The 144,179-nt window shown below is 43.2% G+C and overlaps 1 protein-coding gene across 1 annotated transcript; it reads right to left on the bottom strand.

The window, feature by feature from the left end:
• Positions 1–22,146: 22,146 nt before the first annotated feature.
• Positions 22,147–24,395, bottom strand: LOC123429893 (putative syntaxin-131). The gene is made up of 10 exons (XM_045113869.1): positions 24,152–24,395; positions 23,974–24,022; positions 23,685–23,871; positions 23,433–23,475; positions 23,278–23,338; positions 23,132–23,157; positions 22,947–23,021; positions 22,754–22,834; positions 22,576–22,638; positions 22,147–22,476 (listed from the first exon to the last, which is right to left on the bottom strand). The coding sequence occupies exons 1-10, from the start codon at positions 24,311–24,313 to the stop codon at positions 22,291–22,293; spliced, it is 933 nt and encodes a 310-aa protein (XP_044969804.1). The 5' UTR covers positions 24,314–24,395; the 3' UTR covers positions 22,147–22,290.
• Between the last annotated feature and the right edge of the window lie 119,784 nt (positions 24,396–144,179).

Here is a 144,179-nt window from a genome sequence, read left to right as displayed (position 1 = left end):
CTTCGTAAGAGATGAGTTCACGTTCGAAACCCTGCTACTTCGAGAGAGATTGTCAGTTTTGTACACGAACTGCATCCAGTTTTTGTCGTAGCCCGCTCAACTTTTTAACACATGCTATGTGGGTGAAATGATGATAGCATGCCAACTTTCAACATTTTCAGAGTTCATTTGTAGTGCTTTTCAATTTCAAGGTCAACCAGCTCAAAAAAAAATAAGTAAATGCACGAAATATACCAAATGAAGTCAGAAATTGTTGAAATTTTGTTATGTGCCTTTGAATGGTGCATTTTGAACACACAAAAAGTATGGAGTTCGAATAAGTTACAAGAAATGAAATCACTTTGTAAGAGATGAGTTCTCGTTCGAAACCCTGCTACTTCGAGAGAGATTGTCAGTTTTGTACATGAACTGCATCCAGTTTTTGTCGTAGCCGTCTCAACCTTTTAACACATGCTATGTGGGTGAAATGATGATAGCATGCCAACTTTCAACATTTTTAGAGTTCATTTGTAGTGCTTTTCAATTTCAGGGTCAACTAGCTCAAAACAAATAAGTAAATGCACGAAATATATCAAATGTATTGAGAATATGTTGATCCCTTTTTGATGTGCCTTTGAATGGTGCATTTTGAACACACAAAAAGTATGGAGTTCAAATAAGTTAAAAAAATGGAATCCCTTTGTAAGAGATGAGTTCTCGTTCGAAACCCTCCTACTTCGAAAGAGATTGTTAGTTTTCTACACGAACGGCATCCAGCTTTTGTCGTAGCCCTCTCAACTTTTTAACACATGCTATGTGGGTAAAATGATGATAGCACGCAAACTTTCAACATTTTCAGAGTTCATTTGTAGTGCTTTTCAATTTCAGGGTCAACTAGCTCAAAAAAATAAGTAAATGCACGAAATATACTAAATGAAGTCAGAAATTGTTGAAATTTTGTGATGTGCCTTTGAATGGTGCATTTTGAACACACAAAAAGTATGGAGTTCAAATAAGTTAAAAAAATGAAATCCCTTTGTAAGAGATGAGTTCTCGTTCGAAACCCTGCTACTTCAAGAGAGATTGTCAGTTTTGTACACGAACTGCATCCAGTTTTTGTCGTAGCCCTCTCAACTTTTTAACACATGCTATGTGGGTGAAATGATGATAGCATGCCAACTTCACCATATTCAGAGTTCATTTGTAGTGCTTTTCAATTTGAGGGTCAACTAGCTCAAAAAAATAAGTGAATGCACGAAATATATCAAATGAAGTCAGAAATTGTTGATCCCTTTGTGATGTGACTTTGAATGGTGCATTTTGAACACACCAAAAGTATGGAGTTCAAATAAGTTAAAAAAAATGAAATCCCTTTGTAAGAGATGAGTTCTCGTTCGAAACCCTGCTACTTCGAGAGAGATTATGAGATTTGTACACGAACTGCATCCAGTTTTTGTCGTAGACCTCTCAACTTTTTAACACATGCTATGTGGGTGAAATGATGATAGCATGCCAACTTTCAACATTTTCAGAGTTCATTTGTTGTGCTTTTCAATTTCAGGGTCAACTAGCTCAAAAAAAATAAGTAAATGCACGAAATATATCAAATGAAGCCAGAAATTGTTGATCCCTTTGTTATTTGCCTTTGAATGGTGCATTTTGAACACACAAAAAGTATGGAGTTCACATAAGTTAAAAAAATGAAATCCCTTTGTAAGAGATGAGTTCTCGTTCGAAACCCTGCTACTTTGAGAGAGATTGTCAGTTTTGTACACGAACTGCATCCAGTTTTTGTCGTAGCCCTCTCAACTTTTTAACACATGCTATGTGGGTGAAATTATGATAGCATGCCAACTTTCAACATTTTCAGAGTTCATTTGTAGTGCTTTTCAATTTCAGGGTCAACTAGCTCAACAAAATATGTAAATGCGCGAAATATACCAAATGAAGTCAGAAATTGTTGAAATTTAGTGATGTGCCTTTGAATGGTGCATTTTCAACACACAAAACGTACGGAGTTCGAATAAGTTAAAAAAAATGAAATCCCTTTGTAAGAGATGAGTTCTCGTTCGAAACCCTGGTAGTTCGAGAGAGATTGTCAGTTTTGTACACGAACTGCATCCAGTTTTTGTCGTAGCCCTCTCAACTTTTTAACACATTCTATGTGGGTGAAATGATGATAGCATGCCAACTTTCAACATTTTCAGAGTTCATTTGTAGTGCTTTTCAATTTCAAGGTCAACTAGCTCAAAAAAAGTAAATGCACGAAATATATCAAATGAAGTCAGAAATTGTTGATCCCTTTGTGATGTGCCATTGAATGGTGCATTTTGAACACACAAAAAGTATGGAGTTCAAATAAGTTAAAAAAATGAAATCCCTTTGTAAGAGATGAGTTCTCGTTCGAAACCCTGCTACTTCGAGAGAGATTGTCAGTTTTGTACACGAACTGCATCCAGTTTTTGTCGTAGCCCTCTCAACTTTTTAACACATGCTATGTGGGTGAAATGATGATAGCATGCTGACTTTCAACATTTTCAGAGTTCATTTGTAGTGCTTTTCAATTTCAGGGTCAACTAGCTCAAAAAAATAAGTAAATGCACGAAATATACCAAATGAAGTCAGAAATTGTTGAAATTTTGTGATGTTCCTTTGAATGGTGCATTTTGAACAAACAAAAAGTGTGGAGTTCGAATAAGTTAAAAAAATGAAATCCCTTTGTAAGAGATGAGTTCTCGTTCGAAACCCTGCTACTTCGAGAGAGATTGTCAGTTTTGTACACGAACTGCATCCAGTTTTTGTCGTAGCCCTCTCAACTTTTTAACACATTCTATGTGGGTGAAATGACGATAGCATGCCAACTTTCAACATTTTCAGAGTTCATTTGTAGTGCTTTTCAATTTCAGGGTCAACTAGCTCAAAAAAAATAAGTAAATGCACGAAATATACCAAATGAAGTCAGAAATTGTTGAAATTTTGTGATGTGCCTTTGAATGGTGCATTTTGAACACACAAAAAGTATGGAGTTCAAATAAGTTAAACAAATGAAATCCCTTTGTAAGAGATGAGTTCTCGTTCGAAACCCTGGTAGTTCGAGAGAGATTGTCAGTTTTGTACACGAACTGCATCCAGTTTTTGTCGTAGCCCTCTCAACTTTTTAACACATACTATGTGGGTGAAATGATGATAGCATGCCAACTTTCATCATTTTCAGAGTTCATTTGTAGTGCTTTTCAATTTCAGGGTCAACTAGCTCAAAAAAAAAAGTAAATGCACGAAATATACCAAATGAAGTCGGAAATTGTTGAAATTTTGTGATGTGCCTTTGAATGGTGCATTTTGAACACACAAAAAGTATGGAGTTCGAATAAGTTAAAAAAATGAAATCCCTTCGTAAGAGATGAGTTCACGTTCGAAACCCTGCTACTTCGAGAGAGATTGTCAGTTTTGTACACGAACTGCATCCAGTTTTTGTCGTAGCCCGCTCAACTTTTTAACACATGCTATGTGGGTGAAATGATGATAGCATGCCAACTTTCAACATTTTCAGAGTTCATTTGTAGTGCTTTTCAATTTCAAGGTCAACCAGCTCAAAAAAAAATAAGTAAATGCACGAAATATACCAAATGAAGTCAGAAATTGTTGAAATTTTGTTATGTGCCTTTGAATGGTGCATTTTGAACACACAAAAAGTATGGAGTTCGAATAAGTTACAAGAAATGAAATCACTTTGTAAGAGATGAGTTCTCGTTCGAAACCCTGCTACTTCGAGAGAGATTGTCAGTTTTGTACATGAACTGCATCCAGTTTTTGTCGTAGCCGTCTCAACCTTTTAACACATGCTATGTGGGTGAAATGATGATAGCATGCCAACTTTCAACATTTTTAGAGTTCATTTGTAGTGCTTTTCAATTTCAGGGTCAACTAGCTCAAAACAAATAAGTAAATGCACGAAATATATCAAATGTATTGAGAATATGTTGATCCCTTTTTGATGTGCCTTTGAATGGTGCATTTTGAACACACAAAAAGTATGGAGTTCAAATAAGTTAAAAAAATGGAATCCCTTTGTAAGAGATGAGTTCTCGTTCGAAACCCTCCTACTTCGAAAGAGATTGTTAGTTTTCTACACGAACGGCATCCAGCTTTTGTCGTAGCCCTCTCAACTTTTTAACACATGCTATGTGGGTAAAATGATGATAGCACGCAAACTTTCAATATTTTCAGAGTTCATTTGTAGTGCTTTTCAATTTCAGGGTCAACTAGCTCAAAAAAATAAGTAAATGCACGAAATATACTAAATGAAGTCAGAAATTGTTGAAATTTTGTGATGTGCCTTTGAATGGTGCATTTTGAACACACAAAAAGTATGGAGTTCAAATAAGTTAAAAAAATGAAATCCCTTTGTAAGAGATGAGTTCTCGTTCGAAACCCTGCTACTTCAAGAGAGATTGTCAGTTTTGTACACGAACTGCATCCAGTTTTTGTCGTAGCCCTCTCAACTTTTTAACACATGCTATGTGGGTGAAATGATGATAGCATGCCAACTTCACCATATTCAGAGTTCATTTGTAGTGCTTTTCAATTTGAGGGTCAACTAGCTCAAAAAAATAAGTGAATGCACGAAATATATCAAATGAAGTCAGAAATTGTTGATCCCTTTGTGATGTGACTTTGAATGGTGCATTTTGAACACACCAAAAGTATGGAGTTCAAATAAGTTAAAAAAATTGAAATCCCTTTGTAAGAGATGAGTTCTCGTTCGAAACCCTGCTACTTCGAGAGAGATTATGAGTTTTGTACACGAACTGCATCCAGTTTTTGTCGTAGACCTCTCAACTTTTTAACACATGCTATGTGGGTGAAATGATGATAGCATGCCAACTTTCAACATTTTCAGAGTTCATTTGTTGTGCTTTTCAATTTCAGGGTCAACTAGCTCAAAAAAAATAAGTAAATGCACGAAATATATCAAATGAAGCCAGAAATTGTTGATCCCTTTGTTATTTGCCTTTGAATGGTGCATTTTGAACACACAAAAAGTATGGAGTTCACATAAGTTAAAAAAATGAAATCCCTTTGTAAGAGATGAGTTCTCGTTCGAAACCCTGCTACTTTGAGAGAGATTGTCAGTTTTGTACACGAACTGCATCCAGTTTTTGTCGTAGCCCTCTCAACTTTTTAACACATGCTATGTGGGTGAAATTATGATAGCATGCCAACTTTCAACATTTTCAGAGTTCATTTGTAGTGCTTTTCAATTTCAGGGTCAACTAGCTCAACAAAATATGTAAATGCGCGAAATATACCAAATGAAGTCAGAAATTGTTGAAATTTAGTGATGTGCCTTTGAATGGTGCATTTTCAACACACAAAACGTACGGAGTTCGAATAAGTTAAAAAAAATGAAATCCCTTTGTAAGAGATGAGTTCTCGTTCGAAACCCTGGTAGTTCGAGAGAGATTGTCAGTTTTGTACACGAACTGCATCCAGTTTTTGTCGTAGCCCTCTCAACTTTTTAACACATTCTATGTGGGTGAAATGATGATAGCATGCCAACTTTCAACATTTTCAGAGTTCATTTGTAGTGCTTTTCAATTTCAAGGTCAACTAGCTCAAAAAAAGTAAATGCACGAAATATATCAAATGAAGTCAGAAATTGTTGATCCCTTTGTGATGTGCCATTGAATGGTGCATTTTGAACACACAAAAAGTATGGAGTTCAAATAAGTTAAAAAAATGAAATCCCTTTGTAAGAGATGAGTTCTCGTTCGAAACCCTGCTACTTCGAGAGAGATTGTCAGTTTTGTACACGAACTGCATCCAGTTTTTGTCGTAGCCCTCTCAACTTTTTAACACATGCTATGTGGGTGAAATGATGATAGCATGCTGACTTTCAACATTTTCAGAGTTCATTTGTAGTGCTTTTCAATTTCAGGGTCAACTAGCTCAAAAAAATAAGTAAATGCACGAAATATACCAAATGAAGTCAGAAATTGTTGAAATTTTGTGATGTTCCTTTGAATGGTGCATTTTGAACAAACAAAAAGTGTGGAGTTCGAATAAGTTAAAAAAATGAAATCCCTTTGTAAGAGATGAGTTCTCGTTCGAAACCCTGCTACTTCGAGAGAGATTGTCAGTTTTGTACACGAACTGCATCCAGTTTTTGTCGTAGCCCTCTCAACTTTTTAACACATTCTATGTGGGTGAAATGACGATAGCATGCCAACTTTCAACATTTTCAGAGTTCATTTGTAGTGCTTTTCAATTTCAGGGTCAACTAGCTCAAAAAAAAAAAGTAAATGCACGAAATATACCAAATGAAGTCAGAAATTGTTGAAATTTTGTGATGTGCCTTTGAATGGTGCATTTTGAACACATAAAAAGTATGGAGTTCAAATAAGTTAAACAAATGAAATCCCTTTGTAAGAGATGAGTTCTCGTTCGAAACCCTGGTAGTTCGAGAGAGATTGTCAGTTTTGTACACGAACTGCATCCAGTTTTTGTCGTAGCCCTCTCAACTTTTTAACACATACTATGTCGGTGAAATGATGATAGCATGCCAACTTTCATCATTTTCAGAGTTCATTTGTAGTGCTTTTCAATTTCAGGGTCAACTAGCTCAAAAAAAAAAGTAAATGCACGAAATATACCAAATGAAGTCGGAAATTGTTGAAATTTTGTGATGTGCCTTTGAATGGTGCATTTTGAACACACAAAAAGTATGGAGTTCGAATAAGTTAAAAAAATGAAATCCCTTCGTAAGAGATGAGTTCACGTTCGAAACCCTGCTACTTCGAGAGAGATTGTCAGTTTTGTACACGAACTGCATCCAGTTTTTGTCGTAGCCCGCTCAACTTTTTAACACATGCTATGTGGGTGAAATGATGATAGCATGCCAACTTTCAACATTTTCAGAGTTCATTTGTAGTGCTTTTCAATTTCAAGGTCAACCAGCTCAAAAAAAAATAAGTAAATGCACGAAATATACCAAATGAAGTCAGAAATTGTTGAAATTTTGTTATGTGCCTTTGAATGGTGCATTTTGAACACACAAAAAGTATGGAGTTCGAATAAGTTACAAGAAATGAAATCACTTTGTAAGAGATGAGTTCTCGTTCGAAACCCTGCTACTTCGAGAGAGATTGTCAGTTTTGTACATGAACTGCATCCAGTTTTTGTCGTAGCCGTCTCAACCTTTTAACACATGCTATGTGGGTGAAATGATGATAGCATGCCAACTTTCAACATTTTTAGAGTTCATTTGTAGTGCTTTTCAATTTCAGGGTCAACTAGCTCAAAACAAATAAGTAAATGCACGAAATATATCAAACGTATTGAGAATATGTTGATCCCTTTTTGATGTGCCTTTGAATGGTGCATTTTGAACACACAAAAAGTATGGAGTTCAAATAAGTTAAAAAAATGGAATCCCTTTGTAAGAGATGAGTTCTCGTTCGAAACCCTCCTACTTCGAAAGAGATTGTTAGTTTTCTACACGAACGGCATCCAGCTTTTGTCGTAGCCCTCTCAACTTTTTAACACATGCTATGTGGGTAAAATGATGATAGCACGCAAACTTTCAATATTTTCAGAGTTCATTTGTAGTGCTTTTCAATTTCAGGGTCAACTAGCTCAAAAAAATAAGTAAATGCACGAAATATACTAAATGAAGTCAGAAATTGTTGAAATTTTGTGATGTGCCTTTGAATGGTGCATTTTGAACACACAAAAAGTATGGAGTTCAAATAAGTTAAAAAAATGAAATCCCTTTGTAAGAGATGAGTTCTCGTTCGAAACCCTGCTACTTCAAGAGAGATTGTCAGTTTTGTACACGAACTGCATCCAGTTTTTGTCGTAGCCCTCTCAACTTTTTAACACATGCTATGTGGGTGAAATGATGATAGCATGCCAACTTCACCATATTCAGAGTTCATTTGTAGTGCTTTTCAATTTGAGGGTCAACTAGCTCAAAAAAATAAGTGAATGCACGAAATATATCAAATGAAGTCAGAAATTGTTGATCCCTTTGTGATGTGACTTTGAATGGTGCATTTTGAACACACCAAAAGTATGGAGTTCAAATAAGTTAAAAAAAATGAAATCCCTTTGTAAGAGATGAGTTCTCGTTCGAAACCCTGCTACTTCGAGAGAGATTATGAGTTTTGTACACGAACTGCATCCAGTTTTTGTCGTAGACCTCTCAACTTTTTAACACATGCTATGTGGGTGAAATGATGATAGCATGCCAACTTTCAACATTTTCAGAGTTCATTTGTTGTGCTTTTCAATTTCAGGGTCAACTAGCTCAAAAAAAATAAGTAAATGCACGAAATATATCAAATGAAGTCAGAAATTGTTGATCCCTTTGTTATTTGCCTTTGAATGGTGCATTTTGAACACACAAAAAGTATGGAGTTCACATAAGTTAAAAAAATGAAATCCCTTTGTAAGAGATGAGTTCTCGTTCGAAACCCTGCTACTTTGAGAGAGATTGTCAGTTTTGTACACGAACTGCATCCAGTTTTTGTCGTAGCCCTCTCAACTTTTTAACACATGCTATGTGGGTGAAATTATGATAGCATGCCAACTTTCAACATTTTCAGAGTTCATTTGTAGTGCTTTTCAATTTCAGGGTCAACTAGCTCAACAAAATATGTAAATGCGCGAAATATACCAAATGAAGTCAGAAATTGTTGAAATTTAGTGATGTGCCTTTGAATGGTGCATTTTCAACACACAAAACGTATGGAGTTCGAATAAGTTAAAAAAATGAAATCCCTTTGTAAGAGATGAGTTCTCGTTCGAAACCCTGCTACTTCGAGAGAGATTGTCAGTTTTGTACACGAACTGCATCCAGTTTTTGTCGTAGCCCTCTCAACTTTTTAACACATTCTATGTGGGTGAAATGATGATAGCATGCCAACTTTCAACATTTTCAGAGTTCATTTGTAGTGCTTTTCAATTTCAAGGTCAACTAGCTCAAAAAAAGTAAATGCACGAAATATATCAAATGAAGTCAGAAATTGTTGATCCCTTTGTGATGTGCCATTGAATGGTGCATTTTGAACACACAAAAAGTATGGAGTTCAAATAAGTTAAAAAAAATGAAATCCCTTTGTAAGAGATGAGTTCTCGTTCGAAACCCTGCTACTTCGAGAGAGATTGTCAGTTTTGTACACGAACTGCATCCAGTTTTTGTCGTAGCCCTCTCAACTTTTTAACACATGCTATGTGGGTGAAATGATGATAGCATGCCGACTTTCAACATTTTCAGAGTTCATTTGTAGTGCTTTTCAATTTCAGGGTCAACTAGCTCAAAAAAATAAGTAAATGCACGAAATATACCAAATGAAGTCAGAAATTGTTGAAATTTTGTGATGTTCCTTTGAATGGTGCATTTTGAACACACAAAAAGTGTGGAGTTCGAATAAGTTAAAAAAAATGAAATCCCTTTGTAAGAGATGAGTTCTCGTTCGAAACCCTGCTACTTCGAGAGAGATTGTCAGTTTTGTACACGAACTGCATCCAGTTTTTGTCGTAGCCCTCTCAACTTTTTAACACATTCTATGTGGGTGAAATGACGATAGCATGCCAACTTTCAACATTTTCAGAGTTCATTTGTAGTGCTTTTCAATTTCAGGGTCAACTAGCTCAAAAAAAATAAGTAAATGCACGAAATATACCAAATGAAGTCAGAAATTGTTGAAATTTTGTGATGTGCCTTTGAATGGTGCATTTTCAACACACAAAAAGTATGGAGTTCAAATAAGTTAAAAAAATGAAATTCCTTTGTAAGAGATGAGTTCTCGTTCGAAACCCTACTACTTCGAGAGAGATTGTCAGTTTTGTACACGAACTGCATCCAGTTTTTGGCATAGCCCTCTTAACTTTTTAACACATGCTATGTGGGTGAAATGATGATAGCATGCCAACTTTCATCATTTTCAGAGTTCATTTGTAGTGCTTTTCAATTTCAGGGTCAACTAGCTCAAAAAAAAAAGTAAATGCACGAAATATACCAAATGAAGTCGGAAATTGTTGAAATTTTGTGATGTGCCTTTGAATGGTGCATTTTGAACACACAAAAAGTATGGAGTTCAAATAAGTTAAAAAAATGAAATCCCTTTGTAAGAGATGAGTTCTCGTTCGAAACCCTGCTACTTCAAGAGAGATTGTCAGTTTTGTACACGAACTGCATCCAGTTTTTGTCGTAGCCCTCTTAACTTTTTAACACATGCTATGTGGGTGAAATGATGATAGCATGCCAACTTCAACATATTCAGAGTTCATTTGTAGTGCTTTTCAATTTGAGGGTCAACTAGCTCAAAAAAATAAGTGAATGCACGAAATATATCAAATGAAGTCAGAAATTGTTGATCCCTTTGTGATGTGACTTTGAATGGTGCATTTTGAACACACCAAAAGTATGGAGTTCAAATAAGTTAAAAAAATGAAATCCCTTTGTAAGAGATGAGTTCTCGTTCGAAACCCTGCTACTTCGAGAGAGATTGTGAGTTTTGTACACGAACTACATCCAGTTTTTGTCGTAGACCTCTCAACTTTTCAACACATGCTATGTGGATGAAATGATGATAGCATGCCAACTTTCAACATTTTCAGAGTTCATTTGTAGTGCTTTTCAATTTCAGGGTCAACTAGCTCAAAAAAAATAAGTAAATGCACGAAATATATCAAATGAAGTCAGAAATTGTTGATCCCTTTGTTATTTGCCTTTGAATGGTTCATTTTGAACACACAAAAAGTATGGAGTTCACATAAGTTAAAAAAATGAAATCCCTTTGTAAGAGATGAGTTCTCGTTCGAAACCCTGCTACTTTGAGAGAGATTGTCAGTTTTGTACACGAACTGCATCCAGTTTTTGTCGTAGCCCTCTCAACTTTTTAACACATGCTATGTGGGTGAAATTATGATAGCATGCCAACTTTCAACATTTTCAGAGTTCATTTGTAGTGCTTTTCAATTTCAAGGTCAACTAGCTCAAAAAAATAAGTAAATGCACGAAATATACCAAATGAAGTCAGAAATTGTTGAAATTTAGTGATGTGCCTTTGAATGGTGCATTTTCAACACACAAAACGTATGGAGTTCGAATAAGTTAAAAAAAATGAAATCCCTTTGTAAGAGATGAGTTCTCGTTCGAAACCCTGGTAGTTCGAGAGAGATTGTGAGTTTTGTACACGAACTGCATCCAGTTTTTGTCGTAGCCCTCTCAACTTTTTAACACATTCTATGTGGGTGAAATGATGATAGCATGCCAACTTTCAACATTTTCAGAGTTCATTTGTAGTGCTTTTCAATTTCAAGGTCAACTAGCTCAAAAAAAGTAAATGCACGAAATATATCAAATGAAGTCAGAAATTGTTGATCCCTTTGTGATGTGCCTTTGAATGGTGCATTTTGAACACACAAAAAGTATGGAGTTCAAATAAGTTAAAAAAATGAAATCCCTTTGTAAGAGATGAGTTCTCGTTCGAAACCCTGCTACTTCGAGAGAGATTGTCAGTTTTGTACACGAACTGCATACAGTTTTTGTCGTAGACCTCTCAACTTTTTAACACATGCTATGTGGGTGAAATGATGATAGCATGCCAACTTCAACATTTTCAGAGTTCATTTGTAGTGCTTTTCAATTTGAGGGTCAACTAGCTCAAAAAAATAAGTGAATGCACGAAATATATCAAATGAAGTCAGAAATTGTTGATCCCTTTGTGATGTGACTTTGAATGGTGCATTTTGAACACACCAAAAGTATGGAGTTCAAATAAGTTAAAAAAAATGAAATCCCTTTGTAAGAGATGAGTTCTCGTTCGAAACCCTGCTACTTCGAGAGAGATTGTGAGTTTTGTACACGAACTGCATCCAGTTTTTGTCGTAGACCTCTCAACTTTTTAACACATGCTATGTGGGTGAAATGATTATAGCATGCCAACTTTCAACATTTTCAGAGTTCATTTGTAGTGCTTTTCAATTTCAGGGTCAACTAGCTCAAAAAAAAAGTAAATGCATAAAATATATCAAATGAAGTCAGAAATTGTTGATCCCTTTGTGATGTGCCTTTGAATAGTGCATTTTGAACACACAAAAAGTATGGAGTTCAAATAACTCAAAAAAATGAAATCCCTTTGTAAGAGATGAGTTCTCGTTCGAAACCCTGCTACTTCGAGAGAGATTGTCAGTTTTGTACACGAACTGCATCCAGTTTTTGTCGTAGCCCTCTGAACTTTTTAACACATGCTATGTGGGTGAAATGATGATAGCATGCCAAATTTCAACATTTTTAGAGTTCATTTGTAATGCTTTTCAATTTCAGGGTCAACTAGCTCAAAAAAATAGTAAATGCACGAAATATATCAAATGAAGTCAGAAATTGTTGATCCCTTTGTGATGTGCCTTTGAATGGTGCATTTTGAACACACAAAAAGTATGGAGTTCAAATAAGTTAAAAAAATGAAATCCCTTTGTAAGAGATGAGTTCTCGTTCGAAACCCTGCTACTTCGAGAGAGATTGTCAGTTTTGTACACGAACTGCATCCAGTTTTTGTCGTAGCCCTCTCAACTTTTTAACACATGCTATGTGGGTGAAATGATGATAGCATGCCAACTTTCAACATTTTTAGAGTTCATTTGTAATGCTTTTCAATTTCAGGGTCAACTAGCTCAAAAAAAAGTAAATGCACGAAATATATCAAATGAAGTCAGAAATTGTTGATCCCTTTGTGATGTGCCTTTGAATGGTGCATTTTGAACACACAAAAAGTATGGAGTTCAAATAAGTTAAAAAAATGAAATCCCTTTGTAAGAGATGAGTTCTCGTTCGAAACCCTGCTACTTCGAGAGAGATTGTCAGATTTGTACACGAACTGCATCCAGTTTCTGTCGTAGCCCTCTCAACTTTTTAACACATGCTATGTGGGTGAAATGATGATAGCATGCCAACTTTCAACATTTTCAAAGTTCATTTGTAGTGCTTTTCAATTTCAGGGTCAACTAGCTCAAAAAAAAAAGTAAATGCACGAAATATACCAAATGAAGTCAGAAATTGTTGAAATTTTGTGATGTGCCTTTGAATGGTGCATTTTAAACACACAAAAAGTATGGAGTTCAAATAAGTTAAAAAAATGAAATCCCTTTGGAAGAGATGAGTTCTCATTCGAAACCCTACTACTTCGAGAGAGATTGTCAGTTTTGTACACGAACTGCATCCAGTTTTGAAAATAACGAAATAGATAATAGTTTGGATAGTCAAAATTATTAATTATGAAAATAAAAAATAGTTTGCATTATTTTTTCAATTTGAAACACTTTTCATTATCATAGTTTTGTCAAATTCTCAAATATGCAAAAAGATTTTTTAACAAACATAGATTTTAATTGAAAATAACAAAATAGATAATAGTTTGGATAGTCAAAATTATTAATTATGAAAATAAAAAATAGTTTTTCATTATTTATTCAATTTGAAACACTTTTCATTATCATAGTTTTGTCAAATTCTCAAATATGCAAAAAGACTTTTTAATAAACATAGTTTTTAATTGAAAATAACAAAATAAGTTAATAGTTTGGATAGTCAAAATTATTAATTTTGAAAATAGAAAATAGTTTTGAATTATTTATTCAATTTCAAACACTTTTCATTATCATAGTTTTGTCAAATTCTCAAATGTGCAAAGAGAATTTTTAATAGACATAGTTTTTAACTGAAAATAACAAAATAAATTAATAGTTTGGATAGTCAAAATAATTAATTTTGAAAATAGAAAATAGTTTTGAATTATTTATTCAATTTCAAACACTTTTCATTATCATAGTTTTGTCAAATTCTCAAATATGCAAAAAGAATTTTTAATAAACAAAGTTTTTAATTGAAAATAACAAAATAAGTTAATAGTTTGGATAGTCAAAATAATTAATTTTGAAAATAGAAAAAAATTGAACTGTATGACAATTCATGGACAAAATTCGACCTGAATTCACTTTGAATTCAGATAGAATTTTATCCACAATTTCGAATATAGTTTCAATTTTCAGTAAGTTTAGGCCCGTAAGCCTCCTTTAGAGAGGAGCTCGATGGACAAGCTGCGACGGGGCTTATAAACAAGTGTTAGTCCCCCTCGCTGGGCGAGGTGGGACTAAATTTATCGTGCACCCGAGGAGGGGCTTTAGTCCCGGGTGGAGCCACGCCCCGGGACTAAAGACACCCTTTAGTTCCGGCTGGAGCCACGCACCGGGACTAAAGACCTCCTACTTCCCGCCTCTTGGTCCGCCCGAAAAGAGGCCTTTAGTCCCGGGTCGTGACTCCACCCGGGACTAAAGGGGGTCTTTAGTCCCGGCCCGAGCCATGCACCGGGACTATAGATCCACCTATATAAGCGGGACTTCGAAAATTTCCAACCCAATTCGTCCATTTCTCTTCTTCTTCCTCTCGTTCTCCTGCCCGGCGCGGCACAGCGACGAACTAACCGACGCCGTCAGGCTGCCCGCCGTCCTGCTCGCCGCCGCGTGCCGTCCTCCTCGCCGCCGCGCCGTCCTCCTCGCCGCCGCGCCGTCCTCCTAGCCGTCGTGCCGTTCTCCTCGCCGTCCTCCTCGCCAACACTCCGGCTAGTAAGCCCCCCGCCCCCTCCTCCCCAACACTCCGGCCAGTATAGAAGAAAAGAAGAAAAAGGAGAAGAGAAGAAGAAAAAGGAGAAGAAAGGAAGAAAAAGGAGAAGAAAAGAAGAAAAAGGAGAAGAAAAGAAGAAAAAGAAAAGATTTTTTTGTCATTTAATTCCTATTGTTATTAGGTTTGTGCTAGATTATTAGGGTTAGTAATATTTAGAATTAGGTTAGGGTTACAAGAAGAAGAAATATGAACAAAAATAAGAAAATAAGATTAGGAAAAATGAAAATAAGAAGAGGAGGAGAAGAAAAGAAGAAAAAATGTATATTGTATAGTGTATATGCTTAAGTGTATAGTGTATATAGTGTATAGTGTATAAGGAGAGGAGGAATTTTGCTATAGTGTATATAGTGTATAGTGTATAAGAAAAGAAGAAAAGAAGAGGAGGAGAAGAGAAGAAAAGAAGAGGAGGAGAAGAGAAGAAAGAAGAGGAGGTGAAGAAAAATGAAAATAAGTGTTAATAGTTCAATTTTGTTATTGTATATGCTTAAGTGTTAATAGTTTATTTTTAGCAAGAAAATTAATAGAACTAGTTTATTTTTTTAGTTCATTTTATGATGCCTATCCCGCATCCTCGTCGTCGACTCGGCGGAGGACACCTGCTTGATCAGAGGGGCCCTGTCCGGGACTGGGCTCCGCCCGGCTGGTATTGGGAGGTGCTACCTTCCGGGGGGCGTAGGTTGGTGAGGAGCCAGCCCGTCGTTGAACCGATCCTTGTTTGGTGGCGGTCGCGTGGGCCAGTGAGGGTGCCGAGGCTTCCGGACACCGCGGAGGTGGTACGTCACCGTGTCAGCGAGGAGGATGAGCACGTCCGTCGCTACATGGTTGCGTTGGAGGGCAGGTTCGAGCATACCCGGCAGGTTCTTCGGGGATCTCACTGGAGCTATGATCCTGTGATGGTTCCTTCTCTTTGGGCGTGCATCGCCCGCGCCGATACCCGTCGGGCGCTATGGTTCTAGATGTATTAGCGATGCTATATGTATGATAGTATTCGAGGAGTATTAATGATAATATTCGACGATGTATGGACAAAAGTGATGATGTATTAGCTTATAATTGAATGCATGCTAATTTGAATACTACTTTATTTTACGATTTGGTTTTGCTTATTGAATGCTCAAATTGGAAAAGTACTCCTACTTTGAATACTATGCAGAAATCTAGGAGTCTCAAATTGGAAAAGTACTCCTACTTCGAATACTATGCAGAAATCTAGGAGTCTCAAATTGGAAAAGTACTCCTACTTTGGTTTTTGGTACAAAGGTTAAGAGAATCCGTTTTTTGCAGAACTATGGATGCACATATCAGGAACCTCGAAGAGGAAGAACTTCTGGAAGATATAATCAAAGACGGCCCCGACGTTGAACCAGCTGAATCTCCGTCGTCATATCTAAACCAGGACGTTGGAATGGAGGTCGAGCGACACGAAGATGAAGCTGATGGGGCAGGAGATAGGTCCAATGACGGAGAAGGTGATAGCTCCACTGATGGAGAAGCCGGTGAAGAGGAGAAGTCCGGCGAGGTATACATATGAAGTTCGACAATCACTTGTAATATGTGAAAAATATTGGAGATAGCTCTATATTGTATACATATACATTCATTTGACGAATGTTTCTCCCTCTTAGGCCTCCATATCGAGCAAAACTACGAAACGAGGCCCGACTAGAAAGTTGGATGCACGGACGCATTACACATTTGAGGTGATATTTCCTACGGGCGAACCCAAGCTTCCTAAGAATGCTGCTGACACATTCAAGAAGCAATGCGGAGTTCTCGTTAGGGATCACGTCCCGATCAGCGTTCGGGAGTGGAACAAGCGCAAAGGGGCAGCCGATAGTGACTATGTCGCCGAAAGGTACAAAGATAATCTTTGGAATGATCTCATGTCACATTTCAACCTGCCAGAATGTGAGAATGAAGACGCCGCAGACAAACTAAGGGCCAAAGTCAAGCAGTGGACTCTGAAGAAGATGGCCGAACTGTTCCGTAGCTAGAAGAAGAAGCTATGGAAAAACTATCTGAAGACACAGAAAGTGCCAGTGTTCGAGGGGTATCTAGCCAAGCACGCGAATCACTGGAAGGCATTTCAAGAGTACAAGGAGTCAGAAGATGCCCAGGAATTATTAGAAAAGAACAAGATAAATGCCCACAAGAAGAAATATCACCACAAGCTGGGGCCAGGGGGCTATGAGACTGCCATCCCAAAGTGGGATAAGAAAGAGCAAGATCTGATAGATAAAGGCGTCGTATCTGAACCACTCCGTGATGAGTGGGAATTGAGAGCAAGAAATTGGTTCCTTGCGCTTGGTGGGTCGTACGGCGAAACAACAGGGGACCTCATCTGCAATGACAATCTTAGGATACCCAGGGAGAATTGGAAAAGGATAGTGAAAGAAATTAAGGAGGGACAAAGAAAGTTCACTGCAGATAGGGATAAATATTTGCTCACACTGGTCCTCGGCAATGACGAACATGGAGGACGAACGCGAGGCTTCGGTCCTTCTTACCCGTGGTGGCTTGGGTTTGCCAGAGACCAAGACACTTACAGAAGTCGAGAGAGAGCAAAGAAGCGGCAGCAGGATGAGGAGAATGACAAGTTCAACCAGTTGCTTGCCAGGATTAACGAGCAACAGAAGCAGATTGATGAGCTTAGAGGAGTACCGCGCCAGGAAGATCCTACAGTTGATATCACCGGCCCCCATCTAAGCGGAAAAGCAGCGTGGCTGAATCTGAGGCCCCGCCCGACGATGAACGAAGAATGATAGAGGGCGCTCCCGGCTACCCCGTGGATGGAATCAAGGAGTCAACATCATGTGAACTCCATCAAAAATTCAAGAACATATCCATGAAGGTGGCCGTCGGACAAGCTTTACCTTCTGGCCCTGATGCACGCTGGCATGGCCGTGAGATTCCAGCTGGCTTTGCTAAAGTCGGGGTGGACGAAATCATGACGGGGTTTAATGATATGGAGCTCGACATAGCTGGACCCGAAGATGAGAGGACACTCGGAGAAGTACTGTGTGGAGTCATCCTATGGGACAAGAACTACATCAAGCTTCCAGGCTCGGCCCCAAGGACAACACCGCCTCCGAGTCGTCGCAGGTCACCTACACCTCCATTACCTCCAAGCCCTCCACATGACGTCGGCCAGCACAACACGAGTCCATCTCGATCACCGCCGCCGGACTTGGGTCGTCCGTCTCCACCGCCGCCCGCACATGATACTAAGCGGAAGCGTGCCAGCAAGAACGCTTCGTCGATGATTTCTAAGGGACGGAGCCCCCCAAAGCGCAAACCGTCGCCCCTCCCAAAGGTAGCTCATGCTAATCTTCCTATCAGACCTTATGATCGTACCCACGAGGAAAACGCCAGGATAGCAAAGGAACAGCATGATGCGCATATGAAAAGGAAGGAACCCGAGCTCCGCCCGAAATACACCGAGAAGAACATAGCATGGGCAAAAGAGTTCATAACCACTCCATCACAGTATGACTTACACTATAAGCCTGATGACTATACACGCACATTGCAGAAGGAAGTGAAAAAGAGCAGGTCACATGCAAGTGCAAGTGGGAGCAAATCAAGTTCAACTACAAGCAAGAAAAAATCAGACGTTCCTCAGCTTGGACAACAGGCCAAACAGTCGATCCCACCCCTCAAGGTGTTAACCAAGAATGTTCCGCCTCCGGTGCAGGGGCAAGCTTTTGAAAAAGCAAAGGAGTTGGCGGATGAATGTGGTATCTTGGTTGAAAATTTGCTGGCTTCCCAAGACGACAGGATACCCAAGGCTGTGGTAGCCCCTAAGCGACAGTTTGTCATGGGAGAGCCTTTGGTCAGCAAAGATGATCTCTCAACAAATATGCGTTACTTGCATAAATGGTACTTAAGTGAATCAAAGAATGGGAGAACGATGATCATGCTGAGTGTCCCATGGGAGTACTACGGCCGCTCCGAAAAAATCCATATCGACTTTGAGGAACTCTTCCAGATGTACAATGGCGACGCCCTCAACAAATCGCTTATGAGTTGCTATTCTCTGTAAGTTTTTCAATTCGTTGTCTACATATAACTTGTTTAGTTATTTCAATTCATTGTCTATATATAACTTGTACTCTATTATGCAGAATGAAGATTCTGGAGTGTAAAAGTAAGAGCATCCTAAATATTGGGTTTATTGATCCAGATAAAATACATATAGCGACGCTAACTAATTATCCCAAGGAGACGGAGGAAAACCTTCTAAGGTTTCTAAGAGATCAAAATTTCTGTGACCACGTACTGTTTCCATACAACTTCAGGTGAGGGTCTTTACTCTGTTGTGTCCATTCACTTATAAGTGTAATTGATAAGTTACTCACACACACACACACACACACACGCACACACACACACACACACACACACACACACACACACACACATATATATATATATATATATATATATATATATATATATATACATGTGCAGCTTCCATTGGATTCTGTTGGACATTCAAATTGATAAGGGAAGAGTTGATGCCTTCGACCCATTATCGAGACCCTTGGAACAGTTCCAAAGCATGCAGGACATGCTCCAAGGGTAATTTTAATCATTCTTGCGCTCTATCGGTCTCTTTCGATGATTTTCTGATATATAAATTAATGAAAAACTTAGAAAATCATTATCCTTGTCGGGCAGGGTTTGGAATCGGTTCAAGTGCGTGACTCCCGGTAACTTTCCTGAGAAGCTGACCTTTAGAGCGGCTCAGGTAAGTAGTAGTATGATATACTTCTATTAATTTTCAATACATTTATGATGCTAGATTATTATTTTGATTATATATATTCTATTCTCGTAAAGTGCGACCAGCAGCCACGGGGAACGCATCTATGCGGATACTATGTTTGCGAGACCATTCGCACGTTTACCTCTGAGTTCAAGGATCACAGATTCGACGTAAGCAATGAACATTCACACCTCTATTTTTACCCGTCATTCTTTGTTATCATGATTGATATTCATATTCATCTCCTCTTCTTATATAGCACACGACCATGAGGACGAAGGTCCTACCAGAGCAACGCGCGATTGCTGTTGCAGAGGAGCTTGCGGGATTTCTGAGGATGGAAGCTATAGAAGACAAAGGACGATTTAGTGTAGCTAAGGGCCATTACTCATGTTCGTCCATGTAATCGAATAGACGGGCTCTAGTCCCGATAATTCAGATCTCCATATAATTGTATATATATGATCGCTTGTAAGATAAGTTAATCTTATATATATATATATATATGCATAATTATTTCTATTTTAAATTATATAAAAACTAATTCCCGAACCCCAAACGAGGCATCACGTTAATCTCCTGAACACCTAAACCCTAAAACCCTAAAACCCCAAAATAATTTCATTCAAAAAAAAACCTAAAAGCCAGCAAAATCTGAAAATCTTTAGTCTCGGACCGTGTAACGAACCGGGACTAAAGGGCCTGCCCCTGGGGTGCTACGAGGCGCGCACGTGGAGCACCTTTAGCCCCGGCGTGTAAGAGGACCGGGACGAAAAGGTTATGCCTTTAGTCCCGCCCCTTTAGTCCCGGTTGGTGAACCGGGACTAAAGCCCCTTACGGGCCGGGGCTAAAGGCCCCGTCCCCACTAGTGGAACATCTATTAAGTTTCTTTTTATCAATATATCGATGTATTCTTCTTCCCAATACCAAAATAAGCATCCACCTTCCTACACAGATGAAGACCTCAATAAGCTACCATAATTTAACCAAATCAGTTGATAGAGCCGAAGAGGAAGAGGAGCATACCCCGTCGTTTTTGCATTTGAAGAATACCCATCTGAGGTGCTGCCGTGTGTTGGATGTGAGCCGCAACACTATTTCTAGGCAGTCGTCGCACTGTACGAGCGACATCAGCAAGCCGGCGAGCCGCTGCGCGACCACCGAGCCCGGGCGACGGCCAGAAGAGTCCTTGCCGGCAAACCGACGTCGACGACTAGAGGATGAACCAGTACCTTCATGCGGTGCTGGAGCTTTGCCGGGGCTATGCGAGGTGCTCCCCGACCAATCCATGGTTGTGGCGCAGTCGCCGGTGGCCAGAAAAGCCAAATCCGGCGGTCGCAATAAAACAGCTCCTATGTGTAGCTTTTCGGTGGGTCGTGCCACGAGGGCGTGGGGGAGGTCGATCTAGGGCCTGCGGCGGCCCATCGGCGTGATCCCGACGACTGGTGTGGCCGGAACCGGTGGCACTGAGTGGGGGAAAAAGCACGGGTGAAATCTTCCACCAACCAACTACTTCTAGATATATACACCGCATTGGCGGGTCGGGGGGAGAATCTGCGTTTTCGCGGGTTGGGGTGCGCATTTTGGCGCGCCCCGCAAAAAAATTACGGGTCAGACACGGTTACAGGATCCGATCTGACAGCGTTTCTCATCCCAACCTGTATTTTTACGGTTATTTTATGGGTTCAACCCTTTTATCGGGGTCAGATGCTCTTAGTTGTACAGGACCGTGATAAGCTAAGGGTGCGTTTGGTTGGAGCGATATCCTTTGAGGGACAGGGATATCCCTTCTATGAGAGGGATGCCACATGTTTGGATCCGAGGCGAGGGAGGACACGGGAGCCAGATGCCAAAAATATTCCCTCAAAACAAGGATGGGGTCAACCGCCCAAAACGGTGGGGGCATCCACCCCGCGCGCTGTGTTCACTGGTCGGCCGCTCCTCTCCTTCCTCCGCACCGCCGGTCGCTCCTCTCCTTCCTCCGTGCCGCCGGCCGCTCCTCTCCACCCTCCGCGTCGCCGACCGCTCCTCTCCTACCTTGGCGCCGCCGGCAGCTCCTCTCCTTCCTCCCCGCCGTCGGCCGCTCCTCTCCCACCTCCGCGCCGTCGGCCGCTCCTCTCCTTCCTCCACACCGCTGGTCGCTCCTCTCCTACCTCCGCACCGCCGGCCGCTCCTCTCCCACCTCCACGCCACCGGCCGCTCCTCTCCTACGTTCGCGCCGCCGGCCGCTCCTCTCCTTCCTCCGCGCCTCCGGCCGCTCCTCTCCCACCTCCGCGCCGCCGGCCGCTCCTCTCCTACCTCTGCATAGCCGGCCGATCCTCTCCTTCCTCCGTGTCGCCGGTCCTCCCCTTCCTCTGTCACCAGCCGATCCCCTCCTTCCTCCGTATTGCCGAGGTCGCACCCTTATCCTTCATTTATATCCCTCAAACCAAACAAAACATGAAATAACACCACCCTTTCAACCAAACAAAAAATGGCCATCCCTAACCAGGTGGTTGGGGATGCCCTCAACCACCCTAGCATGTCCCTGCAACCAAACGCACCCTAAAATGGCAGCGGCAGCCGGCTGGGTGGACCAAGTTAAACACGTGCGGGAGCTATATGTACGACAGTGGAGCAGCTGGTTGTGGCATATATATTCACAGCCTGAGAAAACTACTCACATACATGCAATGATGGCATACAATAAATTACTCCCACGGAAGTCATGAAATAAGGCATACTAAATGATAGTTTGACAACTTAACATTATTACAGCAGTCCCTCGATATAAAATTCTACGGAGTACGTAGAATCTAAGCTATCTGCCATGCAAGTAGGAAGAGGTACTACGCCGTAAGTGGTCAGCCGGAGATTGCTATGCTAGATTAATCACGATGATGCATAAAAGCAACAAGAGGCCGATCACAACCAGTTCCGTGAGCAGCTTATTCTTCGCCACCTCGTCGCGCAGCTCCTCGGCACTGGATTGTGCACGGGCCATCTCGGCGCGCAGGCGCTGCTCCTTGGCGGTAGATCGTGCACGGATCACAGCATTCTGAACCTGGCACCACATTTTTCAGCAGCAAGCATTAGCTAGCTCCCAGGCCAACCTAGATACATATATATCGATCAAGTAAATGAGACCTGCAGGCCAACCGACCTGATGCATTGCCTTGACCATTTTCTCTTGCGCTTTGACAAGCCCCAGCATCTCCCTGAAATTCTGCCAACGAAACACGATTGCCATCAAGGAAAGAGAGCTATGACACCTTTCTCAAGGAAAACATTTTGGCGAAAGCTGTTGCGGCCTATAACGAAGAAAAGACTACTGTACTTACCTTTTGCAACTCAACAGTCTTCTTGCCGAGATCCATGGCCGCATCACGCCGCTCCTTGATCTCCTCCCCTACGGCGCCGACCTGTGCACCAAAGCAGGCCCAAGTTTTCCGAAGACGAAATCGAGCCGTTAGCTGGGTGATTAGAATTACTACTGGTTAACTAGTGAAATGGAACGTGCTTTTCGAAACGGACCTGCTCTGGACCTATTCCATGAACTCTGTTTTCAAACATCTGCACGATACTGTTGGTGTCGATTACGCGAAGCACCTGCTTATGTTTTGTGCCATAGGCCATAGCAGTGAGATGGGAAAACCAATGTATGTATGCATGTTACGTCCCTCTACATAGGGTAGTATTACAGGTAGCATGATGCTTACCTCGTCAGAGAGCCTTACTCCGGTGACTGTTCCAGGCACAAGGTTCAGAATTCTCAGAAAAAATGGGTAGCGCAAGGCCATTCATACACAAGTTTTGAACACCCAGAAATAAAATGAAGAAAGTTGAACCAGGTTCAGCTCCTGACCTGTGAAAATCCTGCTCTGAACGACTTTTAGGTACTCTTCCTGGATCGATTTTCCCAGATTCTGCAACAGGTGCGGATTAGATCACTACACGGAAAGATATGTAAATTTGTTTGACATAGAAGATGCATATCGAGTTAGACTTAGATAAGCACACCTCAAGATCCTTCTTTCTTTCTTTAAGCTTTATCTTCACTGCTCTGTAATCACCAAAAGCCTAGTCAAATTTCACATCTTTTGCTGAAAAACTAGCTGGCAGTGTCTCTTCAGATGAAACAATATTTGGATGCGTTTTAAACCACGTAGGAATCTTCTGGTAGACTAACAACTACTAGCAGTTAACACTTAATAGTGCCAAGTCAATTACTCTAGATGTTTAAGCTATTGGAGAAATGGATATAGATCTTACGTGAACTTGGACAGTGTTGCTGGATCCATGATCATAAGAGAAATGAGCCCTGGATATGCATGTCCAGTTGACATATTGTTCAGAACTGGAATCAGTACGCCTTGGAAGATTCTGTTTAACTTCTCTTTCATGATCCGGGCCATATTCCCCACCTCATCCATGTCCTTCTCCATCCGCCCCTTGATTTCTACAAGGTTTCTCACAAGAACGCAGCAGTTAGATAGACCACACACACACACACGTAGAAACGCAAGGGCATGAATGCAGGTCAAACTGCAGGAGTTTGTACGTTTCACTGCAGCAGATTCAGCAGCCGATTTCAACTCTTTGTTGGCTTCCTAGGGGTGGGAAGAAAGAACAACAAATTGTGTAAAGTAAGTATAAGGGGGAAAAGAGACAACGTTATTACGGAAAACAAACACGTTGTGTGGAGCTAAGAATGGACATGAGATGAGTCGTACTCGTACCTTGAGCTTGTGAAGCATCTTCGCCGTGCTGTCCAGCATCGTCGCAAACTGGCGAGTATCTTGAAGCAAGTGGTGAAGCGTGTAGGCTGCTGTGGTGTTGGTATTGGGAAGCCCCAGCTCGATGTCCCGCTCGCCCCCCATTGCCGTCGGAAGATTGCTCATGCTGCAGCTAGCAACCGAGAGAGAGAGAGAGAGAGAGACGAGTGAAGAAGAAGAGAAGAAGGAGATGAGGAGCCTCGAGGGTTTTGTGGCGATGTCTACTCTAGCCTGCGATCGGTTGATGCGGTAATATATAGCAGTCTAGGTGTAGGCAGCAGAGAACCGAGTAGAGGTTTCCCAGTGAGAATATTTTCTTTGCTCGGATAAAAGCGGTGACAAGTGAAACGCGGTGTGGACGAAACTTCCGTCAAGCTTCGTGGTCTCTCTCTCTCTTTCTTTCTCTGTCCTCTCCACCCACATCTTTCTCTCTCTCTCTCACACACACACATCACACACAGTTACACAAATGCTCTAAATGGCAATGTAATTATCCAGTGCAGCTGCCAAGATTGGACGGAGCACCATGCTATGCTACTCTACTTCCGCAGAGCAGGCGAGAGTCAAAGCAGACGCGTACAAGCTTTTTTTTTGGCATCCAGATCGGTCAGGTCCGTAGCGAATCGATCCTGGCACAGGCTTTTTGCACCGCGTGGCTACTGGCTAGGCTTGGGCTCGCGGACGTCTCGCCAGTCGCGAGTGTGGTGGCGTGACTGGCAGCTCCGACGTGAAGCGCCAGTGGTCGTGGTCAGTGATTTAAGCGTCGTACAAGTTCTCCTTTTTTCCGTGCGTCTCGTCACTGGTAGCTGAAAACGGAAAATGGCCCGACGTTTTCTTACGATGGCCAAAATCGACATGCTCCAACCTAACGGCACCAAGGTTATGCCTCGTTCGTTTGCACTGGCAGTGCACTGTCAGCGAAGATGCATTGGCTTCATAGTTCTTTTCTAAAAGTCAAGGCAACAGGCTTACCGTTATAATGAGAGAAGGATTAGGCATAAGGACAACTTCAATGGAGCTACCCAAATCCGTCAGCATCCGTTTGGATCGACGGCGGACAAAAATAAACGTCCAACGCACCGACCAAAATCCAAAACGCGTCTGCATTGATCTATTTCCGGTTTAAAATTGTGCCTGAAATGTGCGGCGCGCGTCTTCTCATGTTCACGCCCGTCCACGTGTGGCGTCCTGTCAAAACCAGCATCGTATTTATTAACGACGACCGCCCCCCGCAGGCCCATTCGTCAGCAACCCAGAGACATCTTTTTTTAATCCGAGTGTGCGGGGGCAGCCTCATCCTTTTTTCAGAAGTCGTCCACGTCCACATCTAGCCACCCGCTGCTCCTCCACCGGCGGCAAACCCTAACCAGTACGGGTCTCTTCTCCAGCAAAGACAAGGGCAAGTCCCTTGCCCTGTCCGCACGTTCCCGTCCGACGTAACAGCTGGGAGGCCTAGTTCATGTGGGAGTACGAGGAGCAGGCCGGCGTGGCGTCCGCGACGTGGTGGCTGGACCGCCGCCGCCCCTCGTCATGCGCGAAGAAGACCAGGGTGCGGAGGCCGCATACGAGATTGCATTGGCGGCCATCCTGCATGCAAGCAAGGAGTAAGCGCGCCTCAAGGAGGAGAAGGAGGAAGCCTACCAGAAGCATCTAGCAGAGACCATGGCGCTCTCTGCTGTCGGCGACGTAGTCGTGCCGCCGATGGCCTAGCCATTCCCCACCAAGCCAGGGCCGCTGGTCCTCAGGCTCAAGATGTACGCCTTGGACGGGGTGGTGCGTGAGTGGGTCAGCGCGCCTTCCATCTGGTTGGGTGCAACGTAAGAACAAGAGGAGGCCTACTTGGAGCACCGACGATAGCAGGCGGGTGTCAAAGGAGGGCGCAGAGTCCCGGTGAATCGAGCTGATGGAGCAAGAGGCCGAAGCTGAGGAGGAGGAGTGACGTGCTACCCAGCGAGCGCCGGTGCAGCCAGCGGACGAGGTCGATGCCGCCTAGGAGACGGTCTTCCCCTAGGCTGGCCCGGCGTCGACGCTCGTCGACCTCACCGGCCCCAATGACGACAATGAGGAGGACCCTTAGGGCATCGCACCTCCTCGTTTTTAATTTATTAATTTTTATGCTTAATGTAATGTGGACTATCGCCAGCGTTTCAGGCCGGCATTAATGTTTTCTGTATTTTTAAAATATTTATTATAATTTTTTAAGCCGCCTTAAAATAGATCGTGGCCATCTTAAGGGAAGCACCGACCCAAATGCAAAAGCAAACGTGAATGTCCGTCGGGTCGATCCAAGCGGACAAAATACGGACAAAGCGTTCGTCCGTTTGGGTCGACTGGTTGGAGTTGCTCTAACCCGCAAAGCGAGTGAAAGAAAAGATAACTCATGCGGCATTACATTACTCAATAACTTTGCGCCTACAACCGCCTAAAGCAAAGCCTCATCCTTAATCTTACCCTTGACAACGTTTGATGGAATAGCGAGATTATTGGAGTCGCTACATGATACAAATTTCTTCGGCATTGGCCCGAACAAAAAATCCAAACAAGGGCGGCGGGAAACAAGGCCACAATGACCCGGAGCCAAACCCAAACCGTCGGCGATGCTCCCTTCTTCGGCTCCCCTCCCCTTGTTGCTGCCAGCGGCAGCGGGGTCTGTTCACTTCGTCTCGCTCGGGTCGTGCGACGTGGGTGTCGTAGGGGGGGTGACGTGATGGCATGGGTACAGGCTTGGCGCTGAGTTTGGCGAGCGCAAGGGTGCATGGCCGACGAAGCATGAGTTGCGCGTTATGGACGCGCGGGTGGCGAGCCGGGACAACGGTAGTCGGGTCCATCATCCTCAGTAGCCACTCTCCATGGATGTATGCATCTCCTCTCGGATTGGGAACTGGGCCAGACCATGCCCCCTCTCTCCGGCGGCACATGGGTGTTCGGTATCTAGCCATGATCTGGACGGCGGACACATGTCCGCTCGCTGAAACTCGAGGGCCTCTCCCCTGCTCGTGTTACCGCCTTTCCCGTGGCAAGCCTCAATGACAAAGGGCTTGATCTCCTCCCACTGGCGGTGCTCCAAGTTGGTGGCTTGTTTCCCACCAGCTCACCATGCTCTGCTCCAGCAGTTCCCGGCGGTCATGGTCGGGGAGAATTCTGTACGCGACAGTGGCTGCGACAACGGCCGCGAACAATGACGACGCCTGCGGGTGTCGTCTTCTCCCTGGAGACATTGTGTTGGTCTTAACCGTCCCCTCGGGCATTAGGGGAAACCTTGGGTCCATTTTGTTGGACCCGGCAACGATGACGTTGTGACGTTGTCCCTTTCTCGGAAGCGACGTCTGGGTGCCTAGGAGTATACCGGAGTGGACGCTAATGTTGGTTGCTTTGTCGATCTCGCGAAGCTTGTGGGCGGCATGGTGTTTGGTGTTTGTTACCGCTAGGGCCTGGACCTTCGGGGAGCTATGTACGTCGTCGTTGGGACCTCCTGGACAACTACTTCCTTTAGTTCACTTGTCTCACATTGTCCACCTGCCATCTCTTAGGTGCAAGGGTATGTTGAGCCAGTCTATCCTAGAGTTTTCACCATGCCTTCAGGGTGTTTGACATCGATTGTGATGCGTTTTTGGGCTTTGCGTCCTTGGTCTTTTCCATTTGTGGCTTGAGTTGGACTACGTGAGGTGTGCTTTGTTGTAACTGTGGTGGATGGGTCTGATGTGCCGCAAGACATTATATCAATTGTATTTGTCGTCTTGGCTCTTATTTTACATTACCAGTACACCTCTTCATGATGCATCCTTGAAAGCATGGTACAAACTTAAGCTAAAAGATATTTGTGTTAAAACAGATCCGCTCTTATCATACAATCGGATTCTACATCATAGTCACAAGTCACAACTGCTAACTAACTTTGGTTTTCTATGGACGTTTGGGCTTGGATAGTGGCCGATATGTGGTGAGAAATATCATGCTAAGAGATCATCTAATTCACGTTGTGAGTAACAAGTGAGTTTTAAATCCAAACAAAGAATTGAATAAACATATTTCGACAGAAAACTAACAAAAAGTTGTTCTAAAATGTCTCCTAGAACCCATTTTTCTGAAAACGAAACTTTAATTCTCCTAACAGAAACAACCACTTGGAGTGTTCAAAAAGTCCATTAAAAATGGTTGGGTGAATCCATCGGATGCCTGGACTCAAGAGATGATGAATCAAAATTCCAAAGCCATGTATAATACACTTTTATCTTACAAAGTGTTGTTCTTGCACGAAATATAGTATTGGTTGGTGAGTAGGTGGCTCCCAAATTATCAAAACAAAAACATGCTATTTCATCTCCATACATGTCAAGCTCCATGAGAAGATTGTGCCCCTATTAGCTCTGCAGTAAGATTAGGCCAAACCTTATAATTGGCCTCTTGTGCTTAAGAGTTTGATGTTAGAATTGGTGTCAAATATGTGTATAGTGTTGAACTGTCACGCGCTTCGTACATGCACACTTGTATTGATGCTTATCCCTTTGTCTATTGTAACTACGTAGGCCTAGTCTTCATGATCCTCCCTAGTCCATCTCTACCACCACGGTACGTGCCCTGCATGTAAGGGATCCGATGTATATGTAACCCGGTTCAGTTATGGCAATACAATAGAGATTCATCACTCAGTTTGACACTCAGAGCAATGGTTACGCCTCCCTCCTCTCAAAAGGCAAAGGCCGATGTCGCGGCGCATATCGGCCAGGAGTTTCAGCCGACTGTGCGCGGAGACCTCAACATCAATAACTATTGTCGCCGTCTCCAAGGCATCGCTGTTCGGGAATGTAGTAGTAATTCAAAATTTTCCTACGTCACACCAAGATCTATCTAGGAGAAACCAACAATGAGCAAGGGATAGAGCATCTTCATACCTTTGAAGATCGCTAAGCGGAAGCGTTACTACGAACACGGTTGATGGAGTCGTACTCATAGCGATTCAGATCGCGGAAGATTTCGATCTAAGCGCCGAACAACGGCGCCTCCGCGTTCAACACACGTGCAGCGCGGTCACGTCTTCTTCACCTTAATCCAGCAAGGAGAGAGGAGAGGTTGAGGGAGAGCTCCGGCAGCACGACAGCGTGGTGACGGTGGAGCTATGCAGTTCTTTGGTAGGGCTTCGCCAAGCACCGCGGAGGAGGAGGAGAGGTAGGGCTACGCCGAGAGGTGGAGTTTCATGTGTGTGCAGCCCTCCCAAACCCTCCACTATATATAGGAGGGAGGGAGAGGGGGTGCGTCACCCCTAGGGAAACCCTAGGAGGTGCGGTAGCCCTAGATGAGATGGGGGCGACGCCGTAGGGGTGGGCTTCCCACCCAAGGCAGCCCAGCACGCTTAGGGTTTTGCCTCCCTTGCCTCCTTGTGCGCCTTGGGCCTTGGTGGGTGGCGCACCAACCCATCTAGGGGCTGGTTCCCATCCACTTTTGGCCCACGTGGCCCTTCGGGGCTGGTGGCCCCTCCTGGTGGACCCCCAGAACCCTTCCGGTGGTCCCGGTACAATACCGACGACCCCCGAAACACTTTCGGCGATCAAATCTCCACTTCCTATATATGAATCTTTACCTCCGGACCATTCCAGAACTCCTCGTGACGTCCGGAATATCATCCGGGACTCCGAACAACCTTCAGTAACCACATACTATTCCCATTACAACTCTAGCATCATCGAACCTTAAGTGTGTAAACCCTACGGGTTCGGGAACCATGCAAACATGACCGAGACACCTCTCCGATCAATTACCAACAGCGGGGTCTGAATATCCATGTTGGTTCCCACATGTTCCACGATGATCTCGTCGGATGAACCACGATGTCGGGGATTCAATCAATCCCGTATGCAATTCTCTTTGTCTACCAGTATGATACTTGCCCGAGATTCGATCGTCGGTATCCCTATACCTTGTTCAGTCTCGGTACCGGAAAGTCTCTTTACTCGTTCCTTAGCACGTCATCCCGTGGACAACTCCTTAGTCACATTGAGCTCAGTATGATGATGCATTACCGAGTGGGCCCAGAGATACCTCTCCGTTACACGGAGTGACAAATCCCAGTCTCGATTCGTACCAACCCAACAAACACTTTCGGAGATACATGTAGTGCACATTTATAACCACCTAGTTACGTTGTGACATTTGATACATCCAAAGCACTCCTACGGTATCCGGGAGTTGCACAATCTCATGGTCTAAGGAAATGATACTTGACATTAAAAAAGCTTTAGAAGACGAACTACACGATCTTGTGCTATGCTTAGGACTGGGTTTTGTCCATCACATCATTCTCCTAATGATGTGATCCCGTTATCAATGACATCCAATGTCCATGATCAAGAAATCATGACCATTTATTGACCAACGAGCTAGCTAACTAGAGGCTCACTAGGGACACATTGTAGTCTATGTATTCACACATGTATTACGGTTTTCGGTTAATACAATTATAGCATGAATAACGGACAATTATCATGAACTAGGAAATATAATAATAACCGCTTTATTATTGCCTCTAGGACATATTTCCAACAGTCTCCCACTTGCACTAGAGTCAATAATCTAGTTACATTGTGATGTATCGAACACTCATAGAGTTCTGGTGTTGATCATATTTTTCTCGTGGAAGATGTTTAGTCAACGGATCTGCGATATTCAGATTTGTACGTACTTTACAAATATCTGTATCTCCATCCTGGATGTATCCACGAATGGAGTTGAAGTGGCGCTGGATGTGCTTGGTCTTCTTGTGAGACCTGGGCTCCTTGGCAATGGCAATAACACCAGTGTTGTCACAAAAGAGAGTCATCAGGCCCGACGCACTGGGAATCACTCCTAGGTCGGTGGTGAACTCCTTCATCCAGACTCCTTCACGTGCTGCTTCCGAAGCAGCTATGTACTCCGCTTCACATGTAGATGGCGCCACGACGCTTTGCTTGCAACTACACCAGCTGACTGCCCACCATTCAAAATATACACGTATCCGGTTTGTGACTTGGAGTCATCCGGATCTGTGTCGAAGCTAGCATCGGCATAACCCTTTATGACGAGCTCTTCGTCACCTCCATAAACGAGAAACATATCTTTAGTCCTTTTCATGTACTTTAGGATATTCTTGACCGCTGTCCAGTGATCCACTCCTGGATCACTTTGGTACCTCCCTACCAAACTTATGGCAAGGTTCACATCAGGTACGGTAAACAACATGGCATACATAATAGAGCCTATGACTGAAGCATAGGGGAAGGTACTCATCTTTTCTCTATCTTCTGCCGTGGTCGGTCGTTGAGCTATGCTCAACCTCACACCTTGTAATACAAGCAAGAACCCCTTCTTAGCCTTATCTATATTGAACTTCTTCAATATCTTGTCAAGGTATGTGCTTTGTGAAAGACCAATGAGGCATCTTCATCTATCTCTATAGATCTTCATGTCTAATATGTAAGGAGCTTCTCCAAGGTCCTTCATTCAAAAACTCTTATTGAAATAGGCCTTTATGCTTTCCAAAAGTTCTATATCATTTCCCATCAACAATATGCCATCCACATATAATATGAGAAATGCTACAGAGCTCCCACTCACTTTCTTGTAAATACAGGCTTCTCCATAAGTCTGTACAAACCCAAACGCTTTGATCACCTCATCAAAGCGAATGTTCCAACTCCGAGATGCTGGCACCAACCCATAGATGGAGCGCTGGAGCTTGCATACCTTGTCAGCATTATTAGGATCGACAAAACCTTCCGGTTGTATCATATACAACTCTTCCTTAAGAAAGCCGTTCATGAATGTCGTTTTGACGTCCATTTGCGAGATCTCATATTCATAAAATGCGGCAACTTCTAACATGATTCGGACCGACTTCAGCATCGCTACGGGTGAGAAGGTCTCATCATAGTCAATCCCTTGAACTTGTCGATAACCCTTAGCGACAAGTCGAGCCTTATAGATGGTCACATTACCATCCACGTCAGTCTTCTTCTTAAAGATCCATTTATTTTCTATGGCTCGCCGATCATCGGGCAAGTCCACCAAAGTCCATACTTTGTTATCATACCTGGATCCTATCTCGGATTTCATGGCTTCAATCCATTTGTTGGAATCCGGGCCCGCCATCGCTTCTTCATAGTTTGAAGGTTCACTGTTGTCCAACAAGATGATTTCCATGACACGGTTACCGTACCACTCTGGTACGGAAGGTGTACTTGTGGACCTTCGAGGTTCAGTAGCAACTTGATCTGAAGTTTCATGATCATCATCATTAACTTCTTCTCTAGCCGGTGCAGGCACCTCAGAAACATTTTCTTATGCTGCGCTACTCTCCGGTTCGAGAGGGGGTATAATTACATCATCAAGTTCTACTTCCCTCCCACTTATTTCTTTCGAGAGAAACTCTTTCTCTAGAAAGGATCCATTCTTGGAAACAAATATTTTGCCTTCGGATCTAAGATAGAAGGTATACCCAATAATTTCCTTAGGGTATCCTATGGAGACGCATTTTTCCGCTTTGGGTTCAAGCTTCTCAGGTTGAAGTTTCTTCACATAAGCATCGCAACCCCAAACTTTCAGAAACGACGGCTTAGGTTTCTAGCCAAATCATAATTCGTACGATGTCGTCTCAACGGATTTAGATGGTGCCCTATTTAAGGTGAATGCGACAGTTTCCAATGCATATCCCCAAAATGATGGCGGTAAATCTGTAAGAGACATCATAGATCGCACCATGTCCAATAAAGTACGATTACGATATCTAGACACACTGTTACATTGCGGTGTGCCAGGTGGCGTGAGTTGTGAAACAATTCCACATTTCCTTAAGTGCGTGCCAAACTCGTGACTCAAATATTCTCCTCCACGATCAGATCGTATGAAATTTATTTTCTTGTCACGTTGGTTCTCTACCTCACTCTAAAATTCCTTGAACCTTTCAAAGGTTTTAGACTCGTGTTTGATTAAGTACACATACCCATATCTGTTTAAGTCGTTAGTGAGGGTGAGAACATAACGATAGCCACCGCGAACCTCAACGCTCATTGGACTGCATACATCGGTATGTATTATTTCCAACAAGTTGGTTGCTCGCTCCATTGTTCCGGAGAACGGAGTCTTGGTCATCTTGCCCATGAGGCACGGTTTGCATGTGTCAAATGATTCAAAATCAAGAGACTCCAAAAGTCCATCTATATGGAGTTTCTTCATGTGCTTGACACTGATATGACCAAGGCGGCAGTGCCACAAGTATGTGGGACTATCATTATCAACCTTACATCTTTTGGTACTAACACTATGAATATGTATAAAATCACATTCGAGATTCATTAAGAATAAACCATTGACCAGTGGGGCATGACCATAAAACATACCACTCATATAAATAGAACAACTATTATTCTCATATTTAAATGAGTAGCCATCTTGCATCAAGCGAGATCCCGATACAATGTTCATGCTCAAAGCTGGTACTAAATAACAATTATTAAGGTTTAAAACTAATCCCGAAGGTAGATGTAGAGGTAGCGTGCCGATGACGATCACATCGACCTTGAAACCATTCCCGACACGCATCGTCACCTCGTCCTTTGCCAGCCTCCGCTTATTCCGCAGTTCCTATTTTGAGTTGCAAATGTGAGCAACAGCACCGGTATCAAATACCCAAGAGCTACTACAAGCGCTTGTAAGGTACACACCAATAACATGTATATCATGTATACCTTTGACGTTGCCGACCTTCTTATCCACTAAGTACTTGGGGCAGTGCCGCTTCAAGTGACCGGTTCCCTTGCAATAATAGCACTCAGTCTCAGGCTTGGGTCCTTTCTTTGGCTTCTTCCCGGCAACTGGTTTACTGGGCGCGACAACTGCTTTGCCGTCCTTCTTGAAGTTCTTTTTACCATTGCCTTTCTTGAAACTGCTGGTCTTATTCACCATCAATACTTGATGTTCTTTCTTGATTTCCACCTCCGCTAATTTCAGCATTTAATACAACTCGGGAATGGTCTTCTCCATCCCTTGCATGTTGTAGTTCATCACAATGCCCTTATAGCTAGGTGGAAGCGAGTGGAGGATTTTGTCAATCACCGTGTTATCCAGAAGTTCAACTCCGAGCTGAGACAAGCGGTTGTGCAACCCAGACATTCTTAGTATGTTCTCACTGAGAGACCCATTTTCCTCCATCTTGCAACTGAAGAACTTGTCGGAGACTTCATATCTCTTGACCCGGGCATGAGCTTGAAAAATAGTTTCAGCTCTTGGAACATCTCATATGCTCCATGTTGCTCAAAACGCCTTTGGAGCCCCGGTTCTAAACTGTAAAGCATGCCGCACTGAACCAGGGAGTAGTCATCACTCTACGACTGCCAGGCGCTCTGAACGTCCTGGGTTGCTGATACGTCTCCAACGTATCTATAATTTTTTATGGTTCCATGCTATTATCTTGTCATCTTTGGATGTTTTCTATGCATGAATATGCTATTTTATATCTTTTTTGGGACTAACCTATTAACTCAGTGCCAAGTGCCAGTTCCTGTTTTTTCCGTGTTTTTGACCTTTTTTAGAGGAGAATATTGAACGGAGTCCAAACGGAATAAAACCCAGAGAATGATTTTTTTTCCATAACAGAAGACACGCATGAGACTTGAGAACCAAGGCAGGGGACCTCGGAGGAGGTCACAAGCCACCCAGGCCCGGCCTGGGGGGGCCTAGCAGGCTTGTGGGCCACCTGTGGCTCCCCTGCCCTAGTTCTTCCGCCTATAAATTCCCTAAAAATTTGAAACCACGGAAAGGAGCCACAAAAATACTTTTCCGCCGCCGCAAGCTTCTATCTCCGCAAGATCCCATCTGGGGCACGTTCTCGTGCCTTGTCAGAGGGGGGATTTGGACACGGAGGGCTTCTTCATCAACACCATTTCGTCTCCGATGATGCGTGAGTAGTTCACCATAGACCTTCGGGTTCATAGCTAGTAGCTAGATGGCTTCTTCTCTCTCTTGGATCTTCAATACAAAGTTCTCCATGATCTTCATGGAGATCTATCCGATGTAATCTTCTTTTGCAGCGTGTTTGTCGAGATCCGATGAATTGTGGATTTATGATCAGATTATCTATGAATGTTATTTGAGTCTCCTCTGATCTCTTATATGCATGATTTTGTATCCTTGTAATTCTCTTCGAGTTGTGGGTTTCGTTTGGCCAACTTGATCTACAATTCTTGCAATGGGAGAAGTGCTTGGTTTTGGGTTCATACCGTGCGGTGACCTCACCCAGTGACAGAAGAGGTAGCGAGGCACGTATCGTGTTGTTGCCATCAAGTGTAAAAAGATGGGGTTTATATCTATTGCATGAATTTATCCCTATACATCATGTTATATTGCTTAAGGCGTTACTCCGTTTGTCATGAACTTAATACACTAGATGCATGCGGGATAGCGGTCGATGTGTGGAGTAATAGTAGTAGATGCAGAAAGTATCGGTCTACTTGTCTCGGACGTGATGCCTATATGTATGATCATTGCCTTAAATATCATCATGACTTTGCGCGGTTCTATCAATTGCTCGACAATAATCCGTTCACCCACCATAATACTTGCTATCATGAGAGAAGCCTCTAGTGAACACTATGGCCCCCGGGTCTACTTCACATCATATTTTCAGCTTTACACTTTTACTTTGTTGCACTTTCCACCTTCAGATCTCACCTTGCAGTTAACCGTGAAGGGATTGACAACCCCTTTGTAGCGTTTGGTGCAAGTTTTCTTGTTTTTGCGCAGGTACTTTGGAGACTTGCCTTGATACTCCTACTGGATTGATACCTTGGTTCTCAAACTGAGGGAAATACTTACTGCTACTGTGCTGCATCACCCTTTCCTCTTCAAGGGAAAAACCAACGCAAGCTCAAGAGGTAGCAGCTGCCGCGGGAACGGGACGGTCACCTAGCGGTGCATCAAGGACATAACCCTTCTTGAAAGAAGTGAGGATGAGCTTTAAATTACGAGCCGAGTCTGCATAGTTGCTTCCATCATCTTTCAGCTTGGTTTTCTCTAGGAACGCATTGAAGTTCAGTGGGACATTTGCGTGGGCCGTTGGATCTACAATATTAGTAAAAACAATTTTAGACTAAGTTCATGATAATTAAGTTCATCTAATCAAATTATTTAATGAACTCCCACTCAGATAGACATCCCTCTAGTGATCCAAGTGTTACATGATCCACGTCGACTAGCCCGTGCCCAATTATCACGTGAGACGGACTGGTCATCAATGGTGAGCATCTCCATGCTGATCGCATCATCCATATGACTCATGTTCGACCTTTTGGTCTCTCATTTCCCGTGGCCATGTCTGTACATGCTAGGCTCATCGAGTCAACCTAAGTGTTTTGTGTGTGTAAATCTGGCTTACACCCGTTGTATTCGAATGTTAGAATCTATCACACCCGATCATCACGTGGTGCTTCGAGACAACGATCCTTCGCAATGGTGCACACTTAGGGGAATACTTATCTCAAAATTTAATGAGGGATCATCTTATCTTTGATACCGTCGTTCTAAGCAATAGGATGAAAAACATGATAAACATCACATGAAATCATATAGTGACATGGTATGGCCATTATCATCTTGCTCCTTTGATCTCCATCTTCGGGGCACGACATGATCATCGTTGTCACCGGCATGACACCATGATCTCCATCATCACGTTCTCCATCATTTTGTCTTTTGAACTCGTCTCGCCAACTATTACTTCTACTACTATAGCTAACGGTTAGGAATAAAGTAAAGTAATCACATAGCGTTGCATCTCATACAATAAATTAAGACAACTCCTATGGCTCCTCCGGTTGTCATACTCATCGACATGCAAGTCGTGAATCCTATTACAAGAACATGATCAATCTCATACATCACATCACATAGCATACCGTGCAAAAACAAGTTAGACGTCCTCTAATTGTTGTTGCAAGTTTTACGTGGCTGATTTGGGTTTCTAGCAAGAACGCTTCTTACCTACATAACAGCCACAATGTTGATATGCCAATGCTAGTTACCCTTCATAAGTACCCTTTTCATCGAATCCAATTCCACTAAAGTGGGAGAGACAGACACCCACTAGCCACCTTATGCAACAAGTGCATGTCAGGCGATGGAACCAGTCTCATGTAAGCGTACGTGTAAAGTCGGTCCGGGCCGCTTCATCCCACAATACCGCCGAAAAAAGATTGGACTAGTAATGGAAAGCAATTGACAAAATCATCGCCCACAACTTTTGTGTTCTACTCGTATGTAGAATCTACGCATAGAACCTGGCTCTGATACCACTCTTGGGGAACGTAGTAGTAATTCAAACTTTTCCTACATCACATCAAAATCTATCTAGGAGAAACCAACAACGAGCAAGGGATAGAGCATCTTCATACCTTTGAAGATCGCTAAGCGGAAGCGTTGATACGTGCATTTTGCATCATGTTTTCATGTTGATATTTATCGCTTCTTTGGCTGTTATGTCACTTCATGGTACTATTCTTATGCCTTTTCTCTCTTATTTTGCAAGGTTTATATGAAGAGGGAGAATATCGGCAACTGGAATTCTGGCCTGAAAGTGGAGCAAAGTGGAGATACCTATTCTACGCAACTCCAAACGCCGTGAAAAGCAATGGTTTTTTTTCCAATTTATCAAAAATACTGGGCCGAAGAAGTGCCAGACGGGCACCAGGGGGTGCCCACAAGCCTGCACGATGCGGCCACCCCCACAGGTCGTGCCATGGGGGCTTGTGGGCAGCCCACTAGCCCACTGGCCCCCTCTTTTGCTATATGGAGGGTTTCGTCCAGGAAAAAAATCAGAGAGGAGCTTTTTCATGGTTTCGCCGCCGCCACGAGGCAGAACTTGAGCACAACCAATCTAGAGCTCCGGCAGGACGATCCTGCCGGGGAAACTTCCCTCCCGGAGGGGGAAATCGTCGCCATCATCATCACCAACACTCCTCTCATCAGAGGGGACTCGTCACCATCAACATCTTCATCAGCACCATCTCATCTCCAAACCCTAGTTCATCACTTGTAACCAATCACCACCTCGCGACTCCGATTGGTACTTGTAAGGTTGCTAGTAGTGTTGATTACTCTTTGTAGTTGATGCTAGTGGGATTATTTGGTGGAAGAGTTTATGTTCAGATCCTTGATGCTACTCATTACCTCTCTGATCGTGAATACGAGTATGCTTTGTGAGTAGTTACTTTTGTTCCTGAGGACATGGGATAAGTCATGCTAATAATATTCATGTGAATTTGGTATTCGTTCGGTAATTTGATATGTTGTATGTTGTTTTTCCTCTAGTGGTGTTATGTGAACGTCGACTACATAACACTTCACCATTATTTGGGCCTAGAGGAAGTCATTGGTAAGTAGTAAGTAGATGATGGGTTGCTAGAGTGACAGAAGCCTAAACCCTAGTTTATGTGTTACTTCGTAAGGGGCTGATTTGGATCCACTAATGCTATGGTTAGACTTTGTCTTAATTCTTCTTTCGTAGTTGCGGATGCTTGCAAGAGGGGTTAATCATAAGTGGGATGCTTGTACAAGTAAGGGCAGTACCCAAGCGCTGGTCCACCCACATATCAAACTATCCAAGTAACGAACGCGAATCATATGAACATGATGAAACTAGCATGACAGAAATTCCCGTGTGTCCTCGGGAGCGTTTTTCCTCCTATAAGACTTTGTCCAGGCTTATCCCTTGCTACAAAAGGGATTGTGACACTTTGCTGCACCGTTGCTAGTTTTGTTACTTGTTGCTTGCTACGAATCATCTCACCACACAATCACTTGTTACCGACAATTTCACTGCCTGCAGATTTTACCTTGCTGAAAACCACTTGTCAGATCCTTCTGCTCCTCGTTGGGTTCGACACTCTTACTTATCGAAAGGACTACGATTGATCCCCTATGCTTGTGGGTCATCAAGACTCTTTTCTGGCGCCGTTGCCGGGGAGTGAAGCGCCATTGCCGGGGAGTGAAGCGCCTCTGGTAAGTGGAACTTGGTAAGGAAACATTCATATAGTGTGCTGAAATTTATTGTCACTTGTCACTATGGATACTAATCCTTTGAGGGGCTTGTTCGGGGTATCTTCACCTCGAACGGAAGCACGAATGGTTGCTCCTCAACCTGCTGCACCTACTGAAAATATTTGCTTTGAATTTCCTTCGGGTATGCTTGAGAAACTGTTGGCTAATCCTTTTACAGGAGATGGAACATCACATCCAGACTTGCATCTAATCTATGTAGATGAAGTTTGTGGTTTATTTAAGTTTGCAGGTGTGCCCGAGGATGAGGTCAAGAAGAAGGTCTTTCCTTCATCTTTGAAGGATAAGGCATTGACATGGTATAGGCTATGTGATGATACTGGATCATGGGACTATAATCGGTTGAAATTGGAATTTCATCAAAAGTTTTATCCTATGCATTTAGTACATCGTGATCAAAATTATATTTACAATTTTTGGCCTCGTGACAGAGAAAGCATCGCTCAAGCTTGGGGGAGGCTTAAATCAATGCTATATTCATGCCCCAATCATGAGCTCTCGAGAGAAATTATCATTCAGAACTTCTATGCTCGGCTTTCTCATGATGATTGCACCATGCTTGACACTTCTTGTACCGATTCTTTTATGAAGAGAGATATTGACTTCAAATGGAATTTATTGGAGAGAATTAAATGCAACTCTGAAGATTGGGAGCTTGAAGAAGGTAAGGAGTCAGGTATGAATTTCACTTTTGATTGCGTTAAATCCTTTGTTGAGACAAATACCTTTAGTGATTTTAGCGCCAAGTATGGACTTGACTCTGAGATAGTAGCTTCATTGTGTGAATCCTTTGCTGCTCATATTGATCTCCCCAAAGAGAAGTGGTTTAAATATCATCCTCCTTTAGAAGTCAATGTAGTTAAACCCACTCCAGTTGATAAGAAAGTCATTGCCTATAATGATCCTGTTGTTCCCAGTGCTTACATTGAGAAACCACCTTTCCCTGTTAGGATAAAGGATCATTCTAAAGCTTCAACTGTGATACGTAGAGGCTATATTAGAACACCTACACCCCCCTGAGAAAATTAGAGTTGAACCTAGCATTGCTATTATCAAAGATCTTCTGTCTAAAGAAGTTGAGGGACATAATATTCACTTCTGTGAAGATGCCGCTAGAATTGCTAAACCTCACGCTAGAGACAAACATAGGCCTGTTGTTGGCATGCCTGTGGTTTCTGTTAAGATAGGAGATCACTGTTATCATGGCTTATGTGACATGGGAGCAATACCTCAATCCTTATACGATGAAATCAAAGATGATATTGCACTTGTTGAGATAGAGGCCATTGATGTCACTATTCAGCTTGCCAATAGAGATACTATCTACCCTGTGGGAATTGTTAGGGACGTTGAAGTCTTGTGTGGTAAAATGAAGTATCCTGCTGATTTCCTCGTTCTTGATACCCCACAAGATAGCTTTTTGTCCCATCATATTTGGCAGACCCTTCCTCAATACCGTCAATGCTCATATTGATTGTGAGAAGCAAACTGTCACTGTTGGCTTTGAAGGTGTGTCACATGAGTTCAATTTCTCTAAGCTTGGTAGACAAACTCATGAAATGGAGTTGCCTAGTAGGGATGAAACTATTGCCTTAGCCTCTATTGTCGTGCCCCCTACTGATCCCTTAGAGCAATATTTTCTTGAGCATGAAAATAATATGCATATGGATGAAAGGGATGAGATAGATAGAGTTGTCTTAGAACAATATCCTATCCTTAAGAATAACTTGCCTATTGAACTGCTTGGGGATCCACCCCCACCTAAGGGTGATCCTGTGTTCGAGCTTAAACAGTTGCCTGATACTCTTAAGTATGCCTATCTTGATGAAAAATAGATACATCCTGTTATAATTAGTGCTAGCCTCTTGGAGCATGAAGAAAAGAAGTTACTAAAAACTCTGAGGAAGCACCGTGCTGCTATTGGATATACTCTTGATAATCTTAAGGGCATTAGTCCCACTCGTTTGCGAGCACAAGATTAAAACTGATCCTGATTTCAAACCAGTTGCTGATCATCAAAGGAGATTAAATCCTAAGATGAAAGAAGTAGTGAGAAAAGAAATACTAAAGGTCCTGGAAGCAGGTATCATTTATCCTGTTGCTCATAGCGGTTGGGTGAGTCTGGTGCATTGCGTTCCTAAGAAGGGAGTCATTACCGTTGTCCCTAATGATAAGGATGAATTGATCCCACAGAGGATTATCACTGGCTATAGGATGGTGATCAATTTTAGGAAATTGAATAAAGCCACTAGGAAAGATCATTACCCTGTGCCTTTTATCGACCAAATGCTAGAAAGGCTCTCCAAACACACACTCTTCTGCATTCTAGACGGTTATTCTGGTTTCTCCCAAATACCACTTGCACAATCTGACGAGGAGAAAACCACTTTCACCTACCCTTTGATACGTCTCCATCGTATCTACTTTTCCAACCTCTTTTGCCCTTGTTTTGGACTCTAATTTGCATGATTTGAATGGAACTAACCCGGACTCACACTATTTTCAACAGAATTGCCATGGTGTTGTTTTTGTGCAGAAATGAAATTTCTCGGAATGTCCTGAAAATTTATGGAGAATATTTGTGGAAAATATGAAAAATACCTACGCAAAGATCCACCAGAGGGGACGGGCCAGTGCGCCACAAGCCCTGACGCCGCGGCCTCCCCCCTTGCCGCGGCGACCAATTCCAGCGCTATTTGTTCCCTTTCGTCCCGGAAAAAATCAAGAGAGAAGATTTCACCGCGTTTCACGATCCAGAGGCGCCGCCACATCCCGTTCTTGCCCTGGAGGGCAGATCTGGAGTCCATTTTGGGCTCCGGATCGAGGAGATCGTCGCCATCGTCATCACCAACCTTCTTCCCTCTCCAATTCCATGAAGCTCTTCATCGTTCGTGAGTAATCTATTCGTAGGCTCACTGGGCGGTGATGAGTAGGATGAGATCTATCATGTAATCGAGTTAGTTTTGACGGGGCTTGATCCCTAGTATCCACTATGTTGTGAGATTGATGTTGCTACTAATTTGCCATGCTTAATGCTTGTCACTAGGGCCCGAGTGCCATGATTTCAGATCTGAAATTATTATGTTGTCACCAATATATGTGTGTTTTAGATCCGATCTTGCAAGTTGTAGTTACCTACTATGTGTTATGATCCGGCAACCACGGAGTGACAATAACCGGAACCACTCCCGGTGATGACCATAGTTTGAGGAGTTCATGTGTTCACCAAGTGCTAATGCGTTGGTTCGGTTCTTTATTAAAAGGAGAACCTTAATATCCCGTAGTATCCATGTGGACCCTGCTGACACGGGAGGGATGGACAATAGATGCCATGCAAGTTCTTTTCCCTAAGCACGTATGACTACACACGGAATGCATGCCTACATCACATTGACGAACGGGAGCTAGTCACATATCTCTCCGTGTTATAACTGTTGCATGATGAATGTCATCTAACAAGTCACCGATCCATTGCCTACGAGTTTGTCCCACTGCTGCTGTTACTTGCTTTGCTCTGCTGCTGTTACTACTGTTGCTGCTACTGTTACTTGCTGCTACTGATACTTGCTTTGCTCTACTGCAGTTACTACTGTTGCTGCTATTGTTACTTGCTGCTGTTGTTACTTGCTACTGTTGCTACTTGCTACTGCTGTCACTACTGCTGTTCCTTGCCACTGCTGTTACTTGTTACACTGCTGCTACCTGCTACAATACTTTTCTGGCGTCGTTGATACAACCATTAGGAATAGTCTGCCTGGTCACCAGATCGTTTCTGGCACCGTTGCTATCATATTACTTTGCTACTGATACTTTGCTTGCAGACACTAATCTTTCAGGTGTGGTTGAATCTGACATATTCAGCTGCTAATACTTGAGAATATTCTTTCACTTCCCGTTGTGCGAACCAACAAATTTGGGTTGAATACTCTACCATCGAAAACTGCCGCGATCCCACACGCTGGTGGGCCATTGCAAGACAATTAGTAATTGTTGAGCAACTGGAAGCAACTCTTTTCTAGCGCCGTTGTCGGGGAGGCATCAAGTGAGGAATAGTTGCACGTCAACATCATTTTTCTGGCACTGTTGCCGGGGAAGGATAACTATATTCTCTGAGTCACTTGGGATTTATATCTGCTGATCACTATGAAGAATCTGAAAGATCCAAGAACCAAAGTCTTGCCCTCAACTACGAGGGGAGGTAAGGAACTGCCATCTAGATCTGCACTTGATTCACCTTCAGTTATGAGTAAGTTTGCGACGCCACCTCCTGCTAGAAATCTTGATATGTTGCATGTGCTAGATGATGCTAGAGATGCTACTGCTATTGATGATGCTTATGATGCTGCTATGCCTGGTACTGCTAGAGATGCTATGCTTGATATTGCTTTGCTTGATGATGCTAGAGATGCTATTTTGCCTGTTGATGCTATGCTTGATACTGCTTTTCCTGATGATACTAGAGATGCTATTTTGCCTGATGATGGTATGCTTGATACTGCTAGAGATACTATTTTGCCTGATATGCCACTAGGGGTATTCCTTGATGCTCATATTGCTAGAGTTACTGCCAATGCTCGTGATGCTTCTGAAACTGCCGATACTATTGAGATAGAACCTGCTCTTGCTCCTACTAGATCTAGCTCTCCTAGATATGAATTGCCTGATATACGTGAGGGTTATGTTATGGAGGGAGAGATAGCTGAGGATTTTCTTGCGTGTAAGGATGCCTATGACGATGAGAACTTACTTATCAAGTGGAAGAAAAAATCTCTGAAAGCTAGGATGAAATACGACCCAAAGTTTTCCACTTCACCTATCTTTATCACCGATGAGGATTATGAGTTCTCTGTCGACCCTGAGATAATCTCTCTAGTCGAATCCTTTCCACGGTTATGAGTCTGAGACGGTCGTATCCCATCTTACCAAACTACACGATATAGCCACCCTTTTCACTAGTGAGGAGAAGATCTCCTACTACTATATCCTTAAGTTGTTTCCTTTCTCTCTAAAGGATGACGCTAAAGCCTGATTCACTTCTCTTGCTCCTGGATGTGTGAGTAGTCCCCACGATATGGTCTATTACTTCTGTGAGAAATATTTCCCTGCCCATAAGAAGCAAGCTGCCTTGCAGGAAATATACAACTTTGCTCAACTCAAAGAAGAGAGTCTCCCACAAGCTTGGGGGAGGCTCATCCAGCTACAGAATGATTTGCCTGATCACCCTCTTAAGAAGAACGAGATACTTGATATCTTCTATAGAATGATTTGCCTGATCACCCAAAGACCACCTATATAGTTGTGCCGGTAGTGTTTTTAGGGAACGAACTATAGAACAAGCTGAGATTCTACTGAATAACATCTTGATCAACGATAATGCTTGGACTATTACCGAACCACCTCCTAAGCCAACTCCTAAGAAAAGAGGTATTCTATTCCTGAGTCCCGAAGATATGCAAGAAGCCAAGAAATCTATGCAAGAGAAAGGCATTAGATCTGAAGATGTCAAAAATCTACCACTTATCGAAGAGATCCACGGTCTCGATAACCCGATATAGGTAGTAGAAGTAAATTCTCTGTGTAGGTTTGATGAGAGTGATATTCCTTTTGATAAACCTGCTAGCCTATGCTTTGATGAATTTGACAACTTTGTTGCCAAACAACAAGGTTTCAATGATTATGTTAGCAGACAATTGGAACAAAGTACTCGTATGCTTAGTCATTTAAGTGTTTGTGTAGACAGAAATGTCAATGATCTGAAGCTTCTGAGTAAACATGCCTCTACGATTACTACTCAGGTAGAACAAGTACTTAAAGCTCAGAATGACTTGCTCAATGAATTAAATGACAACTCTGTCATAGACATTACTAGAGGAGCAAAATGACTCACGAACCTTTGTATCCTTAAGGCCATCCTAAGAGAATTGATCAAGATTCTCAAGGAATTAATGCTGATACACCAGTCATCCTAAGAAGAAGAAGAAGGATGATAGAAACCTACATGTCAGTTCACCAAATACTGTCACACCTGAAGAACCAAATGATATTTCTGCGTCTGATGCAGAAACACAATATGGTGATGAACATGAACATGGTGACAATATGGACAGTGATGTTCATAATAATGCTCAACCTAGCAATGAAAAGGATGTGGAGATTGAACCTACGGTTAATCCTGATAACCCACAACCTAAGAGATATGATAAGAATGACTTCACTGCGAGCAAGCATGGTAAAGAAAGGGAGCCATGGGTTCAGAGACCCATGCCCTTTCCTCCTAAGCCATCCAAGAAAAAGGATGATGAGGATTTTGAGCGCTTTATTGAAATGATAAGACCCGTCTTTCTACAGATGCAGTTAATTGATATGCTCAAAATGTCTCCATATGCCAAGTACATGAAAGATATCATGACCAATAAACGGTAGATACCAGATCTTGAGATCTCCACCATGCTTGCCAATTACCCTTTCAATGGTGGAACTCCTAAGAAACTTGGTGATCCCGGAGTGCCCACTATACCTTGCTCCATTAAAGGAAACTACATAAGAACTGCCTTATGTGACCTTGGAGCCGGTGTTAGTGTTATGCCTCTCTCTTTATCGTAGACTTGAACTGGATAAGTTGATACCCACTGAAATTTCTCTGTAAATGGCCGAAAAATCAACTGCTTTCCCTGCCGGCATTTGCGAGGATGTGCCTGTTGTGGTTGCTAACACCACTATCTTAACAGACTTTGTTATCTTGGATATTCCCGAGGACGATGCCATGGCTGTCATCCTCGGAAGGCCCTTTTTAAACACCGCAGGGGCTGTTATAGATTGCAACAAAGGCAATGTCACTTTTCATGTCAACGGTAATGAGAATACAGTGCACTTTCCGAAGATACGACATCAAGTACATTGCATCAATGCTACCGAAAAAACTTCATCGATTCTTATTGGGAGCTTTGAATGCCCTATTCCTCGTGTCAAGATGAAGTATGATTTGCTTGTTGGGGAGATTCATATCCCCATTGAGGTGACTTAGTGGCTATTCGACAATTCTCCGTTTCCTTTTGCGATTTGAAAAAGTTTTGTCATGAGGATTTGATCAACCCCATTGACGGATTTCTTTCGATGACCATGAAATGGATGAATCAAGGAGTCACATACCTCTGTTTTAAGCTTTCATTTTCTGTTGCTTAGAAGAAAAATGATAGATTTAGTTTAGTTTTTCCTATTTTTGTTTTAGCGTCCCGGAGAAAAGTACCCCGAAAATAGAAGTTGTCCGATGGCCCTGAAAATCAAATATGATTTTTTTCTGGATTTTTTGAAAAATACTGGGACTAAGTGCTGGCCTGGGGGCCACACCAGTGGGCCACAAGACCTTATGCCGCGACCTCCCCCCTGGCCGCGGCCACCAATCTTGTGGGGCCCACAAGGACCCCCTCCACTCATTCCAGCTCCCATCCTCTTCTTCTACCTCCAGAAAAAAATCGTTTCGCAGCTCAAACCCGTGTTCTTGCTCATTTGGCTGTGATTTTTGATCTCCTTGCTCAAAGCACCATTTTCCGAACCGTTTTGGGGAAATTACTCCTTGGTAAGTGACTCCTCCATTGGTGTAATTAGTTTCGACTCTAGTGCTTTATCCTTTGCATATTCTTGCTACCTTGGTGACCCTGTTCTTGAGCTTGAAATGTTGATTTTAGCTGGTCCCAAGTAGTTTTAGCGCGTGATACGGTCTCTAGGCACTAGTAGGAGTAGTTGCTACGAGTTGGGTTAATCCTTACTCACTTTTCTTTCGAAGTCTCTAAAAATTTCAGAGTTTTTCAGAGCTAGAAAAGGGAAATAGATGAGGAGGTTCTTGAGAGGCTCTTCAAGCCGTAACCCAAAGGAGGATGAGAAGAACCACCCCAAGTACGTGGTTCCTCGAGTCACAGAAGTTCGAGCGTGCTAGTGGCCAAGTGATGAATTTTTGCGCGCCGCTGGGCTTTATGAAGAATTTTATTACTTGGTGGAGAACGCAGGTCTTACCGCGTTCGTTGAAGATAAGTGCTCACAATACCTCCTCCTCACCAATATTTTCGTTCAAAGCTTCAACTTTTATCCGAGGAAGAATTCTCCTATGGTTGAGTTCATGTTGTACGATATCCCCCAGTGCATGACACTACAGGATTTTTGCAATGTATGCAAATTACCTTATGTTGGGGATATTCATGATCCTCGTCCACGGGACTTGAAGGATTTCATAGGTACTATTGTTTTTGGAGAGGAGAGAGGAGTGTCTCGCGCTAGAATTGCTAGCATACATTTTCCTGTGCTTCGGTACTTCTCATTATTTGTGGGAAAATGTTTGATTGGCCCTGGGGAGGCTGGATCAGTTAGCTCTCCAGACCTTGCGGTTTTGCGCGAAGCCCTTTATAACGATAGAACTTATAGCTTAGGTGCTATAGTAGCTTAGCGGTTGAACACAAACCGTTCCAAAGGTGTCGTTTATGGAGGTATCTATGCTACTTGTCTTGCTAGACACTTTCAGATACCTATTAGACTTCGCGTGGAAGAAGAAATGCTTCTTCCTGAAAAATATCTGGATTATGACAGCATGGTTCGCCATGATTTTCTCGATAGAGATGCTAGTAGACGGATGATTTATAACCTGGTATTATTCAGGGTACTCGAGAGACTATACTTTTCCTGCTCCTTCTTTGTTCAACCTTTATACAGGCAAGTATATTATTATGCCCTCGGACATCTACGCGTATTGGGGCTTGGCCCAACCATAGGTGCCCGTGCCCGAGCCGCCAGTCGAGTACCAGACGCCAGTTTATCAGTGGGAGCCAGAGGAGCTCACACAGAAGTGACATCCACAGTTCGCTCCGGAGTATCCCGGAGCTAGTTATTTCCCTCCTTGGGAGTAGACCAACTTAGGCCAAAAGCCTAAGCTTGGGGGAGTACGTGTTTGCACCAACTTTACATTCATGCTTATGCTTTCACTTTGTTAGTCGTTGTTTACACTTTGCCACTATATTATCCATGCTAGTTTATTGTCGTTTTCTTGTTTTCTTGTTTTGTGTCCTTTTGAGAAAACCGAAAAAGATTTTCCTTTCTTCTTTTGCTTGTTGGGAGCTTTCCCGTGTAAATAGTTTTCTTTTTCTTTGGGTCAAGGTAGAAGATATTGGTTACACTGTTTAGTGGCTCTTCATGCATACCTGTTTAGCTTTCAAAGAGACATATTACTTTGTATTCTCCTTTGTGTTTGCCTGCAGATTCAGCTTAGTCCAATGCACGAGCACTCTTATTATTGTTCACATCGTTCGATCGCTCAAGTGAAAGGCAATAATGATGATATATGATGAAGTGACTGAGACTGGAAAAGCTGGTATGAACTCTATCTATTTTGTTTTTGTAAATATGACTAGCTTGTCGTCCCAGATTTAGCTTTATTGAGAGAAAACCATGTTTGCAATGACAACTTAGAGATCATAGTTTCTGATGCCATGCTTAATTAGCTAGAGCTTATAATGGTCTGTCTTGAATCCAACATAGATTTTGAGGTGACTATGATGTAGTATGATAGGATGGTATTCTCCTTTGAATGATTCAAGTGGCTTGACTTGGCGCATGTTCATGCATGTAGTTGAAACAAAATCAACATAGCCTTTATGATGTTCGTGTTCATGGTGATTTATATCCTGCTCATGATTGCACTCAATGTTAGTCAACCTCATTGCATCTTGATGACTGTTTTTGCTCTCTAGTTGGTCGCTTCCCAGTCTTTTGCTAGCCTTCACTTGTACTAAGCGGAATACTGCTTGTGCATCCACTTCCATAAACCCAAAGTTGTGCCATATGAGTCCACCATACCTACCTATTTGCGGTATCTACCTGCCGTTCCAAGTAAATTTTGATGTGTCATTCTCTAAGCCTTCAAGAAATAATTTGTTTTGCATGCCCGAGCCGCTGATGTGGTGACAGGGGGCTATTGGTATCTTCCATGTTATGCATGTTATCCTCGACATGTGTTTATTCACTGTCATTCATGAGAAAGGGGCCGATAATTGGAATGCCCAGTTCCACGCTTAAATTGAAAACATAACTGTAAAACAAGACTCCCCCCGGATTGATGTTAGTATGGACGGTACCCGAGGATTTGACTAGCCGTGGAGTGTGATTGATTGGTGGTGGGGGAGTTAAAACTTTACTTTTCTGTTTGGGAACCACCTATAGCATGAGTAACATGGAAGATATTGAGAACTCTTGGTCATTGCGTTGACAATGAAAGCATGCCACCCAAAATTATTATCTCTGTTTTCAAAGCTTGAGCTCTGGCACCTCAGCAAATCAATGCTTCCCTCTGCGAAGGGCATGTCTATTTATTTTCCTGTTGAGTCATCCTCTTCTTATATAAGCACCAATTAGAGAGCACCTCTGTCATTTTTATGCTTTGCTTTTGATTGATATTGAGTATGACTATGACTGGATCTTCGTTGCTATGAATTACAATGTTTAGTCAGCCCTTGATCTTTGAAAGTGCTCTGCATTTATGTTTTGCGGTCTCAGAAAGAGCTAGCGAGATACCACCTATTCATATTTCTTCATGCTTGTTTTGATTGAATTGTTGGTATCTCAAACTCATTATTATTTGCCCGCTAGCTGATTATGCCATTGATATTAGTTTACCGTGAGACCTATGTGTCACTTGCTATGTGGTTAACTTGTGATCTTGCTGAAATTCTGGTTATGAGTTAGACATAGTTGCAACAACAAGATCAAACAGAGTTTGTCAAAGTTTTTCTTTCTCTTTCAGTTTGTCAACTGAGTTGCTTGAGGACAAGCAAAGTTTTAAGCTTGGGGGAGTTGATACGTCTCCATCGTATCTACTTTTCCAAACTCTTTTGCCCTTATTTTGGACTCTAATTTGCATGATTTGAATGGAACTAACCCGGACTGACGCTGTTTTCAGCAGAATTGCCATGGTGTTGTTTTTGTGCAGAAATGAAAGTTCTCGGAATGTCCTGAAAACTTACGGAGAATATTTCTAGAAAATATGAAAAATACCTGCACAAAGATCCACCAGAGGGGACGGGCCAGTGGGCCATAAGCCCTAACGCCGCGGCCTACCCCCTGGCCGCGGCGAGCAGGCTTGTGGGGCCCACGTGGCTCTGTCGCCCCCAATTCCAGCGCTATTTATTCCCTTTCGTCCGGAAAAAAATCAAGAGAGAATATTTCATCGCGTTTCACGATCCAGAGGCGCCGCCACATCCCGTTCTTGCCCTGGAGGGCAGATCTGGAGTCCGTTTTGGGATCCGGATCAAGGAGATCGTCGCCATCGTCATCACCAACCTTCTTCCCTCTCCAATTCCATGAAGCTCTTCATCGTTCATGAGTAATCTATTTGTAGGCTCGCTGGGCGGTGATGAGTAGGATGAGATCTATCATGTAATCAAGTTAGTTTTGATGGGGATTGATCCCTAGTAACCACTATGTTCTGAGATTGATGTTGCTACTACTTTGCCATGCTTAATGCTTGTCACTAGGGCCCGAGTGCCATGATTTCAGATCTGAAATTATTATGTTGTCATCAATATATGTGTGTTTTAGATCCAATCTTGCAAGTTGTAGTTACCTACTATGTGTTATTATCCAGCAACCCCAGAGTGACAATAACCGGAACCACTCCTGGTGATGACCATAGTTTGAGGAGTTCATGTGTTCACCAAGTGCTAATGCGTTGGTCTGGTTCTTTATTAAAAGGAGAACCTTAATATCCCGTAGTATCCAGTTGGACCCCGCTGCCATGGGAGGGATGGACAATAGATGTCATGCAACTTCTTTTCCCTAAGCACGTATGACTACACACGGAATGCATGCCTACATCACATTGACGAACAGGAGCTAGTCACATATCTCTCCGTGTTATAACTGTTGCATGATGAATGTCATCTAACAAATCACTGATCCATTGCCTACGAGTTTGTCCCACTGCTGTTGTTACTTGCTTTGCTCTGCTGTTGTTACTACTATTCCTGCTACTGTTACTTGTTGCTACTGTTACTTGCTTTGCTCTGCTGCAGTTACTACTGTTGCTGCTACTGTTACTTGCTGCTGCTGTTACTTGCTACTGTTGCTACTTGCTAATGCTGTCACTACTGCTGTTCCTTGCCACTGATGTTACTCATTACACTGCTGCTACCTACTACAATACTTTTCTGGCGTCATTGATACAACCGTTAGGAATAGTCTGCCTTGTCACCAGATCGTTTCTGGCACCGTTGCTATCATGTTACTTTGCTACTAATACTTTGCTTGCAGACACTAATCTTTCAGGTGTGGCTGAATCGGACACATTCAACTGCTAATACTTGAGAATATTCTTTCACTTCCAATCGTGCGAACCAACAAATTTGGGTTGAATACTCTACCCTCGAAAACTACCGCGATCCCACATGCTGGTGGGCCATTGCAAGACAATTGCTAATTGTTGAGAAACTGGAAGCAACTTTTTTCTGGCGCCGTTGCCGGGGAGGCATCAAGTCAGGAATAGTTGCACGTGAACACCCTTTCGGTACCTTTGCTTATAGACGTATGCCTTTTGGCTTATGTAATGCACCCGCCACCTTTCAAAGATGTATGATGGCTATATTCTCTGGCTTTTTTGAAAAGATTGTCGAGGTATTCATGGATGACTTCTCCGTTTACGGGTCTTCCTTTGATGATTGCCTCAGCAACCTTGATCGAGTCTTGTAGAGATGTAAAGAAACCAATCTTGTCTTGAATTGGGAGAAGTGCCACTTTATGGTTAATGAAGGCATCGTCTTAGGACATAAAATTTCTGAAAGAGGTATTGAAGTCGATAAGGCTAAGGTTGATGCAATCGAGAAAATGCCATACCCCACAGATATCAAAGGTATAAGAAGTTTCCTTGGTCATGCTGGTTTCTATAGAAGGTTCATCAAAGACTTCTCTAAGATTTCTAGGCCTCTTACCAATCTCTTGCAAAAGGATATTCCTTTTGTTTTTGACGATGAGTGTGAGGAAGCCTTCGAAATACTTAAGAGGGCTTTCATAACTGCACCTATTGTTCAACCACCTGATTGGAACTTGCCTTTTGAGATCATGTGTGACGCTAGCGATTATGCTGTTAGTGTTGTTCTAGGGCAAAGAGTTGATAAGAAGTTGAATGTTATTCACTACGCTAGTAAAACTCTAGACAGTGCCCAGAGAAACTATTCTACTATGGAGAAGGAGTTTTTAGCAGTCGTGTTTGCATGTGAAAAGTTCAGCTCTTACATAGTTGATTCCAAAGTCACTATTCACACTGATCATGCTGCTATTAAGTACCTCATGGAGAAGAAGGACGCTAAACCTAGACTTATCAGATGGGTTCTCTTGCTACAAGAATTTGATTTGCACGTTGTCGACAGAAAGGGTGCTGATAACCCAGTAGCAGATAACTTGTCTAGGTTGGAGAACGTTCTTGATGACCCACAACCTATTGATGATAGCTTTCCCGATGAGCAACTGAATGCTTCACGTAGTGCATCGTGGTATGCGGATTATGCAAACTATATCTTTGCCAATTACATACCACGTAGTTTCACGTACCAGCAAAAGAATAAATTCTTCTTTGACTTGAGGCACTACTTTTGGGATGATCCTCACCTTTAGAAGGAAGGAGTAGATGGTGTTATTAGACGTTGTGTACCTGAACATGAATAGGTACAGATCCTACAGAAGTGTCACTCCGAGGCCTACGGAGGACACCATGCGGGAGATAGAACTGCACACAAGGTATTGCAATCAGGTTTCTATTGGCCCACTCTCTTCAAGGATGCCCGTAAGTTTGTCTTGTCGTGTGACGAATGTCAAAGAATAGGTAATATTAGCAAACGTCAGGAAATGCATATGAACTATTCACTTGTCATTGAACCGTTTGATGTTTGGGGCTTTGATTATATGGGACCTTTTCCCAAATCCAACGGGTATACGCATATCTTAGTTGCTGTTGATTATGTCACTAAGTGGATAGAAGCTATCCCAACTAGTAGTGCTGATCACAACACCTCTATCAAGATGCTGAAAGAAGTTATCTTCCCTAGATTTGGACTCCCTAGATATCTAATGACCGCTGGGGGTTCACACTTCATTCATGGTGCTTTCCGTAAAACGCTTGCTAAGTACGATGTCAATCATAGAATTGCATCTCCCTATCACCCTCAGTCCAGTGGTCAAGTAGAGCTAAGTAATAGAGAGATTAAATTGATTCTGCAAAAGACTATCAACGTGTCTAGAAAGAATTGGTCTAAGAAGCTCGATGATTCACTATGGGCTTATAGAACTGCCTATAAGATTCCCATGGGCATGTCTCCGTACAAAATGGTGTATGGGAAAGCATGTCACTTACCTCTTGAGCTAGAGCATAAAGCTTATTGGGCAATCAAAGAGCTCAACTTTGATTTCAAACTTGCCGGTGAGAAGAGGTTATTTGATATTAGCTCGCTTGATGAATGGAGAACTCAGGCATATGAGAATGCCAAGCTGTTCAAAGAGAAGGTTAAGAGGTGGCATGATAAGAGGATACAAAAGCGTGAGTTCAATGTAGGTGATTATGTCTTGCTATAGAACTCTCGTTTAAGATTCTTTGCAGGCAAGCTTCTCTCTAAATGGGAAGGTCCCTATGTTGTTGAGGAAGTATATCGCGATGCTATCAAGATCAACAACACGGAAGGTAATTGTCCGAGAGTGGTAAATGGGCACAGAATCAAGCATTATATCTCAGGCACTCCCATTAATGTTGAAAGCAATATCATCAATACCATAACTCCGGAAGAATATCTAAGGGATATTAATCAGCGTGTTTCAGACTCCAAAAATGAAGAGGTATGTGTTTCGGTAAGAAAACAGAGTCCAAAAAATTTCCAATAGGAATTTTTCTCCGTTTTGGAATATTTGAAAAAATACAAAAATTGAAAGTAGTCCGGAAAGTGCGCGAGGAGGTGACAAGCCTGCACGGCGCGGGCCCACCCCTGGCTGCGTCGTGCGGGCTTGTGGCCACCTCGTGCGCCTCCTGGACTCCGTTTTCGTGCAGGGTACTCCTTCTGGTCTGAAAAAAATCATTATATATACTTCCGTTTGGTCTCACCCCTTCATCACGCAGATTTCCTCTGTTTTTTGTTTCGAGCCTAATTCTGTTGCAGATTTGAGGATTCCGGAGACTCGTTCATCTTTTCATGATGGAGCACCTATGCCTTGGAAGACGGAGGATCAAACTCATGTTGCAACAACTCCACCTTCACCACCAAAGGAAGACAACTGACCATTGGTATGGGCAATCCCGTTGGCTTGTGCCAAGCTTGGGGTAGTTGCCCCGGTATCGTATCACCGTCACATCTTTTGCCTTTACCTTTGTTTTAGTTTTCCTTTTCACTTTTATTTTTCTCTAGTAGTTTAAAAGTCTTAGTGTTTTAGTCTTGAATTTTGCTTTGTGTCACCCCCGTTGTATTCTTGCAAGTGAGCGTTATAATAAAGAGTGTCTTATTAGAAGGGCTTTGCCTCTTGCCATGATCAAAAGAGTGAGATAGGACAAAAGCATGAAAGATCATGTAATGATCTTATGGGAAGTGATGGCTTCACATATAAAAAGAATGAGGATTGAAACATGTTGAGGGTAGGCAAACGTAAACCTTGGTCATTGTTGGAATTAATAGGAAGTTATAAAGAAGGAGAGGTTCACATATAAATATATCATCTCTGACACCATCTATGATTTGAACACTCACTAAACTATTACACGCCTAGAAGTAGATGTTGGACAAGGAAGACGGCATAATGAATTGTGTTTCCTTGGCTCTGAACAATGTTATATCACTATAGGAATCAGCTTCTTTGCCGTCTGCCATCACAAACGGGAAAGACTAAATCCCGGACGATAAAGAGAAAACCACAGACGGCAAAGAATCTCACGGCCAGCAAAATTTCTGCGTCAGCCTACGATGGCATAGGACCTTCTTTGTCGTCTGTCCCTCCAAAGCGGACGGCAAAGCTCTTTGCCATCAGCTTTCCTTAGGAGCAGTCGGCAAAGTACTCGAGACGGCATCCGACGGGCGTTGCCTCCGTTAGGGGTTAACGGAGGCTTTGTCGTCTGCCTCCCCCTTATTCTTTGTCGTTTGCCTCCCCCTTATTCTTTTCCGTCTGCCTCCCCCTTGTTCTTTGCCGTCTGCCTCCTCCTCCTCCCCCCTCCACTCTTTGCCGTCTGCCTCCTCCTCCCCCCCTCCTCTGTGCCCTCTTCTTTGCCGTCTGCCCACCCTAGAGGCAGACGGCAAAGAGCCTATATAGACACCCCAGGATGCACAGTTGGGTGCCATGTGGCACCTTTGCCATCTGCCAGCTGATGGCACATGTCTTTGCCATCAGCTGGCAAACAGCAAAGAGCCCATATAGTACCTGTTTTTTTTTGTTTTATATTATTTCACAACACACACACACACACACACACATATATATATATATATATATATATATATTTGACATCACATTTATATAATTCACCACACATATATGATATATAGTTCACCACACATATACTTGCCAACACATATATATAATTCACCACACATATATGATATACATATAAATCAATGTACATCTGCATATATTGAAAGAACCAACATACAAAGTATTGCACTGTTTATCCATATATACATATACATATAGTTCGACATTGTTCATCAACTCAAATGAAAACTAGATGATATACATATAAAGTTCATCCATCGACATTGTTCAACTCCATGAATGCCAGCTTCCATGCATGTAGTATATCCAATCTGCAAAAATGTGAATAAGAAAGTCAGAAGAAGAACAAAATATGATGTTTTTCAGCTAATTATGTCATTTTTAGCGGAAAACAAGCTAAGAATATAATATTCATGAGCTAACCAAGGTTCTTATGCCATTTTTAGCTTATTATGGCATTTTGGAGCTAAATGGGTTAATTAAAGCAAGGATAATATGAAAGAAGAGAAGAAAGAGGAGGAGGAGTAGAAGAAGAAGAAATCAAGAAGAAGGAGGAGAAGGACTAGAAGGTCCTTGGCCTTCTCCTCCTCCTCCTCCTCCTCCTCCTCCTCCTTCTTCTCTTCTTCTTCTTCTTCTTTCTTTTCATTTTGCCTATTTCTTCTCCTCTTCTCCTCTTGTTGGATCTAAATTACCTAATTATGTCTTTTTGGAGCTAAATGGGTAATTATCCCATTTTAGAGGACAACAAGCTAAGTATATAATATTCATGAGCTAACCAAGGTTCTTATGCCATTTTGAGCTTATTATGGTATTTTGGAGCTAAATGGGCTAATTATGTCATTATTGGGGAAATTAAAGCAAGGATAATATGAAAGATGAGAAGAAAGAGGAGGAGGAGGAGAAGAAGAAGAAATCAAGAAGAAGGAGGAGAAGGAGGAGGAGAAGGACTAGAAGGTCCTTGACCTTCTCCTTCTCCTCCTCCTCCTCCTCCTTCTCCTTCTTCTCTTCTCTTCTTATTCTTCTTCTTCTTCTTTCTTTTCATTTTTCCTATTTCTTTTCCTCTTCTCCTCTTGTTGGAGCTAAATTACCTAATTATGTATTTTTGGAGCTAAATGGGCTAATTATCCCATTTTAGAGGAAAATAAGCTAAGTATATAATATTCATGAGCTAACCAAGGTTCTTATGCCATTTTGAGCTTATTATGGTATTTTGGAGCTAAATGGGCTAATTATGTCATTGTTGGGGAAATTAAAGCAAGGATAATATTAAAGAGGAGAATAAAGAGGAGGAGGAGGAGAATAAGAAGAAATCAAGAAGAAGGAGGAGAAGGAGGAGAAGGAGGAGGAGGAGAAGGACTAGAAGGTCCTTGGCCTTCTCCTCCTCCTCCTCCTCCTTCTCCTTCTTCTCTTCTTCTTCTTCTTCTTCTTCTTCTTTATTTTCATTTTTCCTATTTCTTCTCCTCTTCTCCTCTTGTTGGAGCTAAATTACCTAATTATGTGTTTTTGGAGCTAAATGGGCTAATTATCCCATTTTAGAGGAAAACAAGCTAAGTATATAATATTCATGAGCTAACCAAGGTTCTTATGCCATTTTGAGCTTATTATGGTATTTTGGAGCTAAATGGGCTAATTATGTCATTGTTGGGGAAATTAAAGCAAGGATAATATGAAAGAGGAGAAGAAAGAGGAGGGGGAGGAGAAGAAGAAGAAATCAAGAAGAAGGAGGAGAAGGAGAAGAAGGAAGAGGAGGAGAAGGACTAGAAGGTACTTGGCCTTCTCCTCCTCCTCCTCCTCCTTCTCCTCCCTCTCTTCATCTTCTTCTTCTTCTTCTTGTTCTTCTTTCTTTTAATTTTTCCTATTTCTTCTGCTCTTCTCCTCTTGTTGGAGCTAAATTACCTAATTATGTCTTTTTGGAGCTAAATGGGTTAATTATCCCATTTTCGAGGAAAACAAGCTAAATATATAATATTCATGAGCTAACCAAGGTTCTTATGCCATTTTGAGCTTATTATGGTATTTTGGACCTAAATGGGCGAATTATGTCATTGTTGGGGAAATTAAAGCATGGATAATATTAAAGAGGATAAGAAAGAGGATGAGGAGGAGAAGAATAAGAAATCAAGAAGAAGGAGGATAAGGAGGAGAAGGAGGAGGAGGAGAAGGACTAGAAGGTCCTTGGCCTTCTCCTGCTCCTCCTCCTCCTCCTCCTCCTTCTCCTTCTTCTCTTCTTCTTCTTCTTCTTCTTTCTATTCACTTTTCCTATTTCTTCTCCTCTTCTCCACTTGTTGGAGCTAATTTGCCTAATTATGTCTTTTTGGAGCTAAATGGGTAATTATCCCATTTTAGAGGAAAACAAGCTAAGTATATAATATTCATGAGCTAACCAAGGTTCTTATGCCATTTTGAGCTTATTATGGTATTTTGGAGCTAAATGGGTTAATTATGTCATTGTTGGGGAAATTAAAGCAAGGATAATATGAAAGAGGAGAAGAAAGAGGAGGGGCAGGAGAAGAAGAAGAAATCAAGAAAAAGGAGGAGAAGGAGGAGGAGGAGAAGGACTAGGAGGTCCTTGGCCTTCTCCTCCTCCTCCTCCTCCTCCTTCGCCTTCTTCTCTTCTTCTTCTTCTTGTTTCTTTTTATTTTTCCTATTTCTTCTCCTATTCTCCTCTTGTTGGAGCTAAATTACTTAATTATGTCTTTTTGGAGCTAAATGGGCTAATTATCCCATTTTAGAGGAAGACAAACTAAGTATATAATATTCATGAGCTAACCAAGGTTCTTATGCCATTTTGAGCTTATAATGGTATTTTGGAGCTAAATGGGCTAATTATGTCATTGTTGGGGAAATTAAAGCAAGGATAATATGAAAGAGGAGCAGAAATAGGAGGAGGAGGAGGAGAAGAAGAAATCAAGAAGGAGGAGAAGGAGGAGGAGAATGACTAGAAGGTCCTTGGCCTTCTCCTCCTCCTCCTCCTCCTTCTCCTTCTTCTCTTCTTCTTCTTCTTCTTTCTTTCTTTTCATTTTTCCTATTTCTTCTCCTCTTCTCCTTTTGTTGGAGCTAATTACCTAATTATGTCTTTTTGGAGCTAAGTGGGCTAATTATCCCATTTTAGAGTAAAACAAGCTAAGTATATAATATTCATGAGCTACCCAAGGTTCTTATGCCATTTTGAGCTTATTATGGCATTTTGGAGCTAAATGGGCTAATTATGTCATTGTTGGGGAAATTAAAGCAAGGATAATATGAAAGAGGAGAAGAAATAGGAGGAGGATAAGAAGAAGAAGAAATCAAGAAGAAGGAGGAGAAGGAGGAGGAGGAGAAGGACTAGAAGGTCCTTGGCCTTCTCCTCCTTCTCCTCCTCCTCCTCCTCCTTCTCCTCCTCCTCCTTCTTCTCTTCTTCTTCTTCTTCTTTCTTTTCATTTTTCCTATTTCTTCTCCTCTTCTTGGAGCTAAATTACCTAATTATGTCTTTTTGGAGCTAAATGGGCTAATTATCTCATTTTAGAGGAAAACAAGCTAAGCATATAATATTCATGAGCTAACCAAGGTTCTTATGCCATTTTGAGGTTATTATGGCATTTTGGAGCTAAATGGGCTAATTATGTCTTTTTGGGGAAATTAAAGTAAGGATAATATGAAAGAGGAGAAGAAATAGGAGGAGGAGGAGAAGAAGAAGAAATCAAGAAGAAGGAGGAGAAGGAGGAGAAGGAGGAGGAGGAGAAGGACTAGAAGGTCCTTGGCCTTCTCCTCCTCCTCCTCCTCCTCCTCCCCCTTCTCCTTCTTCTCTTCTTCTTCTTCTTCTTCTTCTTTCTTTTCATTTTTCCTATTTCTTCTCCTCTTCTCCTCTTCTTGGAGCTAAATTACCTAATTATGTCTTTTTGGAGCTAAATGGGCTAATTATCTCATTTTAGAGGAAAACAAGCTAAGTATATAATATTCATGAGCTAACGAAGGTTCTTATGCCATTTTGAGGTTATTATGGCATTTTGGAGATAAATGGGCTAGTTATGTCTTTTTGGGGAAATTAAAGCAAGGGTAATATGAAAGAGGAGAAGAGAAACTTACCGTAGTGGTCATCAAGGAGGAGAAACACCACGGTTGCTCGTGGCGGCTTCGTTTGGAGACGGTTGCCCTGGAGAAGGGTCATGAGATGCCGCTCGGGAGTTATTCTGCAGAAAAGATATTTTGCAATGTCTCAGTTAGCATGATGACACTCAATTATTAATACTAGTTTATAATGAAACTCACCGTGCCAATCGAAGAGAAGACGGGCATCGGCGGAGGGACTTGACCGCTCTTCTCGCACATACCCTGAAGAGTGGGTCGTATTAGTTAGTAATGAAACAGACATTACACACATGATTTGGCTAATGTGAAAAAACATACCAAAAAAAGCTCGTACAGGGCCCGTTGACCGGCCTCATTCCGGGCCCTCTCCTCCTCAATCAATCGTGTCGTGGTCTGGTCCCTCTCATCAAGAGCGGCCTGAAGAGCAGCCTGGCTTGCCAATCTCTCTTTCTCAAGAGCATCCTGGTTTGCTGCTCTCTATTTCTGAAGAGCAGCCTGAAACACCATTCCTCGTTACCATAGTAATGATTTATGGTGACACACATAATGAAATGGATGAAAGTGTTCTTAGTCCGTACAACTAACCTCGATGGCAAGTTCGACTGGCCGTGGACGACGCGTTATCTCAGGACAGCTACTCGACTGGCGCGCCATGATCTCCGGAAGAGTCAGTGGACAACGTATTATCCCATCTCCAATGGCTATCGAGCCATGGGGCCTCCCACCACCAGATATCATCACCAGCTCTGGATCCAAAGGTTCCTGGCTAGGGTTAAAGTCATCCCCTTTCGTAGCCTTCCCCGCGTCCCTGTATGCCACGAGCTTCTGGTGGGATGATATGTTGGTGAAGTTATTGGGATCATCCAGGTCAGACTCAGAGAATGCCTTCGCCTTCTTGTACGAGGCAGTATGGGCCATGCCATAAAGGTCGTACAAGTGTGGCATCTCCGTCTTATTGTGATGCGCGTAAAAGAGAGGAACAAAATATTAGCATCAAGAATGAATTGCATGAATCATGAAGCAAATCACATACCCAGTTTTGTCCAAACTGAAGTACGTTGGCGCTGCCTTGATGATGTGGCACACCAACCATTTGGCTACGCCGATCCTTCGCATTCTCGTGGATGGCTCGCCAGCTGCCTGTGCACCACTCATCAACCAACGCCTCCCAACAATCCATATTATCCGCACACCATCTCGGGGGCACCTATAAGTTATTAGAAAGAATTTTCAGCGCTACGCCTATGAATGAAATCAAGAAAACTATGTAGAAGGACATAAGAATAGGTAATTACCTTCATGTATTGCTCCTTCTTCAAAAACTTTCTGCGACAATCCTTCTGCTGCTTCTTAATACCACGCGTGGCGTAGTAATCTCGAATAGCCTGCGGCCGAGCCTCGTGGCGCAAGTTCTGTAGTAACCGCCTACACTCGGCCTTGAGAACCCTGGCCGCCTCCTCCTCATATCCATCCTCACACCTATAGAAGGTCTGCAATCAAACGTGAAAACACCGATTAGTACAATAATTAGCTATATTGTTAATTTTAGATTCTGTAAAAGGATAATTTACCCAAAAGCTCTTTATCACCATCTCGGCCCTCGTGTGGCACAAGGCACCATCTATAATCTCCTCCGACGGGGCCTGCACAGCCTGGTAGTGCTCCCAGGAAAATCCTAGTGTAGGAACCTGACCCTCACCACGCAACGTGACAAACCCCGGGAAATTTGTCTGGCAAAGCACACCAAGGACGGAGTTCGGCCTGTGGACTCCAAGAGGGTGTACCCATCCCCTGCAGTATGATAAGGTCAACGCATTAGATATTTGAACAAACTTGAAGGCAAAAGCTAAAAAAAAGTAAATGTACTTACCTATCTCCTTTAGGTTTAATCACCGGCCTCTGCTCGCGGGTAGCCGGCGCGACCGGGAGACGTGTACTACCACGCTTGTACACGTTGGCCCCGTCCACGTGCACATCTCCCTCGCTATCCGTAAGCTCATCCCTGCCATCCCCGCTCCCTGAGCCACCCGGACCCTCGGTCCAATCCGGCAACTCGGTACAATCCGGCCAGGTCTCCCATCCGGGCGTCTCCACGTCGGGTGAAGCCTCCGGAACCGTAGTCTCCTCCGGCTGCTTCTGGGCCGAATGCACCTCGACCCGAGGCTGGTCCTGGACCGGAGTCTCATGGGACGAATGCCCGTCAACAACAGGATCCTGGAACGGAGTCCCCATAGCCTCCTCCGCAAACGGGTCGACCATACTAGTCCTATGCTCGAGTGAATGAGCTGGTGGTGGTGACGAGGACGGCTCAACAGTCCTCCTGGATCTTCTGCGGCCACCACCTCTCCCTGTACCCTTTCCCCTTCTTCCCTACCCGACCAGCACCTCTCCTAGTGGGCAATGCCGCCGACGAAGAAGAACCCACGGGTGGTGTCGACAGACTGTTTGCCAAGGCTCTACGGAGAGATAGGGATGGAAGGGAAGTACCATCCCTCGTGCGGGGCGCCTGGGAAGAACCCGTCGAGCAATCTGGACCAGCGCCCACCATCTTTCCACACCTGGTGACCTGCCATGATAAAGATTAAAAGAAATTAGTACAACATAAAAAAATTGAATAACTGACATGAATAATAATATGTACATGAATAATAAAGATTAAAATATATATAATTTAAGTTGTGAATCTTACAAACTAATAATCATCATCAATAAATGCATCATCATCATCACTATCACGCATGTATTCATGAATGACGTGCTCGTCGGGTTCAACAGCGTGAAGTTGTGAAAGGCCTTCCTTTAATCATTGAAGCATTGACAGGTCATCCGCATCAGTAACCTCTATGAGTTCCAGGTCTTCTGGTTCCGGCTCAGGGCTGGAGTCGGATTCATTGTCGCTGTCTACTTCCATGTTCTTGGCTGAAGCACGGAGGTTCTTGAAACATTTCTTGGAAAGACGTGTTTCTTGGAAGAATTCTCCATCATATGTGTCTGGGTTAATGTGAGGTTCATAATCCTGTTCATTTGGGACAGGTGGTCTGACATGTGGCGGCACTTCATAAACAACATACCAACCTTCCAGATTCTTATCCGTTTGGCATGCCCACGGTAGATAGAAAACTTGGGTCGCCTGTTGAGCCGTAATATAGACATCAGGAACATCCAAATGGGTGTTTGGATTTATTTCGACTAGTCCTATATGTTCATGAGTCCTTCTAGTCTTTTTCGGCTGGAACCAATAACATTTGAAGACTACGACGTTCGGTGGGTTTTTACCATAGAATTGAAGTTCATAAATTGCTTCAACTCTTCCATAATACTCGATAACACCTTCGCCAATAGTAGAGACACCACAATTTGTAGATTTCCGGTCAGGCATAGATAGCTCTTTGACAAAGGTATGGAAGAGATACCCGTTGATGTTGTATTTCTCAAATGAACGGACCTTATAGTCAAAACCATTAGCGACTTGTCTCAATTCGGCATCCATAGACTCTGAATTAGCCTACAAGTTTAATACGAAACGGTTGTTGCATTAGCCGCAAGTTAGACCAAGAATGAAATGGTCCATTATTGATATTTACCGTTTGTTTGAACCAAGATATGAAACCGGGATAGCCGCCTCCTGTCTTTGACAGAAGCTCATACTCTTCGACGGAATCATTTTCGATCATCGCTCCATCCGAGAATTTGACGACGTAACGGCTGTTTGAAATATCTGGGAATAAGAGCAGTTCAAATGAATTAGAAGTTACGGGAAAATGTGCCGAGAACTCACTCGGTGTATGGCCACACTTCTGTTAGGTTGTTGAAGATATACAACGAAATGTTCCGCCATTCTTCGACATCCAACGTTATTGGTTTCGAAGCACCGGCTGGTGCGAGCTTCCCTTTGAATAGGATGAGGTTGGACCCACCTTTTTTAGGGTCTGCATCATTGTGCCGAGGCTTCGGATTATGCAAATGATGATTTTTGGCTTCGTAGTGTGTTGTCACAAAGTTTGCCACCTCCTCAGTAATGAATGCCTCAGCCATCGATGCGTCAATTCTATGCTTATTTTTACATTTAGCTCGACGGGTCTTCTGCATCCTCTCAGTTGCACAGCACCAACGATCTTGCACGGGCCCACCCAATCTTGCCTCGGTCGGTAGATGTAAAATCAAATTCTGCATTGGATTAAAGAAACCCGATGGAAAGATCTTCTCTAACTTGCACAACAACTCCGGTGCAAACTCCTCCATGTCTTCTACCACGCCAGGCGACAATTCTTTCACACAAAGAACACGGAAGAAATAGCTCAGCTCCACCAGTACTAGCCATTCATCCTCAGGAATAAAGCCACGTAACATCACCGGCATTACCCGCTCTAGCCATATGTGCCAATCATGACTCTTGAGACCAAAGATTTTTAATTTTTCAAGACTTGCTCCCCTCTTTAGATTCGCTGCATACCCATCGGGGAACATCAAGTGCATTTTGACCCACAAGATAATTTCCCTCATAGCTGGCCTTCCAAGATTGAACCAGGCCTTTGGCTTCGACCACTTCTGCTTTCCTTTGCCTTCTCGCATGTTTTGTAACGGTCTATGACATAGTGTCTCTTGATCGACTCTAGCCTTAATATTATCCTTTGTCTTCCCATCTATGTCGAACAATGTACCAAAAATAGCCTCTCCGATATTCTTTTCAGTGTGCATCATGTCGATATTGTGTGGAAGAAGGAGGTCTTTGAAGTAAGGCAGATCCCAGAAGCATGGCTTGTGAGTCCAGGCGTGTTTTGAATTATACCCCTTGAAATACCCTGGACGCTCTGGATCAGGCTCGAGTGCATTTAACTGATCCAGGATCTGTTGGCCTGTGAATGCAGGTGGTGCCAAGTTTTTGACAACTTTACCTTTGGTAAAGTTCTTCTTGTCTTTTCTGAACTGATGGTCAGGATCCAGGAACTGTCTATGGAAGTCAAAGCAAGAATACTTCTGACCCTCCTACAACCAATGAAACTAAGAGCTGCCTTGCATTGGGGGCACGGGAACCTTCCATGCACACACCATCCAGAGGATAGCGCATACGCTGGCAAGTCATGCATAGAGTACATGTACCACACATGCATTTTGAAGTTTTCTTTTCTAGCGGCATCGTATGTCTTGACCCCATTATCCCAAGCTTCTTCCAATTCATCCTTAAGCGGTTGCAGGTACACATTCATATTCTTCCCCGGATAATTGGGCCCTGGAATTATCAACGTCAGAAATATGTTCTTTCTTTGCATAATCTGCCCGGGGGGGGGGGGGGAGATTGAGTGGAATGACAAATACAGGCCAACAACTGTATTGGGTTGCCGTCATGCCGAAGGGATTAAAACCATCCGTGGCGGCGCAGACTCGAGGATTCCTTGGATCTGCCGCCTTATCCTGATGCAATCCATCGAAATGTTTTCACGCTTCCCCATCCGATGTGTGTACCATCATCTTATTCCCATCCACATCTAGTTCGGTTCATTTGCCCAATTTGTGCCATGTCATCTGTCTGGCTGTCTCTTCGACCATGAAAAGACGTTGAAATCTTGGTACGATTGGCATATACCGAAGAACACTAACTGCGATTTTGGTCTGCCTCTTCTGTTGGAAATATGCCCTAGAGGCAATAATAAATTAGTTATTATTATATTTCTTCATTCATGATAATCTTTTATTATCCATGCTATAATTGTATTGATTGGAAACACAGTGCATGTGTGGATACATAGACAAAACACTGTCCCTAGTAAGCCTCTAGTTGACTAGCTCGTCGATCAAAGATGGTCAAGGTTTCCTGACCATAGGCAAGTGTTGTCACTTGATAACGGGATCACATCATTAGGAGAATCATGTGATGGACTAGACCCAAACTAATAGACGTAGCATGTTGATCGTGTCATTTTGTTCCTACTGTTTTCTGCGTGTCAAGTATTTGTTCCTATGACCATGAGATCATATAACTCACTGACACCGGAGGAATGCTTTGTGTGTATCAAATGTCGCAACGTAACTAGGTGACTATAAAGATGCTCTACAGGTATCTCTAAAGGTATTCGTTGAGTTAGTATGGATCGAGACTGGGATTTGTCACTCCGTGTGACGCAGAGGTATCTCGGGGCCCACTCGGTAATACAACATCACACACAAGCCTTGCAAGCAATGTGACTTAGTGTAAGTCACGGGATCTTGTGTTACGGAACGAGTAAAGAGACTTGCCGGTAAACGAGATTGAAATAGGTATGCGGATACTGACGATCGAATCTCAGGCAAGTAACATATCGAAGGACAAAGGGAATGACATACGGGATTATATGAATCCTTGGCACTGAGGTTCAAACAATAAGATCTTCGTAGAATATGTAGGATCCAATATGGGCATCCAGGTCCCGCTATTGGATATTGACCGAGGAGTCTCTCGGGTCATGTCTACATAGTTCTCGAACCCGCAGGGTCTGCACACTTAAGGTTCGACGTTGTTTTATGCGTATTTGAGTTATATGGTTGGTTACCGAATGTTGTTCGGAGTCCCGGATGAGATAACGGACATCACGAGGGTTTCCGGAATGGTCCGGAAACGAATATTGATATATAGGATGACCTCATTTGGTTACCTAAAGGTTTTCGTGCATTACCGGAAAAGTTTCGGGCTCATCGGTAGTGTACTGGGAGTGCCGGGAGGGGTGCCGGGGACCATCAGGAGGGGTATCAAGCCCCAAGGGGATCATGGGCTATGGGAAGAGATAGACCAGCCCCTAGTGGGCTGGAATAAGTTCCCACTAAGGCCCATAAGGTTTGAGAAGGAAAAAACACAAGGTGGAAAGAGTTTCCAAGTGGGAAGGTGGAATCCTACTCCAAGTAGGATTGGAGTAGGACTCCTCCACCTCCAATTTCGGCCAAACCTTTAGGTTTTGAGGCTGCCTCCTCCCCTCCCTCCCTCCTATATATAGTAAGGTTTTAGGGCTGATTTGAGACAACTTTGCCACGGCAGCCCGACCACATACCTCCACGGTTTTTCCTCTAGATCGCGTTTCTACGGAGCTCGGGCGGAGCCCTGCTGAGATTAGATCACCACCAACCTCCGGAGCGCCGTCACGCTGCCGGAGAACTCATCTACCTCTCTGTCTCTCTTGCTGGATCAAGAAGGCCGAGATCATCGTCGAGCTGTATGTGTGCTGAACACGGAGGTGCCGTCTGTTCGGCACTAGATCGGAGCGGATTCTGGGACGGATCACGGGACGGTTCGTGGGACGGTTCGCGGGGCGGATCGAGGGACGTGAGGACGTTCCACTACATCAACCGCGTTTCTTAACGCTTCTGCTGTGCGATCTACCAGGGTACGTAGATCATAAATCCCCTCTCATAGATGGACATCACAATGATAGGTCTTCGTGCGTGTAGGAAAAATTTTGTTTCCCATGCGACGTTCCCCAACAGTGGCATCATGAGCTAGGTTCATGCGTAGATGTCTTCTCGAGTAGAACACAAAAGTTTTTGTGGGCGGTGATGTGCGTTTTGCTGCCCTCCTTAGTCTTTTCTTGATTCCGCGGTATTGTTGGATCGAAGCGGCTCGGATCGACATTACTCGTACGCTTACGAGAGACTGGTTTCATCGCTACGAGTAACTCCATTGCTCAAAGATGACTGGCGAGTGTCGGTTTCTCCAACTTTAGTTGAATCGGATTTGACCAAGGAGGTCCTTGGATGAGGTTAAATAGCAATTCATATATCTCCGTTGTGGTGCTTGCGTAAGTAAGATGCGATCCTACTAGATACCCATGGTCACCACGTAAAACATGCAACAACAATTAGTGGACGTCTAACTTGTTTTTGCAGGGTATGCTTCTGATGTGATATGGCCAACGATGTGATGTGATATATTGGCTGTATGAGATTATCATGTTGTAATAGTTAATATTGACTTGCACGTCGATGGTACGGCAACCGACAGGAGCCATAGGGTTGTCTTTAAACTAACGTTTGTGCTTGCAGATGCGTTTACTATATTGCTAGGACGTAGCTTTAGTAGTAATAGCATGAGTAGCACGACAACCCCGATGGTGACACATTGATGGAGATCATGATGATGGAGATCATGGTGTAACGCCGGTGACAAGAAGATCGTGCCGGTGCTTTGGTGATGGAGATCAAGAAGCACCTGATGATGGCCATATCATGTCACTTATGAATTGCATGTGATGTTAATCCTTTATGCACCTTATCTTGCTTAGAACGATGGTAGCATTATGAGGTGATCTCTCCCTAAAATTTCAAGACGAAATTGTGTTCCCCCGACTGTGCACCATTGTGACAGTTCTTCGTTTCGAGACACCACGTGATGATCGGGTGTGATAAAATCAACGTTCACATACAACGGGTGCAAAACTGTTGCACACGCGGAACACTCGGGTTAAGCTTGACGAGCCTAGCATGTGCAGACATGGCCTCGGAACACATGAGACCGAAAGGTCAAGCATGAATCGTATAGTTGATATGATTAGCATAGAGATGCTTACCACTGAAACTATTCTCGACTCACGTGATGATCGGACTTGAGATAGTGGATTTGGATCATGTACCACTCAAATGACTAGAGAGATGTACTTTTTGACTGGGAGTTCTTAAGTAATATGATTAATTGAACTAATTGTCATGAACATAGTCTAATGGTCTTTGCGAATTACGATGTAGCTTGCGCCATAGCTCTACTGTTTTTATATGTTCCTAGAGAAAATTTAGTTGAAAGTTGATAGTAGCAAACTTTGCAGACTGAGTATGTAAAACCGAGGATTGTCCTCGTTGCTGCGCAGAAGGCTTATGTCCTTAATGCACCACTCGGTGTGCTGCACCTCGAGCGTCGTCTGTAGATGTTGTGAACATCTAACATACACGTTTCTGATGACTACACGATAGTTCAGTACAAAATACTTAATGGCTTAGAAGCAAGGCGTCAAAGACGTTTTGAAATGTCACGGAACATAAGAGATGTTCTAAAGAGATGAAATTGTGATTTCATGTTTGTGCCCTTGTTAAGAGGTATGAGACCTACGACAAGATTCTTTGTCCACAAGTAAAGGAGAAAAGCTCAATCGTTGAGCGTGTGCTCAGATTATCTGAGTACGACAATCGCTTGAATCAAGTGGGAGTTGATCTTCCAGATAAGATAGTGATGGTTCTCCAAAGTCACTGCCACCAAGATGTGAGAGCTTCGTGATGAACTATAACATATCAAGGATAGATACAATGATCCTTGAGCGATTCGCGATGTTTGACACTACGAAAGTAGAAATCAAGAAGGAGCATCAATAGTTGATGGTTAGTAAAACCACTAAGTTTCCAGAAAGGCAAGGGCTAGAAGGGATACTTCGTGAAACGGCAAAGTAGTTGCTGCACTAATGAAGAGACCCCGGATTAAACCCAAGCCCGGGACTAAGTGCTTCTGTTATGAGGGGAACGGTCACTGAGGCGGAGCAACTCTAGATACTTGGTAGATAAGAAGGCTAGCAAAAGTCGAAAGAAGTATATTTGATATACATGATGTTGATGTGTACTTTACTAGTACTCCTAGTTGCACGAGGGTATTGGATACCGGTTCGGTTGCTAAGTGATTAGTAACACGAAATGAAAGCTGCGGCATAAACGGAGACTAGCTAAAGGCGAGGTGACGATACGTGTTGGAAGTGTTTCCAAGGTTGATATGATCAAACGTCGCACGCTCCCTCTACCATCGGGATTGGTGTTAAACCTAAATAATTGTTATTTGGTGCTTGCGTTAAGCATGAACATGATTGGATCGTGTTTATTGCAATACGATTATTCATTTAAAGAGAATAATGGTTACTCTATTTGCTTGAATAATCACCTTCAATGGTTTATTGAATCTCGATCATAGTTTTACACATGTTCATGATATTGGTGCCAAAAGATACGAGGTAATGATGATAGTACCACTTACTTGTGGCACTGCCGCTTGAGTCATGTTGGTATAAATTGCATGAAGAGGCTCCATGCTGATGGATCTTTATACTCACTTGATTTTGAATCACTAGTGACATGCAAATCATACCACATGAGCAAGGCCTTGTTTTCATTGAGATGAAAACAAGATAAGTAACTTGTTGGAAGTGTTACATTTTGATGTATGCAGTCCAATGGGTGTTGAGGCACGCAGTGGATATCATTATGTTCTTACTTCAATGAAGATTTGAGTAGATACAAGAGTATTTACTTAATGAATCACAAGTCTGAAATACTGAAAAGTTCAATTCTGTTTCGGAGTGAAGTTTGTCGTAACAAGAGGATAAACTGTCTACGATATGATCATAGAAATGAGTATCTGAGTTACAAGTTTTGGTACACAGTTAAGACAATGCGGAAATTGTTTCGCAGTTCATGCCACCTAGAACATCATAGTGTGATGATGTGTCTGAACGTCATAGACACACACTATTTGGTATGGTGCATGTTATGATGTCTCTTATCAAATTACCACTATCGTTTATGGGTTATGCATTAGAGACAACCGCATTCACTTTAAATAGGGCACCGCGTATTTCCGTTGAGATGACACAGTATAGACTGAGGTTTAGAGAAATCTAAACTGTCGTTTCTTGAAAGTTTGGGGCTTCGACACTTATGTGAAAAAGTTTCAGTCTGATAAGCTCGAACCCAAAGCGGATAAATGCATCTTCATAGAATATCCAAAACAGTTGGGTACATCTCCTATCTCAGATCCGAAAGCAAACTGTTTGTTTCTAAAAACGGATCCTTTCTCGAGGAAAGGTTTCTCTCGAAAGAATTGAGAGGGAGGGTGGTAGAACTTGATGAGGTTATTGAACCATCACTTCAACCAGTGTGTAGCAGGGAGCAGGAAGTTGTTCATGTGGCGCCTACACCAATTGAAGTGAAAGCTGATGATGGTGATCATCGAGCATCGGATCAAGTTACTACAAACCTCGTAGGCTGACAAGGTCGCGTACTACTGCAGAGTGGTACGGTAACCCTGTCTTGGAGGTAATGTTGTTGAGCAACAGTGAACCTACGAGTTATGGAGAAAGCAATGGTGGGCCCGGATTCCGACAAATGGCTGGAGGCCATGAAATCCGAGAGAGGATCCATGTATGAAAACAAAGTGTAAACTTAGGAAGAACTACTTGATGGTCATAGGACTATTGAGTAAAGATGGATCTCTAAAAGGAAGACAGGCGATGATGGTGATAAGTCACTATTAAGAAAAGCTCGACTTGTCGCAAAGATGTTTCCGACAAGATCAAATAGTTGACTATGATGAGACTTTCTCACTCATAGCGATGCTAAAAGTCTGTTGGAATTATTTTAGTAGTTGCTGCATTATTTGTGAAATATTGCACATAGGAAGACAAAACATTGTTTCCTCGACGGTTTCCTTGAGCAAACATTGTATGTGATACAACCTGGAGGTTTTGTCGATCCTAAAGATACTAACAAGTATGCGAGCTCCGGCGATCCTTCATTGGACTGGTGCAAGCATCTCGGAGTTGGAATATACACTTTGATGAGATGATCAAAGATTTTGGGTTTGTACAAGGTTTATGAGAAACTTGTATTTCCAAAGAAGTGAGTGGGAGCACTATAGAATTTCTGATAAGTATATCTGGTTGACATATTGTGGATCAGAAGTAATGTAGAATTTCTGTAAAGCATACAAGGTTGTTTGAAAGGAGTTTTTCAAAGGAATACCTGGATTGCGCTACTTGAACGTTGAGCATCAAAGATCTATGGAGATAGATCGAAAGCGCTTAATAGAAATTTCAACAAGATGCATGCCTTGACAAATCTTTGAAGGAGTTCAAAATAGATCAGCAAAGAAGGAGTTCTTGGTAGTGTTGTAAGGTGTGAATTTGAGTAAGACTCAAAACCCGACCCCGGCAGAATAAAGAGAATAGATGAAGGTCGTCTTCTATGCCTTGGCCATAGAATCTAAAGTATGCCATGCTGGGTACCGCACCTGATGTGTGCCTTGACTCAAAGTCTATTGAGAGGTACAGAGAGTGATCCATGATTGAATCACTAGCAGCGGTCAAAATTTATCCTTAGTAACTCATGGACTAAGGAATTTTTCTCGATTATGGAGGTGGTTAAAGAGTTCGTCGTAAAGGGTTACGTCGATGCAAGCTTTGACACTAATCCGAATAACTATGAGTAGTGAAACGGATTCGTATAGTAGAGTAGATATTTGGAGTATTTCCGAATAGCACATAGTAGCGGCATCTATAAGATGACATAAAGATTTTTAAAGAACACACGAATCTGAAAGTTTCAAAACCGTTGACTAAAACCTCTCTCACTAGCAAGACGTCATTAGACCCCATAACTATATGGGTGTTGGATTCGTTGGAATCACATGGTGATGTGAACTAGATTATTGACTCTAGTGCAAGTGGGAGACTGTTGGAAATATGCCCTAGAGGCAATAATAAATTAGTTATTATTATATTTCTTCGTTCATGATAATCGTTTACTATCCATGCTATAATTGTATTGATTGGAAACACAGTGCATGTGTGGATACATAGACAAAACACTGTCCCTAGTAAGCCTCTAGTTGACTAGCTCGTTGATCAAAGATGGTCAAGGTTTCCTGACCATAGGCAAGTGTTGTCACTTGATAACGGGATCACATCATTAGGAGAATCATGTGATGGACTAGACCCAAACTAATAGACGTAGCATGTTGATCGTGTCATTTTGTTGCTACTGTTTTCTGCGTGTCAAGTATTTGTTCCTATGACCATGAGATCATATAACTCACTGACACCGGAGGAATGCTTTGTGTGTATCGAATGTCGCAACGTAACTGGGTGACTATAAAGATGCTCTACGGGTATCTCCGAAGGTATTCGTTGAGTTAGTATGGATCAGACTGGGATTTGTCACTCCGTGTGACGGAGAGGTATCTCGGGGCCCACTCGGTAATACAACATCACACACAGGCCTTGCAAGCAATGTGACTTAGTGTAAGTCATGGGATCTTGTGTTACGGAACGAGTAAAGAGACTTGCCGGTAAACGAGATTGAAATAGGTATGCGGATACTGACGATCGAATCTGAGGCAAGTAACATACCGAAGGACAAAGGGAATGACATACGGGATTATATGAGTCCTTGGCACTGAGGTTCAAACGATAATATCCTCATAGAATATGTAGGATCCAATATGGGCATCCAGGTCCCGCTATTGGATATTGACCGAGGAGTCTCTCGGGTCATGTCTACATAGTTCTCGAACCCGCAGGGTCTGCACACTTAAGGTTCGACGTTGTTTTATGCGTATTTGAGTTATATGGTTGGTTACCGAATGTTGTTCGGAGTCCCGGATGAGATCACGGACATCACAAGGGTTTCCGGAATGGTCCAGAAACGAAGATTGATATATAGGATGACCTCATTTGGTTACCGGAAGGTTTTCGTGGATTACCGGAAAAGTTTCGGGATCATTGGTAGTGTACTGGGAGTGCCGGGAGGGGTGCCGAGGACCATCAGGAGGGGTATCACGCCCCAAGGGGTCTCATGGGCTATGGGAAGAGATAAACCAGCCCCGAGTGGGCTGGAATAAGTTCCCACTAAGGCCCATATGGTTTGAGAAGGAAAAAACACAAGGTGGAAAGAGTTTCCAAGTGGGAAGGTGGAATCCTACTCCAAGTAGGATTGGAGTAGGACTCCTCCACCTCCAATTTTGGCCAAACCTTTAGGTTTTGAGGCAGCCTCCTCCCCTCCCTCCCTCCTATATATAGTGGGGTTTTAGGGATGATTTAAGACAACTTTGCCACGGCAGCCCGACCACATACCTCCACGGTTTTTCCTCTAGATCGCGTTTCTGCGGAGCTCGGGCGGAGCCCTGCTGAGATTAGATCACCACCAACCTCCGGAGCGCCGTCACGCTGCCGGAGAACTCATCTACCTCTCTGTCTCTCTTGCTGGATCAAGAAGGCCGAGATCATCGTCGAGATGTACGTGTGCTGAACGCGGAGGTGCCGTCCGTTCGGCACTAGATCGGAGCGGATCGTGGGACGGATCGCGGGACGGTTCGTGGGACGGTTCGCGGGGCGGATCGAGGGACGTGAGGACGTTCCACTACATCAACTGCGTTTCTTAACGCTTCTGCTGTGCGATCTACAAGGGTACATAGATCATAAATCCCCTCTCGAAGATGGACATCACCATGATAGGTCTTCGTGCGTGTAGGAAAATTTTTGTTTCCCATGCGACGTTCCCAACATCTTCTCACCCATACCGTTCTCTACCACAAGATACCTGCAAGACTTGCAATTGGGACAATAGTCCAAGTGTGCATACTCCTTCCTAAATAAGACACATCCTTTCTCACATGCATCTATCTTCTCATAGGGGATTTTAAGTACACGAAGTATTTTGTCCGACTGGTACAGGTTTGTAGGCATGACATGGCCTTTGGGTAGGAAACGTCCAAATAGTGTCATCATCGCGTCGTAGCATTCTCTTCCCAAGTTAAACTGAGCCTTTAGAGCCATTACTTGTGCAATTGCATCCAGCTGACAGAGCTCAGTGTGCTCATGGAGAGGACGTTTTGAAGACTCCAACATTTCATAAAAGGCCTTTGCAGATTCCTCCATCTCATCTTTCGAATCCCGAGCATCATCAAAGTCTTGCACCATGTCTTCGATCCCGGTACCATGCTCGTCCATGCGACGACGGACCACCTCATCTCTTGTGTGTTGTATAGACTCACCATGAAATGTCCACACCGTATAACTAGGCTTAAAACCCCTCCTCTGCAGGTGTTTAATCATTACAGCCTCTGTCGTCTTTTTATAGTTGTCGCATCCACGACAGGGGCAATAGTTTCTTTCCTGGCCATTTGCGAATGCGGCTTTCACAAATTCCTTTGTTTTTACAAACCATTCTTTCGTCATCTCTTTCTGACTAGGGTGACCGGTATACATCCACGCACGATCACTCATCTTGCGTAGCTACTAAAGATAGAAGAAATATATTTATATATAATTTAGCATTTATATCCATCGGTTAATCAGGTTCGCCATTTTTATTACGTCCAGGCAACCCACACGCTAATAGGTAAAGATAGGTCCTAATCCCACCCGAGTATGTGTAGATTGGGTTCGTTTTCCCATGCTCTGCTCTGGATCCAACCCAAAATTTCGGCAGCACCTCCCCGCTGTTCTCCTGATACACGTCTCCGCAATAAACAGAGAGGATGTGCATCCGGAGAACAACAGGGAGGCAATGACGAAATTCCGCATCGGATCCAGAGCACAGCATACGGGAAAACGAACCCAATCTACACATACTCGGGATGTCCATGGATAACGTTGGACAATTCGAAAGGATGGCGGTTATAAATATGCAAAGACATGCATATTTATAGATGTCGCCCTTTCGAACGGGAGACGCATACTGGTCACGCATACTGATAAATTAATTGAATTACCTAAATCTAGAAAGTTTCATCCGGAAACCGAGCCACAGTAAATGAAGGGGCGAGGAGCAGATGAAATTTGTACTGACCCACGAATGCAGGGGCGGAGCTCGTACAACGCACGGGCAGGTCTTCGCACACCAGACCTCACCGCGACGAGACAACTATCACATGTAAATCCACCCGATCAACACAAATATTCTAATTATGTCATTTTAGAGGAAAACAAGTTAAGAATATAATATTCATGATCTAACCAAGGTTTTTATGCCATTTTGTAGCTAAATGGGCTAATTATCTCATTGTTGGGGAAAATAAGGTCAGGAGAATAAGATAGAGGAGAAGAAAGAGGAGGAGAAGAAGAAGGAGGAGGAGGAGGAGGAAGAGAAGAAGGAGGAGAAGGAGGAGGAGGAGAAGGTATTCTTCTTCTCTTCTTCTCTTCTTCTTCTCTTCTTTTCTTCTTATTTTCTGCTTCTCCTTCTTATTTTTGTCTTCTCCTCCTCCTATTCTTCTTCTTCTTCTTCTTCTTCTTCTTCTTCTCCTCCTCCTCCTCCTCCTCCTCCTCCTCTTCTCCTCTTCTCCTACTCCTCCTCTTCTTCTTCTTCCTATTCTTTCTATTAAGCTAACTAACTAACCTAACTAACCAAGCTAACTAAACCTATCGCTAAACCTAGATAGCACTAAATAGCAAAAAAAATAACAAAAACAGAATCTACCACTATAACAAAAACAGAATCTACCACTAAGTAACTAAAAAAGAATCTACCTACCACTAAATACCAAACAATAAAAAATCAACTTCTTCTTCTTTTTTCTCTTCTTCTCCTTGTTATTTTTTTCTTATTCTCTTCTTCTTTACTTCTTCTCCTTCTTATTTTTTTGTTCTCTTCTTCTTCTTCTTCTTCTTCTTCTTCTTCTTCTCCTTCTTATTTTTTTCTTCTCCTCTTCTTCTTCTTCTTATTTTTCTTCTCCTCCTCCTCCTCCTACTCCTCTTCTTCTTCTCCTCTTCTTGTCCTCCTCCTCCTCCTCTTCCCCTCTTCTCCTCCTCCACCTAACTCACCAAGCTAACTAACTAACCTAACTAAAACTACTAACCTAACTAAATCTACCACTAAAACTACTAACAATAACAACTACTAAAACTACTAAAAATAATAAAACTACTAAAAAATAATGCGGGTGGGGGGTGGGGGTGGGGGTGTGGGGGCTCACCAGGAGGGGCGGCTGTGGAGGGGCCGAGGTGTTGGGGGTGGCGGGGCGGCGCCGGGAGCGCCAAGGGCGGCGGCGCGACGGTGGTGGGGCAGCGGCAGCGGGGGCGAGGTGGGGAGAGAGAGAGAGGGGCGGCAGCGGGGGCGACAGGGGCGGCAGTGGGGGCGACAGGGGCGGCGGCGGGGGCGACAGGGGAGGAGACGCAACGGGGGCGGCGGCGCGACGGTGGTGGCGGCGGCCGTTACAGAGAGAGGGGCGCGCGGGGTGGGTAGAGAGAGAGAGAGGGGCGTGCGGGGTGACCGTTATAGAGAGAGAGAGGGGCGGGTGGGGGGGAAGGAGCCGTTAATGGTGTTAGAGCGTTGCCGTCTGCCGGCGGACGGCAAAGAGTCTAGACGGCAAAGGTCCGACTCTAGTTTGACCTAGCCACCCCGCGGTCAGGTGGGCCTATCTATATCTTTACCGTCTACCTATGGACTCTTTGCCGTCCGCTAGCAGACGGCAAAGATGTGACAGATGGCAAAAAGACTTTATGCCATCAGCCTGTGCTTTGCCGTCTGTTTTGCTGAAGCTGATGGCAAAGACACTCTTTGTCATCAGCTAGCAGACGGCAAAGACTAGGTAGATGGCAAAAAATTGTTTTCCAGTAGTGTATGATTAGAGATCCCTTAGCATGTGATGATTTCTTCCACCTCATATTAGCCAAAACTCCCGCACCAAGTAGAGATACTACTTGTGCATCCATAAACCTTCAAACCAGTTTTGCCATGAGTGTCCACCATACCTACCTATGGATTGAATAAGATCCCTCAAGTAAGTTGTCATCGGTGCAAGCAATAAAAATTGCTCTCTAATATGTACGATCTATTAGTGTGTGGAAAATAAGCTTTATACGAACCTGTGATGAGGAAGACATAAAAGCGACAGACTGCATAATAAAGTTCTTTATCAAAGGAGGCAATATAAAGTGACGTTCCTCGGCACTAAGAGGACACGCATCCAAACCTCCAAAGCGCATGACAACCTCTGCTTCCCTCTGCGAAGGGCCTATCTTGTACCTTTTATTTTTGCCCTTGAAAGAGTCATGGTGATCTTCACCAATTCCTTATTTTGCCTTTGTCTTGGCTACCGTCACATGCTTGGGAAAGATCTATATTCATATGTCAACTTGGAGGTAGGCATTCATGAATTATTAATTTTGACATTACCCTTGAGGTAAGCATTTGGGAGGCAAAACTGTAAGCCCCTATCTTTGTCAGTGTCCAACTGAAACTTTGATCTCATGAGTACCATGTGAGTTGTAGCAATTGTAGAAAACGAAAGAATGACTAAGTATGTGGATTTTCTTTATAAGCTCTTATTTGACTCTTTCTGATGTTGTGATAAATTGCAATTTCTTCAATGACTAAAGGTTGTCGGTTGTTACTTCTTGGTAAGGTTCTTCATCCATGCTTTACTTTGTGAAGAAATTATCACTTTAGCATGAGAGATTATATGTTGGTATTGTTGTTCTGATCATGATCATGATGCATGCATATTCGTATCTTGTTTTGTCGGCACCTCTCTCCCTAAACATGTGGACATATTTATTGAGCTCGGCTTTCGCTTGAGGACAAGCGAGGTCTAAGCTTGGGGGAGTTGATGCGTCCATTTTGCATCATGTTTTCATGTTGATATTTATCGCTTCTTTGGCTGTTATTTTACTTCACGGTACTATTCTTATGCCTTTTCTCTCTTATTTTGCAAGGTTTACATGAATAGGGAGAATACCGGCAACTGGAATTCTAGACTGAAAGTGGAGCAAAGTGGAGATATCTATTCTGCGCAACTCCAAACGCCGTGAAAATCAACAGGGATTTTTTCCCAATTTAGCAAAAATACTGGGCCGAAGAAGTGCCAGAGGGGCACCAGGGGGTGCCCACAAGCCTGCACGGCGCGGCCACCCCCCAGGCTGCACCATGGGGGCTTGTGGGAAGCCCACTGGCCCCCCTCTTTTGCTATATGGAGGGTTTCGTCCAGGAAAAAATCAGAGAGGAGCATTTTCGTGGTTTCACCGCCGCCACGAGGCGGAACTTGAGCAGAACCAATCTAGAGCTCCGGCAGGACGATCGTGCTGGGGAAACTTCCCTCCCGAAGGGGTAAATCGTCGCCATCGTCATCACCAACACTCCTCTCACCGGACGGGACTCGTCACCATCAACATCTTCATCAGCACCATCTCATCTCCAAACCCTAGTTCATCACTTGTAATCAATCTCCGTCTCGCGACTCCGATTGGTTGTAAGGTTGCCAGTAGTGTTGATTACTCTTTGTAGTTGATGCTAGTTGGATTATTTGGTGGAAGAGTTTATGTTCAGATCCTTGATGCTACTCATTACCTCTCTGATCATGAATATGATTATGCTTTGTGAGTAGTTAATTTTGTTCCTGAGGACATGGGATAAGTCATGCTAATAATAGTCATGTGAATTTGGTATTCGTTCGGTAATTTGATATGTTGTATGTTGTTTTTCCTCTAGTGGTGTTATGTGAACGTCGACTACATAACACTTCACCATTATTTGGGCCTAGAGGAAGGAATTGGGAAGTAGTAAGTAGATGATGGGTTGCTAGAGTGACAGAAGCTTAAACCCTAGTTTATGCGTTACTTCGTAAGGGGCTGATTTGGATCCACTAGTTTAATGCTATGGTTAGACTTTGTCTTAATTCTTCTTTCATAGTTGTGGATGCTTTCAAAAGGGGTTAATCATAAGTGGGATGCTTGTCCAAGTAAGGGCAGTACCCAAGCGCCGGTCCACCCACATATCAAACTATCAAAGTAACGAACGCGAATCATATGAACATGATGAAACTAGCATGACAGGAATTCCCGTGTGTCCTTGGGAGCGTTTTTCCTCCTATAAGACTTTTTCCAGGCTTGTACCTTGCTACAAAAGGGATTGGGCCACTTTGCTGCACCGTTGCTACTTTTGTTACTTGTTGCTTGCTACGAATCATCTCACCACACAATCACTTGTTACCGACAATTTCAGTGCGTGCAAATTTTACCTTGCTGAAAAGCACTTGTCAGATCCTTCTACTCCTCGTTGGGTTCGACACTCTTACTTATCAAAAGGACTACAATTGATCCCCTATACTTGTGGGTCATCAAGAGTTACTGCGAATGCGGTTGATGGAGTCGTACTCGTAGCAACTGAGATCGCGGAAGATTCCGATCTAAGCGTCGAACAACGGCGTCTCCGCATTCAACACACGTGCAACCCGGTGACGTCTCCTTCATCTTGATCCAGCAAGGAGAGAGGATAGGTTGAGGGGGACTCCAGCAGCACAATGGCATGGTGACGGTGGAGCTATGCAGTTCTCCGGCAGGGCTTCGCCAAGCACCGCGGAGGAGGACAAGAGGGAGAGGTCGGGTTGCGCCGAGAGGTGGAGTTTCAGGTGTGTGCAGCCCTCCCAAACCCTCCACTATATATAGGATGGAGGGAGAGGGGGTGCGGCACCCCTATGGAAACCCTAGGAGGTGCGGCAGCCCTAGATGAGGTGGGGGCGGTGCCCTAGGGGTGGGCTTGCCACCCAAGGAAGCCCACCACGCCTAGGGTTTTGCCTCCCTTGCCTCCTTGTGCGCCTTTGGCCTTGGTGGGTGGCGCACCAGCCCATATAGGGGCTGGTTCCCATCCACTTTTGGCCCACGTGGCCCCTCGTGTCTAGTGGCCCCTCCCGGTGGACCCCCGTAACCATTCCAGTGGTCCCGGTACAATACTGATGACCCGTGAAACACTTCCGACGATCAAATCTCCACTTCCTATATATGATTCTTTATCTCCGAACCATTCCGGAACTCCTCGTGATGTCCGGCATCTCATGCGGATCTCTGAACAAACTTCGGTAACCACATACTATTCCCATTACAATTATAGCATCAGCAAACCTTAAGTGTGTAGACCCTACGGGTTCGGGAACCATGCATACATGACCGAGACACCTCTCCGGTCAATAACCAACAACGGGGTCTAGATATCCATGTTGGTTCCCACATGTTCCACGATGATCTCATCGGATGAACCACGATGTCGGGGATTCAATCAACCCCGTATGCAATTCCCTTCGTCTACCGGTACGATACTTGCCCGAGATTCGATCGTCGGTATGCCTATACCTTGTTCAATCTCGTTACCGGCAAGTCTCTTTACTCGTTCCGTAGCACGTCATCCCGTGGCCAACTCCTTAGTCACATTGAGCTCAGTATGATGTGTTGGAAATATGCCCTAGAGGCAATGGTAAAAAGTAATTATTATATTTCCTATTTAAAGATAATCGTTTATTATCCATGCTATAATTGTATTGAATGAAAACATAGATACATGTGTGGATACATAGACAAAACAATGTCCCTAGCAAGCCTCTAGTTGGCTAGCCAGTTGATCAATGATAGTCAAGGTTTTCTGACTATTTGCAAGTGTTTTCATTTGATAACTGGATCACATCATTAGGAGAATCATGTGATGGACTAGACCCAAACTATGAACGTAACATATTGATCGTGTCATTTTATTGTATTGTTTTCTGCGTGTCCAGTATTTGTTCCTATGAGCATGACATCATATAACTCACTGGCATAGGAGGAATACCTTGTGTGCATCAAACGTCGCAACGTAACTGGGTGACTATAAAGGTGCTCTACAGGTATCTCCAAAGGTGTCCGTTGAGTTAGTATGGATCAAGACTGGGATTTGTCACTCCATGTGACGAAGAGGTATCTTGGGGCCCACTCGGTAATACAACATCACACACAAGCCTTGCAAGCAATGTGACTAAGTGTAAGTCACTGGATCTTGTATTACGGAACGAGTAAATAGACTTGCCGGTAACGAGATTGAAATAGGTATGCGACGACGATCAAATCTTGGGCAACTAACATACCGAAGGACAAAGGGAATGACAAACGAGATTATATGAATCCTTGACACCGAGGTTCAACCGATAAGATATTCGGAGAATATGTAGGATCTAATATGGGCATCCAGGTCCCGCTATTGGATATTGACCGAGGAGTGCCTCGGGACATGTCTACATAGTTCTTGAACCCGCAAGGTGTGCACACTCAAGGTTCGATGATGTTTTAGTATAGTTGAGTTATATGTCTAGTTAGCGAATGTTGTTCGGAGTCCAGGATGATATCACGGACGTCACGAGGGTTTCCGGAATGGTCCGGAAACGAAGATTGATATATAAGATGGTTTCATTTGGTCACCGGAAAGTTTCGGGCAATTCCGCGAGTGTACCGGGAGTGACGAATGGGTTTCGGGTGTTCATCGGGAGGGGACCACCCACCCGGAAGTGAGCCCAAGGCCCTAGGGTGGCGCCACAAGTCCTTAGTGGGCTGGTGGAGTCAGCCCAAGGAGTCCATGGCGCCACATAAGAATATACCAAAAAGAAAAGAAAAAGGAAAGGGAAAGAGGGGGGTGGGAAGGAAGAGGAGGACTCCTCCTTCCCAAACCGTATTGGAGGAGGAGTCCTCCTCCTCCCTGGTGGCCGGCACACCCTTGAGGCCATGTTCCTCAAGCCTAGCCCCTCCCCCTACCTCCTATATATAGTGGTGGTTTAGGGCTTTTTGAGACACAACTTTGCCACGTGCAACTGTAGCCTATACCACACAGTTTCACCTCTAGATCGAATTTCTGCGGAGCTCTGGCGGAGCCCTGCAGGAGTAGATCATCACCACCACCGGAGCGCCGTCACGTTGCCGGAGAACTCATCTACTTCTCCGTCTTTCTTTCTGGATCAAGAAGGCCAAGATCATCGTTGAGCTGTACGTGTGCTGAACGCGGAGGTGTCGTCCGTTCGACGCTAGATCGGAACGGATCACGGGACGGTTCGTGGGACGGTTCGAGGGACGTGAAGATGTTCCACGACATCAACCGCGTTTCTTAACGCTTCCTGTTGTGTGATCTACAAGGGTACATAGATCCAAATCTTCACTCATAGATGGACATCACCATGATAGGTCTTCGTGTGCGTAGGAAATTTTTTGTTTCCCATGCAACGTTCCCCAACAGTGGTATTAGAGCTAGTTTCATGCATAGATGTTATCTTGAGTAGAATACAAAAGGTTTTGTGGATGGTGATGTTTGATTTGCTGCCCTCCTTAGTCTTTTCTCGATTCGGCGGTATTGTTGGATTGAAGCGGCACGGACCGACATAACTCGTACGCTTACGAGAGACTGGTTTCATCGATTGACATGCAACCTCGTTGCATAAAGATGACTGGCGGGTGTCGGTTTCTTCAACTTTAGTTGAATTGGTTTTGACCGAGGCGGTCCTTGGAGAGGTTAAATAGCAATTTGCACTTCTTCATTGTGGTTTTTGCGTAAGTAAGATGCGATCATACTAGATACCCATAGCACCCACGTAAAACATGCAACAACAAATTAGAGGACGTCTAACTTGTTTTTGCAGGTTATGCTTGTGATATGATATGGACAATGACGTGATGTGATATATTGGATGTATGAGATGATCATGTTGTAATAGTGAATATCGACTTGCACGTCGATGCTACGGCAACTGGCAGGAGCCATAGGGTTTTCTTTAAACTAATGTTTGTGTTTGCACATGCGTTTACTATATTGCTAGGTCGTAGCTTTAGTAATAATAGCAAACATAACACGACAACCTCGATGGCGACACGTTGATGGAGATCATGGTGTGGCGCCGGTGACAAGAAGATCATGTCGGTGCTTTGGTGATGGAGATCAAGAAGCACAAGATGATGGCCATATCATGTCACTTATGAATTGCATGTGATGTTAATCCTTTTATGCACCTTATTTCGCTTAGAACGACGGTAGCATTATAAGGTGATCTCTCACAAAAATTTCAAGACGAAATTGTGTTCTCCCCGGCTATGCACCGTTGCTACAGTTCATCGTTTCGAGACACCACGTGATGATCGGGTGTGATAGACTCAACGTTCACATACAACGGGTGCAAAACAGTTGCACGTGCGGAACACTCGGGTTAAGCTTGACGATCCTGGCATGTGCAGACATGGCCTCAGAACACATGAGACCGAAAGGTCGAGCATGAATCGTATAGTTGATATGATTAGCATAGAGATGCTTACCACTGAAACTATTCTCAACTCACGCGATGATCGGACTTGAGTTAGTGAATTTGGATCATGTACCACTCAAATGACTAGAGAGACGTACTTTTTGAGTGGGAGTTTAGCAAGTACTTTGATTAGTTAAACTCTAATTATCTTGAACATAGTCTAAGGCCACTTTAAAATATTTGTGTTGTAGATCAATGGCTCACGCGATAGTCACCCTGAATTTTAATACGTTCCTAGAGAAAGCTAAGTTGAAAGATGATGGAAGCAACTTTGTAGCCTAGGCTCGTAATCTTAAGTTGCTCCTGCAAGCTGGGAAGAAGGATTATGTCCTTAATGTTGCGCTAGGAGATGAACCACCCGCTATGGCTAACCAAGATGTTAAGAACGCATGGTTAACACGTATGGAGGACTACTCAGTAGTTAAATGTGTAGTCTTGTATGGCTTAGAGCCGGGAGTTCAACGTTGCTTAGAGCGTCATGGAGCATATGAGATGTTACAGGAGTTGAAGTTTATCTTTCAGAAGAACGCCCGGATCGAGAGGTATGAGACCTCCGATAAATTCTATGCTTGCAAGATGGTCGTCTGTCAGTGAACATGTACTCAAAATGTCTGGGTACTCAAACCGTCTAGCTGAGCTGGGGATTGAACTCCCGCAAGAGGCTATCCCTGACAGAATTCTTTAATCACTGCCACCAAGCTACAAGAGCTTTGTGTTGAACTATAACATGCAAGGGATGAACAAGTCACCCGGCGAGTTATTCGCGACGCTGAAAGTCGCAGAGTCAGAACTCCGGAAAGAGCATCAAGTGTTGATGGTCAATAAGACCACTAGTTTCAAGAGAAACCGCAAAGGCAAGAAGGGTAACTCCAAGAAGAGCGCCAAACCTATTGCCAATCCGACGAATAAACCCAAGGCTAGACCGAAGCCTGAAACAGAGTGTTATTATTGCAAGGGACTGGGTCACTGGAAGCGCAACTGCCCCAAGTATCTGGCTGATAAGAAGGCGGCCAAGGAAAAATCAGGTATATTCATATACATGTTATTGATGTGTACTTAACCAACTCATAGTACTGCTTGGGTATTTGATACGGGTTCTGTTTCTCATATTTGCAACTCGAAACATGAACTGCGGAATAAACGAAGGCTGGCGAAAGATGAAGTGACGATGCGCATGGGAAATGGTTCCAAGGTTGATGCAATCGCCGTCGGCACAGTTTCACTTCAGTTACCATCAGGATTAGTTATGAACTTAAATAATTGTTATTTAGTGCCTGCGTTAAGCATGAACATTACATCTGGATCTTGTTTATTGCGAGACGGTTACTTGTTTAAGTCAGAGAATAATGGTTGTTCTATTTCTATGAGTAATATCTTTTATGGTCATGCACCCAATGTGAGAGGATTGTTCATATTGAATCTTAATAGCAATGATACACATATACATAACATTGAGACCAAAAGAGTTAGAGTTAACAATGATAGCGCGATGTTTTTGTGGCACTGCCGCTTAGGTCATATTGGTGTAAAGCGCATGAAGAAACTCCATTCCGATGGACTTTTGGAGTCACTTGACTTTGATTCACTTGACACATGCGTACCATGCCTCATGGGCAAGATAACTAAGACTCCATTCTTCGGAACAATGGAGCGTGCAAGTGACTTGTTGGAAATCATACATACCGATGTGTGTGGTCCGATGAGTGTGGAGGCACGCGGCGGATATCGTTTTTTTCTCACCTTCACTGACGATTTGAGTACATATGGTTATGTCATTTTGATGAAGCATAAGTCTGAAACATTTGAGAAGTTCAGGCAATTTCAGAGTGAAGTTGAAAATCATCGTAACAAGAAGATCAAGTTCCTACGGTCTGATCGTGGGGGTGAATATCTGAGTTTTGAGTTTGGTGCTCACTTAAGTCAATGTGGAATTGTTTCACAGTAGACACCGCGTGGAACACCACAGCGTAATGGTGTGTCCGAACGTCATAATCGTACTCTTTTAGAAATGGTGCGATCCATGATGTCTCTTACCGATTTGCCGTTATCGTTTTTTGGGTTATGCATTAGAGACAACTACATTCACTTTAAATAGGGCACCATCAAAATCCGTTGAGACGATGATACGTCTCAAATGTATCTATAATTTTTGATGGTTCCATGCTGTTATCTTGTGATCCTTGGATGTTTTATGTACCTTCTATATCTTTTTTGGGACTAACTTATTAATTCAGTGTCAAGTGCAAGTTCCTATTTTTTCTGTGTTTTTGGCTCTTTTCAGATCTGATTTTGGAACGGAGTCCAAACGGAATAAAATCCCTGAAATAAATTTTTCCCGCACGGAAGAAGATCAGGGGCTTGAGGGCCAAGCCAGGAGGGCTACAGGGGGCCCACAAGCCCCCTATCCGCCACCAGGGGGCGGCGGTGGGCAGGCTTGTGGCCTCCCTGGCGCCCCCCTGACCTAGATCCTTCGCCTATATATTCCCTAAAATACAGAAAAAAATCAAGGGATCCACGAAAATACTTCTCCGCCGCCGCAAGTTTCTGTTTCCGCGAGATCTCATCTGGAGACCCTTCTCGGTGCCCTGTCGGAGGGGACTTTGGAGTTGGAGGGCTTCTAAATCAACATCATCGCCCCTTCAATGACTCGTGAGTAGTTCACTTCAGACCTACGGGTCCGTAGTTAGTAGCTAGATGGCTTCTTCTCTCTCTCTTGGATCTTCAATACAAAGTTCTCCATGATCTTCATGGAGATCTATCCGATGTAATCCTCTTTGGCGGTGTGTTTGTCGAGATCCCATGAATTGTGGATTTGTGATCAGATTATCTATGATATATATTTGAGTCTTTGTTGATTTCTTATATGCATGATTTGATATCCTTGTAAGTCTCTCTGAGTCTTGGGTTTTGTTTGGCCAACTAGATCTATGATTCTTGCAATGGGAGAAGTGCTTGGTTTTGGGTTCTTACCATGTGGTGACCTTTCCCAGTGACAGTAGGGGCAGCAAGGCACACATCGTGTAGTTGCCATCAAGGGTAACAAGGTGGGCTTTGTCGTAGATATGAGATTGTCCATCTACATCATGTCATCTTGCTTAAGGCGTTACTTTGTTCTTTTGGACTTAATACACTAGATGCATGCTGGATAGCGGTCGACGTGTGGAGTAATAGTAGTAGATGCAGAAAGTATCGGTCTACTTGTTTTGGACGTGATGCCTATAGATATAATCATTGTCATAGATGACGTCACGACTTTGCGCGGTTCTATCAATTGCTTGGCAGTAATTTGTTCACCCACCGTCTACTTGCTTTCATGAGAGAAGCCACTAGTAAACACTACGGCCCCCGGGTCTATTCACACCTATCGTTTCCACTTTCGCTTTTACTTTGCTTTATTACTTTGTTGCTTTCAGTTCTCACTTGGCGAACAATCTATAAGGGATTGACAACCCCTTCATAGCGTTGGGAGCAAGCTTTTTGTGTTTATGCAGGCACTCGAGATACTCCTTCACTGGATCGATACCTTGGTTCTCAAACTGAGGGAAATACTTACCACCACTGTGCTACATCACCATTTTCGCTTCGAGGGAACACCAACGCAAGGCTCCAAGGCCACGGGGGAAATCCTTGCATGTTTGCCTAGGAAGTCCCTTAAGGCGTAGCCGTAGCAGAAGGATTCCTGGTGCCGTTGTTGAGGAGTATCAAGACAAGATCTCCCGTCAACACTCCTATTTCTGGCGCCGTTGGAAGGTCTTTTGTTGCAGTAGCAGAAGTATTTCTGGCGCCGTTGCCGGGGAAGGAGAGATCTATCCAAGTAGGTATCACAAACTCATCTCTTGCATTTACCTTTTTTGCCAGTTGCCTCTCGTTTTCCTCTCCCCCACTTCACATTTGTCGTTTTCATTTGCCTTTCTCCTTTGCCATTTTCTTTTGCCTTTTGCCTTTTGTCGTTTTCCTTTGCCCGTTTTCTTGCTTGCTTGTGTGCTTGTTTGTTTGTTGAAGTCATCATGGCTGAAAACACCAAACTTTGCGACTTCTTGAGTACCAATAATAATGATTTTATTAGTACTCCGATTGCTCCCGCCACTAGTGCGGAATCGTATGAAATCAACGCAGCTTTGCTGAATCTTGTTATGAAAGAGCAATTCCCTGGCCTTCCTAGTGAAGATGCCGCATCCCATCTCAATACCTTCAGTGAGCTTTGTGATATGCAAAGAAAACAGATGTGGATAATGACGTGATTAAGTTGAAACTTTTTCCTTTCTCGTTGCGAGATCGCGCAAAAACTTGGTTTTCTTCTTTGCCTAAAAATAGTATCGATTCTTTGGATAAGTGTAGAGATGCTTACATATCCAAGTATTTTCCGCCGGCTAACATCATCTCCTTACGTAACGATATCATGAATTTCAAGCAACTTGATCATGAACATGTTGCACAATCTTGGGAGAGGATGAAGCTTATGATTAGAAATTGTCCCGCTCATGGCTTGAGTTTGTGGATGATTATACAAATCTTTTACGCTGGCTTGAATTTCGCTTCTCGCAATATCTTGGACTCCGCCTCAGGTGGAACGTTCATGGAAATCACGTTAGGAGACGCTACAAAACTCCTAGACAATATCATGACCAACTACTCTTAGTGGCACACTGAAAGGTCGCCTGCTAGCCAAAAGGTGCACGCTATAGAAGAAATTAACTCGCTTAGTGCTAAGATGGACGAGTTGATGAATTTGGTTGCTAGTAGAAACTCTACTGTAGATACTAATGACATGCCACTATCTTCTTTGATTGATAGTAGCAACGCTAGTTTGGACGTGAATTGTGTTGGTAGGAACAATTTTGGCAACAACAATGCTTTTAGAGGAAACTATGTTCCTAGGCCTTTTCCTAGTAACTCCTCTAACAACTATGGAAATTCCTACAACAACACTTATGGAAATCACAACAAATTACCCTCTGATTTAGAGAGTAGTATCAAAGAGTTCATCAACTCTCAAAAGATTTTCAATGCGTCCATAGAGGAAAAACTACTCAAAATTGACGATTTGGCTAAGAGCGTTGATAGGATGTCTTGTGATATTGATGCTTTGAAAGTTAGATGCGCTCCTCCCAAGGTCAACTTGGATGAAACTTTGAAAGCTATGCATGTCTCCATGAATGAGACCAAAGAAAGAACCGCCCAAATTCGCGTTAGGCATGAATGGTTTAAAAGGGTGCATTCTAGTGATGCAAATCACAAAGATCTTAAAGTGCTTGGTGTGTATCCTCTTGAATCTTTGTATTCGCGTGTCAAACCTATTGATGGAGGGGCTGGATATGAATCCACTTTGGTTGAAAAACGCCCCAATGATTCGGAGTCCACCCATCTTGATGATAAAGGTGTGGAGAGTGTAGTAGAAGAAATCAAAATTTTGGGTAGTAATGAAACTCCCACTTTGGATTTCAAGGAATTCAATTATGATAATTGCTCCTTGTTTGAATGCATTTCTTTGATGCAATCCATTGCAAACTCTCCACACGCTTATAGCCAAAGCAAAGCTTTTACCGCGCATATCGTAGATGCTATGATGAAATCTCTTGAAGAGAAGCTCGAACTAGAAGTCTCTATACCTAGAAAACTTCATGATGAGTGGGAACCTACTATCAAAATCAAGATCAAAAACTATGAGTGCAATGCTTTGTGTGATTTGGGTGCTAGTGTTTCCGCGATTCCAAAGTCTTTATGTGATATTCTTGGTTTTCATGAGATTGAAGAGTGTTCTCTTAATTTGCATCTTGCGGATTCTACTGTCAAGAAACCCATGGGAAGGATCGATGATGTTCTTATTGTTGCAAATAAGAACTATGTACCTGTAGATTTCATTGTACTTGACATAGATTGCAATCCTTCATGTCCCATTATTCTTGGTAGACCTTTCCTAAGGACTATTGGCGCTATCATCTATATGAAGGAAGGGAATATTAGATTTCAATTTCCTTTAAAGAAGGGCATGGAGCACATTCCTAGAAAGAAAATAAGATTGCCTTATGAATCTATGATGAGGGCTACTTATGGTTTGAGCACCAAAGATGACTATACGTGATTCCATCACCTTTCGCGGCATTGAACAAAAGCGCTTGTTGGGAGGCAACCCAATGAATCTATCCTTTTTCTTTCTGTTTTGTGTTTTCCACACTTTCATAATTCTGTTATGATTGTGTTTTTTGTGTTTCTTTTTGCGTTTGTGACAAGCAAAACCGTTATGATTAGTCTTGGGGATGATCGTTTGGTCATGCTGGAAAAGACAGAAACTTTCTGCTCACGAAAAGAATTTTCATTTTTTTCTGTAAGAGCTTTTGAGTTGATTCTTTTTTCTGCTGATTGCTACGCAAATTCTTCATACTGTCGTAATGTTTCAGAATTCTTGAAGTACCAGAAGTATACGAAATATACAGATTGCTACAGACTAGTCTGCTGTTAACAGATTCTGTTTTTGTTGTGTTGGTTGCTTATTTTGATGAAACTATGGATAGTATCGGGGGGTATTGGCCATGGAAGATTGAAAATACAGTAACACAACATCAGCATAAGTAGAATTTAAGTTTGCTACAGTATCTAAGGAAGTGGTGGTTTGCTTTCTCATACTAATGTTATCACGAGTTTCTGTTTAAGTTTCGTGTTGTGAAGTTTTCAAGTTTTGGGTGAAGTTCTTATGGACAAAGAGATAAAGAGTGGCAAGAGCTCAAGCTTGGGGATGCCCAAGGCACCCCCAATAGATCCAATGATGCCGTAAAAGCCTAAGCTTGGGGATGCCCCGGGAAGGCATCCCCTCTCTCGTCTTCAATCCATCGGTAACGTTACTTGGGGCTATATTTTTATTCACCACATGTTATGTGTTTTTGCTTGGAGCGTCTTGTATCGTAGGAGTATTTTATTTTTGTTGTGTCACAATCATCCTTGCTGCACACCTAGAGAGAGAGATATGCACTCACTGTGATTTTGTCGAGCTTCACTTATATCTTTTGGTAGACAATTCAGCTCACATGTGCTTCACTTATATCTTTTGAGCTAGATAATTTTGCTCTATGTGCTTCACTTATATCTTTTAGAGCACAGCGTTTTGTGGCTTGGTAGTTGATCTATGCTTTGAAAGTAGTCTCAAAATGGGTAGTTATCCAAAGGGATACGAAAACTTCCACCTTCATGTGCATTGAATAGTTAGAGAAGTTTGATTCATCTCAATTAGTTTTGAGTTGTGGTTTTGGTAATATTGAAGTCATGCTAGTAAGGTGTTGTGGATCTAAAAATACTTGTGTTGAAGTTAGTGATTCCCGTAGCATGCACGTATGGTGAACCTCTATGTGATGAAATTTGAGCATGATTAGTCTATTGATTGTCATCCTTTGCGTGGCGGTCAGGATCGCGCGATGGTTTATACCTACCAACCCTTCCCCTAGGAGTATGTGTTGAATGCTTTGTTTCGATTACTAGTAAAACTTTTGCAACAAGTATACGAGTTCTTCATGACTAATGTTGAGTCCATGGTTTAGATGCACTTTCACCTTCCACCATCACTATCTTCTTAGTGTCGTGCAACTCTCGCCGGTGCACAAAACCCACCATTAGCCTCCCTCAAAACAGCCACCATACCTACCTACTATGGCTTTTTCAAAGTCATTCCGAGATATATTGCCATGCAACTACCACCATGACATGTGCCACCACGTCTACATTGCCATTGCATGATCGTAAGATAGCTAGCATGATGTTTCCATTAATGTATATGCCATGCTAGATCATTGCCACGGTACACCACCGAAGGCATTCCATATAGAGTCATTGTTGCTCTAAGTTTTTAGTTGAAAGTGTGATGATCATCATTGATGGAGCATTGTCCCATGTGAGGAAATAAAAGAGGCCAAAGAAGCCTTCCAAAATAAAATAAAATAAAAATAAAAGGAGTCCAAAGAGCCCACCAAAAAAATGAGAGAAAAAGAGAGAAGGGACAATGCTACCACTTTTCCACACTTGTGCATATTAAGCACCATGATCTTCATGATTGAGAGTCTCTCTTTTTGTCACCACCATATAGCTAGTGGGAAATTTTCATTATATAACTTGGCTTGTATATTCCAATGATAGGCTTCCTCAAAATTGCCTTAGGTCTTCGTGAGCAAGCAAGTTGGATGCACACCCACTAGTTTTCTTTAAGAGCTTTCACATACTCTTAGCTCTAGTGCATCATTTGTATGGCAATCCCTACTCATTCACATTGATATCTATTGATGAGAATCTCCACAGCTCATTGATATGCCTAGTTAATGTGATCATCTTCTCCTTATTTTGTCTTGCAACCTCCACCACACTCCACACCACTTATAGTGCTAAAATCATGGCTCACGCTCATGTATTGCGTGAGAGTTGAAAAGGTTTGAGAAAGTAAAGGTGTGAAACAATTACTTGGCCAATACCAGGGTTGTGCATGATTTAAATTCGTTGTGCAACGATGATAGAGCATAGCCAAACTATATGCTTTTGTAGGGATAACTTTCTTTTGGCCTTGTTATTTTGAAAGTTCATGATTACCTTGCTAGTTTGCTTGAATTATTATTGTTTCGACGTCAATAGAAAACTATTGTTTTGAATCTAATGGATCTGAACATTCACGTCACATAAGAGGAGTTACAAAGGACATCTATGCTAGGTAGCATGAAAGCATCAAAAAATCATTCTTTATAACTTCCCTACTCGAGGACGAGCAGGAGTTAAGCTTGGGGATGCTTGATAAGTCTCAAACGTATCTTTAATTTTTTATGGTTTCATGTTGTTATCTTGTCATCCTTGGATGTTTTATGTACCTTTTATATCTTTTTTGGACTAACTTATTAATTCAGTGCCAAGTGCCAGTTCCTGTTTTTTCTGTGTTTTTGGCTCTTTTCAGATCTGATTTTGGAACGGAGTCCAAACGGAATAAAATCCCTGAAATAAATTTTTCCCGAACGGAAGAAGATCAGGGGGCTTGAGGGCCAAGCCAGGAGGGCTACATGGGGCCCACAAGCCCCCTATCCGCCACCAGGGGGCGGCGGTGGGCAGGCTTGTGGCCTCCCTGGCGCCCCCCTGACCTAGATCCTTCGCCTATATATTCCCTAAAATACAGAAAAAAAATCAAGGGATCCACGAAAATACTTTTCCGCCGCCGCAAGCTTCCGTTTCCGCGATATCTCATCTGGAGACCCTTCCCGGTGCCCTGCCGGAGGGGACTTTCGAGTTGGAGGGCTTCTACATCAACATCATCGCCCCTCCAATGACTCGTGAGTAGTTCACTTCAGACCTACGGGTCCGTAGTTAGTAGCTAGATGGCTTCTTCTCTCTCTTGGATCTTCAATACAAAGTTCTCCATGATCTTCACGGAGATCTATCCGATGTAATCCTCTTTGGCGGTGTGTTTGTCGAGATCCGATGAATTGTGGATTTGTGATCAGATTATCTATGATATATATTTGAGTCTTTGCTGATTTCTTATATGCATGATTTGATATCCTTGTAAGTCTCTCTGAGTCTTGGGTTTTGTTTGGCCAACTAGATCTATAATTCTTGCAATGGGAGAAGTGCTTGGTTTTGGGTTCTTACCGTGTGGTGACCTTTCCCAGTGACATTAGGGGCAGCAAGGCACACATTGTGTAGTTGCCATCAAGGGTAACAAGGTGGGCTTTGTCGTAGATATGAGATAGTCCATCTACATCATGTCATCTTGCTTAAGGCGTTACTCTGTTCTTTTGGACTTAATACACTAGATGCATGCTGGATAGCGGGCGACGTGTGGAGTAATAGTAGTAGATGCAGAAAGTATCGGTCTACTTGTTTTGGACGTGATGCCTATAGATATAATCATGGCCAAGATGACGTCACAACTTTGCGCGGTTCTACAATTGCTCGACAGTAATTTGTTCACCCACCGTCTACTTGCTTTCATGAGAGAAGCCACTAGTAAACACTACGGCCCCCGGGTCTATTCACACCTATCATTTCCACTTTCGCTTTTACTTTGCTTTGGTACTTTGTTGCTTTCTGTTCTCACTTGGCGAACAATCTATAAGGGATTGAGAACCCCTTCATAGCGTTGGGAGCAAGCTTTTTGTGTTTGTGCAGGCACTTGAGATACTCCTTCACTGGATCGATACCTTGGTTCTCAAACTGAGGTAAATACTTACCACTGCTGCGCTACATCACCCTTTCCGCTTCGAGGGAACACCAACGCAAGGCTCCAATGCCACGGGGGAAATCCTTTGCATATTTGCCTAGGAAGTCCCTTAAGGCGTAGCCGTAGCAGAAGGATTCCTGGTGCTGTTGCTGAGGAGTATCAAGACAAGATCTCCCGTCAACACTCCTATTTCTGGCGCCGTTGGAAGGTCTTTTGTTGAAGTAGCAGACGACACCATACGACATGTGGTATGGCAAAAGACCAAAATTGTCGTTTCTTAAAGTTTTTGGATGTGATGCTTATGTCAAAAAGCTTCAGCCTGAAAAGCTGGAACCCAAAGCGGAAAAGTGTGTCTTCATAGGTTACCCAAAAGAGACAGTTGGGTACACCTTCTATCTCAAATCCGAGGGCAAAGTGTTTGTTGCTAAAAACGGAGCTTTTCCTGAGAAGGAATTTCTCTTGAAAGAATTGAGTGGGAGGAAGATAGAACTTGATGAGGTTGTCGAACCTCTAATCCCTCTGGATGGTGGCGCAGGGCAAGGGGAAACCCCTGTCGTTCCGATGACGGTTGAGGAGGAAGTTGATGATGATGATCTTGAAACTTCGGATCAAGTTCCTATCGGACCTCGCAGGTCGACAAGATCACGTACTGCTCCTGAGTGGTACGGTAATCATGTCTTATCAATTATGTTGTTAGACAACAATGAACCTGCGAATTATGAAGAAGCAATGATGGGCCCTGATTCCAACAAATGGCTGGAGGCCATGAAGTCCGAGATAGGATCCATGTATGAGAACAAAGTATGGACTTTGGAAGTACTACCTGAAGGCCGCAAGGCTATTCAGAACAAATGGATCTTTAAGAAGAAGACGGACGCAGATGGTAATGTGACCGTTTATAAAGCTTGACTTGTGGCAAAGGGTTTTTCACAAGTTCAAGGAGTTGACTACGATGAGACGTTCTCACCGGTAGTGATGATTAAGTCCGTCCGAATTATGTTAGCAATAGCTGCATTTTTCGATTATGAAATCTGGCAGATGGATGTCAAAACGGCGTTCCTTAACAGTTTTCTTAAGCAAGAGTTGTATATGATGGAACCCGAAGGTTTTTTCGATCCAAAGAAGGCTAACAAAGTGTGCAAGCTCCAGCGATCCATTTATGGACTGGTGCAAGCATCTCGGAGTTGGAATAAGCGCTTTCATGAGGTGATCAAAGCATTTGGGTTTATACAAGTGGTTGGAGTATCTTGTATTTACAAGAAAGTGAGTGGGAGCTCTGTTGCGTTTCTAATATTATATGTGGATGACATATTGCTGATTGGAAACAACGTGGAGTTTTTGGAGAGCATAAAGGATTACTTGAATAAAAGTTTCTCTATGAAGGACCTAGGAGAAGTTGCTTACATTCTAGGCATTAAGATGTATAGGGATAGATCGAGACGCGTGATAGGACCTTCACAAAGCACATACCTTGATAAAGTTTTGAAGAAGTTCAAAATGGATCAGTCCAAGAAAAGGTTCTTGCCAGTGTTATAAGGTATAAAATTGAGTAAGACTCAGTGCCCAGCAACTGCGGAAGATAGAGAACAAATGAGTTCCGTCCCCTATGCTTCAGCCATAGGTTCTATCATGCATGCAATGTTGTGCACTAGACTAGACGTCAGCTTGGCCATTAGTATGGCAGGTAGGTTTCAGAGTACTCCAGGAGTGGATTACTTGACAGCGGTCAAGAATGTTCTGAAGTACCTGAAAAGGACTAAGGAAATGTTTCTCGTTTATGGAGGTGACGAAGAGCTAGTCGTAAAAGGTTACGTCGACGCAAGCTTGGACACCGATCCGGATGATTCTAAATCGCAAACTGGATACGTATTTATTTTTAATGGGGGTGCAGTAAGCTGGTGCAGTTCCAAGCAAAGCGTCGTAGCAGTTTCTACATGTGAAGCGGAGTACATGGCTGCCTCGGAGGCAGCAAAGGAGAGTGTCTGGATGAAGCAGTTCATGACGGATCTTGGAGTTCTGTCAAGCGCACTAAGTTCAATAACTCTGTTCTCTGACAACACTGGTGCCATTGCCTTAGCAAAGGAACCAAGGTTTCACAAGAAGACCAGGGACATCAAACGACACTTCAACCTCATCCGCAACTACGTCGAAGGAGAGGACGTGAATATTTGCAAAGTGCACACAGATCTGAATGTAGCAGACCTGCTAACTAAACCTCAACGGGCAAAACATGATCAACGCTAGAACTGTATGGGTGTTAGATTTATTACAATGTAAATCACATGGCGATGTGAGGACTAGATTATTGACTCTAGTGCAAGTGGGAGACTATTGGAAATGTGCCCTAGAGGCAATGATAAATAGTTATTATTATATTTCCTCTTTAAAGATAACCGTTTATTGTCCATGCTATAATTGTATTGAATGAAAACATAGATACATGTGTGGATACATAGACAAAACAATGTCCCTAGCAAGCCTCTAGTTGGCTAGCCAGTTGATCAATGATAGTCAAGGTTTTCTGACTATATTCAAGTTTTGTCACTTGATAACTGGATCACATCATTAGGAGAATCATGTGATGGACTAGCCCAAACTATGAACATAGCATATCGATCGTGTCATTTTATTGCTATTGTTTTCTGCGTGTCAAGTATTTGTTCCTATGACCATGAGATCATATAACTCACTGGCACAGGAGGAATACCTTGTGTGCATCAAACGTCGCAACGTAACTGGGTGACTATAAAGGTGCTCTATAGGTATCTCCAAAGGTGTCCGTTGAGTTAATATGGATCAAGACTGGGATTTGTCACTCCGTGTGACGGAGAGGTATCTCGGGGCCCACTCGGTAATACAACATCACACACAAGCCTTGCAACCAATGTGACTAATTGTAAGTCACGAGATCTTGCATTACGAAACGAGTAAAGAGACTTGCCGGTAACGACATTGAAATAGGTATGCAGATACCGACGATCAAATCTCGGGCAAGTAACATACCGAAGGACAAAGGGAATGACATACGAGATTACATGAATCCTTGACACTGAGGTTCAACCGATAAGATCTTCAGAGAATATGTAGGATCCAATATGGGCATCCAGGTCCCGCTATTGGATATTGACCGAAGAGTGCCTCGTTCCATGTCTACATAGTTCTCGAACCCGCAGGGTCTCCACACTTTAGGTTCGATGATGTTTTAGTATAATTGAGTTATATGTGTGGTTACCGAATGTTGTTCGGAGTCCGGGATGAGATCACGGACTTCACAAGGGTTTCCGGAATGGTCCCGAAATGAATATTGATAGATAGGATGGTTTCATTTGGTCACCGGAAAGTTTTGGGCAATTCCGGAAGTGTACCGGGAGTGATGAATGGGTTCCGGGTGTTCACCAGGAGGGGCCCACCCACCCGGGAGTGGGCCCAAGGCTCTAGGGTGGTGCCACAAGTCCTTAGTGTGATGGTGGAGTCAGCCCAAGGAGTCCATGGCGCCACATAAGAAAATACCAAAAAGAAAAGAAAAAGAAAAGGGAAAGAGGGAGGTGGGAAGGAAGAAGAGGACTCCTCTTTCCCAAACTGGATTGGAGGAGGAGTCCTCCTCCTCCCTGGAGGCCCGCGCACCCTTGAGTCCTTTTGCCTCAAGGCTAGCCCCTCCCCCTCCCTCCTATATATAGTGGTGGTTTACGGCTTTTTGAGACACAACTTTGCCACGTGCAACTCTAGCCTATACCACACAGTTTCACCTCTAGATCGGATTTCTGCAGAGCTCAGGTGGAGCCCTCCAGGAGTAGATCATTGATGACCCACAAGTATAGGGGATCTATCGTAGTCCTTTCGATAAGTAAGAGTGTTGAACCCAACGAGGAGCACAAGGATCTGACAAGTGGTTTTCAGCAAGGTAATCTCTCCAAGCACTGAAATTATCGGTAACAGATAGTTGTGTGATAAGATGATTCGTAGCAAGTAGCAAGTAACAATAGTAACAAAGGTGCAGAAAAGTGTCCCAATCCCTTTTGTAGCAAGGGACAAGCCTGGACAAACTCTTATAGGAGGTAAAGCGCTCCCGAGGACACATGGGAATTTCTGTCAAGCTAGTTTTCATCATGTTCATATGATTCGCGTTCGCTACTTTGATAGTTTGATATGTGGGTGGACCGGTGATTGGGTGCTACCCTTACTTGGACAAACATCCCACTTATGATTAACCCCTCTCTCAAGCATCTGCAACTACGAAATAAGAATTAAGACAAAGTCTAACCATAGCATAAAATTAGTGGATCTAAATCAGCCCCTTACGAAGCAACGCATAAACTAGGGTTTAAGCTTCTGTCACTCTAGCAACCCATCATCTACTTACTACTTCCCAACGCCTTCCTCTAGTCCCAAATAATGGTGAAGTGTTATGTAGTGGACGTTCACATAAGGCCACTAGAGGAAAAACAACATACAACGCATCAAAATATCGAACGAATACCAAATTCACATGACTACTTATAGCAAGACTTATCCCATGTCCTCGGGAACAAAAGTAACTATTCACAAAGCATAATTATGTTCATGCCCAGAGAGGTATTGAATAGCATCAAGGATCTGAACATATAATCTTCCACCGAGCAATCCAACTAGCATCAACTACAAAGAGTAATTAACACTACTAGCAACCTTACAAGTACCAATCGGAGTCGCGAGATGGAGATTGGTCACAAGAGATGAACTAGGGTTTGGAGATGAGATGGTGCTGATGAAGATGTTGATCGTGACGAGTCCCCTCCGATGAGATGAGTGTTGGTGATGACGATGGCGACGATTTCCCCCTCCGGGAGGGAAGTTCCCTGGCAGGACGACCCTGCCGGAGCTCTAGATTGCTTCTGCTCAAGTTCCGCCTCGTGGCGACGGCGATTCCTCCCGAAAGCCTCCACCTCATTTTTTCTGGAACGAAACCCTCCTTATAGCAAAAGAGGGGAGCCACAGGGCCAACAGGGAGCCCACAAGCCCCCTAGGCGCGTCCAGGGGGTAGGTCGCGCCTAGCAGGCTTGTGGCCTCCTGGTGGCTCCCCTCTGGTACTTCGTCCACCCAGTATTTTTTATAAATTCCAAAAAAATTCCTTGTTGATTTTCACAGCTTTTCGAGTTGCGGAGAATAGGTATCTCAAACTTGCTCCTTTTTCAGGCCAGAATTCCAGCTGCCGGCATTCTCCCTCTTCATGTAAACCTTGCAAAATAAGAGAGAAAAGGCATAAGTATTGTACCGTGAAGTGTAATAACAGCCCATTAAGCGATAAATAACAACATAAAAGCATGATGCAAAATGGACGTATCAACTCCCTCAAGCTTAGACTTTGCTTGTCCTCAAGCGGAAACCGAGATCAATAAATATGCCGACATGTTTAGAGAGAGAGGTGTCGACAAAACAAGATATGGACATGCAGGCATCATGATCATAGTTAGAACAGCAATATAATCATATAATCTGTTATGCTAAAGTGATAATTCCTTCACAAAGTAAAGTAAGGATCAAGAACCTTATTGAGAAATAACAACCAATAGCCTTTAGTCATTGAAGCAATTGCAATTTATCATAACATCGGAAAGAGTCAAATAAGAGCTTGTAAAGAAAATCCACATACTCAATCATCCTTTCGTCTTCTACAATTGCTACAACTCACGTGGTACTCATGAGATCAAAGTTTCAGTCACACACAGAGAAAGATAGGGGCTTATAGTTTCGCCTCCCAACTATTTACCTCAAGGGTAATGTCAACAATAATAATTCATGAATACTTACTTCCAAGTTGACATATGAATATAGATCTTTCCCTAGCATATGACGTTAGCCAAGATAAAGGCGAAACAAGGAATTGGTGAAGATCACCATGACTCTTTCAAGGGCAAAAGGTAAAGGTACAAGATAGGCCCTTCGCAGAGGGAGGCAGAGGTTGTCATGCGCTTTTGAGGTTTGGATGCGTGTCCTCTTAGTGCGGAGGAACGTCACTTTATATTGCCTCCTGTGATAAAGAACTTTATTATGTAGTATGTCGCTTTTATGTCTTCCTCATCACAGGTTCGTACAAAGCTTATTTTCCACACACTAATAGATCATACATATTAGGGAGCAATTTTTATTGCTTGCACCGATGACAACTTACTTGAGGGATCTTATTCAATCCATAGGTAGGTGTGGTGGACTCTCATGGCAAAACTGGGTTGAAGGTTTATGGATGCACAAGTAGTATCTCTACTTGGTGCGGGAGTTTTGACTAATATGAGGTGGAAGAAATCGTCACATGCTAAGGGATCTCTAATCATATAACATTGTTCGGAACCAAGCAAACACAATTCATTATGTTGTCTTCCTTGTCCAACATCTACTTCTAGGCATGCAATAGTTTAGTGAGTGTTCACAATCATAGATGGTGTCAAAGATGATGTATTTATATGTGAACCTCTCCTTCCTTATCACTTCCTATTAATTGCAACAATGACCAAGGTCTATGTTTGTCTACCCTCAACAAGTTTCAATCAACATTCTTTTTATATGTGAAGCCATCACTTCCCATAAGATCATTACATGATCTTTCATGCTTTTGTTCTTTTCTCACTCTTTTGATCATGGCAAGAGGCAAAGCCCTCAACTAAGACACTCTTTATTATATGGCTCACGAGCTCGAATACATCGGGGGTGACACAAAGCAAAACTCAAGACTAAAACACTAAGACTTTTAATCTACTAGAGAAAAAGAAAATTTAAAAGGAACAAACTAAAACAAAGGTAAAGGCAAAAGATGTGATAGTGATACGATACCAGGGCAACTCCCCCAAGCTTGGTAAAAGCCAAGGGGATTGCCCATACCCATGCTCATTTGTCTTCCTTTGGAGGTGATGGTGGTGGAGTTGTTGCAACATGGGTTTGATCCTCCGTCTTCCAAGGCATAGGTGCTCCATCATGGAAAGATGAACGAGTCTCCGGAATCCTCAAATCTGTAGCCAACCGTATTGATTTAAATCTATATTCATACTCACGGTTTTGGTTCTGTAGGTCATAGATCTGGGCCTGGAGGTGATCAATCTTGTCATAGAGCCTGGAGAGGTGCTTCCCAATATCATTGGCATCGATCATGTGCTTGCTGGTGAACTCCGTGATCATCATGTGGTTGGCGTTGAGTCCACGCTCCACCATCCCTTGGCACGTGAAGACGTGTTGCTCCATTGCTTCAAGCCCCGCCTCAATGCTTCCAGTCTTCTTAGGCACCTCAACATCACGGATGTGCAACATCCCCTCACGCATCTCGATAGATCGAGGGTGTTGCAGCACTCCCGTGAGGTAGGGATTGATGACCTTCTCGAAGAACTTGTCCTTCAAAGCTATTGGGGACGTCATAGCGATCTAGATTTGCAACAGAAATAGGCTCGACACGAAAACAGAGGAAATCTGCGTGATACGAGGGTCAGACCTTTTGGGAGAATATATAATGATTTTTTTCCAGACCAGAAGGAGTACTCCACACGAAAACGGAGTCCGGGAGGCACACGAGGTGGCCACAAGCCCCCCAGGCGCGGCCAGGGGGTGGGCCCGCGCCTGGCAGGCTTGTCGCCTCCTCGCGCACTTTCCGGCCTACTTACAATTTTTCTATTTTTTCAAATATTGCAAAACGGAGAAAAACTCCTACTGGAAAAGTTTTGGAATCTGTTTTCTTACCGAATCACATACCTCTTCGTTTTTGGACTCTGAAACAGGCTGATAAATATCCCTTAGGTATTCTTCCGGAGTTATGGTATTGATCATATTGCTTTCAACATTTATGGGAGTACCTGAGATATAATGCTTGATTCTCTGCCCATTTAAAATTGTCGGACAATTACCTTCCGTGATGTTGATCTTGATAGCACCGGAACGATATACTTCCTCAACAATATAGGGACCTTCCCATTTAGAGAGAAGCTTGCCTCCAAAAAAATCTTAAACGAGAATTATATAGCAAGACATAATCACCTACATTGAACTCACGCTTTTGTATCCTCTTATCATGCCACCTCTTAACCTTTTCTTTGAACAACTTGGCATTCTCATATGCCTGAGCTCTCCATTCATCAAGCGAGCTAATGTCAAATAACCTCTTCTCACCAGCAAGTTTGAAATCGAAGTTAAGCTCTTTGATTGCCCAATAAGCTTTATGCTCTAGCTCAAGAGGTAAATGACATGCTTTACCCTACACCATTTTGTACGGAGACATGCCCATGGGATTCTTATAGGCAATTCTATAAGCCCACAGTGCATCATCGAGCTTCTTAGACCAATTCTTTCTAGACCTATTGACAGTCTTTTGCAGAATTAGTTTAATCTCTCTATTGCTTAGCTCTACTTGACCACTGGACTGAGGGTCATAGGGAGACACAATTCTATGGTTGACATTGTACTTAGCAAGCGTTTTACGGAAAGCACCTTGAATGAAATGTGAACCACCGTCAGTCATTAGATATCTAGGGACTCCAAATCTAGGGAAGATAACTTGTTTAAGCATCCTGATAGGAGTGTTGTGATCTGCACTACTAGTGGGGATAGCTTCTACCCACTTAGTGACATAATCAACAGCAACTAAGATGTGAGTGTGCCCGTTGGATTTTGGAAAAGGTCCCATATAATCAAAGCCCCAAACATCAAATGGTTCAATGACAAGTGAATAGTTCATAGGCATTTCCTGACGTTTACCGATATTACCTACACTTTGACATTCGTCACAAGACAAGACAAACTTATGGGCATCCTTGAAGAGAGTGGGCCAATAGAAACCTGATTGCAATACCTTGTGTGTAGTTCTATCTCCCGCATGGTGTCCTCCGTAGGCCTCGGAGTGACACTTCTGTAGGATCTGTCCTTGTTCATGTTCACGTACACAACGTCTAATAACACCGTCTACTCCTTATAAAGGTGAGGATCATCCCAAAAGTAATGTCTCAAGTCAAAGAAGAATTTCTTGTTTTGCTGGTATGTGAAACTAGGTGGTATATATTTGGCAATGATATAGTTTGCATAATCAGCATACCAGGGTGCACTACGTGAAGTATTGATGACATTCAATTGCTCATCCGGAAAGCTATCATCAATAGGTTGTGGGTCATCAACAACGTTCTCCAACCTAGACAAGTTATCTGCTACGGGTTTATCAGCACACTTCCTGTCGACAACGTGCAAATCAAACTCTTGTAGAAAGAGAACCCATCTGATAAATCTAGGTTTAGCGTCTCTCTTCTCCATGAGGTACTTAATAGCAGCGTGATCAGTGTGAATAGTGACTTTGGAATCAACTATGTAAGACCTGAACTTTTCACATGCAAACACGACTGCTAAAAACTCATTTTCCGTAGTAGCGTAGTTTCTTTGGGCACTGTCTAGAGTTTACTAGCATAGTGAATAACATTCAACTTCTTACCAACTCTTTGCCCTAGGACAGCTCCAACAGCATAATCACTAGCATCACACATGATTTCAAAAGGTAAGTTCCAATCAAGTGGTTGAACAATAGGTGCAGTTATCAAAGCCTTCTTAAGTATTTCGAAGGCTTCCTCACAATCATCGTCAAATACAAAAGGAATATCCTTTTGCAAGAGATTGGTAAGAGGCCTAGAAATCTTAGAGAAGTCTTTAATGAACCTTCTATAGAAACTAGCATGACCAAGGAAACTTCTTATACCTTTGATATCTGTGGGGTATGGCATTTTCTCGATTGCATCAGCCTTAGCCTTATCGACTTCAATACCTCTTTCAGAAATTTTATGTCCTAAGACGATGCCTTCATTAACCATAAAGTGGCACTTCTCCCAATTCAAGAAAAGATTGGTGTCTTTACATCTCGGCAAGACTCGATCAAGGTTGCTGAGGCAATCATCAAAAGAAGACCCGTAAACGGAGAAGTCATCCATGAAAACCTCGACAATCTTTTCACAAAAGTCACAGAATATAGCCATCATACATCTTTGAAAGGTGGCAGGTGCATTACATAAGCCAAAAGCCATACGTCTATAAGAAAAGGTACCGAAAGGGCAGGTGAAAGTGGTTTTCTGCTGATCAGATTGTGCAACTGGTATTTGGGAGAAACCAGAATAACCGTCTAGAAAGCAGAAGTGTGTGTGTTTAGACAATCTTTCTAGCATTTGGTCGATAAAAGGCAATGGGTAATGATCTTTCCTAGTGGCCTTATTCAATCTCCTAAAGTTGATCACCATCCTATAGCCAGTAATACTCCTCTGTGGGATCAATTCATCCTTATCATTAGGGACAACGGTAATGCCTCCCTTCTTAGGGACGCAATGCACCGGACTCACCCAATCACTATGAGCAACATGATAGATAATACCTCCTTCCAGGAGCTTTAGTATTTCTTTCATCTTAGGATTTAATCTCCTTTGATGATCAGTAACTGGTTTGAAATCAGCATCAGTTTCAATCTTGTGCTGGCATAGAGTGGGACTAATGCCCTTAAGATCATCAAGAGTATATCCAATAGCAGCACGGTGCTTCCTCAGAGTTTTTAGTAACTTCTTTTCTTCATGCTCTGAGAGGCTAGCACTAATGATAATAGGATATATCTCTTTTTCATAAAGATAAGCATACTTAAGAGTATCAGGCAACTGTTTAAGCTCGAACACAGGATCACCCTTTGGTGGGGGGTATCCCCAAGCAGTTCAACAGGCAAGTTATTCTTAAGGATAGGATATTGTTCTAAGACAACTCTATCTATCTCATCCCTTTCATCCATATGCATATCATTTTCATGCTCAATCAAGTATTGCTCTAAGGGATCAGTAGGAGGCACAACAATAGAAGCTAAGGCAATAGTTTCATCCTTACTAGGCAACTCCTTTTCATGAGGTTGTCTACCAAACTTGGAGAAATTTAACTCATGTGACACACCTTGAAAGCCAACAATGGAAGTTTGCTTCTCACAGTCAATATGAGCATTGACGGTATTGAGAAAAGGTCTACCAAAAATGATGGGACAAAAGCTATCTTGTGCGGTAGCAAGAACGAGGAAATCAGCAGGATACTTCGTTTTACCACACAAGACTTCAACATCCCTAACAATTCCCACGGGGCAGATAGTATCGCTATTGGCAAGCTGAATAGTGACATCAATAGGCTCTATCTCAACAGGTGCAATCTCGTCTTTGATTTCATCATATAAGGATTGAGGTATTGCACTAACACTAGCACCCACGTCACATAAACCATGATAACAATGATCTCATATCTTAACAGAAACAACAAGCGTGCCTAGTAACAAGTGATTGTGTGGTGAGATGATTCGTAGCGAGAAACAAGTAACAAAAGTAGCAACGGTGCAGCAAAGTGGCCAATCCCTTTTGTAGCAAGGGAAAAGCCTGGACAAAGTCTTATAGGAGGAAAAACGCTCCCGAGGACACACGGGAATTTCTGTGATGCTAGTTTTCATCATGTTTATATGATTCGCGTTTGTTACTTTGATAGTTTGATATGAGGGTGGACCAGCGCTCGGGTACTGCCCTTATTTGGACAAGCATCCCACTTATGATTAACCCCTCTCGCAAGCATTCGCAACTACGAAAGAAGAATTAAGACAAAGTCTAACCATAACATTAAACTAGTGGATCCAAATCAGCCCCTTACGAAGCAACGCATAAACTAGGGTTTAAGCTTCTGTCACTCTAGCAACCCATCATCTACTTACTACTTCCCAATGCCTTCATCTAGGCCCAAATAATGGTGAAGTGTTATGTAGTAGACGTTCACATAACACCACTAGAGGAAAAACAACATACAACACATCAAAATATCGAACGAATACCAAATTCACATGACTACTATTAGCATGACTTATCCCATGTCCTCAGGAACAAAAGTAACTACTCACAAAGCATAATCATATTCATGAACAGAGAGGTAATGAGTAGCATCAAGGATCTGAACATAAACTCTTCCACCAAGTAATCCAACTAGCATCAACTACAAAGAGTAATTAACACTACTAGCAACCTTACAAGTACCAATCGGAGTCGCGAGACGGAAATTGGTTGCAAGAGATGAACTAGGGTTTGGAGATGAGATGGTGCTTATGAAGATGTTGATGGTGATGAGTCCCCTCCGATGAGAGGAGTCTTGGTGATGACGATGGCGGCGATTTCCCCCTCCGGGAGGGAAGTTTCCCCGGCAGGATCGTCCTACCGGAGCTCTAGATTGGTTCTTCTCAAGTTCCGCCTCATGGCGGCGGCGAATCCTCGAAAAAGCCTCCTCTTGATTTTTTTCCGGACGAAACCCTTCATATAGCAGAAGAGGGGGGCCAGAGGGCCAGCTGGGTGCCCACAAGCCCCTAGGCGCGGCCAGGGGGGTGGCCGCGCCTAGCAGGCTTGTGGCCACCTGCTGGAGCCCGTATGGCACTTTTTCGGCCCAGTACTTTTTATAAATCCCGAAAAAAATCATCGTTGATTTTTACGGCGTTTGGAGTTGCGCGGAATTTGTATCTTAACTTTGCTCCATTTTCAGGCTAGAATTCCAGCTGACGGCATTCGCCCTCTTCATGTAAACCTTGCGAAATAAGAGAGAAAAGGAATAAGTATTGTATCGTGAAGTGAAATAGCAGCCCAAAAAGCAATAAATATCAACATGAAAGCATGATGCAAAATGGACGTATCATATATCCAATAGCAGCACGATGCTTCCTCGGAGTTTTTAGTAACTTCTTTTCTTCATGCTCTTAGAGGCTAGCACTAATAATAACATGATATATCTCTTTTTCATCAAGATAAGCATACTTAAGAGTATCAGGCAACTGTTTAAGCTCGAACATAGGATCACCCTTTGGTGGGGTTGGATCTCCAAGCAGTTCAACAGGCAAATTATTCTTAAGGATAGGATGTTGTTCAAAGATAACTCTATCTATCTCATTCCTTTCATCCATATGCATATCATTTTCATGCTCAAGCAAGTATTGCTCTAAAGGATCAATAGGAGGCACAATAATAGAAGTTATGGAAATAATTTCATCCTTACTAGGCAACTCTTTTTCATGAGGTTGTCTACCAAACTTGGAGAAATTGAACTCATGTGACACACCTTCAAAGCCAACAGTGACAGTTTGCTTCTCACAGTCAATATGAGCATTGACAGTATTGAGAATAGGTCTACCAAATATGATGGGAAAAAAGCTATCTTGTGTGGTAGAAAGAACGAGAAAATCAGCAGGATACTTCGTTTTACCACACAAGACTTCAACATCTCTAAAATTTCCCAAAGGGCAGATAGTATCTCTTTTGGCAAGCTTTATAGTGACATCAATAGGTTTCATCTGAACAGGTGCAATCTCGTCTTTAATTTCATCATATAAGGATTGAGGTATTGCACTAACACTATCACCCACGTCACATAAACCATGATAACAATGATCTCCTATCTTAACAGAAACAACAGGCGTGCCAACAACAGGCCTATGTTTGTCTCTACCATGTGGTTTAGCAATTCTAGAAGCATCTTCACATAAGTGAATATCATGGCCATCAACATTGTCGGACAGGAGATCTTTGATAATAGCAATGCTAGGTTCAACTCTAATTTTCTCACGGGGTGTAGGTGTTCTAATGTAGCCCCTACGTATCACAGATGAATCTTTAGAATGATCCTTTATCCTAACAGGGAAAGATGGTTTCTCAATGTAAGCACTGGGAACAATAGGATCATTATAAGCGATGACTTTATCTTCAACTGGATTGGGCCAACTACATTTACTTCTAAGGGAGGATGATATTTAAACCACTTCTCTTTAGGGAGATCTATATGAGAAGCAAATGATTCACACAATGAAGCTACTATCTCAGAGTCAAGTCCATATTTAGCGCTAAAATCACAAAAAGTATTTGTTTCGACAAAGGATTTAACGCAATCAAACTTGAAATTCATACTCGACTCCTTACCTTCATCAAACTCCCAATCTTTAGAGTTGCATTTAATTCTTTCCAATAAATTCCATTTGAAGTCAATATCTCTCTTCATAAAAGAACTGGTACAAGAAGTGTCAAGCATGGTGCGATTATCATGAGAAAGCCGAGCATGGAAGTTCTAATGATAATTTCTCTCGAGAGCTCATGGTTGGGGCATGAATATAACATTGATTTAGGCCTCCCCCAAGCTTGAGCTATACTTTCTGTGTCACGAGGCCAAAAATTATAAATATAATTTCAATCACGATGTACCAAATGCATAGGATAAAACCTTTGATGAAATTCCAATTTCAATCGGTTGTAGTTCCATGATCCAGTATCATCACATAGCCTATACCATGTCAATGCTTTATCCCTAAAAGATAAGGGAAAGACCTTCTTATTGACCTCATCCTTGGGCAAACCTACAAGCTTAAATAAACCACAAACTTCATCTACATAGATTAGATGCAAGTCGGGATGTGATGTTCCATCTCGTGTAAAAGGATTAGCCAGCGGTTTCTCAAGCATACCCGAAGGAAATTCATAGAAAATATTTTCAGTAGGTGAAGCAGGTTGAGGATCAACTCCTTGTGCTTCCGTTCGAGGTGAAGATACCCCGAACAAGCTCCTCAAAGGATTAGTTTCCATAGTAACAAGTGACAATAAATTTCAGCACACTATATAAATGTTTCCTTACCAAATTCCACTTACCAAAGGCGCTTCACTCCCCGACAACGACGCCAGAAAATAGTCTTGATGACCCACAAGTATAGGGGATCTATCGTAGTCCTTTCGATAAGTAAGAGTGTCGAACCCAACAAGGAGCACAAGGATCTCACAAGTGGTTTTCACCAAGGTAATCTCTCCAAGCACTGAAATTATCGGTAACAGATAGTTGTGTGATAAGATGATTCGTAGCAAGTAGCAAGTAACAATAGTAACAAAGGTGCAGAAAAATGGCCCAATCCCTTTTGTAGCAGGGGACAAGCCTGGAAAAACTCTTATAGGAGGTAAAGCGCTCTCGAGGACACATGTGAATTTCTGTCAAGCTAGTTTTCATCATGTTCATATGATTCGCGTTCGCTACTTTGATAGTTTGATATGTGGGTGGACCGGTGCTTGGGTGCTCCCCTTACTTGGACAAACATCCCACTTATGATTAACCCCTCTCGCAAGCATCCGCAACTACGAAAGAAGAATTAAGACAAAGTCTAACCATAGCATTAAACTAGTGGATCCAAATCAGCCCCTTACGAAGCAACGCATAAACTAGGGTTTAAGCTTCTGTCACTCTAGCAACCCATCATTTACTTACTACTTCCCAATGCCTTCCTCTCACTACTGGAATCTGCTGGTTTGCCGACAGCCAGAGCTGACGGCAAAGAACAGTTTAACTGATGGCAAAGGCTTTGCCGTCAGTGTGCTGTCGGCAAAGGTACCGACCAAGATTTTATCGGCAATCACCTTCTTTGCCGACAGCCGGAGCTCGACCGACGACAAAGAATTTGCCATCAGCTTTCTGGCACGGGCTGACGGCAAAGAGAAGTGGCGGCAACGGCGCAGGCCGAGCTCCATTAGAAGGTTAACGGCAGGCTTTGCCCACAGCCGTAGCAAAGCTGACGGCAAAGCCTCCCCTCTTTGCCCACAGCCGTAGCAGAGCTGACGGCAAACCCGAAACCCCTGGGTCCCCTTGGCCGCCTCTTTGCCGATAGCTGGAGCCCAGCTGACGGCAAAGCCTACCCCTGGGTCCCCTTGGCCGCCTCTTTGCCGACAGCTGGAGCCCAGCTGACGGCAAACCCGAAAATTTGGTATTTCGAGAGTTGCCAGAATACACAGGCTGCCCCCACGTGTCTTCTTTGCCGTCAGTCCCCCGACGGCAAAGCCTTTGCCGTTAGTAAGCTGTAGGCAAAGACCCTCTCTGCTTTTTTTTCATATTTGTTTTCTGTTAATTCCCTGCATTTGCAAAACATAGATACAAACAGCAACATATATATATTGAATCTGCCCCTAAACAGCACCACAAGTGCATCACAAAGTGCAAACAGCACAACACAAGTGCAAACAGCACGAATATATGTCATTAAAGTGCAAACAAGATCACAAAGTATTACAAAGCATCACAAGTGCATCCACAAATACAATTGCATTAAAAAGTTCATCTAGGACTACACAAGTGCATTACAAAGTCTCGAGCATCCATCCATATGCCATGCTGCTTTATCAAAATCTGCATAATGAGAAAGAATTTAGAAGAAGAATACAATAAGAAAGAAGTTATCTAAATTAAGCTAAGAAATTAGAAGAAGAAGTGGAAGAAGAAGAACAAGAACAAGAACAAGAACAAGAAGAAGTGGAAGAAGTGGAAGAAGAAGAAGAAGAAGAACAAGAAGATAGAGAAAAAGAAAGAAGAGAAGTTATCTTTTTCTCCTCTTTCTTCTTCTCTTATTTCTTCATATCTTGTTTGTTCTTCTCTTCTGGTTTCTTTTAAAACTTTCTAAACTAGTTATGTCATTTTTGAGCTCTAATATCAACTAGAATTTACTAAGCTAACTAAACCATGGCTAATATCAACTAGAATTTACTAAGCTAACTAAAGCCTGGCATAATCTAAGTTGATCTAAACAATAAGAAGAATAAAAGGAGAGGAATAACTTACCGAATGCCAAGAAACGAAGGAGAAGCTGCATCTCCGTTGGTCGCTGGGTTGCTAGGGCTCTCACCAGGAGAAGTAAAGGGATCGTGGGATTCAACTCTTGAATGATGCTGCAACAAGGCAAGAGTTAAAATATGTGGTTAGCACGGCGACAGACAATGGTATAAGACCGTGCAACGTTGGTCATTGAAAGGGAACTCACCGTTCCCACTGGAGAAGGCATCGGCGGAGGGGGCGGCAAACCTTGCTTCTCACACATAGCCTGCAAACTAGTTTTCGAGGAGTCAAAGAAATAGCCTTGTTGCCTCTCACACATAGCCTTGCTTCTCACACAACTGACTTACCGCAACGAAGTCGTGCATGGCCTTCGCATGGGCATTATTGTGTGCCCTCTCCTCATCAAGCAACCTCTGCGTATTCCGGTCCCTCTCCTCCAACAAGAGCCTGGTGGCCTCCCTCTCCTTCAAAAGTGCGGCCTACAACCACTCCTCAAAAGGAATTTTCATCATCCATCCAGGGACAAAAGAACGAAAGAAATAATGAAGAAAACTAACCTCGATGGCAAGATCAACTGGCCTCGCGCGTTGCCGTATTGCAGGACCGGAGCTCGTTTGCCTCGACTTGATCAGAGATAGAGTCTCAATGATAGGGACGAAGCCATCACACATGGATAGCGTGCCATGACTCTTACCGCCACCAAAGATCATTAACGCCTCTGGATCGATAGGATTCTGGCTCGGGTCAAAGTCAGGCCCGCGCAGCTGTTTGACCACCTCAGAATAAGACGTCATCTTGTTGTAGGCGGATAGGCTTGTGTACGCCGACGGCCCGTCCCCCTCAGAATATGCCTTCGCCGTCTTGTACGAGCCCTTATGGGCCATGCTAAACGCGGCGTATCCCTTAGGCTCGGGCTGGTTATTGTGTTTGGCCTACACGAAAAGACAAAGAATTAGTACAACAAAAATTATGAACGAACGAATTATTGATGAAACAAAACAAGGCACACATACCCATTTTTTGGCGTATTGCTTGATGTTGGCATTGCCTTGGTGGTGTGGCACACCAACCAATTGGGCACGATGGTCCTTGGCCATAGTGTGGGTGCTCAACCAAGCCTCTGTGCACCACCTATCCGCTATCATCTCCCAACAATCCATCTTATCGGCCAACCATCTCGGGGGCACCTATGAATGTAAGTTAATGAAGAATGAAACTAAGTATTATAACTAAATAGACCTAACTAGCCCTAAGAATTGATCTTTGGAATGTACATACCTCCATGTACTCGGTCTTATCAAGGAAAATCTTTCGACATTCAGTCTTTGTCTTCGGCTCCCCTTGCTTGGCGTACCAATCTCAAACAGCCTGAACACGCAGCTCGTGCCTCGTGTTATTCAATAAACTCTTGCACTCTTTCACGAGGTTCTTCTTGGCCGCCTCCTCCGTCCCCTCCTCTACCCTAAAGTAACTCTGCAATTATGCCAAATAGATGCACAGATGAATAGTGAAATGATTTGGAAGGAAATAACAATATATAACATTGTATACTTTTTATTGGGTAAAATAATAGTTACCCAAAAATCAGCCAACACCTTGTCGGCCACGCTCACGCAAACAACACCATTGACATGTGTGTTTTCCGGGAGCAGAGCGGCTTGGTAGTGCTCCCCCTTGAGTCCTGGCTCGGGAGCCATACCCTCACCGGGCAACTGCACTATCCCAGGGAAGTGCTCCCTAAGTAAAGCACCAAGGAGGCAGTTTGGATTCCGGGTATTCTACGGGTAATCCCACCCCCTACATAATGATAAGGCAAAGACATTAGCTACTTGGCGAAATATAATTATATAAGGCACACAATATATATCAACTTACTTCTCGCCATCTGGCTTAATTAACAGCCTGTGCTGCAAGTCCAATCGGTCTGGAACTCGTGTCATACCACGTTGGTAGACCGACTTGCTGGCAGCCCCCTCCGCCTCAGCCTCCGCCTCAGCACCCTCCGCCTCAGCACCCTCTACCTCAGCCCCCTCCGCCTCAGCCTCCGCCTCAGCAGCCTCCGCCTCAGCTTCCGCCTCAGCCCCCTGCATCGGTGTCTGCTCCTAGACGGTACGATCCCGCACCGGTGACACCCTCGTCTGCAAGGGTGAAGTGGCTGAGACAGAAGTAGCCGAGGGTGATGGCGACTGGCTCCTATCATGCAGCCTCCCTCTCCCACGACCATGTCCTCTGCCTCTCTTCTTTCCTACGCCTCTCCCACGGGGCTCCTCGGCAAAGCTCTGCAACAAAGTTCTCCGTAGCTGCCCAGGTGCTATCCTCAACTTATCCCCGCCTGCCATGTCTCACCACCTGTAACGATAAATAGTTAAATAATTAGTACAAATTCAAGGACAATAATTAAATGAAAAATAATAAATACATGAATAATTCAACTAATAATTGAATAATTAAACAACAATGTTTGGATGCATACAAAGTACTAATAGTCTGGATCATCTGTCTCTTCTCCATGGTCAATTGAAGCAAAATCATCATCAGTATCACACGTGTCGTCATGACTGGTATCGTCATCGGGTTCAGGGACATCATGTGGAAGGCCTTTTTGTAACCGATCAAGCATTGATAGCTCATCGGCATTGGTAACTTCTTCTACTTCCACTTCTTCCTCATCATCACGTGAGTCTTGTTCCTCCGTGTTCAGGGTGGACGTAGAGCAGTCTGGGTACGACGTCTGACACCACGTGATTCTTGGAAAAATTATCCATCATATGTTATTGGGTCAATTTGAGGTTCATAATCGTCTTCATTTGGGGGAGGTGGTCTAAGATGTGGCGGCACATCGAACACGACATACCAACCTTCTAGGTTCTTAACACTTTGACGACAGTATGGCAGATAGAAAACTTGGGTGGCCTGTTGAGCCACAATATAGACATCGGCACCGCTTAACTGCCTGTCTTGTCGAATTTCGACAATCCCAAGATGTTCATGAGTCCGTCTTGTCTTAGTAGGATCGAACCAATGACATTTGAACACAACAACGTTCGGAGGATTTTCACCATAATAATGAAGTTCGTAGACTTCTTCAAGTCTTCCATAATACTCGACACCTCCCTCGCCTATAGCAGAGACACCGGAATTGTTTGTTTTTTGACCGGGCATTGAAAGCTCTTTGCTAGCAGTACGAAAGCGATACCTGTTGATGTCGTACTTCTGAAATGTACGGACCTTAAATTCAAAACCATTAGCTATTTGTCTCAATTCATCGTCGACTTGCTCATCTGAATTAGCCTAGAAGTTAAGAAAAGATAGAGTTTGGTGTGTTACTCATGAGTAATAGCAACAAAGGAAATCACTTATTATATATAAGGGAGGTACCTTTTTTTGAACCAAGAGATGAAACCGGGATAGCCGCCTCCTGTCTTTTCAAGAAGTTCATACTCGAGAATGGATTCTTTTTCGATTGCAACATCATTCGAGAATTGTTCGACGTATCGACTGTATCAATTAATAATAGTTGTTAGACACAAAACTTGTTAAAAGTTGCGAAACAATGTACAAAGCACTTACTCGATGTATGGCCGAACTTCTGTTAAATTGTTCAATATATACATCGTTAGTGTGCGCCACTCCTCGACGCACAGCAACTTTGGTTTTCCCACACCAGAAGGTGCGAGCTTCCCTTTGAAAAGGCTGAGATTGGATTCACGTCGTTTGGGGTCGCCCAGATTGTACCAAGGCTTTGGATTATGCAAGTTGTGCATAGTGGCATCATAGTGTGCTGTTACGAAGTTTGCCGCCTCCTCGGTAATGAACGCCTCGGCCATCGATGCTTCAATTCTACGTTTATTTTTACATTTTCCTCGAAGTGTCTTCTGCATTCTTTCAGCTGCGTAGCACCAACGATTTTGCACAGGGCCACCCAATCTTGCCTCGGTTGGGAGATGCAAAATCATGTGTTGCATCGGATTAAAGAAGCCCGGTGGAAAAATCTTCTCTAACTTGCAGAGCAACTCAGGCGCCAACTCTTCCATGTCATCTATCAAGGCATGCGACAACTCTTTAGCACAAAGAACACGGAAGAAATAGCTCAACTCGGCCAATACTAGCCATTCAGCCTAGGGGATATAGCCACGCAACATCACCGGCATTATCCGCTCAAGCCATATGTGCCAATCATGACTCTTGAGCCCAAAAAATTTCATTTTTTCAATGCTCGCTCCCCTCGCTAGATTCGCAGCATACCCATCGGGGAACAACAACTTTTTTTGCACCCACAAGAGGATTTCCCTTATTGCTCCCTTCTCAAGATTGTACCAGGCAGGTGGTTTGGACCAATTTTTTCTTCCTTTCGGTTCTCGCATGTTTAGTGATGGCCTATCACACAGAGTCTCCTGGTCAACTCTAGCCTTTGTATTATCTTTGCCCTTATCAGTGCCGAAAAATGTGCCAAGAAGGGCCTTGGCGATATTCTTTTCAGTGTGCATCATGTCAATGTTGTGTGGAAGTAAGAGGTCTTCGAAGTAGGGGAGATCCCAGATGCATGGCTTGTGGGTCCAGGCGTGTTCCTCATTATAACCCAAGAAATACCCTGGACGGTTTGGATCAGGCTCCATAGATTTTAACTGTTCATTAATTTGTGCCCCCGTCAACGCAGGTGGTGCAGAGTGTTTGACAACTTTACCTTTCATGAAATTCTTCTTGTCTTTTCTGAATGGATGGTCCATAGGCAAGAACTGTCTATGCAAGTCAAAGCAGGAATACTTCCCACCCGTCGGCAACCAATGAAACTTAAGAGCTGCCTTGCATTGTGGGCATGGGAACCTTCCATGCACACACCAGGCAACAAAAAGCGCAAATGCTGGCAGATCATGCAACGAGTATTGGTACCAAACATACATTTGAAAGTTCTCTTTCTTAGCTGCGTCATATGTGTTGACCCCATTCACCCAAGCTTCTTTCAAGTCATCCATCAGCGGTTGCATGTACACACTCATATTCTTCCCCGGGTATTTTGTCCCTGGAACTATCAACGTCAGAAATATGTGCTTTCTTTGCATAATGGATGATGGTGGAAGATTGAGGGGAATGACAAATACAGGCCAGCAACTATATTGGGTAGCCGTCATAACAAAAGGATTGAACCCATCGAGGCTGATGGAGATTCGACAATTCCTTGGTTCTTTAGCTTTTTCCTTATGTATACTATCGAATGCCTTCCATGCGTCACCATCTAAAGGGTGTACCAACATCGGAACTCTATGTTCATCTAATTCTTTCCTAATTCCATGTTTGTACCATGTCATCTGTTTTGCTCTTTCTTCGAGCATGTAAAGTCGTTGAAGTCTTGGTAGGATCGGCAGATATCGTAGGACACTCACGGGGATTTTGCTCTGCTTCTTCTCACCTTCACCGTTTTCTACCTCAACATATCTGGAGGACTTGCAAAATGGACAATATGTTTCGTCCGCATACTCTTTCCTAAATAAGGCACATCCCTTCTCACAAGCATGTATCTGCTCATACGGCATCTTGAGTGCACTAAGGATTTTGTCTGACTCATATAGGTTTGAAGGCATAATATGACCTTCTGGTAGAAAGTGCCCAAATAGGGTCATCACTGAGTCAAACAGATCTCTTCCAATGTTGAACTGGGCTTTCAGAGCCATTACTTGTGCGATGGCATCTAGTTGAGAAATCTTAGTGTGCTCGTGAAGAGGACGTTTTGAAGACTCCAACATGGCATAGAAGGCTTTCGTGGATTCCTCCATCTCTTCGTCCTTGTTCTGAGCATCACCAAAGTCATTCACCATGTCTTCAATCCCTGTACCATGATCATCGGTGCGCCGACGCAACACCTCGTCTCTGTTACGTTGGGCCGACTCACCATGAAATGTCCACAAGGTATAGCCGGGAGTAAAACCACGCATCTACAGGTGTTTACCGATTACATCCTTTGTCTGTCGCGGATAATTCTTGCACTTAGTGCAGGGGCACCATGTTTTTGGTTGGCCTTTAGAAAACGCCGTTTCCACGAATTCATAGGTTTTGCTCAACCATTCATCAGTCATATCTCTCTGACTATGGTGACCGGTGTACATCCATTCACGATCAGTCATTCTGGCAAGCTAGCTACATAGTATCCACATATAAAACAATATAAATTATCAATTCATCAAGTATGTTAAATTAATTATGGCTATTTTTTAATCATGGTTAATACATTGGGATGCACGGCATGCACACCTACCAGCTACTAGGTAAAGATGGGTCCTAATCCCACCTAAGTATGTGTAGATTGGGTCATTTCCCACTGCTCTGCTCCCGACCCAACGCAAAATTTTGGCAGCACCTCCCCGCTGTTCTCCTGATACACGTCTCGGCAACTAACCGAGAGGATGTGTACCCGAAGAACAACAAGGAGGAGCTGTCGAAACTCTGCATGGGATCCGGAGCAAAGCGTGGGAAACGACCCAATCTACACATACCCGGGCTGTCCATGGATAACGTTGGACAATTAGAAAGAACCACCATTATAAATATGCAAATGCATGCATATTTATGACAGGAACCCTTTCGAACGGGAGATGCATATTGGTTACGCAACACCTTTGCATTTTAATACCAAAAATACCTAGCTAGATAGTGTCATCAGCACGAAGGCCGGAACAGAGCAAAATAAAGGGGGTGGAGGAGGATTTAACAAATGTGCTCACTTTCGAATGCAGGGGAGGTCGTCGAAAACCAATCCCTCGCGGAGAAGCTACTGCACATTTAAATGCACTCAATCAACACAAATACGCACTCGTGGTAATTAAGCTAACTAATACTAACATCTATTATTAATAATTTATTATTCAAGTTTTGTTACTCTTCTCTTCTTCTATTTATTTTCTTCTTATTAGTTTCTTTCTATTGCTAACAGCTAGCTAACTAATACTAACAGCTAGCTGACTAATACTAACAACTAGGTGACTAATACTTACATGTACTAACATGTATTGCTAACTAAATCTAACTAAAAATCTACCACTAAGTAATTGCTAACTAAATTTAACTAAAAATCCACTACTAACAGATCTAACTAAGGCCTCCTTTGATTTGAAGGATTTTTCATAGGAAAAACGCAAGAATGCAATTTTTTTCTTTCGAGAAAGCGCAAAGGACCTTTGCGTTTCATTATATTGAAAAGATAGAGTTTGTTACAATCCTCCTAGGAGGCAGGATACAAGCATTCTAATGCTACTTAGTGTACATCCCATGTCTGCGGTAGGATAACCCGAAGCCCTTTCGCTCCAGCCCGTGCCCATAAGGTAGCCTCCTCCTTGATTTTTGACATTAGTGCAGCAATGGAGGGTTGTGCCCTGTCAAACACGCAATCGTTGCGGTGCTTCCATACCATCCAGGGTAGGAGCAGGGTCATGGATGCCATCCCTTTCCGCTGTGGGTGGGGGGTGTTGTGTCGCGCGCGGTTCCACCAGTCCAGCAGCGAGTCCTCCTGGTTGGGGCATCCTACTAGCAATCGAAACCACGCGAGGACCTCGTGCCAAATCTGTTGGGTGAATGGGCATGCAATGATGATGTGGTGGATAGTCTCAAAGGCCTGGTCGCATAGAAGGCATCGTGGATGGTGCTGTAGGCCGCGACGGGCGAGGCGTTCTGCAGGATCTAACTAAGGCCTCCATTTCAAAAGTTTCATAGTATTTTCCTAAGAAAATTCCTAAGCAAATTCCATTTCAAACGTTTAACTAAGGCTTCCATTTCAAACGTTTCATAGGATCTAAGAGGCCCTAACATAGAAAAAATAAACTAAAAAAAACAAAAAAAGGGGGAGCAGGAGCTCACCGGCGAGTCCACCGACGGCTCGCGCGGGGCGGCGGCGGGGCGGGGCGGCGCGGAGCGGCGTAGGGTGGGGCGGGTGAGGGGCGGCGCAGGGCGGGGCGGCTGTGGGGCGGCGCAGGGCGGGGCGGGCGAGGGGCGGCGCAGGGCGGGGCGGCGCAGGGCGGGGCGGCTGCGGGGCAGCGCAGGGCGGCGCGGGCGCGGGGCGGCGCCGGTGAGCAGGGGCGGCGCAGGGCGGGTCGGGAGAGCAGGGTGGGAGAGGTACGTGAGAGAGAGAAGAGGTCGTGGCACGGGGGGATAAGGCGTTAGTCTTTGCCCTCAGCCAGCTATCGGCAAAGACAGCCGTTAGTCTTTGCCCTCAGCTGGCTGTCGGCAAAGATGGCCCCCGTTAAGCACTGGTCGAGGCGGCGACCAGGTTAGCCCCCTATGCCGTGAGCCTTCCTATGCCGACAGCTTTTTTGTCCTTTGCCGTCAGCTGGCTACCGGCTTAGATAAAGCGGACGGCATAGATTTTCTTTGCCGTCAGCCCCTCCTATGCCGTCAGCATTTATTTTGGCTGAGGGCAAAGTCTCTTTGCCGTCAGCCCCGTGAAATTGCTGACGGCAAAGCTTAAAGCTGTCGGCAAATTATGTTTTTCCATTAGTGTCTAGTCCCAAATAATGGTGAAGTGTTATTTAGTCGACGTTCACATAACACCACTAGAGAAAAAACAACATACAATGCATCAAAATATCGAACGAATACCGAATTCACATGACTACTTATAGCAAGACTTATCCCATGTCCTCAGGAACAAAAGTAACTACTCACAAAGCATAATTATGTTCATGACCAGAGAGGTATTGAATAGCATCAAGGATCTGAACATATAATCTTCCACCGAGTAATCGAACTAGCATCAACTACAAAGAGTAATTAACACTACTAGCAACCTTACAAGTACCAATCGGAGTCGCGAGACGGAGATTGGTCACAAGAGATGAACAAGGGTTTGGAGATGAGATGGTGCTGATGAAGATGTTGATGGTGACGAGTCCCCTCCGATGAGAGGAGTATTGGTGATGACGATAGCGATGATTTCCCCCTCCGGGAGGGAAGTTTCCCCGGCAGGACGACCCTGTAGGAGCTCTAGATTGGTCCTGCTCAAGTTCCGCCTCGTGGTGGCGGCGATTCCTCCCGAAAGCCTCCTCGTCATTTTTTCTAGAACAAAACCCTCCTTATAGAAAAAGAGGGGAGCCAGAGGGCCAACAGGGAGCCCACAAGCCCCCTAGGCGCGGCCAGGGGGGGTAGGCCGCGCCTAGCAGGCTTGTGGCCTCCTAGTGACTCCCCTCTGGTACTTCTTCCACACAGTATTTTTTATAAATTCCAAAATAATTTCTCGTTTATTTTCACGGCTTTTGGAGTTGCACAGAATAGGTATCTCAAACTTGCTCCTTTTTCAGGCCAGAATTCCAACTGCCGGCATTCTCCATCTTCATGTAAACCTTGCAAAATAAGAGAGAAAAGGCATAAGTATTGTACCGTGAAGTGTAATAACAGCCCATTAAGAGATAAATAACAACATAAAAGCATGATGCAAAATGGACGTATAAATCACCAGCACCACCGGAGCGCCGTCACGCTGCCGGAGAACTCATCTACTCCTCCGTCTTGCTTGCTAGATCAAGAAGGCCGAGATCATCGTCGAGCTGTACGTGTGCTGAACGCAGAGGTGTCGTCCGTTCGGCGCTAGATCAGAACGGATCGTGGGACGGATCACGGGACGGTTCGAGGGACGTGAAGACGTTCCACTACATCAACCGCGTTTCTTAACGCTTCCTGCTGTGCGATTTACAAGGGTACGCAGATCCAAATCTCCACTCCTAGATGGACATCACCATGATAGGTCTTCGTGTGCGTAGGAAATTTTTTGTTTCCCATGCAACGTTCCCCAACATGATGATGCATTACCGAGTGGGCCCAGAGATACCACTCCGTTACACGGAGTGACAAATCCCAGTCTCGATTCGTACGAACCCAACAAACATTTTCGGTGATACCTGTAGTGCACCTTTATAATCACCCAGTTACGTTGTGACGTTTAATACATCCAAAGCACTCCTACGGTACCCGGGAGTTGCACAATCTCATGGTCTAAGGAAATGATACTTAACATTAGAAAAGCTTTAGCAGACGAAGTACACGATCTTGTGCTATGCTTAGGACTGGGTCTTGTCCATCACATCATTCTCCTAATGATGTGATCCCGTTATCAATGACATACAATGTCCATGATCAGGAAATCATGACCATCTATTGATCAACGAGCTAGCTAACTAGAGGCTCACTAGGGACACATTGTAGTCTATGTATTCACACATGTATTACGGTTTTCAGTTAATACAATTATAGCATGAATAATAGAAAATTATCATGAACTAGGAAATATAATAATAACCGCTTTATTATTGCCTCTAGGGCATACTTCGAACAATCGCCACCGCCCTCGCCGACGTTCGGGAACCGATGAGTGATCATGCTCTGACATTGTAGATGATGTACGGGCTGGGGCCAAAATTCGCATGTAGGCCGCCATCAACCAATCCACAGTCCCTCTTCCCACCTTCTAATCGCGGTCGCGCCTTGTTCCTCATCGAGATCTTCATGGAGAAGCACATGCGCGACGAGGGCTCTTAGGTCCTGGCCGTCCAGCACGACGAGCGCGACGCAGATCGCTCTAGCGACCAGGGCGGTGCATGCTTAGGCGACCTCGGGGATCACGGTGATCACGACGGTGACCACAGCCCCAACGGCAGAGGCAGGCATGGAGGCCAGCTCGCGGCGGACCGCACCCAGCGCAGCAACCATGGGCGCGAGCATGGCCGCGACGATGTCCGTTGCTTTTCACGGTGCGGGTGCCACGCCTTGGTTGGGCTACTTCGCCCATGTTGGGCCGCCCTTCCCTGTGTTGTGTGCTCCCTCGATCGCATATAATTCGGCGGGCGTGCTCGGTCCCGACAAATCCTATTTGGTGCCCCAGGCGCCGGTTAAAGTGCATTTTTCCTAACCGGCGCCTCCAGCGCTCGGTTATGGGCCGGTCCACTCGGAGGGAGATTTTTTCGGTTTTGTGAAGTTCTAGAAGCTTTCTAGTTGGGTTTTTTCAGGACTAATTTTTCTTCGGTTTTTTTTGTTTTTCTTTTCTTTACTCTTTTTATTACTTTTTCATTTCCATTTTATTTTTTATATAATTTTTTATTTTTTTGAAAAAGCGCAACCTTTTTCTGATTAACTTTTTTCAAATGAAGAAACTTTTTTCCAAATCATTGAACCCTTTTAAAAAAATTACAAATTTTCTAATTAAAATTCTATGAACTTTTTTAAAATCGATGAACTATTTTCAAATTTTGTTGAACTTTTTGAAAATTTTATGAACCTTTATTGAAATTGATGAACTTTTTTCAAAAATGATGAACTTTTTAAAGATTTGGGAGGTTTTTTTTCAGTTCAACGTACTTTTTAAAAACTTTTTTCTCAAATTCATGAACTAATTTCCAAAATCCATGAACTTTTTAGAAAAAATGTGAAATTTTTAGATCACGGTGAATTCTTTTGAATTTGTTATATTTTTTAAAAAAAATTGTGAACCATTTTCCGCTTTTATGAACTTTTTGTGTTCACGTTTTTTTTGCTTTTTTGGTTTTTAGATAGAAATTTCAGCCCTGAAATTGGACTGACCCATTTTATATGTGTGTGGGCGCCGGTACTCCTAGCCGGCGCTTAAGGCGCCGACTAGGAGCTCCCCTCGGTCCTGACAAATGCCATTTAGCGTCACAGGCGACGGTTACACGCAAAGTTTGCTAACCGGTGCATGAAGGGCTCCGTAATGGGGCGACCCATGTAGAGATCCTTCGTGAACTTTTTTTAGCCTGTGAAGTTTTTTTGAAATTGGTTAACTTCTTTGAAAATTGATGGTTTTTTTGAAAATTCGTGAACATTTCTGAAAATCGATGAGCATAATTTAAAATACATGAACTTTTTCAAAATCAGTGAACTGTTTAAAAAAATTGATGAACCTTTTTCTAAATCAATGATTTATTTTCGAATTTTGTGAACTTTTTGAAAATCCATGAACATACTTCAAAAATCGATGAACTTTTTTTCATAATAATTGAACTCTTTTTGCAAATCTGAACTTTTTAAAATTCTGTGAATTTTTTTCAAAGTTTTAGTGACCAACCCATTTTTACATGGGCCAACCCATGAGGAGGAGCGCTTGAGGCGCCGGTTTCCTTAACATGTGCTGAAGGCGCCGAATAGGAGGTCCCCTCGGTCCCCGCCCTGGCACTCCCACGCAGGCCTACTCGGTGATGTTCTCCATCACTAGCTTCAACACCCTATGCTATGGCTCCTTCTGATTGGGACACCTCATCCATGTACCACATGGCACTGAGCTACGGCTTCGCCTTCCCGTGGAACGCTGAATGGATCATGGACACGGGTGTCGTGTCCCACGTCATCGGCGATGCAGGTACCTTGTCCTCGTTGTGTCCCCTTCTAGCGTCTTCAATTATATTACAAAATATGTCCATGCGATTGCAACGGAAAATAAAAATTAACATTTTATGATTTCCTGATCCTTCTTTTGAATTCCTAGACATTTTGAGAATTCATGAACATTTTTTCTATGTATTGAATACATTATCATTTTCAAATCATGAATGTTTTATATTTACTGAATATATTTTTGGAAACTGTGAATTCTTTTATGATATGCAGACATTTTTTTAAAATCATCAACATTTTTGAATCCCATGAACATTTTATGATTTTCTGAACCTTCTTTAAAATTCCCAAACAGTTTATGATTTCATGGGAATTTTTTTTCAAAACTCGAAATCTTTTTGAAATCTTCAACAATTTTGAATCTGTGAACATTTTATGATTTCGTGAACTTTTTTGAATTCCCAAACATTTTATGATTTCATGAACATTTTCTCTCAAAAGTTTTAAAATTTGGAATTTTAAAAAATTCAAAATTAATTGAAAGAAGGCATTTTTTTGAAATAATAGAACAGAAAATTGAATGAAAAAGGTGTAGGTTCAGGGATCGAACATGGGACTCCTCAGTGTAGCAGCGGAACTGTAGCGAGTAGGCCAAGCTAGCCATCCTTGCTCTCTAAGGTCTCACCTTTTAAGTAACGATCTGGACGATGACTTTGACACAAAAGAAAATCGAATCGTCTCTTCATTTATTGGTAGCATAGTGGATAACTTAATACAACATTAGGGGCAATTTTAATGACGTATGACCAGATGCACTATTTGCTTTATTATTACTAGCAAATATGTGTGTGCGTTGCAACGAGTAGTAAAGATTTCTTATCTGAGACACTATCATTTTGATACATTTTTGATTCTGACTCGTCATATTGATGGTGTGCACCTATGACCACATTCATGCATCATCGATGTGGTGTCGTTCGACATTGAGGAGGCCGTGTTTATAAATTAAGTATATTAAAAAAAGCCCATATGTATAGCCATCACATACAATAGATGAAACATAAATTAAGATTGTGCTTACCAATTCAACTGTTACCCTAAAAAATAAACTACCAACATTCATTACTATCAGATGTATAGTTTGGATGTTTTTTAATAACCCCCATGTACTTTGATGTTCATCAATTTTATAAGTGCATGTACATCTTATAAAAATTATTTGTGTATTCACTAAAAAAAGTGTAATCCATTGATAAGAACGCGTGTGGATTCTGCAAAGAAAAGGCACGTACGTAAGGTCTTAGATCATGAAATATGTGCAAAGAGAGAACTTAGATTATAACATTTCTCAAATATTGACGCTTAAGTTTACATGTTACAATACAGATCGTCAGTATGAAATAAAGACAAATATTAATTTGCATTGTACCCTATATAGTATTTTAAAAATATAAAATAACAACATATTCAAACTCTACACATTTTTCTTATCAAATTTGATATATAACATGTTTAAATTGGATTTATGGTTAAAAAATATTGTTATTTCAAAATACATATTTATTCTAAATAGACTCCAGGGTTATTAAAATTATTTAACATGTAAGATAACAACATATTCAAACTCTACACATTTTTCTCATCAAATTTCATATATACCATGTTTAAATAGGATTTACGGTTTAAAAGATATTGTTATTTGAAAATACATATTTATTCTGAATAGACTCCGAGGTTATTAACACGTATGTCAGGGGGGCTTACGCAAAATTATAAAAAACGATTCGCTGTGACTAAAATATGAACTGCGGGTTATTTAACGTAAATGTCACGGGTTTTGTGTAAAATACAAAAAAAACGGATCGATCTCACTTAAAGACGGACTACGGGTTAATTAATAAAGAAGACACGATATTTTTTGCAAAATGACCACCACGGACGGGCAGAAGCGTTCCGTCCATTAATAGTAGGTTTAGATAGATATTATTATTATTATTATTATTAGGTAGAGATTAGTAAAACGGATGTGTGTTGTAACAGGAGAAAAGAAATCGTTATCTCTAATTGCAATGACCATATTTTACTACATCATCGAGATACACTATCACTTTCATGTTCGTGAAATCATGAACAATTGTTGAAAATCATGGACATATTTGAAATCGTGAACTCAATTCACGAACATTTTCTTAACCACAACGAAATATTTTTTTGACTGAGCAAACTGCATTAATGGACCATGCCTCAGTAGATTGATTAATGATATGCCTCGCTTTGACCTAGCGTAGAGGTGTTTTTCATAACAAGTAAAAATCATGACATCAGAATAAACATAGTTGTGTATGGAGGAAAAATAAACATTTAGTCATTTTCATATAGCTTACAAAAACGAATCTATAGAAAGTTGTGTCAATGTTTTGGGGCTCAGCGTTATACAAAATACGAAAACCTTTTTCTTACGCAACGTGTGAGGGACTTTATAAAATTATAAAACATCTACAAATCTCAAAATAAAATCTCTATGTAAGAGACACTTTGTCTTGTTTGTTATTTATGTATCCGTATTAATATTTGTGAACATTTTAAAAAAATAATGGACATTTTTTTCAAATTTCCAAATATTTTTTGAATACAAGATCATTTTTTCAAAATCGTGAACATTTTTATTTCACTAACATTTCCTTAAAATTGTGAATATTTTATAATATGCAAACAGACTCTAAAATAGTTAATATTTTATCATATCTCGATATATATTTTAAAAACTCGCAACTTTTTTATATTTGTTTTTTTTTGCAAATCCCGTATTTAATTTAAAAAAGGAAAAACATATACAAAAATTATAAAGGAAATAGCAAAAAAAAAAAAAAAAACAGGGGCGCCACATTCCTCCGTGCAGAGAGAGAAGGGGATAAATATGCACAGAACCAGGGATCGAACAGCGGTCTCACGCAGGGAAGACCAGGTACCTAGCGACTAGGCTGCTTGTGCGCTTGTGTCATCTATGTGTATCAGCATATAAGAATCGAGTCTCGCAACGTTTAATAAAAGGTATCATTTTCTATATTTAAAGACAGATTGCAGGTTGATTATTAGTAAACTCGGAGGGTTTTCTGTAAAAGTACATGACGGACACGCAGAAGCATTTGGTACTTTAATAGTATCATTTGGTACTTTAATAGTATCAGCATATAAGAATCGAGTCTGGCAGCGTTTAAAAAACGAATCGTTTTCTTCATTTAAAGACAAATTAGGGATTGATTATTAGTAAACTTAGGGGCTTTTTTGTAAAAGTGCATGACCACTACAAGGATACCCCCTTTAAAACAAAAAAAATTCTACAACATTTTGACAATATGTTGCCAAATTTATAGTAGATACACATATATGCGTTGCGGCACTTGTGTTGCAGAGTTACAGCTTGAGACAATATGGTAGGACATAGATTGCAACAGATCATAAGCTTCGTGAGCTTAAGATAGTCCTTAGACGAAACTAGGTAGTGTCGAAAGGGGCAAATCGATACATTATGAAGTTGGTATTTTTCTTTTGTGAATTTGGTAAAATGTTTAGTTTGTGAAGCTGGTACTAACTTTTTTGAATTGCTCACAGGTTTAGTTTATGAACGTGGTAGGATCTTTTGTGAATTGCTCACACATTTACTTTTTACTAAATTCCGGCATATATTTTTTATTAGCTAAATATGATAATGCCAGGGTGCAACCTTGTCCAACGCTATAGGTATTAAAAATACTGATGGCGTCACCTCCAACGCCACCACTAAATTTTAACGGTGATGCCATATAGGTGGTGTGGGGTGTCCTTGCAGCGGGTCCCTTTTTGCCACGCCATAGCTGGGTGCACTAATGGACACGGCACCGTCCTGGGTCTAGCAAAACCCAACCTCGCTTAGGCCTGGACTATCAACTTGTCGGTGACCACCGTGGAGTTGTTTGTGAGGCGGTTGTGCCGCCTCAATGAGGATCTCGCAAAGATCGATAAGGAGTGGTCGCTCAGTGAAACTTCCGCCGCCCCATGCAGGTGATGCCTGGCAACCCGAGGCACAATCATCGTGAGCCGATGTGGCCGTCCGCACGATGTAGGAGGAAGCGAAGTGTCACCTCCGCAAACGCTAGGTGGCGGCTGTGCAGGGCTCCCGCGCGCTCGCCCCGGCCCTTCCACCACTAGAAGGACTGCTCCGACAACGACAACACGGACATGGACCGAGGTGCTGCCAATGTTGGCACCGCTTGCCCGGGAGGTTAGTGCCCACCAAAAAATAATTTAGGCTTTTTACTTTTAGTTGAATGGACGAAATATTCGTTCCGTTTATGTAATTTATATTGTACGTATATCCGTTTAAATGAGTTCCGTCAAGTTTGCACGAATTATTTATGAATTTGTGTGCATTGTGGGTAGACGTTTCGTCGCGACTTCCATATCATTGTGTCCGTAGACAAACGCCTTAGACTGCATACGAGTGCGTGTGCAAACTTTAAAAAATGTTGCTTTAGCCTTCATGTCGATGTGAAATAGCTGGTGGTCTTGTATGAACAACTAGTGATCTTGATTTGTACAAACCTAGAAGAAGCGCGTTTCATTTAAAACAAATAAGTATGTAAACTGTCTGTCACGTGCAAGATGATAATAATAAAATTTATAGTTTGTTTCGCTTCAAATTTTAGATTGCATCGTATTTCTATTTTGGTTTCGCTTCAATATTTTACTTTCCCTGCATTCTCTCCCATTATTAGCAACTAATCTTGACAAAAAAATTAAGTATGCGCGCTTCATTGTCATGTTGCAGCAGATATGTCACACACAAAAATTAACAATTTTTAATCTAATGAAGAAGATATGACGGAAGAACCTTTCGAACATCACAATTCTGTGAAAAAGATCTCGTATCATGTGATGTCCAAGAAATAACTAATAATGATGAACAAGGTAAGTATGTTGCTCATTCCTTGCTAATTGTGATATATGATATTATTCACCATCAAAACATAATTCATGTCTCTATGTATTCAGCTGAAAATTCCAAAAAAAGAGCGTAAGAAGAGGAAGCTGAATTGGAACCTTCCAGAACTGGTTTGCCGAGTTGGTTGGGTGCCACCTGTAAGAGTGCTCGAATTAATTTAATATGATTCCATTGTTTTTTACTTGTTTTGTCATGAGTGATGAGGATGAATCTGCCAATGCTTATTTTGATTTTCTCTAACATGCAGTAAATAAATTATTCTTGCAAAGCCAGAAAAATCATGACACGGACGTAGCTCTTCTATAATTGTAAGTTGCGGTCCTAAATTTAAATTTGATTGTGTTGAATTTACGAATGAATTTTTAGCAGTGCATATCGATATGGCACTTGTGAAAACTGAAGATTTCGTACGGAGTTGCAAAAAGATGCAAATAAACAAATGTTGCACGGCATGGAACCTTTGGACATGACTAATATCCTGCCTCTGTCACTACTTCGATCATGTCAATGCATTGTGTGTTAATAGTTCATTTTTTGCAGATTAAAAAGAAAATGGATGATTATATGGGTGCATGGAAAGTATACTCCCATGATGATGATGATGTTCCGTTTCATGATGATGATGATGAATACTTTTGCCTTTATCTTAGCTGTAGGGATGATATTCCCCAGTCAAGTTGTAGTTAAGTTGTAGGGATGTAGATGGATGTTTCAGTTTAAATTTAGATGTCAAGAAAAAATAGATTATGCCTCACATTTGGATGATATTCCTCCTGTAATATCCACTATTGTAACCTAACAATTTTATTGAATATATACTATTTCTTCCTCGTGTGTATATTCTCTTGTTTTTTCTTCACTTGGAATACATACTTATCACCATTTGGTGGAGAATTGTTGGCAATATACATATAAAATAATATCATGGACATTATATGTGTACAAACTCTTCAAGCGTTGCCAAGCAATGGGATTTTGATTCCTATACATTAAGCACCAACATATAAAATTGTTGTAGAATTCTGTTTTATGTGTTGTCATCTTGCAACGATTCCTTTTACCAACGGTAGTGTAAGCGTTGCATTATGCGCTAGCAACACTGGATAAGGCAACACATCCCAAACCGTTGGTAAAGTCACTGGCAACCCATATTTGAACTTTTAGATATGGAAAAAGCGTTGCTATAGAGGGGGTCCTATTGTAGTGGACAGACAGGCAAAAGCATTCGATACTTTAATAATAGATAAAGATAAAGACTAACACAAATGCCCATGCGTTGCAAGGGGAGTAAAATTTGCTCACCAACCTATTTTAGTCACTCACAAATTGCATGATTATGTTAATCGTGTTCACACTCATCTACATCAACATGTTGTAGTCGAGTTTAGTTCAAATTATTAAATTCACATTGCTCTGAAATAATCAAAAGTATTGTTAGCTTTCCATCACAACAATCTATAAATAATAAGCTTCAACAACAGATAATTAGACCAAAAATAGCAATTTATATGCATCTCTCTCACTTTCCCTTCTTTACAATAATGAAATCATCACACAAATAATAACAACATCCGTACAAATCAAAACCAACAAAATGGCTCCAATACTCAATTCCAATCAATATATTGCCATGTATAAATTTCCACAAACAGAGCACATAATGGAGCATAGAACACCACAAAGGAATCGCATAGGAAGCGTGTGTGTGTGTAGAAAAGTAAAGCAGCGATACACAAAGCATATAGCAAACAAAATGTAAAAAAAGAAAGCATATGGCAAACAAATTGCCCCACATTTCTCCCCTCTGTTTTACCCTCTCAGGAAACATACAAAATCGCACGAGTAGTAATCTTATTCTCAGCCACAATCAGCGTGTATATCCTCTCAGAAATCCAGTGACATCTCATGGAACCTCGTCATGGACCTAACCAAAGAAGCACATCTCTCTCCCCCCCGTAATGGTTGCTCTCCCTCGACCACGAGGTGGTCCCCCCAGCACCCAACAACGATAGTCAATGGGCTCGTCGACACTTGGCCATGGCACCTGCTATCATGGCCCCCAGTCAGCCCTACATCTCTTGATCCTGGTATGGAAAAACTGGTGAGAAAGGAACTATTTACCTAACACAAAAAAGACAACTCCTTAACATTAAAAGCAACCATTATGGTGGATTTTTTCACTGTTTTGATCTTTAAGGCGTAAGTTCATCACAAAACGAACTCGGTTCGAAAGTATTTCACGTTTTGACCCTTTTGGAAACGCCAGAGACCGTGGCGTTGCAGGCCTTAGCAGAAACGCCAGTCTACTGGACGTTGCACGCCTCATGTGCAACGCCAGTCTACTGGACGTTGCAGACCAAAGCAGAAATGCCAAGGGGGCTGGCCTTGCAGACCAAAGCAGAAACGCCAAGCTCCCTGGCGTTGCAGGGCTCATAAGTAACTGGCCCGCGGCCCCTTCCTCCACCTCCACTTCTTTCTTCCTCCTCTTCCACATTAGCATATTAACATGTCATTATCTTCCCCTTCCTCCCTTGTTAGCATATTAGCATGTCATTATCTTTTCCTTGCGCAGAAGGTCGCCAATCGGTGCCGCACACTAGCGGCTTTACTTTCTTGCCACGGTGTTTCGTCCACCGACGTGAGGGCACGTGCGCAGTACACGATGGATGTGCAGTCTCCCGCTCGTCTGTCTGCCAGCCGGCCACGGGCCTCTTTCGCTCGTCCGTCTTCGAGTGGAGCACATGTTTCTTCTAGCCGAGCACATGAAGAGGAGATTGAAGAAGAAGATGAGTCCGACAACGAGGCCGTGGATCAGGACTTCATTGAGTTTGGGGCTTCGCAGATGGAAGATGCTCCGCAGTCAAGTCAACCCACTCAGTCGACGAAAGCAACACGTCGAGCTAGCTCAAGGAACATCAGACGTCCTGGCTGGCAGAACACTCGAGAGGGCTACGTTACTAAGGGCAAGATGGCTGCAAAGAGAGGGAGGAAGTGAAGTATGTTACCTATGTCGTATTCTGAGTGTTATGATGTTGTCTGTTGAACTACTATGTTTTCTGTTGAACTATGTTGTTTGTTGAACTACGTCTGTTAAACTATGAACTATGATGTTATGCTGAGTCTTATGATTTAAATTATGATGTTATGCTTTGAATTATGGTGTTATGTTTTGATGAATGGTGTTATGCTCTGAATTATGGTGTTATGTTTTGATAAAAGGTGTTATGTTGTGAATTATGGTCTTACGATTTAAACTATATTCTATGAAATATGTTTGTTGATCAAAACAGTGAAAAAATCTTGTTTTGGGGTACTGGACTAAGGAAACGCTTGGAAGCATGGCGTTTCTGGTTGGGTGTGCAACGCCAGCAGGTATGGCGTTTCTGCGCTGGGTGCAACGCTCGCGAGGACCCCAGCACTGCGGTATTGGACTAAGGAAACGCCAGGGAGCTTGGCGTTTCTGCTTTAGTCTGCAACGCCAGCCCCCTTGGCGTTTCTGCTTTGGTCTGCAACGTCGAGTAGACTGGCGTTGCACATAAAGCCTGCAACGTCCAGTAGATTGGCGTTTCTGCTAAGGCCTGCAACGCCACGGTCTCTGGCGTTTCCAAAAGGGTCAAAACGTGAAATACTTTCGAACCGAGTTTGTTTTGTGATGAACTTACGCATTAAGGATCAAAACAGTGAAAAAATTCCATTATGACAGTATACTGGTTTACGGGAACTTCATGTAGTCATGCAAAAATCTCAAAGCGAGGTGATCTGCCAAAATTAGGTCTGCCATTATGCTTAACTCAACTATCCACTTTCTGTCGTTCCTTACTTACTATTTTGCAAACGAAAGTAATGAGGCTGGCACAAGTGTATGTCAAAGCACAAACCTGAGTATGCAAATTGTCTCCTCCCATTCTGCCACTAAAATAATCACGACTGAAGTAGCTTGGGTCAAATCGAGTAACATAGCATGTCTAGCAGCGCATGTGGATGTCCTTTTTGCAACCGGATTTTTGGCACACGGGGCCGAGCTCCAGTACAAGCTACTCATGGAAACCAGAGCCGAGCACACGCGACGGCATCCTTGGCCACCCCGCCCCCAAGCTCTATTGACTTTACTTGTCTCCTCCACCCCATCTGCAGGGCCTTCCCTCGCCAACATCGCGTCACGCCGATCTGGCCGCTCACATGCACAACCATTGATCTCCCCGCGCCTACCCATATGCGACCCCTCTCAACTCTGAGCAAAACAGCAGCGAGGCAAATTAGCATCGTCGCCCATTAGACCGTGAAAATAACATCCCATGATTGACCTGCACAAACATTTTGAATGAACAATGACATGTAATATCAATATGTGCATTAAATTACTCTTTGAATGACATACAAAAATGGAAGGATTTATATTGTATTCAGAGAAACAAGTGTTATTCAGGCATGTAAAATTTACCTGCACTTTCATGCCATCTTCACCGAGCCATAGGAAATTAGCAACTTTAGACAAGTGGCGCTTCAATGCATATGAATTGGAATTGTCAAACCAACATCATAACATGGATAATGCTTGTAGTAGTGTTTATTCTCTGTAAGGAAATGATGTTGATTTACAGCTCACTGAAAACCAGCACTGAATTATTTTTAGCAAACCTCCATAAGTCTTTCCTTTTGCATAGTGTCGATGCAGATATACCGTGAATTATCATCTTCGTATTCAGGAAGCCGACTATTTGTCGTAGAGCTTTTCTTGTCATGTAGGAAACATGCCACCGTGTTAGAAAAGGTTCACCAAAATTGTGAAGGCAGTCACACAAGCATTCTTGCAGCCAGGTGTGTTGGTGATAGGCGTCTTCTTACATGATTCATAATCCGTTATCACCGACTCTTTGAAACTGAACTTCTGAACAGGAAATTTACTAACGTGTTGTTTCAAAATATGTGAGCCGAAGCAGATCAGGTTCTTGTTCTAACCCTTGTTTTGCGGAACTCCACGCAAACACCCCCCACTCCTTCTCTAAGTCCCTCGAGCAGTTTGACGCCCTGTAGAGACCCGGCATGAACAAAGCTGCTGTGATGGATGTCAGCATCGAGCACCTTTATATGAAGGAACACCCGCGCCATCTGTTCTGGTCTCTTCCTCTGCATCCGGAGGCCACCACACACTTTACTCACGACCGCAATTGCGCCATCCGAGCAGATTACGCGCGCGCTGCCCTGCGGGCGAACGGCTGCAGGGGGTCAAGATAGAACACATGAATATTTCACAAGCTATAGGGTTCCACGAAATGAAACAACAAATCATATTTAACAACTTTCTACTTTGTTCCTTGTCCTCCTTGTATATTTGACCGATGACATGTTGAATTCAAAAGGTCAATGGAGAGCAGCTACATAACTCACCAACAACTAAGCTCACATCTGTTTGACGAAGCTACATAACTTTACGTGCACCAACTAACTTTATTACCCTTGTGATCAAGTGTTACTTTCTGTTGGAAATATGCCCTAGAGGCAATGATAAAATGGTTATTATTATATTACCTGTTTCAAGATAATCGTTTATTATCCATGCTATAATTGTATTGAATGAAAACATAGATACATGTGTGGATACATAGACAAAACAATGTTTCTATCAATCCTCTAGTTGGCTAGCCAGTTGATCAAGGATGGTTAAGGTTTTCTGACCATATGCAAGTGTTGTCACTTGATAATTGGTCACATCATTAGGAGAATCATGTGATGGACTAGACCCAAACTATGAACGTATCATGTGATCGTGTCATTTTATTGCTATTGTTTTCTGCGTGTCAAGTATTCATTCTTATGACCATGAGATTATGTAACTCACTGACACCGGAGGAATACCTTGTGTGTATCAAACATCACAACGTAACTAGGTGACTATAAAGGTGCTCTACAGGTATCTCCGAAGGTGTCCGTTGAGTTAGCATGGATCGAGACTGGGATTTGTCACTCCGTGTGACGGAGAGGTATCTCGGGGCCCACTCGGTAATATAACATCACACACAAGCCTTACAAGCAATGTGACTCAAGTGTGAGTCACGGGATCTTGTATTACGAAACGAGTAAAGAGACTTGCCGGTAACGAGATTGAAATAGGTATACCGAATCTCGGGCCCTGTACCAACGATCGAATCTCGGGCAAGTAACATACCGAAGGACAAAGGAAATGACATACGAGATTATATGAATCCTTGGCACAGAGGTTCAACCGATAAGATCTTCGTAGAATATGTAGGATTCAATATGGACATCCAGGTCTTGCTGTTGGATATTGACCGAGGAGTGTCTCGGGTCATGTCTACATAGTTCTCGAACCCGCAGGGTCTGCACATTTAAGGTTCGATGATGTTTTAGTATAATTGAGTTATATGTGTGGTTACCGAAGGTTGTTCGAAGTCCCGGATGAGATCACGGACGTCACGAGGGTTTCCGAAATGGTCCGGGAAATGAAGATTGATATATAGGATGGTTTCATTTGGTCACCGGAAAGTTTCGGGCATTACCGGCAGTGTACTAGGAGTGAAGAATGGGTTCCGGGTATTCACCGGGAGGGGCCCACCCACCCGGGAGTGAGCCTAGTGACCCTAGGGTGGCGCACCAGCCCTTAGTGGGCTGGTGAGGCCAGCCCAATAAGGCCATGGCGCCACAAGTGGAAAAATACCAAAGGAAAGGAAAAAAAAGGAAAGAGGGAGGTGGGAAGGAAGGAGTGGACTCCTTCCCCCAAACCGAATTGGGGTGGGAGTCCACCTCCTCCCTTCAGCCGGCTCCCTTGGGGCTCCCTTGAGCCCCAAGGCGAGCCCCTCCCCTCTTCCTATATATATTGGTGGTTTGGGGCTTTTTGAGACACAACTTTGCCACGTGCAACTCAAACCTATACCACGTAGTTCTTCCTCTAGATCGGATTTCTGCGGAGCTCGGGGCGGAGCCCTGCAGGAGTAGATCATCACCACCACTGGAGTGCTGTCACGCTGCCGTAGAACTCATCTACTTATCCGTCTCTCTTGCTGGATCAAGAATGCCGAGATCGTCATCAAGCTGAACGTGTGCTGAACGCGGAGGTGCCGTCCGTTCGGCGCTAGATCGGAACGGATCGTGGGACGACGGTGATTTGAATCACGAAGTTGTACCACTACATCAACCGCGTTTCTTAACGCTTCCCGCTTAGCGATCTACAAGGGTATGTGGATCCAATCTCTTCTCGTAGATGAACATCATCATGATAGGTCTCCGTGTGCGTAGGAAATTTTTTGTTTCTCATGCAACGTTCCCCAACAGTGGTATCCGAACTAGCTAGGTTCATGCGTAGATGTTATCTCGAGTAGAACACAAAAGGTTTTGTGGGCGTTGATGTTCGATTTGCTGCCCTTCTTAGCCTTTTCTCGATTCAGCGGTATTGTTGAATTGAAGCGTCCCTCACCGACATTACTCGTACGCTTACGAGAGAATGGTTTCATCGACTGACATGCAACTCGTTGCATAAAGATGACTGGCGGGTTGTGACGCCCCGGTAGTTAAGCTACAATAATCACACGCTAATGGTACTATGTCATCAAGATTAACTAAGACAAATTTCAAATTGATAAAAATCAAAGCCAATTTCAAATTTTAAAAATAAAATAAAATTATAATTTCTTCAAACTGTAAAAGAAAAATCATGTTTGCCTTGCAAATATTCTCTAACTAATTGTCATATAAGAACCGACATAATTTGGGGCACCAAAAACGCCCTATCTATTTTAAAATTGTACCGACAAAATTTAATTGAGCCTTTCCAAATTTAACAAATAATTATACATCCTCAGATGGCTTGGAACATTTTGTACTACACCATAATATTGCCTAGTAGTTACGGATGAAGTTTCTTGTGCAATAAAATTCGTTTACTAATTATATAGATACAAAACAAACAAAAGAAAAGAAAAGCAAAGATTAAAAATAAAAGAAAAGGGGCAAATGCCACTCTGTATTGGGCCTTGGTGCACAGGGCAAATCCAGTCCAACCCAACTCGGTCATCCCCTTCCCGTGTACACGAGCACGGGGTCGTGGCGTCCATCCGGGCCACCATGGCCACTGATGGCGCCCTGCCGGTCATCCCACGGCTACCCGGGTGGATAAGAGCAACCCCATGCTCTCTCTCTCACCGCCCTGGAAACCCTACCCTCCATTCGCGCTCCCCTCTCTCTCCCTCGCCTCTTCCCGCCGTTCCCGAGCTCCTGTCGCCATGGATGACCTAGTCGTCGTGGCCACCGTGCTCCTCGTCGCGTGAGATGACGTCTAGGAGGTCCGCCGCGGGCGGATCCGTCCGTTCTGGGGACCTGCTCAAGCCGGGACGGCCCGTACGATCGCCATCGCCACCATCTTCGCCCACGGCCGCCACACCTCGCCGTCAAGTTCGTTGCATCCCGGCCGCCCCGTGCCTTTGGACCTTGTCCACGAGCCTCCTGGTGAGCTCCTCTGTCGATTCCCCTGGTTCCCGTGCTCGATTCGTTGCCGTAGTTGTCGCCCCGAGTTCGTCCGTGCGCGCCCGTGCGTGGCCTCGGCGCTGCCGTGCTGCTGATGTTGCGCCCCGCCGTCCGCCTGCTGCCGCATCGCCGCGCCCCACGTCCACGCGCGCGCTCGTGCGCCCCTCCGTCGCCCAGCCTGCGCGGGCACCGTCGCGACCGCCCGCTATCGTGCTCCTGCTGTTGCCCTGCTACTGCTGCTCTGCGCTGTTACTGCTGCTCTGCGCTGTTGCTCGCCTCGCCGCTTGCCGCTGTCATGGTCGTCGTCGCCCCCGCGCACTTCTGCTGCTGCTGCTACGCGAGCGCTGCTACTCACCACGGCCATGTCTGCTGGATGCACCCCCGCGCTGTGCTTGCTGCATCTTGGCCACATTCAAGGCCTTGTGCGTGTGTGCTCTTGTGCATGATGCGCAACCACATATCGGCCGGCTTGTGTCACTCCACCTGAACCAGCCAATTACTAAGGGCCTGATTAAAGGATGGTCAGGTCTAATTAGAGCTAGGTTAACTTGTAGTATATGGCATGTGGGACTCCCTTCATTAATTAAATTAGTTAGTTGTTTTTTTAGCACATATGATAATGACATGTGGGTCACACATATTGTGGACCAGTCAATTTGACTGGGTCAACCTAACCTCGTGTCCCCACTTGTTATGCACTCTAGCTAGAGTAGCACTAGATGACAAAAGCATTCACTGTTTTTAATTCGAAATTAATATAATTATAGAATTTTAGAAAATTATTTAAACTTTGGAAAATCATAGAAAATAAACTATAATCCGGATGAAAATAATGTATATATGAAAGTTGTTCAAAAAATCCCACGAATCCGAATACGGTGTCCGTTCGTCTGTGACATGCTCGGAGCATGATGAGCATGGACATTATGCAATAGGTTCATCTGCTCGGTAATAGCCAAAGGCCGGGAAATGTCATGAGATATTTTCCCCTTCGTGTGTAACTTTTAGTATCGCGTTAGGTCATCCCTGACACGGTGTATTACCTTGTCATGCTTTGTGGTGTGTTTGCTTGCTCTCTTATTTATTGTGTTTCCCCTTCGTTATTTTCCTTTCCGGTAGACCCCGAGACCGATGTTGATCCGGTGATCGACTACTTCAACGTCGGGGATCTGTATCTGTCTGCAGAGCAACAAGGCAAGCAAACCCCCCTTGATCATTCATATATCGCCTATGTCTTTCTTCCTACTGCTTGCATTAGTATTTTGCTACTGTTGTAGTTAGCTCCTATATCTGATGCATAGCCTATTTTTGATGAACTGCTACTTTCAGCATTGTACCTTTAATCTGCTTAGTATAGGTGGAGCAGTCATCCCCTCTGACCCTGTAGTCCAGTTGCCCCGCTTGTTTTGAAATCTTGATCCCTGATCGATGAGCCAGACCCGACACAACACATACACCCTCCTTAGTTGTACGAAGCTACAGAGATACTATCGAGTACCAAGGGTGACACCTCGCTAAGTACTCCTGATGATATCTCTGTAGTATAGCTAGTCGGTCGTGGTTATTGAGGATGATTCCTCTTTCACCATTCCCGGCGATGCCTCTGTCGTGCAACCCCTCAAGTATGGGACTCCCGAGGGCGATTCCTCTAAGCCCACCTTGACGGATACATCGTTCGGAATCCAACGAGGGTGATACCTCGGACCCCGCCGATGTTACAACCACACAGTTACTCGACCATGTTACTGGGATCATTGGTGGTTAGTTGTTAAGACGGGTGGATTCCCGCGAGACTGTGTTGATGGCCTAATTAAAATGTTAATGGATTTGGGTATTTGATCTGGGTTGGTCGGAGACCTTTTCGCACTAACCGTCTACGTGGGAAAAATTATGGGTACTCGGCGTCGCGGTACCAGCCGAAGCTTTTCAGATGTCAGCAACGTAGTGGCGCGCGCCCGAGTGGTCCCGAGATGCATTGCGCTTGTGATTAAGGGATGCTAGGACTCACGTCGGCCGCCCTCGCACCATGCAGGAGCGCGGAGGGGAACTGGCCCCATGAACCCTTTGCGCTTAGGATTTAGACCGGTGGGCTGGCCTCTCTGATTAGTCTTAGGTGGGGTTGCGACGTGTCGATATTCCGAGGCCGGGCAGGACTCAGAAAAATGTGTCCGGCCAGAGTGTTATCGAGCGCGTCGGGACATGTGGTGCACCCCTACAGGGATGAAAATTAACTATTCGAATAGCTGTGTCCACGGTTACAGGACGACTTGGAGTTGTGCCCTGATCTTATACAACTACAATTGTTACTTAATTGGATCATTAGTTGCCTCGAGATTGCTTCCTCGCATGGAGTCGAGGGAGGATCTCTGGGCGTGACCTCACTTTAATATGTTGCAACAATATGACTTTTATTTGTGTTAACCCCTGTTCTACTCTCGTCTATTGCTGCAAGACCCTGAAGATGCTAGTCTTCAATAGGACTAGGCCTTCTCTCTCTATTCTCGCATTGCTGCAGTCAGCCCACATATAAACCCCCCCTTCTTTGATACTGATGCATATTTAGAATAGTTCTGATGTAAGACTTGCGAGTACTTTGGATGAGTACTCACCGCTGCTTTGCTCCCCCCTTGTCCCCTTGATCCGTTTGCCGCGACCAGATGATGGAGCCCAGGAGATGGAGTTTCCTGCCGATGTCTGCCATCCCGATGGTGTCTTCTTCATGGAGGCCGCTGAATACCAGGAGTAGTTAGGAGGTTCCCAGGCAGGAGGCCTCGCCTCGTTCGATCGTGTTTCTTTTGTGCTTGCCTTCTCTAAGGCACTCCATGTTTTATGTCTGTACTCACATATTTGTTGCTTCCGCTGACTCGTGTGCTTATCGAGCTTCTGTATTCTAGCCCTCGAGGCCCCTGACTTGTAATATGAAGCTTGTATTATTTTATTTGTGTCTAGAGTTGTGTTGTGATATCTTCCCGTGAGTCCTTGGTTTTGATCGTACGCATTTGCGTGTATGATTAGCGTACGATTAAATCGAGGGCGTCACACGGGTGTCGGTTTCTTCAACTTTAGTTGAATTGGTTTTGACCGAGGCGGTCCGAGAGAGAGGTTAAATAGCAATTTGCACATCTCCGTTGTGGTTTTTGCGTAAGTAAGATATGATCATACTAGATACCCATAGCAGCCACGTAAAACATGCAACAACAAATTAGAGGACGTCTAACTTGTTTTTGCAGGGTATGCTTGTGATATGATATGGCCAAAGACGTGATGTGATATATTGGATGTATCAGATGATCATGTTGTAAGAGTTAATATCTACTTGCACGTCGATGCTACGGCAACCGGCAGGAGCCATAGGGTTGTCTTTAAACTAACGTCTGTGTTTGCAGATGCGTTTACTATAATGCTAGGTTGTAGCTTTAGTAGTAATAGCATAGATAGCATGACAACCTTGACGGGGCACGATGATGGAGATCATGGTGTGGCGCCGGTGACAAGAAGAACATGCTGGTGCTTTGGTGATGGAGATCAAGAAGCACAAGATCATGGCCATATCATGTCACTTATGAATTGCATGTGATGTTAATCCTTTTATGCACCTTATTTTGCTTAGAACGAAGGTAGCATTATAAGGTGATCTCTCACTAAAATTTCAAGATGAAATTGTGTTCTCCACGACTGTGCACCGTTGCGACAGTTCGTCGTTTCGAGACACCACATGATGATCGGGTGTGATAGACTCAACGTTCACATACAACGGGTGCAAAACAGTTGCACACGCGAAACACTCGGGTTAAACTTGATGAGCCTAGCATGTGCAGACATGGCCTCGGAACACAAGAGACCGAAAGGTCGATCATGAATCGTATGGTTGATATGATTAGCATAGAGATGCTAACACTAAAACTATTCTCAACTCACGTGATGATCGGACTTGAGTTAGTGGATTTGGATCATGTACCACTCAAATGACTAGAGAGATGTACTTTTTGAATGGGAGTTTATCAATAATTTGATTAGTTAACTCTAATTATCTTGAACATAGTCTAAGTCCAGTTTGCAATATTTTATGTTGTAGATCAATGGCTCACGCAGTAGCAACCCTTAATTTCAATGTGTTCCTAGAGAAAGCTAAGTTGAAAGATGATGGAAGCAACTTTTTAGACTGGGCTCGTAATCTAAAGCTGCTCCTGCAAGCTGGGTAAAAGGATTATGTCCTTAATGCAGCGCTAGGAGATGAACCACCCGCTATGTCTAGCCAAGATGTTTTGAACGCCTGGTTAACGCGTAAGGAGGACTACTTAGTAGTTCAATGTGCAGTCTTGTATGGTTAGAACCAGGACTTCAACGTTGCTATGAGCGTCATGGAGCATATGAGATGTTCCAGGAGTTGAACTTTATCTTTTAGAAGAACGCCCGAATCGAGAGGTATGAGACCTCCGATAAATTCTATGCTTGCAATATGGAGGAGAATTCGTCCTTCAGTGAACATGTGCTCAAAATGTCTGGGTACTCAAACTGTCCAGCTGAGTTGGGGATTGAACTCCCGCAAAAGGCTATCACTGACAGAATTCTTCAATCACTGCCACCTAGCTATAAGAGCTTTGTGTTGAACTATAACATGCAAGGGATGAACAAGTCACCCGGCGAGTTATTCGCGATGCTGAAAATCGCAGAGTCAGAACTCCGGAAAGAGCATCAAGTGTTGATGGTCAATAAGACCACTGGTTTCAAGAGAAACGGCAAAGGCAAGAAGGGTAACTCCAAGAAGAGCTGCAAGCCTGTTGCCAATCCGACGAAGAAACCCAAGGCTGGACCTAAGCTAAAAACAGAGTGTTATTATTGCAAGGGGATGTGTCACTGGAAGTGCAACTGCCCCAAGTATTTGGCTGATAAGAAGGCGGCCAAGGAAAAATCAGGTATATGTGATATACATGTTATTGATGTGTACTTAACCAACTCTCGTATTAGTGCCGGGGTATTTGATACCGATTATGTTGCTCATATTTGTAACTCGAAGCAGGAACTGCGGAATAAACGAAGGCTGGCGAAGGATGAAGTGATGATGCGCGTGGGAAATGGTTCCAAGGTTGATGCAATCGCCGTCGGCACAGTCTCACTTCAGTTACTATCAGGATTAGTTATGAACTTAAATAATTGTTATTTAGTGCCTGCGTTAAGCATGAACATTATATCTGGATCTTGTTTATTGCGAGACGGTTACTCGTTTAAGTCAGAGAATAATGGTTGTTCTATTTCTATGAGTAATATCTTTTATGGTCATGCACCCAATATGAGAGGATTGTTCATATTGAATCTTGATGGTGATGATACACATATACATAACATTGAGACCAAAAGATGTAGAGTTAACAATGATAGCGCCATGTTTTTATGGCACCGCCGCTTAGGTCATATTGATGTAAAGCACATGAAGAAACTCCATTTCGATGGGCTTTTGGAGTCACTTGATTTTGAATCACTTGACATGTGCGAACCATGCCATATGGGCAAGATGACTAAGACTCCGTTCTCCGGAACAATGGAGCGTTGACACGTCTCCGTCGTATCTAATTTTCCAAACTCTTTTGCCCTTGTTTTGGACTCTAATTTGCATGATTTGAATGGAACTAACCCGGACTAACGCTGTTTTCAGCAGAATTGCCATGGTGTTGTTTTTGCGCAGAAATAAAAGTTCTCGAAATGACCTGAAAATTTACGAGGATTTTTGGTGGAATATATAAAAAAATACTGGCGCAAGAATCAACCGGAGGCGTGGAGCGAGGAGCCCACAAGCCCAGGAGCGCGCGGGCCCCCTGGCCGCGCCTAGCAGGCTTGTGGGGCCGTCGGAGCTCCGCCGCCTCCAACTCCAGCTCTATTTAGTCCCTTTCGCCCGGAAAAAAAATCAGGGAGAATAGTTCATCGCGTTTTACGATACGGAGGCGCTGCCACCAACTGTTCTTCCTGTGGAGGGTAGATCTGGACTCCGTTCTAGGCTCCGGAGAGGGGAGATCGTCGCCATCGTCATCACCAACCTTCCTTCATCGCCAATTCCATGATGCTCTTCACCATTCGTGAGTAATCTCATCGTAGGCTTGCTGGACGGTGATGGGTTGGATGAGATCTATCATGTAATCGAGTTAGTTTTGATGGGGATTGATCCCTAGTATCCACTATGTTCTGAGATTGATGTTGCTACTACTTTGCCATGCTTAATGCTTGTCACTAGGGCCCGAGTGCCATGATTTCAGATCTGAACCTATTATGTTCTCGTCAATATATGTGTGTTCTAGATCCTATCTTGCAAGTTGTAGTCAGATACTATGTGTTATGACCCGGCAACCCCGGAGTGAGAATAGCCGGAACCACTCCCGGAGATGACCATAGTATGAGGAGTTCATGTATTCACTAAGTGCCAATGCTTTGCTCTGGTTCTCTATTAAAAGGAGAACCTTAATATCCCGTAGTTTCCACTAGGACCCCGCTGCCACGGGAGGGATGGACAATAGATGTCATGCAAGTTCTTTTCCCTAAGCACGTATGACTACATACGGAATACATGCCTACATTACATTGATGAACTGGAGCTAGTTACATATCTCTACGTGTTATAACCGTTGCATGATGAATGTCATCCGGCATAATTATCCATCACCGATCCAATGCCTACGAGTTTTTCCTACTGGTCCTTGCTACGTTAATTTGCCGCTAATGTTGTCACTTCTGCTACTGTTATGCTATCGCTACTGCTGTCACTGCTGCTACTGTTACCGCTACTGCTGTCACTGTTGCTACTATTACCGTTGCTACTGTTGCTATCACACCACTTTGCTACTGATACTTTGTTGCAGATACTAAGTCTTTCAGGTGTGGTGGAATTGACAACTCAGCTGCTAATACTCGAGAATATTCTTTGGCTTCCCCTTGTGTCGAATCAACAAATTTGGGTTGAATAATGTACCCTCGAAAACTGTTGCGATCCCCTATACTTGTGGGTTATCAAGACTATTTTCTGGCGCCGTTGCCGGGGAGGCCTAGCTCTATTCTCTGAGTCACTTGTGATTTACGTCTGCTGGTCACTATGAGGAATCCGAGAGATCCAAAAAATAAAGTCTTTCCCTCAACTACGAGGACAGGTAAGGAATTGCCATCTAGCTCTGCACTTGATTCACCTTCAGTTATGAGTAAGTTTGCGACACCACCTCCTGCTAGAAATGTTGATGTGTCGCCTGTGCTTGATGATGCTACTTCTACTATCCATGATACTTGTGATGATGCTTTACTTGATACTGCTTTGCCACTAGGTGCATTCCTTGATGCACAAATTGCTAGAGTTGCTGCTGAATGTGATGATACTTCTGAAACTGCTGAGATTATTGAAGTAGAACCTGCTATTTCGCCTGTTAGAACTAGCTCTCCTAGATATGAATTACCTGATATACCCGAAGGTTATGTTATGGAGGGAGATATAGTTGAGGACTTTCTTGCTTGTAAGGATAGCTATGATCTTGAGAAATTACTGCGCAAGTGGAAAGAAAAATCTTTGAACGCTAGGATGAAATATGACCCGAAGTTTTCTACTTCGCCTATCTTTGTGACCGATAAGGATTATGAATTCTCTGTCGACCCTGAGTTAATCACTCTGGTCGAATCTGATCATTTTCATGGTTATGAGTCTGAAACGGTTGTAACACATCTTACTAAGCTGCACGATATAGCCACCCTATTCACGAGTGAGGAAAAGATTCGCCACTACTACATCCTTAAGTTGTTTCCTTTCTCGCTAAAGGATGATGCTAAGACTTGGTTCACTTCTCTTGCTCCTGGTTGTGTGCGTAGTCCCCAGGATATGATCTACTACTTCTCTGAGAAATATTTTCCTGCCCATGAGAAGCAAGCTGCCTTGTAGGAAATATATAACTTTGCGCAAGTTGAAGAAGAGAGTCTCCCACAAGCTTGGGGGAGGCTTCTCCAGCTACTGAATGCTTTGCTCGATCACCCTCTTGAGAAG

Source organism: Hordeum vulgare, chromosome 2H (assembly GCF_904849725.1).
Source record: "Hordeum vulgare subsp. vulgare chromosome 2H, MorexV3_pseudomolecules_assembly, whole genome shotgun sequence".
NCBI classification, from domain to species: domain Eukaryota; kingdom Viridiplantae; phylum Streptophyta; class Magnoliopsida; order Poales; family Poaceae; genus Hordeum; species Hordeum vulgare.
This window is presented reverse-complemented; position numbering and strand designations above follow the sequence as displayed.

What these genes read in the sequence shown, in the direction of transcription:
- LOC123429893 (XM_045113869.1), bottom strand. Translation starts at nt 24,313, where the DNA reads ATGAGCAATCTTCCGACGGCAATGGGGGGCGAGCGGGACATCGAGCTG. An exon ending in TGAATCTGCTGCAGTGAAAC is followed by an intron (nt 23,872 to 23,973) that starts GTACAAACTCCT and finishes GAAACCTTGTAG; the next exon opens with AAATCAAGGGGCGGATGGAG. An exon ending in AAAGAAAGAAGGATCTTGAG is followed by an intron (nt 23,339 to 23,432) that starts GTGTGCTTATCT and finishes CACCTGTTGCAG; the next exon opens with AATCTGGGAAAATCGATCCA.